This window comes from Rhododendron vialii, chromosome 2a (assembly GCF_030253575.1).
Source record: "Rhododendron vialii isolate Sample 1 chromosome 2a, ASM3025357v1".
Classification (NCBI taxonomy): Eukaryota; Viridiplantae; Streptophyta; class Magnoliopsida; order Ericales; family Ericaceae; genus Rhododendron; species Rhododendron vialii.
This window is the reverse complement of record NC_080558.1, coordinates 7269422-7371244: the sequence shown is the minus strand read 5'-3', so window position 1 is coordinate 7371244 and position 101823 is coordinate 7269422. Positions and strand designations below refer to the sequence as shown.

The window sequence follows — 101823 nt, the reverse complement described above, 5'->3', positions numbered from 1 at the left end:
AACCTTTAGTTTTCCTGCAAAAAAATTTTGTCAAATGAACACTCACAGGAAAATAGATTTCTTTTTCCTTTACTTCACTTTACTTGACTTTTCCTGAGAATAATTTTTCTGTACAACATTCCTGACAACTGAACGGAGCCTTAAGTGTTGCAATCGGCTGAGCGACTCTCAAACAAATTTTCAACATATTTGGTTGTGTTCTACTTCATCACAAAGTGTGTGGCTCATATATCATCGCTCATGGAAAAGACTATGGAGCACCACCAGAACAAGGTGCTTCAGGAGTACCGGAAAACCACTCATGGGTGTCGTGTGGTTCACGCGCGATGCAAGAAGGTAAAGAACAACGAGAAGCAGGAGAATCTTGAAGGGGAATCAATAATTATTGAAAATTATTAGTACAGTAAATTGGTTGTCCCCACTCCCCGCCGCCCACTGAATACAAAGGCTGCGGTTTTTTTTTTTTTTTGTTACCATCGGAGAGGTGTCTCCGTGTTCAAACGGGATGAGAAACCCACCTCGAGGACGATTAGAACCGTTCAATTTATTCAACGATCATTGAAAAAGATCATCTCAATCGAATATCGGAAAGTGCAAGGAATCGATCAAGTCCTTATCGATATCTGATTTAAATGTTTTTTATAAGAACTTTAAAAAATATGTTTTTAACAAATTGAGTGATTCTGATTATTTGTGTTGGACCACGAAGAAAGTCTCACACAGCAAACTCTGTAGTGCACCAGCCGCATTACACGATTGATCCGTCCGTTCATCTAGTCACGAACGGCTCGAATTTAATCTGAACTTCTATAAATTCAAACCGTTTATTGTTCAAATTAAAAATCTGAACTGTCCATTACCAAGATGGACGATTGGATTAGCCACACTATACGTGTCCGAGGTGTACTACTGTAATACCCCTAATCTTTAATTATGTTTTAAGTTAATTATGTGATGTGTTTTGGGCTTAATTAGCTAACTAAATGAAATTGGAACATAAGTGGTTATAGGTCACACCAACACAGGATAGTTTTTCCTGTAATCTGTTAAAATGAAAACGTGTAATGTTTTCCCCCATCCTCATCACACGTAGAGAGAGAGAGAGAGAGAGAGAGAAAGAGGAGAGAACCGTTCGGGAGAAGGAAAAAGAAGAAGAAGGAGAAAATCTTGGAGATTTCTTCCTAGACTTGAATTGAAGCTTAATTTGGTAAGTACATGCCTAGATGAGTAAAATTTCTTGTTCTTCATGTTCAATTTTTGCTAGAAGTGCTGAATCTAGTGGGTTTAGGGTAGAGATTGGAGCTTGTGTTGGAACCCATGAACCCTGTTTAAATTCCCAGAAATTGACATGTTTAAAGTTGGTGTAATTCATGAATTTGGTATATTTGAGGCAGCCCATGAATATGCTCTGGTTTGCTCATGTTTTTGTGAAGTTTCTGTATGATTTTTTTGATGTGAATTTTAGAGTTTTACCTCAGAAATTCGTATAGCTTGTGGGTAGGCTATTTAGAGCTCCAACAGAATTGAATCTGCCTTGTTCTTGAGGAATTTTTCTCACCATCTTCCCGACCTTAATATTTTTTGATATTTTTACTGAAGATGCCTGTATGTGTCTACTTTACTGTGTAAAATTTTCAGAACCTAATTCACAATGTGGAAGAAGTTAAAATTCGTTAACCGACCTGCTGTTGTGGTTTCTGCTGTGCTGACAGCATCGTCGCACTTTACGGGAACGGCTATAATTTTGGGCTCGGGCGATGAAATTGCGATCCGATTTCTGATTTTGAAACTAGACTCATAGACCTAAAAAAAATGCATGAAGATTGTGTCTTATTTATTCTTGTGCTAAGTCAGATTTTAGGTTAAAGGTTATGACCCTGCAGATTCTGTGATTAATTTTTAAGGCTAGCTATCTAATTTCATATTCTTACCATAGGACCTTATGTTCATTTAAAATAGGCTTGCTTGACATCCTCTAATCATGTTTTGTTGCCTAATTGTCTTAGGAGGTTCGGGTGACACGTGGATACGAGGTGAGTGATTAATACCCAAAACACATGGTTTGTTATAAGCTTTACGCTTCAATGATGTTTTATAATTTGATATGAACTCCATGGAATATCAATGGAAGGTGGACATGTTTTATATCTATTAATGGCATCCTCCCACGTCCCAGCTTGCTAGGGGACACGTGCTAAAAGGCTAGCAAGGCATGGCTATTAAATCGGATAACGAGAGACGTCTTAACTTATCCACTACCGGGGACGCCTGGTAGACATGAAATGAATAGAGGATGTGCATTACTATGCTATGTTGCTATGAGAAATGATTCGTTTTTTTTTTTAAATGGTTTTATCATTGTCCATGGAAAGCATGTGAATTGCGTATTAATCATTCATACGAGCTTTGGCTTATGAATTTTCCCACCTTTCAGGCAACGGGACGTAGAGTGGTGGCGTGCAACTCTTCTTTTGGTCACACTAAGTAGATGTTGGCTTGTAGATAGGGAGTTGTTTTTGGTGAGCATTTTTGTATGTAATATGCACAGCTCTGGGTGGTTTGCAATGTAGAGATCCTTGTAAAGACTTTTGGTTTGGCATATGTAATAAAATAGAATTTACTTCCGCTTGTCGTTAATTAAGTCCCTTTAGTCATTTGCTAATGAGGTGTTTAACTTTAATATGGCCTTAGTGATGTGATCACTGGCGCCTTGTTGTGACTAGAGCCTTTAGGGGCGGGCTAGGGTCGTGACAAAGTTTTTGGTATCAGAGCAACATGCTAGGAAAATGAGATGCACGGTTAGCAATGACTCACGCACGTACCCTCAGAGCTTAGGAAATTGAATCTATGTGTGCTAAGTGAGTTATATCAAATGCTTTGCTACATGACTTTCTAATGTGTTGCTATATGACTAGACATGCATAATCTATATTACTGTTATATCATCTATACAATGTGGATTTTCTTTCTCTTGAATAGCAAATGGAGCATAGAGATGAGCTAGAGGCAGCACAGCCGCCACCAATGGATAGAATGGAAAGAATGGAACGGTTACTAGAGGGGGTGTTGGGTGTGATGAACCACCAAGTGCATAATCAACCGCCGCCACCGCCCGCGGTAGTTATTGCGCAGCCTGTGGCAGAAATGAGTATCAAGGACTTTCAAAAGATGAAGCCTCCTATTTTTGAAGGTGGAATTGACCCGTTGAAGGCTGACAACTGGATTTTGGGCATGGAGAAAATATTTGCTGTGGCTCAGGCACAATGTCCGGCGATGCACAAGGTTGTTCTTGCTACCTATAACTTCGAGGGAGAGGCGTACAGATGGTGGCTAATACAGAGGGAAAGAGAGCCAAATATGACCTGGGTACGATTCAAAGAGGTATTTTATGAAAAGTATTTTCCACAGACACTTAAGGATGCTAAGGTCAATGAATTTATCAACTGGACGCAGGGTCCTACTATGTCAGTGTCAGAATATGACAGAATCTTCACAGATTTAAGTCGGTTTGCACCACATATGGTTGATACAGATGCTCGTAGGGCAAGGAGGTTTGAGGAAGGACTAAAGGATGGGCTACGTGAGCCGATCAAACTTCTTAGGTTGCCAACTTATGCTGATATACTAAATGTGGCTTTGTTGTCCGAAGAAGATCGGGCTAAAAGCAAAGCTAAGGCAGAAGGGCAGAAAAGGCAGACTACTTTCGTGCCAGTCAGGAATCAGGTAGTCGGGGGTTCTTTTAAAAGGCAAAACACAGGTACATCGGGGTGGAGTCAAGGTGGAAGCAGTAATAGCAATAATAGTGGCTCTCGACCATGTCCTAAATGTGGAAGAGCGCATAGAGGTCAGTGCTACAGGGATACAGGGGCATGCTTTAGGTGTGGGCAAATAGGGCACTTGATGAAAGATTGTCCGGCCATGACGAAGCCAAATGTGAGAACACCAACTGCTACCACTAGTTCAGCACAGAGCTCAGGTACGAAACCGGATATGGGAAAGAAACAAGGCAAGGTCTTTGCTTTGGTTCCGGGAGACTCTCAAAATGCAAATTCAGTGGTGTCAGGTACACTTCAAATTTGTGGGCATTCAGCTTATGTGCTTATTGATTCGGGATCTACTCATTCTTTTGTTTCTATGCAATTTGCTGCTAAGTTAACTAGACCACTTGAACCACTTGACCACGAATTGCATGTGTCACAACCTATGGGTGGTAATATTGCATGTTCTACTGCTTATAAGGCTTGTGATATTTTAGTTGGAAGTGCGCATTTGTTAGTTGATTTAATTCCTTTAAATATGGGTCATTTTGATGCTATATTGGGAATGGACTGGTTGACCTCCAACTTTGCCACCATAGATTGTATTGCTAAGACAGTAATGATTCAGATACTAAATGGGGTTGATGTTACTTTTGAGGGGAAAGCAGTGGTTTCACCGCCTTACCTGATATCTGCTATGCGGGCTCGTAAATTGATTGGTAAAGGGTGTCAGGGTTATTTGTGTTCTATTCTTACTACTGAATCTGGTGTTACTACTTTGCAAGATATTCCTGTTGTGAATGAGTTTCCTGATGTATTTCCGGAAGATTTGCCTGGTTCATTGATTGACAGGGAGATAGAGTTTGTTATTGACCTTATTCCGGGGACTCAACCGATTTCTAAGACTCCATATCGAATGGCACCATTGGAGTTGAAGGAACTAAAAATCCAATTGCAGGAACTACTTGACAAGGGGTTTATTAAACCAAGTATCTCACCTTGGGGAGCACCGGTCTTATTTGTGAAGAAGAAAGACGGTACAATGAGGCTTTGCATTGATTATCGGGAGTTGAATAAAGTGACTATCAAGAACAGGTATCCACTTCCGAGGATTGATGATTTGTTCGATCAACTACAAGGAGCGATGGTGTTTTCTAAAATTGATCTTCGATCGGGCTACCATCAGTTAAAAGTAAAGGTAGAGGATGTTGAAAAAACAGCATTCAGAACGAGGTATGGACACTATGAATTTTTGGTTATGCCTTTCGGAGTTACTAATGCACCTGCAGCTTTTATGGATTTAATGAATAGAGTGTTCAAGTATTATCTAGATGAATTTGTTGTTGTGTTCATTGACGATATACTTGTGTACTCTAAGACTCCAGAACAGCATGCCGAGCACTTGAGGATGGTTCTACAAACACTACGGGAAAATAAGTTGTTTGGCAAACTGAAGAAATGTGAGTTCTGGCTATCTAGTGTTGCATTTCTTGGACATGTGATCAGTGGGGATGGCATTACAGTTGATCCACAGAAGATTGAGGCAATAATGAGTTGGCCAAGACCAACTACAGTGACAGAAGTTCGCAGCTTCTTAGGATTGGCTGGATACTATCGGAAGTTTGTAAAGGATTTCTCTAAAATTTCAGGACCATTGACTGAATTGACACGGAAAGAAGTTCCATTTGTGTGGACTAAGGAGAGAGAAAGTTGTTTCTTAGAATTGAAGGAACGGCTAGTTACAGCACCGATTTTGACTTTGCCATCGGGGACCGAGGGATTTGTGATTTTCAGCGATGCTTCACATCAAGGTTTGGGCTGTGTTTTGATGCAGCACGGAAAAGTGATCGCTTATGCTTCACGCCAGCTGAAACTGCATGAAAAGAATTATCCCACACATGATTTGGAGTTAGCGGCAGTGATCTTTGCTTTGAAATTGTGGCGACACTATTTGTATGGGGCGTCATGTGAGATTTATACGGACCATAAGAGCTTGAAATATCTCTTCACGCAAAAGGAGTTGAACTTGAGGCAGAGAAGGTGGCTTGAATTGATGAAAGACTATGATTTGACGATTCAGTATCATCCAGGTAAAGCTAATGTGGTTGCGGATGCTTTGAGCCGAAAATCATCGGGTGAGTTATGTTGTTTGCTCACTTCTCAGCAAAACTTAATTAGGGAAATGGAAAAGCTGGAATTGGAGGTTTCCGTTCATGGCACCAATGCTATATTAGCTGCTTTTACTGTTCAACCTATGTTATATGAAACCGTTATACAAAGACAGCTGGATGATGAATTTTTGAAGGACATTATCGAGGCATGGGAAACTAAGCCTAAGGAGGATTTCTCTTTTAGAGATGGTGTGCTGAGATTTCGAAATAGGGTTTGTGTACCTGATGTACCAGAAATTCGAAGACAAATCTTGGAGGAGGCTCATAAATCCAGATTTGCAGTGCATCCTGGAAGCACCAAAATGTACCGAGATCTTAGGGAAGTGTATTGGTGGCCAGGTATGAAAAGGGAGGTAGCTAAATTTGTTTCGCAATGTCTGACGTGTCAACGAGTTAAAGCTGAGCATAAGAATCCAGCAGGGTTGCTTCAATCCTTGCCTATACCGGAATGGAAATGGGAGCATATCACGATGGACTTTGTTGTAGGATTGCCGCGTACACAGAAAGGAAACAATGCAATATGGGTAATTGTGGACCGCTTAACAAAATCTGCTCACTTCTTGCCTATGAATGTCTCATTTACCTTGGATCAATTGGCTGAGTTGTATATTAAGGAAATTATACGACTACATGGTACGCCAGTGTCTATTGTGTCAGACAGGGATTCGAGGTTCACTTCTAATTTCTGGAGGAGTTTGCAAAAGGCTATGGGCACAGAATTGAAATTCAGTACGGCATTCCATCCACAAACCGACGGTCAATCTGAGAGGGTTATACAGGTTTTGGAGGATATGTTACGAGCTTGTGTTTTGGATTTTCAGGGAAGTTGGGAGAAACATTTGTCATTGGCAGAATTTGCATATAACAATAGTTATCAGGCGAGTATAGGTGTGGCACCGTACGAAGCACTATATGGGAGGAAATGTCGATCGCCGATATGCTGGACCGAAGTGGGGGAGAGGAGACTTGAGGGGCCAGCAATTGCCGATGAAACTACTGAAAGAATTCGAATAATCCAAGAAAGATTGAAAGCGGCACAAAGTCGGCAAAAGAGTTACGCAGATTCAAAGAGGAGACCGTTGAGGTTTGAAGTCGGGGACTTCGTATTTTTGAAAGCGTCGCCAATGAAGGGGAAAAAGCGGTTTGGAAAGGCGGGAAAGCTACAACCGAGATATGTTGGACCATTTGAAGTTCTAAATAAAGTTGGTGAGGTGAGTTATCGGTTAGCGTTACCGCCAGAGTTATCCTATGTTCACCCTGTTTTCCATGTGTCCATGTTACGTCGATGTTTGCCTAACTCCGATGAAAGGTTGCTTGTGACAACACCTATTGAACTTCAGGGAGACTTGAGTTATGAGGTAACACCGGAAAGGATCATTGGCCGAAAGGACAAAGTTCTTAGAAACAAAGTGATACCATTAGTGAAAGTATGGTGGGATAATCAGCGAGGAGGAGAAGCGTCATGGGAAACCGAAGAAGATATGCTGAAGAAGTATCCGTATCTCTTCCCAATACAAGGTAAGTCAAGTTTGAGGACAAACTTCTATAAGTGGGGGAGAGTGTAATACCCCTAATCTTTAATTATGTTTTAAGTTAATTATGTGATGTGTTTTGGGCTTAATTAGCTAACTAAATGAAATTGGAACATAAGTGGTTATAGGTCACACCAACACAGGATAGTTTTTCCTGTAATCTGTTAAAATGAAAACGTGTAATGTTTTCCCCCATCCTCATCACACGTAGAGAGAGAGAGAGAGAGAGAGAGAAAGCGGAGAGAACCGTTCGGGAGAAGGAAAAAGAAGAAGAAGGAGAAAATCTTGGAGATTTCTTCCTAGACTTGAATTGAAGCTTAATTTGGTAAGTACATGCCTAGATGAGTAAAATTTCTTGTTCTTCATGTTCAATTTTTGCTAGAAGTGCTGAATCTAGTGGGTTTAGGGTAGAGATTGGAGCTTGTGTTGGAACCCATGAACCCTGTTTAAATTCCCAGAAATTGACATGTTTAAAGTTGGTGTAATTCATGAATTTGGTATATTTGAGGCAGCCCATGAATATGCTCTGGTTTGCTCATGTTTTTGTGAAGTTTCTGTATGATTTTTTTGATGTGAATTTTAGAGTTTTACCTCAGAAATTCGTATAGCTTGTGGGTAGGCTATTTAGAGCTCCAACAGAATTGAATCTGCCTTGTTCTTGAGGAATTTTTCTCACCATCTTCCCGACCTTAATATTTTTTGATATTTTTACTGAAGATGCCTGTATGTGTCTACTTTACTGTGTAAAATTTTCAGAACCTAATTCACAATGTGGAAGAAGTTAAAATTCGTTAACCGACCTGCTGTTGTGGTTTCTGCTGTGCTGACAGCATCGTCGCACTTTACGGGAACGGCTATAATTTTGGGCTCGGGCGATGAAATTGCGATCCGATTTCTGATTTTGAAACTAGACTCATAGACCTAAAAAAAATGCATGAAGATTGTGTCTTATTTATTCTTGTGCTAAGTCAGATTTTAGGTTAAAGGTTATGACCCTGCAGATTCTGTGATTAATTTTTAAGGCTAGCTATCTAATTTCATATTCTTACCATAGGACCTTATGTTCATTTAAAATAGGCTTGCTTGACATCCTCTAATCATGTTTTGTTGCCTAATTGTCTTAGGAGGTTCGGGTGACACGTGGATACGAGGTGAGTGATTAATACCCAAAACACATGGTTTGTTATAAGCTTTACGCTTCAATGATGTTTTATAATTTGATATGAACTCCATGGAATATCAATGGAAGGTGGACATGTTTTATATCTATTAATGGCATCCTCCCACGTCCCAGCTTGCTAGGGGACACGTGCTAAAAGGCTAGCAAGGCATGGCTATTAAATCGGATAACGAGAGACGTCTTAACTTATCCACTACCGGGGACGCCTGGTAGACATGAAATGAATAGAGGATGTGCATTACTATGCTATGTTGCTATGAGAAATGATTCGTTTTTTTTTTTAAATGGTTTTATCATTGTCCATGGAAAGCATGTGAATTGCGTATTAATCATTCATACGAGCTTTGGCTTATGAATTTTCCCACCTTTCAGGCAACGGGACGTAGAGTGGTGGCGTGCAACTCTTCTTTTGGTCACACTAAGTAGATGTTGGCTTGTAGATAGGGAGTTGTTTTTGGTGAGCATTTTTGTATGTAATATGCACAGCTCTGAGTGGTTTGCAATGTAGAGATCCTTGTAAAGACTTTTGGTTTGGCATATGTAATAAAATAGAATTTACTTCCGCTTGTCGTTAATTAAGTCCCTTTAGTCATTTGCTAATGAGGTGTTTAACTTTAATATGGCCTTAGTGATGTGATCACTGGCGCCTTGTTGTGACTAGAGCCTTTAGGGGCGGGCTAGGGTCGTGACAACTACAGCACTCTGGTCCGGGCGTTTGTCCTTGAAAAAGCATGACCAATGGGCAAAAAGCTGGAGTTTTTTTTTTTTTAGTTTTCTGTCGTTTTATTCTCTTTTTATGAAGGAGAAGTGAGATTGACGATACAAAAAGATCTGGGTCAAAAAGTCGTCCTTTCAACACAAAGAAGGCAAACAAGTTGTAATTTTAAAAAATGATAAAAAAAAAAAAGTTGTAATTTTAAAAAACGGAAGATATTTTAATTCTAGAATTAAGTAAAGCGATTTAGTCATAGCAAACACATTCTTAAATCTTAATATGTGGTAGGGAGGGATGTGGAATACTATCGCGGTGCCGCAAGGGCATTGAATAATTTTTTACTCGAAGGATTCTTCTTTTGCTAATAGGTACTGTAAATATTTTTGCGCTCGGTTAAATATGTTCTAGCATCATTAAACAACTCTTTATTAACCTCAATTCATTCAATAGGAACAACAAGTGACGCGAGAGCTCCTCTAAGTGTTCCAGTCAACGGATCTATTCTCGGAGGAATTTTCAATGCACTTGGTTTTGTTTTTTATCACAAAGTGTATCGCTCATATATAATCAAAAATGAAAAAAGATTATGGATTAGGGTGTCATTGTATTATGTACTTTTACAAAGGAAGTAAGGTTGACGATACAAAATGATCTAGGACAAAAGTCAATTTTTTTTAACACAAAGAAGGCAAACACGATTAGGGGTTCTAGCTCAGTTAGTCGTGTACCAATACTTAGGTGAGAAGTTCTGGATTCGTGTCGTTCTAATGGAACATTATCGATACCCCTTGTGGTAATATAACCTAACAACCAACAAGCATATTAACATTCTATTGTCTAGGGAAAAAAAGATGGAAGAAAGCAAACAAGTTGTAATTTTTGAAAACCAGATGATATTCTTCTCTTTTACAAGTAAAGCAATTTTAGTCACAGCAAACACATTTTTAAATTCTTAATACGTGGGCTACTGAAGTGCGCGCGGTCATACAAAATGTGTGGGTCCACCCCGTCAAAAACGAGTGATTATTCAGTGCTCTTGAAGCTTAGATCACCATGGGCGGTGCTCGAATAACACCACGCCATGGTCGTCTAGGAGTACCTAATAAATTTTCATCAATAATCGTGGTCTGGCAGCCCAATTTGACTAGAGCCAATTGTCAAGGGGAAAATGACGGCCAATGACGTGTTTTAATAATTAATATCAGCCAAGGACATTTTCAGTATTAACAAATGTTTTTAGCTTGTTCTTAGCAGATATTAATTATCAAAACACGTCTCGGGGCCGTCATTTTCCCATTGTCAAGAGCACTGGGCTAGGCCCAGTAGCTCGATCCATTGGGCCCCTTGATTTGATTTTGGTTTATTGCACGAACACCCCTTTGTCATCATCATCGTATTACTAAAACCATGCAGTGGGAAGAACACTCATGAGTCATGACTCAAGTACGATTTTATGAAAAAAATACTCAAAATACTAAGAGCAACTTTAATGAATTAGTATTTTGGTGCGTGAAGTGTTTTTTATTTTACAACAGGTGTATCAAGTGAATCTAATTTTATATGTTAACAGTGTGTTAATTTGGACAGTGAATGAGTATTATATTAATGTTGGTAAGATGTGATCTCTCTCTCTCTCTCTCTCTCTCTCTCTCTCTCTCTCTCTCTCTCTCTCGTGCTATTGACAGTCTTACAGATAACCTCAATCGTTAATTTTTGTTGGAGTTAACCACAAAATTACGTAACCCACTAGAGAGACCAATTTGAGTATAGTTGTTAATTAGTCAGATAATTTCTGACCTAAAGCTACTCATACCACAACCGCTAAAGATGCCCTAAAGGACCTAAAGTCATTCCTTTACTCATTATGATCTATACATCCCTTGACTATTATTCGATTTCTATTGAGTAGCTTTGTCAATTGTAAGACCATACAGTCAAACTCCTAAACCACTATTCAAAATTATCATGCTAGAGACATTCACAAGTGTGCACAGTTACTTGCACACACCCTCGCATAGTCGCAAGGATGGAATGACCCGAGCAATGCACTTGGAGGGATGCAATGTGTGAGTAATTATTTGCGCACAATTGTGTGTCACTGGAGTTTTTGTTCCTCAATAGCTTCTGTTCGATAAAACGGGTGGATAACAGTATGTCGGATTGCTAGTCTCGTTCCAGAACACCTTCTTAAAAAATAAGTATTTATTTCACATTTTCAAATTAAAAAATAATGTAAATGAAAAATAATTTTTCAATTTTTTTTTGTATCGTTTAAAAGATCACAATGAGATCTATCAAACAAGATCCATATTGCTAGAAAATTTATTTGCGTAAACACATTATTTTGAAAGGTGGGGATATGCAAATGATGAGTGAGGATGATTCTGATGATATTGAGAAATCTACTACTGGTTCAGTGCTTGCTGCCACTCATCCATCCTCTTCTACTCAAGGGACCACAAATCCATCCAGTATTCCTGTGCTATTTAATGTTCCTTCATCTAGTATCCCTAGGCAATTTCATGTTCCAATGATGTGATGTCACCACATTCTCAGTTTGTTGCTCAAGGTTCATATCAGTCACAATCTCAATTCATGCCTCAACAACAGCTATATTCCAGTCAGTTCAGAGGTTTTCCAAGATTTCCAAGGGAACCTATTACTGTTAGAATAGACCAACCAGTCTCACCTTTTGAACAACAATCATTTTCTGGTTTTCACATTTGGTGAGGGACTCTTTAGGGAGAGGAAGCCACATAACTTAGATAGGTTTACATGTAATTAACTTCCCCGATTCGTAACTTAGATACTGCATTACTTAGTAATCTTACACATGCTTATAAAATTCGCATCCTACACTAAGATAAATATGTCTCAAAAGGACAACCATACAAGTAGTTACTGCATGATCACCAACAAAAACGGTAATGCAAGGATAAATTAAGCAAAGCTCCTACTTGTCTGACCTCCACAGTATCAAGAACTCTCACGGCCTACAGCAATCAAATTGCTGCCTCCACTTCATCGTCAACTTCCTTAAACTTAATATACGTCGACAATTTATTTCTCACCTTCGGCTTACGAGACACCTCTCCGGCAACTTCCTCCTTTACTTCATCATCCTTTATCCGAACGGGCATTCCATCCCTGCACCATGAACATCCCCATAAATGTTATGTTTTTGCTTTATGGTTATTAGTAGTTATTCTTTATAGTACTTGTTGAGTAAGGAAAATTTATTTTTTTTTATTTTTTTGAGGTTTTATGGCAATAAGCCACTTTCTAAAGTGACTGGTAAGTCTCAGTCTCAAGAAACCCCAAACAAAAGCTTTCTGACTGGGAGAGTTCTACTCGAATTTTCAGTTGGAACAATTAACCAAAAAAAAAAAAGTGAGGGGGCCTGGCCCCACCCAACCCCTTAGCAGTTCTGCTATTGCTAAGCTTAAACTTGTTAAAATCCATCAAAATAACAACACTTGAAGTTACACTGATGGGATATAATTCGATAAGTTGAAGAGGCATGAACTAATGAAAAGAAAAACTGCAACTCCAAAGGTTGTAGACCACAGCTTAAATTATTCATCCATTTTCGAAAGGGAAATGATAGACTCCAGTAGTAAGGATCTAAGAAGCACGGACACTTAAGAGAAGGTGGCACATCCGTGTCTGACACATGTTGGACACCGACACTCCTCAGACATGTGTCCGATTACTCATTTTTTTCGTGTCCATATAAAAAATGAATATTTTAATTCAAAAATGTGTCCGACACCCTTTCTACAACGTGTCCGACACTTCTTTGGCTTCTACAACTAGAAATCAATTTGTGATCTAACACTTCTTAGACACTTGCTAACATGTGACTAGAAAAGATATCAAAATATGACATTGTTGAGGATTACTTCAGGATTCCTAACTGTGCCCATTTCTTTTTAAGATTTTCTCGAGTCCCATGTCAATGAAATTCTACGTAACTTGGTGTATCTTATGATCAATTTGCAACATGCACAGATGGTGATGTATATACACAAATATATATTTAGATAAATAACTGAACGTATCCTAACCGTGTCCGTGCCCTACATGTTAGAGAAATAACGTATTCTCGTGTCCGTGTCGTATTGTATCCGTGTCTCGTGTCCGTATCTATGCTTCTTAGGTAAGGATCCTAGAATGAGTTACGAACTTTGGAACTGTAATAAAAGCAGTTCTTGTACAAAGCGTACAAAATTGTAAGATTTCAATAGAAGATTGGCTCCTCCCTTTTCTTTAAATTCATTAGATACAGCGGCACCTTATGCTTTCGTCACCTCCCAAAAAACTAAGTTGCTAGCACCATTGAAGCTACAGTTCCCTTCCCCTCCCCTCCCATCACAAATAGAGCAAAACTGCAATTGCTCCCAGTTAATAACAACCCAACTAGGGGCGGAGCCAAAATTATGTTTTGGGTGGGCGCCGGAACTTGAACTTTTTTTACTTCATCCAGTGAGGAGAGATTTTAAAATTGCAGGGGATGCCGATAGAACAGATTCTGCAAGGATAATATACTTTGTACTTTCATGTATACAAGTACTACGTTTTAGCTTAAGCTCCACCCCTGAACCCAACCCTCAAAAGAGTTTTAGCTTTAGCTTAATATATTATGTACTTTTTTGTCATACGTTTCGATTTAGGTACCTTCAAGAGAATTGGTTTTGAAAAAACGAGTCAAGGAACCTCCATACTAGAATGTGTTCGCAGCTGAATCTGGAATTCCTTGAAATTTAATGATATCTAGTATTATCCACAATGTCTTTGAGAACAAAAACATAGTGATAGTTAAGAAGAGACTGACTTCGCGTTGTAGATCTTGGGAATTTGAGAGGTTCAAGCCATTCTAGATCTTGGGAATTCGACAAATTCTGCGTTATAGAGGTGTAGCGTCAGTGTATTCACTTATTGACGAAGTTAAGAAGAGATTGACTTTTTGGAAAAATAAGTGTGTGTCCAACGTCACAGGAAGGATTACTTCAGTAAAGTTGACTCTCTACAATATTCTTGTTGATTCCTATGCCACACTAGCTATCAATTGAATACCTTATGCCAGGGATAGTACTCAGATGCTTGGCCACACTTTTGTATGCAGCAGTGAGACTACCCATTCTAACCAAATTGGATTATGCATCTGCAGGTAAATTAAAGCTTCCCACTTATGGAAGCTCTCAAGTAAGTCTTGGTGCTGCTGGCATAAGGAATGGTAGGGGGAGATGATTACAGGCTAGGAGCAGGAAGGGTAGCTGGAGGAAGTAATAAGCATGAAGGCTGAACTTAGAAGCATTCTTCAAGGTCAAAGCAACTAGAGAACCAATGATTCACAGAAGAGTAGAAGTGGAGATAGAATCAGCAAATTGGTCAAGTTAATAACCAAAGATGGACAATGCCACTCACAAGCATAACGCTTTGATAGAAGACTACAAACTGAAGCTGCAAAGGACCAAAAGCTCCATAGACAAGTTTATGGATATACCGACATCTTATCTAAACTTGGATCAGAAGACTTTGTAGAAATGAAAGTTTTGCAAGAGCAACCGAAAAGAAGTACTCCCTCTGTCCCTTTTTAAGTGTCCTGCTTCGTAACTCCAACTTATTAAAAAGATATCATCATTACACATTTCACATCAACTTTTTCCTCCATTTTTCCTACTTACCCATCATCATTACACTTTTACTCATTAACTTTTCAAAATAAAATCTACTTTTAGGGACAAAATAGACAATACACCAACTTTTACCCCGCTAACTTTACAAAATGGACACTTATTAAGGGACAGCCCAAAATGGAATACTGGACACAAAAAAAGGGACGGAGGGAGTAACACCTATGTTTGAAGCTGGCGACTACTTGCAGAAATGCATTGTGTTTCTTCCCCATATAAAAAATCCTTATCAGCAATAATTATTAGAGAGAAAGGGTGGCAGGGATTGAAACCCCTGTGATGAACTATTTGAACCGTGTGACAATTCTAATTCACGATATTCATGAATTGTTTTGTGCAATATGGGGTTGTCATTTTCTTCTTTTGAAAGGGCTGTAATAGTGAGGGCACAAACCAGCAAAAGGTTCTAATGGGGGGTTGGCTGGGGGTTATTGGGTACAGGTTCCACCGTTTTGGTCTTGGGGTGCCTCTCATAGGAAGTGTTGTCCTTTTTGCTGATGCATTTATGTTTATTGTTCTCCTATTATCATGAAACCCATAGTTTTTGGAAACATAACTATATTGATACTTTGGCAAGAAAATCTTCTCATTACACTTACTTTGAAGAATTCCACGTGCAAAGCACGTGCAGTTTTGCTGGTACAGGTTCCACCGTTTTGGTCTTGGGGTGCCTTTCATAGGAGGTGTTGTCCTATTTGCTGATGCATTTATGTTTATTATTCTCCTATTGTCATCAAAACCCATAGTTTCTAGAAACATATATATATATATATATATATATATATATATATATATATATATATTGATACTTTGGCAAGAATATCTTCTCATTACACTTACTTTGAAGAATTCCATTTTTGCTGGTGTACAAAAATATGCGTTTATCTTCACTCATCATTATGCTATATGTATATAGTATTTCTCGTGAAGTTGTTCAAACTCGAAGTATGCACAACAGGTGATGTATTCAGCACAGAACAGAACAGAACTTGATTAAGGACCAAAAGGCCTAATCCATTACATCTAAAACAAGAACAGACAAATGAAGCCTAAACTTACTCAACTTCCTATCCAATGTGACGGTGTGGCTTGAGGCTATAACCAGACAGCCAGTGACCTGCACCAAATGAGGTTTGAACTTTCTGATGTCTTAACACTACGTCCATCAAAATATCTGATCATTTGAGGATCATAGGAACAGCAACAAGATTCTTCTTCTCTCTCCTTATCCAAACCAAAAGAGAAAAAGAAAAAAAGGCCCATGCTTCCACCCTTCTATATCATAATACGTTACAAATGAAAATTTCAAATGCAATACCTTCACTTTCACTCCAACTTCCAAACCTGTAAGTTGTGTGAAGTGGGCACAGTACGATGCTTATGATTAAATTTACTACAACATATGAAGAATACCCCTCTCTGGTATGTTTCTGCAGGAAAATAACTAATCAGATTTTCCTCGCAAAATTAAAATGCATAAACTAAATGATCGGTCCGCCCGCCCACCTGTTCTTATCATGCATCATCTTATCATGCATCATCGAGAATCGTTTCAGAAAGTATCATTGAAATCCTACTACAAGAAAGCACAAAGAAGCCAAGCAACTAAAAAATATCCACTCAAGGAGGCAGGATAAGAAAGGAGCGGATGCAAACTTACAGCAGGAGGCCATGCCCCGTGAGGGCAAGTGGCTGATCAACAATATAAGCAAAACTCCACATGATGGATCCCTTCAAGTCGCCCATTATGCTATCGGATGTTCCAGGAGGAGGACGGACAAGTTTAGAAACTCGAAACTTGGCGTAGCGAACTTTGGTGCGGCCGCTCCTACGACCAGTATCGAGGGTGAAGAAACAAAAATCCTTCCCTGCCAAATGAACCAATAGTGGCTCTCCGCATAATCCCTTGCCCACTCCAAGCCTGGAACCCTTGATTTTGCCCCCGGAAGTGCAACCGGGTCTTCATATTGGTGGCTACGAGATACCCGTTCCATGTGTAGTACATGTAATTGCCAACCCCAATTGGTTTGAGGCCACTGCTGCACACAGACCAGGCTAGTTATTCCCAAGTGCCACTGTTGACATGGTAGGCGCAATGGGTAGCTTTACCACTAAACAAAATCTTCGTATCTGAAGGGCTGCCGTAGGCTGCAATGGAAAGCTCGCTGCAAACATATTCTTCTTCGTAATCGTCATAGTTGAACGGTGGTGGAGGTAGACGCTCCCATTCGTTTTTTATGGGGTCATATACTTCCCCCCATGGCCCCCAAGCTCTTATCCACTTCCCCAACTCACTCTCCTTCCCCAAGTCATAATTGCCACCAAAAACATAAATCTTACCTTCAACAGCTAGAGCTCCACCTCTACATCTGGGAGTCAGCATCTTAAGGCCTTTCTTCCAGCCCCCATCAGCTTCAGCTCCGCCACTTCTTTTGTTATTGGCAGTCTCGAAATAGTAGACATCGCGAGATAAGAAACCTTCATTCTCACCGCCGAGGACGTAGACAGCGGAGCCAAGAGCAACAAGCATTTTCCCGCTGGGAAACCATCCCAGCTTCAACGGAGTGATTCGCCGTAGTGGAGGGCCGTTGTGTTCTTTCCCCCCCTCAGTACCAAGGTCGCCGTTTCCTTCCTTGAACAACTCAATGCGGCACTTTTTGCAAAAATTCCTATCCTTAGAACTCTTCTCGTCGAAATCGACGGCATACAACATCGGACCAAACCCGTTAGTATGATAGGAAATCATGCAAGGAGTTCTCACCCTATCCTCCAGCTCCGACCTTGATGATGTTCTAGAGCTGCTTGACCTACATCTTTTCAACCCTCTTCCTCTTCCTATTTCACCTTCTCCAGCAGCTTTCTCCATCCCCACCCGACCACTCATTCTTCTTCTTCCTCTTCCTATTTCTCCTTCTCCAGCAGCTTTCTCAATCCCCATCCGACCACTCGTTCTTCTTCTTCGCTCACGTTTCGCTCCACCCCCAACTTTCTAGGGCTTCGAAGGTTTTGAGATACAATATATAAAACTTTGGAGAAGATACGTGGTATCTGCTAGGCGAATCTGGTCGTCCATTTTGGTTTTTGACGGCTCAGATTTAAAGAGTATATTGAGGTGAGAAGAGGGAGAGTGTTTCAATCTGAACCGTCCAATATATTTTTGGACGGCTCAAACGTGATGTTCAGACATCACGTTTGCCGACTAACGGGTTCAAACGTGATGTTCGAACATCACGTCTGCCGAGTAACGTGCTATCCACCTGGCATCCAAAAATTTCTCAAAACTTTGGATACACACCACCTTGTGAAGGATCCATTTGAAAATCCATTTTGTTTTAAAAATCACCGTAAAATATCAACTCAACTAAATATTAATAAGAATAAGAGTTTAATGTATTCTTCACTCAATTTGTTGACAAAAAGTTGAACGAAGAATCGGCCATGCCCTAGCAATATTTGACTGAATTGATTTTTTTACAATAATTCTTTTAAAAATTATTTCAAATATATTAAAGATTATTATTATTTTTTTTTTATGAGGCTCCAAAATGAGTCTCCCACTGCACAGTGTGTATAAGCCTAAGATTCATATCCGCCCCTTCTAGACTTGGCTGGCCCATTACCTGGCTTGGGTACGTGAGCAGGGATGAGCCACACAAGGCCCTGATTCAATTCGGTGACGCCTGGCCTACATATTAGAAGCCCGGTCCGACTTTGCCTAATAAGCACAAAATCCCTAGAAACAAAAGGACCAGTTAGCTCTGTTGGCCTATTTTTTGGCCCACTTTGATGATTAAAATGTTCACTTGTTAGATTTCGTCAAGACCATTAATCACATCAAAAATCAAATTGATTGGATATTATTTGATATACAATTTCAACACATTTCAAACTTTGATGTCAATGCGACTCTCCTTCCACCCTATTTAGTTCATGTGGATAGTATTTACCTTCCGTTCAAAAAAAGATGCTGAAGTATTTACAAGTTCGTTGATAGTCCAAATCTTCCACACTCTCTCTTCTTTTTTTTCATAACTCAAGAGTCCAGGTGATGCAACTGAACTATTTAGAATATATATATACTAGTGCTAACCCGTGCCTACGGCACTATGCATCCTGATTGAAAGGGGATGACAGTTGTGTGATTTAGGTGAAAACCATGGGCATTTAACCGGAAAGTGAGAGAAAGCACTATAGCCTTTAGATCAAATGAATCTAAGCCATTCTAATAACTTGTCCCCACACCTTTCTATTTTATACTCCCTCCGTTCCTTTTTTAGAGTCCAGTATTCCATTTTGGGCTGTCCCTTAATAAGTGTCTATTTTGTAAAGTTAGTGGGTAAAAGTTGATATATTGTCTATTTTATCCCTAAAAGTAGATTTCTTTTTAAAAAGTGAGTGAGTAAAAATGTAATGATGATGGGTAAGTAGGAAAAGTAGAGGAAAAAGTTGATGTGAAAGGTATAATGATGATGTCTTTTTAATAAGTTGGAATTACGAAGCAATACACTTAAAAAGGGACGGAGGGAGTAATAGAGATGGGGCCGGTTTTGCTCAAAAAATATTTGACACAACACTAATCGGAGCCGTTCAATTTGTTTAAAATACGTTTTTAAGGGGTCTGTAAAAAATCAACTCATTCAGATATGGGTAAAGGCTTGATCAGTTCATTCAATTTTATGCTGTCAAATTTGATAGGATCCAACTGAATGAACCGATCAAGCACTTACCAATATCTGAATGAGTTAATTTTTACGGAAACCCTTAAAAATATGCTTTAAACAAATTAAACGGCTCTGATCATTTGCATGGAACTTCAAAATGGGTCCCACAAAAAACTTATGTCAAATATTTTGTGAGCGGAACCGACCCCTATATATATATATGCACAAGGTTTCTCACGCCTGGTATTGTTTCGTTTGGAGTATTGATACTGTAATAGTAGAATTTGTTTTTCAAGCAGTCTGCATATATTTAAAATATTTCTTTTTGAAAATGAAAGAGAACAAGGCATATTGGTTGAATTTGTTGTTCATTATTTATTTGCGTGTGCTGAATGTTTGAGTCATGTCTTCAGGCACAGACATGCCCTAGTGTTCCTTTATAGGCCCCTTGTGGATATACAGTCCGGATCAAGTTCACACCTCTTTCGGTCCGCACCGCCCGCATCTCCCCTTTTCCGATCAAATTTCAATAACCCGAGCCGCTCAATATGATCAGAACGTGATTTTAAGGATACCTGTGAGAAATCGACAAAAAAAATGATCGGGAAGGGCTTCATCTGAACAGTTTTTTGTTGAACGGTTTAATAAAAAACTACTCAAATCAAGCCTTTTTCGGTGTTTTTTTTTTTGCCCATTTTACATGAGTACCCTTAAAATCACGTTCTGAACACATTGAACGGCTCGGATCATCGAAATTTGATCGGAAAAGGGGAAGTGCGGACGGTGCGGACCGTAAGAGGTGTGGACTTGATCGGGACTGATGTGTGTGTGTGTGTATATATATCGGGGCGGTTCTGAGAATGTCTATAAAAACATCTCAAACCTCAATCTCATAGTTTCCAACCAAATTTTTATGATCCGAACCGTTCAATATGTGCATAATGTAATTTTAATGGTGCCCGTGAGAAATTAGCAAAAAATGACTAGAAAAAGCTTGATTTAAGCAGTTTTTATTTGAACCGTCTAATAAAAATGGTCATTGTAGCATTGTTGCTCGCTGATTTTAGTATAATTCCTGTTAAATTTGTGAATTCAAAATTTTAAGAACACTAATGTGTGGTGGAGACGTCTCTAGCTTGAGCACTATGAGCTGGGGTTGAGGTATAAAGGGACCCAGTGGACCCCTCCTAACTTCTAAAAAAAATATTAGAAAAAAAATTTCCCTTCTAGTACTTTTGAACAAATAAAACAAACCTTTCATTCTCCATCTATCGTTTTTGACGACTTGTGAACTCGAGGACTCCTATTGCTGTTCATTTGTTCTTTGATTGAATCGGCTCGATATTACTCAAATTAATCGGCTTGAATGTTCAATTTCAGCAGACATGTAATTGTATATATCGAAAGAGAAATTGCGATGCAATTTAGTTTAGAATCAATCAATCTTAAATGATCATTTTCGAGATTTTAAGAACATGTCTGTTTCACTTTGATAAATTATTAAACAACTTTGTTCTATTTTTATGGATAATCATTTTTGAAAAATGTATTTTGACTTATCCTTTGACTATGGAATACAAGTATAGTGGTAATCATTTTTTTGTTTTTTATTAATCAGCAAAGAAAGGATTTCATACCATTAACAATGATACAAAACAGAATCCCTGTAGTGATATACTAGGGAGCATTATGCACAAATGATAGTATCTCGCCTATCACTATATCTTAACTCACTTTTTTTTTTGAAAAATAAAAAGAAAAAAAAAACCAACGTTGATAAGATACTAACAAAACACCCAAAGGAAATCTAGCCCAAACACCAAAACTTATTTATTGAGTAAGAAATAGAGAGATGTTTGACTTTTTTTTTTTCTGTTACGACTCGGCCCCCAAGATTTGTAATCCTAGCTTCGTCATTGACTACGTGACAGTGACAGTGACAGTGCTTGGTGTTACACGAGCAAATAATAATTTTTTTCACTTGTATTATCTCCAAACCGACGAGGATTAAAGAGCCGTAGGAGATTGACTTATCTATAACGCCTTATTTTTTTATGGTAAATAAAGTTGCATTAAAAATAGAAAATAATAAGTCTAGGGTGTAGCCCCCCTACAAGGTCTTCATGAATCTGGAACGTAAAATAAGAGGACATGAAGAAAAGAGAGATGTGTATACTCCAGTTGACTTGGCGAGCAAATCTGCATGCACATCCATTGCCATTTGCTTCTCTAAACACCAGTAATTATTGAACTACACAAATTTACACAAACATTTTACACACACTTACATCTTTTGGTAGGTTTCATATATACTGGATGTGCAGTGTGTGTAGGTCTCAGTGTGAATATGAGTGGTTCGATTATTTGTGTAAGCATTTATGTAAGTGTTTGTGGCTATAGAATGATTCTTCTAAACACATGCTTGATCGAGGTTGATAATTAGTCTTTTAGGTAAAACAACAAATGTACGTCTTGCTTTTTTGTTCAAGAAAATATGAATTCCCTAATAAATCCATGTTTATATATATATATATATATATATATATATATATATATATATATATATATACACACACATAAAAATTTACATTTTGAATGCCCTTTTTTTAGGGAATTGATTTTACCACTCTCCTTTTTAACTATATATTTACACTCTTTTTTTTTTTTCCTTTATTGGTGTGAATTGACTATATTGCCTCTTCATATGTGTAAAAGTGAATTTATGAAAGGGTAACAAAGTAAATTTACATAAATAAGATCGAAAAAGGAAGTGTGAAAATCACTATCCTTTCTTTATCACTGTAGTATTCTTCCAAAAAAAAAAAACGCTCGGGCACTCTTGTTCTTCTTTTACAGCCCCTTTAGGTTGAGGGATTCCATAAGAAAAGACATTGTACTGGTTTCTAGCCAAATTAAATGGATCGAGTACTTTGGTGAAAAATTGAGAGAAAAGTACAAATATGAAATTTTTTGATTGGCTCTTCCCTATCTTACCATAGCAAAATGGTGAGATTGGGTAAAAAGGACTCCCTTTTTTTATTCACCATGTCTTACGATTCAAGAGGGCTGGTAATTTCTGCTCGAGCCTTGCACATGGTAATTACTGACTTCAATAACCTGGAACGTAGATCGTACCGGTACAGGGAGCGGGAACAAGAACGTGGCACACCACATGTCTAAATTGTGGAACATGCTAGGGGTAGATTTTTATAGATAACGAAATCAAAACTTATCCTTCCAAGGGATGAACATCCAGTAAAAATAAGCAGTATTTTCCAAATTACATTTCTAGGAACATGCGTGATGACCACATTTTTACATTGTCTGTCACCAAACTTCCATTCTCTCTAGATTTTTAAATTAATAAGTTAAAAAAATCTGCAAAATATTACAGATATATTTGGATCGCTATATTTACCGTTTTGGAAGGAAAGTGACCATGTTTTGCAATATTATATGAAAACGTAATCCACTTGGATAGCTGTCGGCAACATAGCTTAATTAGGACCCATGTACAAAAGAGATGTACCGTGATGATATTAAAAACTAAAAAAATTGAACCGGCTGAAAAAAAATAAAAAATATAGCAGTTTGGTCTGGTTTTTATGAAGTACCGGTTCGATTCGGTTCGATTTTCTTTTTAGGCTAATTTTGATTTTGGTTTCGATTCCAGTTGTGTTGGAAAAGAACCGATTGCAGACCGAACCGAACCAAATACTTATAAAGGTTTCCATTCTACATGTATGTGGTACACCTAATAAAATCCCTACACAAGTAATGAAGTAATCTTAAGGCCCCGTTTGATAACCTTCTTAAGCCTTGCGATTGGTAGTCCAATCCCAATGGACTCCTAAACCCTTGTTTGGCAACCCAAATAGATTCGGACTAATAATCGGATGAGTAGTGTGGCCTTTAGGGGAATACCCCTTGAGACTTGATATTGGTAATCCAATCCCAAGTAGGTTAATGCCAAAATACAAAGTTACAATTGGACTAGTAATGGAAGCTACTTAGCATAAGGGCAAAATGAAAATATATACTATCAATCCAATCATATTCAATGGAAACAAGCATGGTATTAATAATATCATCATCTAATTTTATCCCAAACAAACATATTTATTATCAATCTATTCTCATTACTAATCCATTCTCATTATCAATCTCAACCATAATTTCATATTCTTACGAATCTCATCTATCTATCACTGTTACCAAATGGAGCCTAAAATCTCAACAGAAAATGACTGGCCAGTCCTAGATTTCGAGTTTGTAGCCCACCAAATCCTTTGCTCTATATGTGCAATGCCATATAGGTCCTGTGGGCCCTCCTAAAAAAAACCCGCGCGCTGTACCTATTCTTGCCCGGTTGCCCCACTTTAATGCACACTTCTGACTTGGCCTATCCAAGATAAGTGCTCTCTCTCTCTTTCTCTCTCTCTCTCTCTCTCTCTCTCTCTCTCTCTCTCGCCCCTCTCTGCCTCTCTCTCTCCTTTCTTCCTTTCTCCTACTTTTTTTTTTATTTAAATCTATTATTAATAGAAGTAGTTTTTTTTTTTGTAAACAAGCATTTTTTATAAAATTTATATTTTTAAAATTTACTTGGCAAACTATATTAAACAAGACTAATATTGGGTGTAAAATTATGATAGGCAGAATGATTTTCTTTAGGTGTAGACTTTTTTTTCGTTTTACACTATCAAATGCTAATAAAACGTTAGAATGCTTAACTCTATTAGTTGTAAATTTAAACTGTTAATTAATATTATTAGGCTGTTAATTAACACTATTAATATTTAAATAAACATTGTTAATTCTATATTTAGACTGTTAATTAACAATTTAAACACAATTAGTTATTAAATAAATATTATTAATTGTGAATTTAGACAGTAAATTATAAATTTAGACAAAATAAAATGGACATTGAAAAAGAAAATTTTATTTTTTCACAATTTTATATTCAATATTGATCTCATTAGCTAGATCTCTATGAGTAGATTTCAAATATATAAATTTTGTAAATAATAAATATGTACAAAAAAGTTATAAAAAGATTTTACGGAGTAAGATTTTTGAATTCAAAAAAGAAGAGAGAAGAAAATGATTCTCCGTAGTAGTAGAAGAGCGAGATGTAGTGCGCCTGAAACCAAGGAGAGGAGAGAGAGAACATTACATCACTGTGTCAATCCCAGTCTTTTTGTTTTCCAACTCGAGAGGAGAAAGAGGGAGTGGGGTGCGCGTGTTACAGTCTTACAGACGGAGGAGAGAGAGACAAAGAGGAACAGTGCTTGCGCGAGGTCAAATAGGACTTTGTGGACAGATATTTGTGCCCAAAGACCTAATGAGACATTTTTCATTCACATAGGATCGGGCGGAAGAATCCCCACCCGAGACCTAAAAGTAGACAAGACACCAACTGAACACCAAAAAAATCCCACAGAACCTCAACATAAACCGCCAAAAATCTAAACGAACCTCACACCCTAAACCTAAACCCCCATCAACAACAAACCGAAAAGCCAAAGATCCAAACAGACTTAAAAAAAAAAATCAAAACCAAATGATGAAACTGGAAAAACCCAATCAAATGAAACCGAAGGGTAAACGGTTCGGTTTCGGTTTGGATTTACATAAACCGATAACTTCGGTTTTGGTTCCAAATTAAAAATCCCAAAAACAGAACTAAATCGAACTGAACTAAACCTTTAACACCCCTAGTATTGTAGTGGCCTACTGGACACTTTACTACGAAAATAAGAACTTCAAAAAGGGGAGTGATTTTGTCACTCATTTTTTCGCTAATGGCACTCTTCTTTGTGTCTCTATTAGGTGATTTGTTTTGTAAGAAAATAAGAGTGCCGTTAGAGAAAAGATGAGTGGCAAAATCGATCAATTCCCCTTCAAAAATTTGAAACACTCTTTTTCCTAGCAGGTACTAGACTTTTTGAAAAAGAAACGTAGTTAAGTGTTGCTTGCTTTTTGTAGCAAGCGGCTTGCTGTGCTGTGCATAGAAAACCAGAAACAAAAGGAATACTTGTTGGGTCGTTTTAAGCAAAAATCCCTGCACGGCTATGTTGTTTTGATTCTGTATTGACTACAGAGGGCATCATGGATACTAATAATCCATAAAGCAGATAGTAACTCCATACCAACGGTAAAAAATGTGGTTCTAAAGACCACCAATGGTTGACCAAAAAAGAAAACCACCTATGAGTACATATACCTCTTTGCGATCCATTTCGGATTCTACAAAAATAATTCTACTCACTCATTTTATTCAAAATATATTGTTAAGGTCCCTATAAAATACTTCCTCCGTCCCTATTTAATTGCAAGTAAAAGTTGATGAGAAAAATATAAAATAGAGGATAATTTTGGAAAAAGAAGATAAAAGTTGATGTGAAAAGTGTAAAATGAAGAAAAAAGTGTAAAGTGGAGACGAAAATTGACTCCTAATTAAAACTGCATGTTTTTCAAACTGTGATATTTAAAAATGAACGGAGGGAGTAGTGAAGAACATTTTGGACAGAGATTGGTTGGCAACTAGGAATTGACAACCGTATGGAGAGAGGGGCCTTAAATATGGAGCGATCCTTCTACCACTATACTCATTCACACACCCACACTCACAAAAAGGTTGGAGCCCATATACACTACACATCCAATATGTGTGGGCCACATTCTTATTGTAAGTAAGAATGTGTGAATGGATGTAATGTTAGAATTATTGTATATAGTGTTCATCGCCTTGTTGGATAGCGATGTCCTTTGGTGAAGGAGTAGTAAAAAAAAAATTAAGATAAGAATGGTCATTGGGGTAGGTGTGCTGAGAAATTGTAATTTTTGAGTAGGTATTTGTTACCATGAGAGGTAACTAATCAGTGGGAAATTTCATTTTTGACGGGTGAAATGAAACAAAATAGAAAAATGCATGTACAAAAGTTCCTTGCACACAAGGGTCTGGTAAGGCCATCCACAGTGGTATAATCAAAAAAGGATAACCAAAAGTTGACACATCAGCTTTTGATTATTCACTTAAGAGGTTGTTAAGTTTAACAATGTTAAGCTTCACTATGGTCACTTTTAGTTCATAATCAAAATATGGGGTTCACTACAATTTCACTCTCTCTCCTTCTCTGTTTCTTGTCATTCACTTCCCTCTATTTACGTTTTTTATGGGTTAAAATATATCGATTCCTTCTCTTAATTTTGAAAAAAAAATCGATGACTTTCTTCCCTCATATTATGATTTTTCCTTTTTTTTTTCTTTTTTTGGAGGGGGGGGTTAGAAACAGGAAAGAAGAGTGAAACACCTTAATCCGGCGACGATGTATTGAATTGTAGATGATCGAGAGATATGATTTTCACTTTTGAAGGAAAAAAAAGAGAAATAGTTTGTTGGCGAAGTGAAAAAGATATAAAGTAGGCGAAAAAGCTTGGCTACATAAAAATTTTATTCTTCAATTTTATTTTTTAATTAAAAAAAAGAGTATGCAAAGAAGAGAAGAAGAAAATATTAGTTGAAACACGTGTATACAAATTTTGGAACTAGTTAACATATGTGGTGTAGGATCCACAAATTTTGATTATTGAAAAAGGTTGCTAGTTTTGATTATCCAAAGCCCAAAGTTTGATTATTTCTAAGGATGTTGTTAAGTTTGATTATACCATTGTGAGCAATCTTTTGCACCAATATTGTTAACTTTAAAAACAATTGGCATTTGATTATACCACTGTGGATGGCCTAACCTTTTGAGTTTGGGTATAATAATGTTAGGGACACATTAATTTGTCACATTCCAATTATATTTCTCTCACATGTATATGTGTGAAAATTTCGCAATAAATGTGTAGATCTGACATGTATATGAGAGAGGTATAATTAAAATGTGACAAATTAATGTGTTCCTAACATTCACCTCTTCATTTCCCGAAAGGAAATACGTTTAGAGCATCCGCAATGGGAATAATCAAAATCGATAACCAAAATGTGCTACGTCAGCATTTAATTATCCATTTAGTTCATAATCAAACCTAACAAACTTGATCTCCACATTGGTTATTTTTGTATCCCTATAAAAAAAAACCCCCACAATACGCAATGCATTTATGTCCAATTGCAAACGAGTTCCAACCACGCACCCGACCACACCAAATTATTTATCTCGATGAGACGATTCTAATGTGAGGTGTTTTTTAATTTTTTAGTTTTGAATTTGGTTATTGAGTTTTGGTTATTGGTAAAAGTTGTTAAGTTTGGTTATTCAAAGGTCAAAATTTGATGAGTTGTTAAGAGGTTGCTAAGTTTGGTTATTACAATATAAGCACTTTTTTAAACAAATATTGCTAACTTTAGTAACATTTTAATTTTGATTATTACATTGTGAATGCTCTTAGGCATAACTTGGAAAACACGTAGCCAGCGGCCATAATGATTGTGAATGATGGCCCACACTGCCCGATTTCCCCGATTTTTCTTCATTTACGGCTCCGAACAATCAGAAAGTCTACGCTTACCGACGAGGTTTCCTGATCGGAATCCCGATGCCTCGCTGGGCACACTCCGGCCACCGGACGGCAGATCCGATCCGTCCAAAGATTCTAAAAAAAAAACCGAGTGGTTGATTGCGGGAACAAACGGCATCCGACGTGTGTAAATGGCCGATCCAAACAATCCATTTTTGTGTTTGGATCGGCCAAAAATGGAGTGTTTGGATTGGCAAAAAATGAAGTGCTTGGATCGGCCATCTACACACGTCGGATGCCGTTTATTCTCTCTCAAACCCACTCGATTTTTTTTTTTGAATTTTTGGATGGCTCGGATCAGCCGTTCGGTGGCCGGAGTGTGCCCGGCAGGGCGTCAGGATTCCGATCGGGATTATTCCCGTCGGAAACTGTAGCTTCACTGCCGAACAATTTCACACGTCCATCGATAATTAATGGTAGAGATATCTTTTCAAATTTTGGCTGGTAAAAATTGATTTTCAGTTTAGATCATCCAAAATACTTTTAGATGCGCGAGATTGAGCTCCGTAAATATCCGTAGAATTGTTATAGTATTAATATCTCCCATGGTTTGGTTCATTGGCGGTTTGGTTTAGACAGTTTAGGCGATTTGAGGATCGGTCCATCCGCTAGCTAGGCAACCATAATACTTATAATGTGTTGTATAATTTTTACGAACATAAATAATAAGTATCTTTCTTTTTTTTTTTTTCCTTCAGCTATAAAATTCTCCAATCAAATATCATTTTTTCTCTATTGCTACCATCTAGTGACAGAAAAAACAAAAAAACAGTGGAGAAACAGGAAACGAAATTGGACCAAAGCACTTTTTTTCCTCCAACTTCGCCACTATCAACTTTTACTAAGGCTCCATTTGTTTCGACGTAAAATATTTTAAAATGTAAAATATTTTTTTAGAAAATAAATTTTAAATTTTTATTTTTCGATGTTTGGTAGGTACTTTCAGAAAATAGACAAAATAGTGTAGAGAGAGGAGGGCTTATACGGTGGAGAGATCTGAGAATATTTGAATTGAATGTAGGTCAGGACTGACGATCGATGAAATTGAGCAGTGAGAATTGCAGTAGATGGCAGCGAGTTCATTTCGGAAGATAACTTACGGAAAATTTGAGGGTAAGTCATTTTCATCCAATTGATAGATTCATTTTTTACACAATCAAACACCGAAAAATAGATAAAATATTTTATCAGAAAATATTTACACACAAACAAATGGAGCCCAAGCCTTCTGTTACTCTCAGCTGGTCATAATCAGCATAAACCAAGAAGCATAACGGGTGTTTGGGAGTCCCATTTTTTACTATTTTTTAATTATTTCTTTTTACATTTCTGACTTTTTAGATTATAGTGACAATGTATTATTGAATTTTTTATACATCTCCCCCTACTTTTCACTTTTGCTCTCTAACTCAAAATTTGAAAACTCATTTTGCTAAAATGTGTTTTTGAAAGAGGCTGCCAAACACCCATAAATTGAAAAGAGGAAAATGAAAAGTAAAAATTAAATGGGGTTGCCAAAAAAAAGTGCTAAATATAAAAATTCATTACCATAGCCATTAACCTAACAAGCATTACCATAAGTCATTAACAAGGTTGGTAGAAAATGTTCTATATCGGTACCAACTAATGACTATCACATAAGTTTTTTTTATTTTTAACAAGGTTAATATACGAAGTTCTCTTCTTCTTCTTTTTGCAAAATATGTATTATTGTGCTAATTTTTTTAATAAAAAAACATAATATTTTCAATGTCAAGGTCGGTAGAAAAAATATTTTTTTCAACTCGAAGTATAACAAAATTAATTTTTTAATTACACACATGCGGTGGACTTGTGCGGTGAGCCTAGACTTTCTGGTGTGCAAATGGTGCGATCTACTGGGCCAAAGTAGAGATGAATCCATACTCCAAGGGTAAAAGTGTAGTTACTCCAATAAGGAGTACTACTATGTATGAGGGAAAGGATTTTCGCACCCTCTTTTTACCCAAGTACACTTTAATCTTTGTCTTTATTATGAGAATGTTACATAAATGCCCTTACATCTTCCATACACTACCCTAAGAAAAAGGATATTTTTGTAGTTTTACATACCAAGAATAACAAATACTCCAAAAATGTCCTAGTATATATATTAGTAGTTTTCCAGCTGTCTGATTGTCCTACCATTTCTTGCACCCCAGTGTACTGCAAGAGAGAGAGAGAGAGAGACGAGAGGAATATCGCCATTTCCCTTCCCTTCCCTTCCCTTTCCGGCCGTTTCTAGGGTTACGGCGGTGGTCCAACCGGCAACGATGAAACCCAACACTCCCTCCTTCACTCTCACTCTTCTCGTTTCCTTTTCCGTCAGCTTCTAAAGAAATGGTGGTGGTTCTTTAGTGGAGTCCGGCAACGACGAAACCCAACGCTCCCTCCGTCAGTCTCACTCTTCTCGTCTCCTTTTCCGTCAGATTCTAGAGAAATGGCGGTGGTTCTTTAGCGACGGTGGTTCCCTCTAGTTTTTCTCTCTTCTCCTAGCTAGCTGGCTCCTTTTTCCGGACGGTTTTAGTATACAGAAGAATCGATTGGCCTTGAGTCCAAACTTCAGGTAAATACAGCTTAAGGATATCATTGAATGTATTTTTGGGTTGTGAAAATATATATTCATATTGAGCTCAATCAATCGCTAGATCTAGAGGGTCATGTTATGATAATGGGCCTCCTCTGTTCTTAATGTATGTTGCCATTTTTTGAGTTTATTTCATTTTGTAAGTGATATTAAACTCGATGGCTTGTTTCTGAATGGCTTTGAGTCTACTTTTTCATTCATAGGTTGCTTGCTTCCTTTGAGTTTTTTACTGATTCATGAGGCTTGTGCTTGGTTGCAGTTTCCCTCCTCCTTTTTTTTCCTGGTTGAAGCCTGTCGGGAAGGTTGTCGAATGTTTGGAAAACAAATAACAAACACCTACAATAAAGTAGTTGGGTTCAGAATTTCCATATTCCATAAGGATTTATAATGCTCACATTATCATTGAATTTGAAATTTGAATACGTTTGTTTTAGTGTATCCAAAGAATCAATCATTTTCTTCATGTTTTAGTGCCTTCGTGTACCACATAAAAATAATAATGTTTATTATTATTTTTATGTGGTATGCAAAGGCACTAAAACATGAAGAAATTGATTGATTCTTTGGATACACTAAAACAAACGTATTCAAATTTCCATGAAGGTTTCCATGATAGTTCCCCCTTCGTGGAGATATCGAATGGCCTTCGAGATGCCCCTGTCAACAATCACTTTTATTGGTTACAAAAAATGGAAAAAACAAGAATGAAAGAAATGTTGTAAACAAGAACAAAAGACTTACTTGAACACTTGTTGGTAAGTATTCGTCATCTCCAAGTACTTTGATTGATCCTGGTTGAGAGTCCACATGCATGTTTGACTGACTCTTTTGTTCAACCATGCTTCAATGGAAAGTGAAGGGATGCGCTCAACCACTACCGTATATGTTTCATTTGTGTTCTCATATGCGAGGAATCTGGGAGTTGACGGATGGTCAAGAGATGCCAGCAAGTTGCCAATTTTTATAGCTTCATCATTCGCCTGGAAGACGAGAAAAGTCACCTCAATTGGTATCTTGGTGTCCCACTCATTCGAACCGTACCATGTGCCATTGAACATACGCCAAGGTACGCGCTACTCAACTTCAGTCGAACAAAGAATGGGAATAGATCTTGTAGGTTGCTCCATAGAGGCTGTCAATACACACAGAAAAAGAAAATTGTGAACAATCATCTCACATGTGAAAAAAAAGAAGAGCAAAAGAAACAACCAAGTAAAAAAGATGTCAATTCGCAGTAACGATATGACTCAAATATTGTTTGGAGAAAGGGATTGTCACAGTATGATGAAAACATGGCAAACCAATTTATGACAGATTACGAAGACTTGGCCTCAACTATCACAGCCAAGAAAGAGAACTATCAATATCTAGAGGAGGCAACATGTACTGCAATTCGCGAGTTGCAAAGCACTGATACTTAGAAATTTTAAAAACAATGGCAATTTAAGTCAACAACAAAGAGGGCCAATTATAATTTCAAGTCTTCAACCCTTTGTCAAAATTCTGGAAGGTAGTAATTTCAGTGCAAAAGGCCAGAGATGGATTCAATTCTGAGTAGTGCTCTGATGTCTCATTGATGGTTTGGGGAGAAACCACCAAAACCTATTTTTCCAAGGTTCAAAATGCTTTGAATAGATGAACAGATATATCGAAAACAATCATCAAAAAATCCCGACGTAAAGAATCCATAGTACTAAGTATCCACGAAATTCAAAACAGCCACAAAATAACAAAACCCCAATTATGTTTCTGGTACACATTTTCGTAACTACACCTTAAATATTCTTAGCTCTGATCACCAACATATCAACATGGAAAAGCCACTAAGTTCATGCTACAATTCTCAAAGCTCAGTTGCATGCAGGTCCACCATTTAAGAAAGGAATTCAACATGCAAAGCAACACAACCAAGGAATACAGAGACATGCAAAGCAACACAACCAAGGAACATAGAGACATTGCATGAATATAAGAACCAATTGATGGCTTTTGAAGAATCTTCACATAACCTACGCAGAATAAAAAATCAACTGTCCAACACCAACTGACATGAAGAAAACAGTTCAAGAATTCGTAAGTGAGGGTGTGGAAGGAAAAGACAAATCGATCTGGGGGATATCCCTTCGCAAACAACAAATCCACCTTGGCGTATGTTCAATGGCACATGGTACGGTTCGAATGAGTGGGACACCAAGATACCAATTGAGGTGACTTTTCTCGTTTTCCAGACGAATGATGAAGCTATAAAGATTGGCAACTTGCTGGCATCTCTTGACCATCTGTCAACTCCCAGATTCCTCGCATATGAGAACACAAATGAAACATATACGGTGGTGGTTGAGCGCATCCCTTCACTTTCCATTGAAGCATGGTTGAACAAAGGAGTCAGTCAAACATGCATGTGGACTCTCAACCAGGATCAATCAAAGTACTTGGAGATGACGAATACTTACCAACAAGTGTTTAAGTAAGTCTTTTGTTCTTGTTTACAACATTTCTTTCATTCTTGTTTTTTCCATTTTTTGTAACCAATAAAAGTGATTGTTGACAGGGGCATCTCGAAGGCCATTCGATATCTCCACGAAGGGGGGAACTATCATGGAAACCTTCTTCGAGGTGTTTGGGTTTCAACCGGAGCAGAAATCAAAGTTACGCTTGGGAACTTCAATCCCAACTTGGGTTAGAATTCCTGTGTGATCGGTCTGTTAATTTGTCTTGACTTTTTAGTTTGGGTACCTACCATTTATTCTTTTCTTCTTCTTCTTCTTCTTTTTTCCTCTTTAGGTTTTGAAGAGGGATATCGAAAGGACATTACTGATCTAATGAGCCTCGTGAAGTTAGCAGTGGAAAAACACTCTGACGGGTTTATGATCAACGGCCAACATCCGGAAGCACCTCCTCCGCTTGCAAGCTTCTATGAGATGTGCGCAGCTTGAGACTGCTGGACCTCTTGAAAGCATGAGGTAAACACTTCGTTAGCATTCAAATCAGTATGTTTTGCCTTGTTTGCTGTCTGTTTTGGAGTAATTTTAGGGTGGTCTGCCTTAGTTTTTTCCCCTGCATCTAAAGTTTTTGTCTCCTATGCTGAAATTCATTAATGCTTTGTGGCCCTCGATTCTCAGGATGTTGCTGGTTTTCTGCCTTTGCTTGCTTTTGTTTGGGCTAGTGCAGGTTAAGGGGTGTTTTTTTTGGGTCAATCAGAAGTTCCCATAAAGTAAGCAAAGAAGCTAAGTCCCAAGAGATAGAGTAACATCATTACAGACATTGAAAAACAAGGCAAACAGATGCCAAAACCCAAGTACAAAGATGACCCAGATTATATAGTTGTACATAGAAATTGCCATAGATTGAGTTTCTGTATAAGGACAAGAAAGTGTTTGCTTTCCTTCTTGCTTTCTTGATTCCGATAGCGATTATTCTTCAATTTCCTTCTTGCTTTCTTGACTTGGATAGTGATTATTCTTCAATTGACATTGTCACTGTGATGCTTATGCTACAGGGAGTTTGCTTATTTTATTTATTGGTCCCCGTTGTTTTGGGATTGGAAGGACCGGTACAATTTCATTCTGAAATTGGATAATTTTTCAAAGGGATCATCTGATCAATTCTTTTTAGAATTTGCTGAGGATGCAAGGGCACCAAACAAAGGCACCGGTGTCGGGTTCAGATTGGGTAAACCAAAGGATAAAGCTTGTATAGCCAAACCTGTTATCATTTTTAGTATGTTTAAGATGAAAAATTGGCAACAGAGAGTCGAAGCTCTACCCTCAACTGACCCTCTGCACGCGATTTATACTATTTTTTTTCCTTTTTCGCTCTTCTCCTTTTATCTTAAATATCTAACAGTTGTTTTAAAACAATTTAATTATCCTAGTGTGAGGATATGGTTAAGCAGGGACTAGGACTGGTTGTACAACCTCCGTTTGATGATTGTGCTGCATTGAAACATTTGCTTGAAGTCTTCCCTGAAGCCTTCACAGCAATTCATGAGAGGATGGTTTTTCGTCTGTACAATATGTCAGAGTCGTGCTTTGGGTAAGTATTATCATACAAAACAAGTTCCTTTATCTTTTTTGTATTGGCACTTCAAACTAAACTTTTTTTCCTCCTTTTGATTTGTAGAAAAAATTTAGTCACTTTCTTGAAAGCTGAGCCCCAAGCTCTGGGATGAGGCAAAGGCATATTACAATGAAGGGGCAAAGGGAGATTACAATGAAGAGGGGTTTTTTCTGGTTGAGAAAGTGGAGACAACGAAAATTTTCTAAGAACATTATGTTAATTTCCTACAACTTCTTTCCAGTTCGTTTTATTGTATGAGGTGCATTTGTTTGTCTTCTTTTCGTAAGACTCATATCCGAGTATTAGTATTTGAAACTCTCGACCTCCATTTTAATTTTGGTATTTGGATTTGTTCTATCAGTTGTTTTATGTAATTTGAGAAGCACGCGCATTGATCATGATGTCTAGGCTGTGTTTGGATTTATGGATTTGATAAGGGATTTAACAAGGGAAAGGAAAATGGTAAGGAAGACAAGCATAAGTATAGTGTTGAAATGCAAATTACACATTAATTTTGTTGGGACGGGACCGTCGCCTTACTAGCTTAATGGTGATTAAAAATTGATGGGTATTGAAAACAAATTATAGCTAAAGGCTTATGTTAGTTGCCAAATTTGTCCACACAGACAATCACAGATTGTGAATATATTTGGTTGTGGGGTCCACTACAGATCCCATACAAACGATTTGAGCCGTTTATTAAATGTAAAACATTTTTTGAAGAGTCTCCGTAAAAAATCAGCCCAATCCAATACCTATAGATGCTTGATCTAATCATCTAATTTTTCATTACCCGAAAATCTGAATGAAACTTTAGATGATTTGATCGAACTCCTATTGGAACACTTAATTTTTTTTGCTCAACTTTCCGTCAAAAAGGCCTTGTAGCCCCAAAACTGTGCCGTTTAGGGGCACGACAATCCTGTGATGACTTGGGTCACCACAGGCCCCCCGACCCCGTGTGGTTAGCAGGGTTCTTCAGTTGCTGATGGGTTGTTAGACAGAGGCCAACATAGTATTGCTTTTAAAACACCTGTTGTACCCTACTACCCAACGTGGGTTCATGGAGAAAACAAGTCCAATTTACTCTCTGTACATGGAGAATACCAATTGAAAAAAGGGTTACTACCCGTGGCAATATACAATCAGATTGTGTATGCTAAAGGGGTGCCACTTTCATGGCATTTAAAAATAAAAATAAAAAACCTTAAAATAAGAGAATTAGGTGGTGGTGTGGGCAAATTACCCTCCACTAGCCTACTTTCTAAGGTGGTTGAATTTTGTAATACTGTCTGGGTTTGATTACTCTTATTCTTCTCTCTCTTTCTCCTCCCTTCTTTGCCTCAACCAAAAGTGTCCGTAGGAAATTACAAAATCCGTCCCCCAGAAGTTCTTCTGATTAATGAAGAGAATTCATTCCCGTATCAGAATTCTGCCTGGAATTTCTCATTCCAAAGTCGTGACACGGTTCAAATGCCTGTTTACCAACTCAGACAAGACCAATTCGACTAAATAATCCAGCACCCCTGGGCAAAAGACAGGCCCAGTAAACTTACTTTATTCAATTTATGTCCAGGCAAGTATCCCATTCTAACAGCTCGAATCAAGACTTCAATTATCATAAAATAAGAATAAAGAGATGGAAAATTCATCGCGCTTTTTTCGTTCTTGAGTGGGGGGTCGTGTCGTGGAAGATTTGGGTTCGAATACCATAACCCCGATGTGGCGAAGAAGGCCCGGTTGGGCACAAAGAACATACTTGTTAAGATGTGTCAACTTTTATTAATTCCTCTCAAGGATAATGGCCCTGTTATACTTGTCAAGATGTGTCAAATTGCAGAATACTATCATGCAATTTGCATAAAACAACAATATGCAAAATATACATGGAGTACCATAGCGCATGAAAGAATTGTGGACAAGAGTATCCAAACATTCAATTAAATCGATCACTGGGTAGAGTCCACCTCAAATTATCGCCCAAACCTAATACATCTATGTACTCGTGTTTAAAGTTTCCATATGGTTTGTAATCAAAGTAACCAGTACCTCGATGCCTTTGCAACAGTTGCAATCACCTTTCGACCTTGAATAGGAATAAGATAATAAAATCCTCCATGTGGAGCTCGAGGATTTCGAAGCTCCATATATACCCATCAGAGAAACGGAACATGAATCTAATCTCCTATACCAGGAATTAATGCTCCAAGGACACCATCTCGGTGGATCATACAAGTTCCGATGAAAACTAAAACAAGCATGAACCACGATCGAGTCTTTTTCACAAACAGAAATCCATCTTCGTTGCACTCTGGTAGCTCCTCTTCAGCTTGGCCAAGGTACTATTTTGGGCATGCTGGCATAGCAATGAAGAGCAAAAGAGTAGAGTTAACTATTATCATGAGCTCTAAGAGTATAGAAACATATGCAACATTTGGAAAGAGTTAATTTCCAAAACATAGACAAAGCAAGGTTAAAAAAATGGGCAATTTTAGTTTGGAAACTCAAAAGCATAAAAAAGAAATATGACTCGGTAAGAGTACATATCAAGTGCAGCCAAAGATTCCATTAGCAAATGCTCATCCTTCAACTTAACTATCAACTTTTCCTATTCCTTTCAATACTATCTTCGTGCAAGAGAGGCTTAATTCAATTGGAAAGCTACAGAAATCCATATACTGCATAGTAATTCGAAAGGGTTGACCTGGCCAAGACCATGAAATACAGACTGAACGAAATCACAAATGCATTTATTCCACATCACACTACTGGCTTGCAATCATTTACAAAAGCACGGGACAACTCACTTAGAAATTAAAGGCAGACTTAACAAAATTAAGTGACAACCACGCAATAAATTATGTTCATAGCTAATCAACATAGTACATGAGCCAACAACATTCTATACCATTCCTGGTCCTTCAACCCAACTACCGACATATTTTCGTATTGTAGCATTGGGGAGAAAACCAAAAAAAAAGCTAATGAGCATCAGTAAAGTCATTACTTAACTCTTCAAATGGAAATAAAAAACCCCAAAAGCTACTTTTTGCTTGCTTTTCTCATGAAACCCCTCCATCCAAAGGGGCTATGTCTAACCGTAGGACACTTACATCCCTTTTGGATTGAGTGATTTGGTGAATGAATAAAAAATGGTTATAGTAATTTCCAACCAAATCACTCAGTTGGATTGAGCATTTTGGTTAAAAATAGAGAGAAAAGTACAAAAATAAATTTTTTTTGATTGGCCCTTTCCCTTTCTCACCCAATCTCATAGAAAATGGTGAGTTTTTATGAGAAAAGGCTCCCCTTTTTTTCTTTTTTGGAACAAGATCTTGTATTAAGAAACAACGCAAAGAGAGAGGAGGGCAACCCTCTTACAAAATAACCTGGCCTTTTAAGGCCAAACAGCCACACCAAAAGAAACTATCTGAAAGTCAAAACAGCAAAAAGGAAAAACACAGCTCAATGACCAAGCTAAGGCTCCTTTAGCATCACTCCAAAGAATAGGATTGCATAATACAATCTTGAAATCTTAAGAGCTGCTGGAAACTTTTATTCAACTTCACAATTCTGCAACAATTTATAGGCTTCAAAACATTTGTTGAATGCAAATAACTGTTTGTATTCCCTAGAGGTCTGGTAGAATGAATACGTCAAGGGATGAATGGGCCTAGTAACGAATTAATATATACGGTAAGAACTAGGGCAGTGGGCACTATTGAGATAAATGTAAACATGTCGTTAAACTTATTCAAGTACAAGATCCATGCAACACAGTAAATCCTTAGGGCTACCCCTACAACCCAAGAGTTACAACTTATTATGAATTGAATCACAATGCGATAGTTTCACATCTCCAAAATCAAGATACTGTGGCTGAAATGACAAACAAATGTTAAGACTCTAGACAGGTGAGACAAAATCATTGCCAAATAAAGAGGGGATTAGAACTTGTTTACAATTATCTTCTCCAACACTGCAAGTAGTACAAACAATCCAATTCACTACAAATTATACGATACTGTTCAAAATACCTTATTATGACCCATGGCAGGAGCTACCGAATAAATCTTCTTTGCTTCAGCTAGTTGAGTAATGGGAGGTAAGAAAAATCTTTGTCCACACCTGTAGAACAAGAGATGGAAGCTCCAAAACTTTTTGAGGAATATATTTTGCTTGATCTGATATGCTTCAGGATACATCCATGGCCTGGAATTTGGGCACCTAAACCAAATCTTGGATGATTCTGCCACTTGCAGATATGATTTTGGACTAATAGAAGATTACCTACGACATACCAGATATATCGCCAACTAAGGTCATGTGTCACCACAACTACATTTCAAAGTTAACTCAAAATGAAGATTATGGAAAAGCATGTCCATTATGTGATCTAACGGTGGACGAAGATCACACAAAACTAATAATCTCACCACAATATAGTGGAAAGAGACGAAAACTGAATATTTTTAGTCTGCATTGCACTGACTCTAGGTCTAGTATATTCATCCACAGCATGGTCCATTAAGCAGTATGAGTTCCACCCATTAATGTTGAACATTCTACCATCCAAAGTGAAGTGAGTCCCATTCCTCTGAACAAAGCTCAACTCTGGTTCTCTACTGTAATTGACTCATAAATCCCCAAATGACAAGTAAATAAATGCCAGGCATGTTGCAAATCCAACAATGGCGTAGAAGAACCCATTTCCTGCTGCCGTTCTGGGTGATTTAACCATAAATAAAGCACAAATTACACTACTCAAGATTTTAAATCAACAAATGTAAGATTCAGAGATACCCAGATTAGGTTAACGAAAATTGAGATCTCACCAGGCCAGGTTGTGAACAAAATGTCCAAGAAAAAAGCTCAAATCCCTTTCTTGAAAGGGTACCCAAAATCATCGATGAGGCACAGTTAAGTCAGAAACTTGAGAATGTAACTGAATCAAGTACCAGCTGTAATTTTTTTGTGATACCAACAACCATAAATGGGTGTTGGCCAAACCCAAAATCAAACCCTTTCAAGAAATCGCTGACTGGTGAACGTCGGAGAAGATGTAGTTGTCACTTGTCAGGAGAACGAGAAATCCGTAGGGGAACTCAACGACGAAGGTCGGAGAAGATATATTTCCGTTTGACCAAAAAAAAGGTAGTTGGAGAAGATGTAATAATAGCCAGAGTTCACAGAACAAAAGCATGCAACACTTAGTAAGCATAGGAACAAAACAGCGGAAACAAACATCAACCCATCAAGCCACCTAAATTGCAAAGTGGAGAACTTGAATTGACCATGCTGCCCAACAACCGATGAACAATATCCCAGCAATTGAGGGGTAAAATTGACCAAATAAACCAAAAATTGGCAAGTGATTTAATTTGGAAAACCAGAATAAACTGGTCAAACTGGATCAAACCGGACCAAGCCGAACCATTGATATTTGGGCTGGTTTTGGTTTTAAAAAATACCTAAACCAAACCAAATCGAACCGTTCACACCCCCTAGTCGGGTGTTCACTCCGTAACTAGCCAAGATCGATGGATCCTAACCTTGCAGATTCTATTAAAGCTCTAGTGTAGATCATGCTATAAGCTTTTCCTATCCTAAAGTAAGCTCTTGGAAAGTGCATTGAATATGTTTCAGCTTAAGTTTTCGCAAGAAACCAAAATTGTAGCCCAATTGGTAACTCCAGGTTCAGGGCTATGGGCTGTGGGCGGTTGTGGGTTCAGGGCTATGGATAGTCGAGCCCCGCTGTGGGTTCAGGGCTATAGATAGTCGAACCCCTGTGGACTAACTCACTAACTTCCCCCACTAACTCTGCTAATGTATACAATGCAGCAAAAAAATAAATTTCAAACATTCTTCATTAGGCACAAAAGCTATACCAAATTTATTCCAAAAGCTTCTAAACATAAGTATAAAATTCTAAATACCCGTTGCTAAGTTTTTTTACAATTGACACAGAAAGTTTTGCATGTTTATTGCTTTGTTACTAATCCCATAAAAAACATCTTGTTCTATAATATCACCAAGCTATTGTTTCAACCATTGATAATCCAGTAATCAATTTTGTCAGAATATTCATTGCTTAAAAAACCCTCTCCGTCGGAGCAGTTGCAACTGGTAAGATCAACACCAAAAGGGGCCATAGATTTGGGTTTGAAACCCTCGAGTAACACAACAGCCAGTACACAAAATTTTCAATTCCTAAAAAATCATTTGAGTAGGTTTAAAAAAAGAAAAAATGAAAAGAAAAGGTAGTGGCTGATAAAATTCCGAGGGGCACATGACACCCTGGCCCTTTTAACTAAATCTGGATATTGCTCTATAATTTATCACTAGCGTTGTACCCGTTCAATACGCGAAACAAAAGAAAAAGAAGATTCACACATTTTTTTTTGTTTCCGTTTCTTGAACAGGCACAATGCCAGTGATGTTTCCAGATAGATTGGTTGAACCATACAAATTGGGTGATAAAAAAACAAATAGAACCAAAGCGTTATTAACGTTTTCACAGGGAAGACTTATATCTCTTTTTATGAATTACAGTAAAATTTAAAGTGTAAATTAAATTACTTCAAATTAATTCCCAATTGTAAAAATATATATAAGATACCCCAAGGGTGCAGAACACCCAATAAATTTTTCCTCCCCATCCTCTCTCTCTCTCTCTCTCTATTTTAAAAATCAAAATTGTAAGAATTTCTCTCTCTCAATTTTAAAAATCAAAATTGTAAGAATTTAGGATCGGGGGTTTGGAGATTTTTTAACTACATGATAGATTGATGAGTTGAGTGCATATGACACGAGAAGAACAAAAGTGGGTGAATGTCATTTCTAGTCATAATTGCCACCAAAAGCATAAATCTTACCTTCAACAGCTAGAGCTCCACCTCTACATCTAGGACTCAGCATCTTAGGGCCTTGCTTCCAGCCCCCATCAGCTTCAGCTCCGCCACTTCTTTTGTTATTGGCAATCTCGAAATAGTAGACATCGCGAGATAAGAGACCTTCATTCTCACCGCCGAGGACGTAGACGGCGGAGCCAATAGCGACAAACATTTTCCCGCCGGGAAACCTGTGTGGCCCGTGATCCTCGTTCTCCTCCTCCGCTGGTGGATTGGTGGTCGAGTCTTCTCCTCTCCTGCACAGTGAGCGCACGACTAAAGACCAGGCTCTCCTGCACAGTGAGCGCACGACTAAAGACCAGGCCGGGGATTGTCCCGGTAAGGCCCTCCGGCGTGAGGATGAGAAATGTGCAGAGAGAGTCGGCAGAAGATTACGAGAGTGAGTATGTAGTATCGTGTACCTCTTTAGGGTTTCCCCTGTTAGGTATTTATAGGGCTTCTTCACTTGCTCTCCAAGCACCAGCACGTGCCTAGCGCGGGTCAGGCAGTGTCATCATAACGTCACCAAATAGATCTGGTAACCGTATTTAGGGATGAGCTGGCACACCCATGTGCGCTCATGATCATCTCCTGTTGTAACCGCTTTTACGCGTGGGAAGACATGCAAATCAGCGGCTAGCCAAGGGCGGCGGTGGCCTTGCTCTGCGGGTGGCCGAACACGCCTTTGTCGATCGGGCACATGATTGACAGGAGAGGACAGTCACAAGTGACCCGCCGTGGATGGTGGCCGAGAACGAGATGACCTGCCGAAGAGTTCATGGCAAAAGTAATGGTCGCCGTAGAGCAGGGACGGGAGCCGTGCCCAAGGTTCGTGCTCGGCACGGCACGGGCTCGGTCGTTACATAGCGAACTCATGTTCGGCCTGCTACAAAACCATCCCAGTTTCAACGGAGTGATTCGCCGCAGCGGAGGACCGTCGTGTTCTTTCCCCTCAGTACCACCAAGGTCGCCGTCGTGTTCTTTCCCCTCAGTACCACCAAGGTCGCCGCCGTCTCCTTCCTTGAACAGCTCAATGCGGCACCTTTTGCAGAAATTCCTCTCCTTACAACGCTTCTCGCCGAAATCCACAGCGTACAGCATCGGACCGAACCCATTAGGGTGATAGGAAATCAGGCAAGGAGTTCTCTCCCTGTTCTCCGGCTCCGACGACCTTGGTGGTGTTCTAGAGCTGCTTGATCTACATCTTTTCAACCCTCTTCTTCTTCCATTTTTTTCACCTTCTCCGGCAGCTAATTTATCCATCCCCTCCCGCCCACTCTTTCTTCTTCTTCTTCTTCGCTCACCACCCGCTCTGCCTCCAACCAACATAATACTCCTATATATACGTTTCTCAAAGAGTCGGCCAAGAAATCTACAATACACACCCCTTTGAGGTGCATATCATATGCATATATTGAGTGGTCCTTATTGTGTCACCTAATAAAAAATTACCTGCTGAACCGGTCATTCATAATATTTTAGGTCTATCGTAACTTATATACCAAAAATTTGTAACTTTTGATTCACAACATTTTTCTTACAAATCATAACCTTTTAGTGCATATTGTAACTTTTATAAATGAATCGTAATTTTTTAGCAACAGATTCATAACATTTTTAGAATCATAACATTTTGGTGTGTTTCATAACTTTATAAAAAAAATCGTAACATTTTCAGTTCATAACATTTTCACTACGGAATAGTAACATTTTAGTCTATTTCATAACTTTTCTATAATCAATTGTGCAATTGATTACTTAATCAATTTTTTTTGAACGGTAGTTAATTAAATATGTAATCTATTATGTGAATGTTCAATTCCATAATCGATTAGACTTTATAATTAATTTTTCAATTGATTAGATATTATAATAAATATATTAATTGATTTTGCAATTGATTACATATTCGATTAGACATCATAATCGAATATGTAATCAATTCTATTATGTTCAATTATGTAATCGATTAGACAATATAATCAATTTTGTAATTGAATTGAGTATGATTGGGTAACAATGTGAAGTCAATATATTACTCAATCGATTTGCTAATTGATGGGCCTCAATAAGTCCTCTAATCAATTGCGAAATAAGTTAAAAACAACATTGTGATAGATTTAAAAATCAATTGTTCTGAATAACACAAATAATTGATTACATGATCGATTATATTTCTATGCGGTTTCAATTACGTAATTGATTGGTATTGATAACACTTGTAATCGATTACACTATCAAATACTAGTATTAGTTATTTATAATTCGGATGCTTGCACTAATTCACAAAATATTAATAGTACGTCTATTGACTAAAAAATAAATAGCACGTCCTAAATATTGTTGTCTTTTACACGTAACCTAAAATGTATTGGTAAATTTATCTCGTCACTATCACTCTCTTGATCACCCATTAACTTTTTTGTTAGTGTTTCCTACTTATTAATACAGATGATCGACTTCGCTATTCTTTTTAGTTGGACTATTTATGTGAAAATTCACTATGCAATTAAAGATATTGTGAAAAATATTAAACATCATAATATTTCAAAAAAATTCAAAAAAAAAAAAGACTACAAATATGAAACACTTTAAAAATCCTGTAAAAAATGCCTTGACTTTTTATTACATTATGATAATGATAGTATCTTTTTCCTTTAGTAATTATCGAGAACCTATTTTAATGGAGTAAATTATTTCCACTTGAAATAATTTTAGCTTCAAAGTTTTTAAAAAATAAAATTATTATTTTTATCATAAATTAATTATCAAAAATAAAATTGGGCTGGTTTCGTCAAAGGAAAAGAAAGATATACGCTGGTTGGGAAGAAAGTGAAGGGTGGGATTTTCTTTCCATTTTGGTTAATTCACAGGGTTTACCTGTATCACTGGTAATAGGTTTTTTGTTAACCTATCGTAACATTTTAAAGGGTTCAGATCATTTTTCAAGCATCTAATGGTAATTAAAGAGGCTGCATATGATACACAACCAAATAAGGGATTTGTATTGTAGCACTTCTCCTCTAGGAAATTGTGGTAAGAATGTTTAGAAATTACTTTAACCTAATCTATTACCCTCTTAAAAATAATAAGTTTACTAAAATAAAAAAAATGCAATATAGATCTTATTTGATAGATCTCAATGAAATCTACCAAACCCTGCAAAAAAATTAAAAAATTATTTTCGTAAACCCATTATTTTTTAGCTTGAAAATAAGTCTTTATTTTTTAAATACTTATTTTGGAATGTGGAACAATCATAGATAATGAGGTAAAAAAACATAACATCTATTTAAAATATATATATATATATATACACACACACACACACACACACACACACACACAAATTGGTCCCTATAGTTAAGTGTTTGTGTCAATTTGGTCCCTGTAGTTGTAATTGGCTCGATTTACATTCTGTACTTTCCGTTTTGTTCCAACTTGGTCCAATTACTAACCACCGTTAGTCCTTTTAACAGCAAAATCAAATGACCCCCTTTTTTGGGGTTAAAACAGTAATTCTCTCATTCCCCTCTTGCCCTAATATTAGGGGTGTGCACGGGTCGGGTTTGACCTCCGAACCCGGCCCGACATGTCAGGTAACAAATATTTTAGGCCCGCAAACTGAATCGAAAAGGAGTCAGAACTGTCCGCGAGCCCGATTATTTACGTCGGGTCGGGTCCGACCAAAAGACTGAATTAATCTTTTTGAATTGATTGAGTCGGGTCGGGTAAGAAACACACCAATCCGGAACCGAAATCTGATTTTTAACAGAAAATGAACCCGTACCTGTCCGAACCACATGTTCGACCCCCCAAGACCCTTCGGGTCGGGTCCGCGGGTGGGCGGACTTTTTGCACAGGCCTACCTAATATACATCTGAACCAAAATACAGCTCATTCTTCCATTCTCCATTGATATTGAAGCACCTGAGAAGAAATTTGGTTATAGTTTTCTGCAAAAAGTTGCCCTCCAATTCGGCATTTTCATGATCAGCCATGAGGCAACATAACCACAGGTATTGTCTACCTGTTCAACTTATGGACAAATACTGAAATGCCTTATTTTTCTGCATAATGCTGAAAATGCATATTGAACCATGTCCAAAAGTCACAACATGATATAGATCCAAAAGTCACAACATGAGAAAGAACCATGTCTAAAAGTCAAAATATTACATAAACTCAAGAGTTGTTCGGCTAAATAAGCAAAAGTGGCTTTTTTTTTTGTTGTTGTCGTTATTCAATTTTTTTTCTTCGCATTTGTTACTTTTTTGTTAATTTTTCAGAGATTATTGCTTCGTCATGACGAGAGGAACCTAAAAAGTAAAAAATTACCATCGAAATTCAATTTTTTTTGAATAAAGAAGAAAAAATTGGCTTATTGGCTTATTTTTGTCTTTATTGGCTTATTTTTGTCTTCTTTATTTAAAGGGACTAACGGCGAACTAACGCCAGTTAACAATTGGACCAAATTGGAACAAAATAGAAAGTACAGAGTATAAATCGAGTCAATTACAACTACAGGGACCAAGTTGACACAAACACTTAACTACATGGACCATTTCGGTTTTTTTCCCTATTTTGGAATGTGGAACGATCATAGATAATGAGGTAAAAAAACATAACATCTATTTAAAATATATATTTATATATATATATATATATATATATATATATACACACACACACACACACACACACACACACACAAATTATCAAGTGAGGGATCCCTCACTTTGTTAAAATGAGGGACTTTCATTTCCCGATTAAAATTTTAAAATCCGAACCATTCAATGTGTGCAGAACGTGATTTTAAGGGTTCTCGCGAGAAATCAGCGAAAAAAATGACCCGGAAGGGCTTCATCCGAGCAGTTTTTTTTGAACCGTTCAATGAAAACTGCTCGGATGAAGCCCTTCCCGGTCATTTTTTTTGCTGATTTCTCGTGGAAACCCTTAAAATCACGTTCTGATCACTTTGAGCGGCTCGGATCATCGAAATTCAATCGGGAAGGGGAGTCCCGCATTTTTTTAAAATGCGGGATCCCTCACCGGAACCCGACTGTATATATACATATATACAAATTATCAAGTGAGGGATCCCTCACTTTGTTAAAATGCGGGACTTTCATTTCCCGATCAAATTTTTAAAATCCGAACCGTTCAATATGTGCAGAACGTGATTTTAAGGGTCCCCGCGAGAAATCAGCAAAAAAAATGACCGGGAAGGACGTCAACCGAGCAGTTTTTTTTGAACCGTTCAATGAAAACTGCTCAGATGAAGCCCTTCCCGGTCATTTTTTTTGCTGATTTCTCACGGGGTCCATTAAAATCACGTTCTGATCACTTTGAGCGGCTCGGATCATCGAAATTCAATCGGGAAGGGAAGTCCCGCATTTTAAAAAAATGAGGGATCCCTTACCGGAACCTAACTCTATATATATATATATATATATATGAGGCAAAATGAGAACTTAAAAATATAAGTAACATAGTATATTTTAACAAAAATTCTTCTTCTTTTTTTTGTGAAAGTTGTCATTATTCGAATGAATATTATTCAAATTAACAGGATTTTGTAATGTAGTTTTATTTATTTTTAAGGTTTCTCCGTAATTCTATAAAACTATACAAAAATAAATAAATAAGCTAGTTATTGTCATGAATGCGAATTAACACTATTTAGAGTCTTAGACCATCGACAATAGAGATGAAGAGAGAACACGGATCATAATATTTACACCAATAGATTCTTATAGTTATTGGATTGAGCTGATTTTTCACGAGTGCACTCAAAAAAATATTCTAAACGTAATGAACGGTTTGGATCATTTATAGAGGACCCATAGTAAACGCCACATTGAAATCCGTGCAAAATCTATGTAATATTTGTCAGTGTCAATAGCACAACTATTGTTTTTATCGGAGGAAAGGAAAAAATTTAACGAAGAAAGTACAGAGCTCGTGTTTGTATAGAAACAGCGCATCTTTCTACGGTTTAGAGTGATTTTAGATACTAAGAAATCGTGGAGACATATGGTACATGATTCCATGAATGATATGGTTCATGTATATAGTTGAAAAGTCTAGTTGAAGATAAGTTTCGAATTAATTATGGTAGATATCCAAGAGTCGTCTAGTAGTTTGTGGACTTGACTAGGTTCATGTAACTCAGAGTCTATATATACTATGATGTACTCCCGTGGCTAAGGTGCGATGGAAAGTAGAGAGAGGTCGATCAGAAAGAACAGGGTTGAATAGAGTGGATGAACTACAACAAAGTAGTCAAGTGTGATAAAGATTGTAGAAAATATATATTTTATCATAAATTATGTGTTATCTCCTCCCTCACGTCTCTCCTACTTGTTTAAAGTGTATTTGGTCCATCCCGAGTTTCTAACAGTGACTTGACTTGTGCCCAAGTAAGCTCGTGCTAGGCTCGTGCTCTAACTATCGTCTTCTTGAATTGACGCCATGGATGAAGCATTAATGAATGTGTCTCTCGTGTGTCGCGACAATCAGCTTTGGGGTGGACCTTATTGGGCCCGGCTCAGCCCGACCAAGCTCGGCAATTCCACGGATTTGAGCTTATACTTGACAAGCCACACGCCCATACTAGCGTGTCGTTCCAAGGCACCCGGTTTGGCATCCACTAGGCCTAGTAGGAGCATCTTGGTTCGGCCCACTGCGATTGGCAAATCCACACCCAACAAGAACTAAATATGGTTTTTTTTTTTTTAACAAATTAACGTGGATGACTGAGTTCAAAATGAACTTCAAGAAACAAAATCGTCTTTTTATAACTCCCCTCATCATTCTTTTTTACGGTTCATTATTCCATAATAGCATGTCCCTTAAAGACTGTCGTCCACTTTGAAAAAGTTAGTGAATAAATAAAAATTTATACATTTTCTATTTTTTCATTCTGAATAGATTTTATTTTGAAAAGTTAGTGAGTAAAAGTGTAATAATAATGTAACCATAAATGGCAATTATGGAAAGTTCAAATATTTAAAGTGTAATAACGTCTCCATAAAAAGTCAAATTTGTAAATTTGGGACTGAAAAAGGGTAGGAGTGTAATTTAAACGCAACAAACACCAACGTAATTGCGGAAAAGCCCATGCACAAGCTATGATAAACCACTAACAAACTTAACCCACAGTACATTTCATCCAACTTAGAAGTACTCCTTGGCAACAATTACCTCTCCAAATCATTTGTGTTCAATGCTAGCAAACTAGAGGCACTTTGAAATTAAGAGGTCCAAAATTCAAATCTTAAACAATCTGCTTTGAGAATGTACAAAACTCACCTGCATGAAATGCGAAAACAACAATCAGTGAGGAGCAGAAACATCTGTAAAGTCAATGGAAGCATTCTTGTTTTCTAGAGATCGATGCAGCAAGTTCCGAGAGAGAAGACATTGTTAGGGTTTCAACAGGGACTGTCTGGTTAAAGTCATTGGAAACTTTGATAGCCAGTTCTGAGAGCTCTTCACTGGTAGCTTCAAACCCGACGGTGGCAGTAGCATGATCATTGAGAACTTTACAAGCTTTGTCAAGGATTGACTGCAGGTATTTGCCTTGTGCTTCAATCCGAAGTTGCAAACGACGCTGAACCTGGTTCCAATAGAAACACAGTGATAAATGTCTTCTACAACAATGAACTTGTAAACCCAACATCTCGATGAAAACAAGGATAAATAATTGCTTTCGATATGTTGTTTCAGTCAGCTAGGAAAAGGAGGCATTTCATAAACACTTCGGTGAAGTTTCAAACATATTCCAACAATGTAGCCGGAACATAATGGAAAATGTCAAACACTGGGGAATGGATATATCTAATAGGTGTCATAACAACTCAATACTTCGGTGTGCTTCCTAGAATTTCAACATGTTTCAGAATGTCATGGTAATTGTCAGTGAAAATATTAGAATGTCAGGATTCCACGAATGTTCAATTTTGGTCTCCTAGGATACAGAAACATTTAGGCAATGAAATTTTGTTCATTTGGTTGAAAAGTCAATCGTATTGATTTCGTTCTCCATTTGTTTTTATGCTTTCGGAAAGAAAAAACACTGAAAATATCAAAACCACTCATCAATTTCATTATTTTTGTGAAAATGAAACCAGTTCTAGAACACTCGAAAACTGTATTTGCATGTTTCCTAAACAATTGTTGTCAGAAAAGTTTTCATTTCAAAATGAAAACAATTCGCCTAACATGTTTTCTATGTTTCGCTTGAAATGAAAACCAGCGACGGAAACAATACCAAGTGGGCCCTAAGCTCCTTGGCTAAATTCAGCTTTGACTCGTGATTGCATTTTGGCAAGCTTAAGCTAAGCAGTTCAGGAAACTACATCTAGAGCACCTGAGCATTCTGAAAATTACTGATACACTCACATCAAGTTTCATTAATTTCAAATGTGGTTGCCACAGGCATTCACAATAGTCGCAGTAAGCAAAGAAACTAAGCAGCTTGTAGGTTGCCACAGGCATTCCAATCAGTCGGAGTAAGCAAATAAACTAACCTCCAGCTGGTCATGCAGTGTTCGTTGGACTTCCATCTGTACTCGCAAAGCCTCAGTCACCTGGTAGCCACTTGTTAAGCGATAAAAAGCAGCAAGTGAGAAGAAAAGCAATTAGAGAGGTGTTTGTAACAACCAGGGGAAAATGATACCACCAGCTTCAGTGCATGCCTCTTGTACTACTACAATAAATGAAAAACAGAAGAGAAAAAGAACAAATATGTAACATACTCGTTAAGCCCATGAGCTATTTTTGACGATGAGGATATAGATGAACCGGTGTCCTGACTCTCCGCAATGCAAGAAGCTGCAATCCCAAAAATACCTTATGATAGATCGATAAGAATTTCAAGTAGAGCACTCATCACTTAAAACAACCATCATTTTCATTCCCCAAACCGCACCCTAAAAATCAGCGGCCCCTATTTTGGTTGCAGAGAGAAGTTTTTTAATCAATCTTGCTGCAAAATTCTTAAAACATGTTGGGTTGACAGTTTTTGAACTTGTTTTTGGTAATCAAGTACAAGTAACTTTTTAAAAAGCATTAAAAGACATTTCGGATTCCAGAAAACCATTTCTGTGGACGTATTGAACAATAACCATTCGCACAAACATTGCTAGAAAGGATACTACACAACTGATCCTGAATATAACAACCAAAGCAAGCATGTTCGGCATAGGAAATTAATGTAATATGGCTACACAACTCCAATAGACCAAAAAAAATCTGGATGGAGATGAAAGATCAAAAGATTGTACGACAGCAAAAGGATACAGAAAACATAACAGCCTCCTAAAAAAGTCAGTCTAAAACTCGCAGTATGCGTTCATGCTAAATTCTGGTACCTCATGCTAAAGATGTTATGTCCAATTTTGGGTGGAAAGCTATTTTCATGTTTCTCTTCTTTTTTTTCTCTCTCCTTTTACATTTCTTCACTAGTGATGGTTTTCTCTTATTCATGTGTTTAAAATATATCAAGAAGTTTTACCCGACATCCTTCATCTGGATTTGAAAGGTTGCGTTTATATTCAACATTTTAAAGGAGTAGATTGGCAATTTTTGCTTATACGAAAAATGGGCTACTTAATATGCTTTATCCATATAATAATCAGTAAATCCTAGGGATTATACGGAGATCAAGGTTGATACCATCCTTAGAGCTGTCAGGTAAGTCCTTGTATGATTGCTTCCCCATCCGATATTTCTGCAAGGATGAAACCTCAGAAGTTGTGAATGCATGAAAGACTGTTATCTGAGTAACTTTGCTGATGTAAAAGCAATCAACAGAAATTAATGGCACATAATGAGTGATATTTTCGTTTCGTTTTACTTATTTTTCAACAGTAGAGCCAGTCCTAGTTTCCCGTCGGTTGAGCCACTCCCACCTTTGGGAACGCCAACCAACATCGGCACCGTTCAAGCCGTTACACCACTTGTTGAACTTCATTAGAAGAATGGTAGAAATTGATATTCAAAGTTCAAACTGTTCAACTCCTTCCAGCAAGAAAGCTCAAAGACAATCATTTGTTTGCTTTTCTTTTTGCTCCTCTTATCCTTTGTGTGTGGACAGGTAGAGTCAAGGGAAGGAGGTTTGAGTATGTCAAGATTATGCCCAAAAAAAAAAAATTCACAATATAATTGGAAAACAAACCTGAAGATGTGACTTCAAGTGATAAAGGGTAAGGCCTTTTACCCCCATAGTTCTCAAGATTGTCTTTGGTGTTGCTTCTGCAATTTACATAGAAATAAAAGCAGAATAAGAGTAAAACCTTCCAAGTGGTGAGTTCATCCAACGTATTTACATGATATTCAACTATCATCCATGTTACAGCTTGTCCGACGACTCCTACCTACAACGGATAACCTCCGAAACTAGAATGAGTCTGGGCGGCTCTCCACCCATTACCAATGTTTTTGGTTGGATGCTTTCACATGGTATCTGAGCTAGGTTTTCAAAGGCTTTTGGGCACGACTCTCTTTATTGACTTTCTAGTTGTTTGTGTCATAAGTTCACTTTGTTTTGTAGTGATCCCTATGTTTTAGACCCTTTGTTTCCTCTCTATGTTGGTCACGGGGTCGCACGTGCAGGGGAGCGTTCGACCTTGTCCCACAATAGTTAATTAACCTTCAAAACTAGTATATATACCGGGGCGATGTCTCCACTCATTGTCAATTGGTTTAGAAATGAATGCTTTAGCACTTCACACATGTCCCACCACCTATCTCATAAAAGGGCACCCTTAGAGAAGCAATAAGGCATGTCATGGCACTCTTCCACAACAAATCCACTGTGGAAGGGCAAGTAGTCTTCAGAAATCAAACAAATCAGTCGAGACAAATTATAGGGGTAGGACAGACTAGACCAGGTTTGGGTGAGGGTTGGGGTTGGGGTTTACAACATCCATGTAGGCTCCAGTTTTTTTCAGCTCTGTGGAGATGGAAGGTTCAAGGCGGGCACTGGCAAATTTCATGTAAGGGTGGGTGGGAGTTCAGGGAGGAAGCTCCCACCCACTAAAATATAATTGCACTTCCAAATTTCCAAGTTTCACAGAGGGAAACTTTTTACTTTCATTTCGTCTGTAAAAATAATTGCAAAGTCAAAAGGGAGTTAACTGTATCATCATTTAAATGGAAGCTCGGGTCAACCAGGTGTACAAGTTAGTTAGGCATCTTGCACTATGGCATCTTAATCAGTTTATTCCATTAAAAAGTACACCGCGATAAATATTTTCACAGGTAAGGCTCCAATTCCATAGGGAAATAAATTTCAATGAAGTTAAACACAATAAATGCAGAATAGTACAGGAGATGGCAGAATATGCTGTCCATACAATGACAAAGTGCTATAGTCACTGCAATTTGTCCACAACACACCCAACATAATCGAACTGAATGGTTCCAAAACTAAGTTTTGTCCTTCTAGCTATCTTTTCTCATTGGAGACGTACACACCAGAAAAAAAAGAAAAAGAAAAAGGAATGGATTAGCAATATGTTAATGGTTATGCTATTGATAGCCACTGGATTGTCAATAAGGTAAGAAGAAATTTTCGATGCACTTTTAACACTTTTCAGGACACTTTAACACATAGAAAACTGCAGTTTTTTTTTGTCATTTTTCTGCCTTAATGACATCCCATAGGACTGCTTTTAGCATTTTCCGTCGTCACCCAAAAGTATTGATTGATTTACTAGAATAACACTGAACTGCCTAAAGGTCAAGTTCAGACAATCATTTGAAGCAGTGAAGAATAATCAAGTAGTGACAACAACTCCAAACAATGACACAAAGTTTCTTATACATATTATTCAATTATATTGACAAAAAGGACCTGATTAACAGCAACTGATGGGGCCATCGATTCTCAAACTTGTGCATTGACTAATTAACTACGATAAGATGCACAATCAAGATGACCCACAATCATAGATTCCTATGATGATGATAGTGATGGGTGCATATTAGAATTTGGACATTGCAGAAAGGAAAAGAGGAAATTGGACATAAAGTTTAATAATCAGCTAATTCCTATTAGTTATTTACTGAAAAGTGAAACCTAATAAATGATCTACGACATCTGAAAGCGAAGGGGAAAAAAAGCATAAAAACACACGAACTCTAAGGGCTGGCCCTTTTGTTAATGTTGAAGGATTTGTTATCTCATCAGATTAATGGCGCAGGAATTATTATACCACACTTCCATCATATTTTTATATTCCACCTTTTGTCTGACTATATATCAGATGCATGTTGAATTCTAACCGTAAGAATTTTAACCAAACACTGGATATGTAGCCCCTTGCATATATAGTGATATAGTCCAACCCAATAATCATATCGGGTCAAACAAGCAGATCCTAAAATTGCAGGATTCGCCCAATATTGACTACTGTCTTGGACCTCGGTTTCTGTGATGTAAAAACACTACTACAGAAAACATTGGAGTTGCCTATCATTACTACCAGTGCACAACAAACGCCGTATCGAATTCATGGGAAAATACCAAAGTACCCTTAGGGTCACTCTTTTGACGTAACTAATAGCGAAAGATATATAATTTCATTCGAGATGTTGTCATGTTGTCTCATGGAATCAAATAGTGGGAAATCTAATAATACCACACCTCCATGTAATTATATATCCCACGCTCTGGGATTTGTATATCTGAGGTCCATTCAACCAAACACCGAATAAGTAGTTCTCTCATCTCCGGGATAAATAGTGTAATCCAATCAGGAGCGGACCTATGTGGGGTCCGACTCAATTTTGTGGAACTACATTAATATTCGTACATATTTCAATTACACCCAAAAAATATACGACAGTGTTTTAACAAAACTACTCCTAATTCCCTTTATGCAAATATTCGTTATATTTATTTGTCAAAGTGCTAAAATTTCCCGCCATTTTTTTTGTGCAAACACACCCCTCTTAATTATAAGATGAAGATACATATATAGTCACCCCTCGGTAATTTTACTGGAAAAAAAAAAAAACATTGTTTTAAGCAATTGTAAATATAGACGTAGGGTTAAGTTTAATTATTTTTTCCCCCACTAATGCAAATTTATAGGTGCGCCACTGAATCCAATATATATATCTCCTCTGGTCAAACAAAAGAGCCCTTTCTACAACCCTAAGGGCTAGCTCAAGTGGCAAAAGGGATGGGCGGATGAGCTGTAGAAATCCTGAGTTTGAAACCTGGTAACCTCTTGGGGCCAGGCCGCAGGAGAGAAATCTCTTGTGAATCAAGGCGTGAATGCCGGAAAGGGAATAGTCGAAGTACGCGTAAGCTAGCCCGACATCCATTACCGTTTGAACCGGAAAAAAAAGAGCCCTTTAATACGTTGAAACAATATAGACGTGGATCCACACAAAGGTATACCAATTTACACAACTACTTCAAAAAAACAAATACAAAAAAAATCAAACAAGAAAAGAACGAATGGAACTTCCCATTTCAAACAACAAACCCACTCTCGAGAGAGAGGGAGGGAGGGAGAATAAATTGTACTCACTGTCAGGTCCACCGAGCTGAGTGACAGCATCAACAAACCTCTCGTGGAGCTCCGCCGTCCACCGGAGCCGAGGCTTCGGATCCGAGGTCCACAGCACCTCGCTGTCCACCGGTACCGAATGAATCGCCGAGTACATTTTGCTCACAAAATAAATCACCTGTACTCAGCCCTTAAATTAGTTACTAAAACAACCCAAAATACTTGGAGGAGGAAGCAACCGAGGAGAAAGGGCGAAATGGGTTTTACCCTTTCAGCTGATATCGGGGCTCGGAGCCCCGGAAATGTCAGACAGCGTGGAATGGATTTATTGACCGTGATGTTGAAATGGGTGTTGGGTGGGGAGGAAGAAAGAGGTCTGAATACTCTACTACTCTATTTGCCTATTTGGGGAGAGAGAGAGAGAGAGGGGGGAGAGTGCTGCGGTGTCTCTGTCTTGGTTGTCTCTCTCTCGTGTTTCTTTCTCTAGGCAGAGTGTAGTGCAGTGTGTGTCGGTCTGTTTTTCTCTTTTCTTTATTGTCGGATTTTAGTTTTAGAAAATATATGGGATTAAATAACCACGGAGTATATACACGAGCCTTCTTATAAGGTCATCCGCACTATGTTAAAATGCGGACATTCTTTTTTTCGATAAGATTTTGATAATTTGAGCCGTTTAATGTGTTCAAAACGTGATTTTAAAGGTACCTGTGAGAAATCAACTCAAAATATAGCCGGAAGTACTTGATCCAAACAACTTTTTATATAGCTTGATCCAAACAATTTTTCAAATCAGTTTAAAATCACGTTATGATCACATTAAGCGGGTCGAATCATCGAAAATCGATCAGAAAATGAGAGGTCCGCACTTTGCTGAGTGCGAACGCCCTTATAAGACGAGGACTGAATAGATGAGATTATGTGAATATGAAATGCGAAACCCAGCAGAATTTTCGTAGCTAAAGGTTTTATAAAGTAGTACTAATAATTACAGAGTAATAGATGACATTATCCAGTCGTTCGAATTTTTGTAGAACGGTTTTGATAAATTAAAAAATTAATCTCAAATATTGTTGTTATCGTATCAGCCGACGACATGCGGTATCAGGCCCCGTTCCAAAACTCAAAAAAAGTCTTTATTTTTTAAAAAGGTAATTTCAAGCTCAAAAATGAGGAATTTATTGAAATCTAAAAATATGCACTATGAATCTTGTTTAAAAGATCTCATTGAGATCTTTTATACGATGCAAAAAAAATTAAAAATTTATTTTTCATTTACATTATTTTTAAATTTAAAAATGTGAAATAAGCTGCTTATTTTTTAAGAAGATTTCTAGAACGGAACCTCATTATCCCACGATATCACTAATCATAATTGACTGTCCTCGAAACAAAAATTGCTTACTATTTACTTAAGGAAAAATATTTATGATTGCTCTATAAATATCTAATCAAAAACTATACCAGCTAACAAAGAAATCGGGTGGGACCAAGGCTCTTTTGACCCCGTAATAGTTGCGCATAATACGACGCCTACATGAATGTGAGAGGGAGAGGGGCTGGTTTCACGGTAATGATTTCTACACAGATTTTTGTGCACATATAATACTGTTGTTTTACCCGGAAAAGAGAGAGAGGGGTGTCTATGTCTTGTCGTTCTTGGATTTAGAGATGTTGTAGTGCGATGTGTGTAGTGCGTTGTGTGTAGTGCGGCACTACAGCTGTTCAAAAGTACTTTTAACGGTTTACATTAAAAACAAATTCTTTTATAGAAAAATTTGTTTTTAATCTAAACCGAAAAATTTGTTTTTAATGTAAACCGTTAATTGATGAGATCGATGACTATTGGCCGCCTTACAGACACCCGACACAGGAGTGCACTACAGCACTCTCGGGACGTCTTTCTCTCTCGATTCTCTCTCTAGGTAGAGTGTAGTGTCTTTTTTTTCTTTTTTCTTTTTTTATCCCAGCTGCCAGCCTTTAAAGAGACCGGATGGCCATTTTTTAGCATTTCTTTAGCCCATTTTAATGATCGAGACTGTTCACTTTATAAATATTGTCAAAAATATGTAGCACACCAAAAATCAAGTTACTGTAATAATATTATCGGAACACATGTATCTCAAAAAATGAGTTTTGAAAACATTACTCCCAATACTAGATTGATTGAAACCATTTTTCCAGGATAACATATCAAACGATTAGTAATCAAGGGAATATTTGGCACACCTGCTATCCTTGATAAGGTTTAAGAATAAAAGATTCTAACCCAAAAGATAATAAGTCCTAAAAGTGTCTTGGACTCCCTTGTTTTTTTATGAACTCTTTGATATGACCAATCAAAGAAGGGGGCAGTGTGTTGTTTGATGTCAAGTTTTGTTTTCTTATGATTTTCTGAGGAGGATATGTTGGGTGTGTTTTGGACAGAAAGAAAAAGAACATGGAGTCGGTTTGGATTTTCTCATTTCAAAGATTTCACTGTCATATTGTATTATTAGACATTGAACTAGTGTTGTGTCCGTTCGATACACGGAGAACAAAACAAATACATTTTTTCACGTACTGTCTTGTGCATCAGAAAGGTCCAATGCTAGTTAATAAGAAAGCGACCAATTAAAAGGTGTGTGGAGTCGGCGGATTATTATTCGGTGCCCGGGACATGGTAGGGGGGTGTCCCAACTCCCTCCCCACTATGCGGTGAGGAGGCTCGACACAAATGTGTGGTGAGGAGAAAGTTAGGGTGCCCACCTACCATGCCCCGGGAACCGAATAATAGTCTGTAGACTCTACACACCTCTTTATTGGTTTCTTCCTTATTAACTAGCATTGCACCGGTCCGAGGTGTTTTTGCTTCTACTAAACATAATTTTTCGGATCCGCGAGCAGTTATTCTATGAGTTTGAAATACCCATATCACCATTGTGTCCAACTACTCAGTATATAAAATTAAAACGTGAAAGACCAAAATAAATTTTTGCTTAAAGTCGAAGGTAAATAACAGAAATTTTCCCTAAACAAATACTTGGTGAAACAACTAATTCATTTTCAGTAAAAAAATATTCCAACAATGCCTAATCAAGCCTTTGAAAAAGATAAATTTAATCAAGGATTCAAGAACTATACTGCTACAACTTTTAAGTGCACTACCCCTGAATTAGATTAGTACTTGTGTGTCAAATTAGTAGCACCCTGGACAGATCAGAGAGAGTGAGAGATCAAGTAGTAGTTAACATGTTGAAAGGTTGTCTTGAAATCCACCCTTCATCATCAATGTAACCTATGCTAGTTAGCCACGTCAACGTTTTCCGATCCAGCCTCGCTTCCCATTTCACGCGGTTCGAAGTGTTTGATCCCATCCCGTGGCACTCGTGCTCGGCAAATGTTAGCATATACCTGATTCATCATATGCAGATACAATAAGTAATATGAAGAAGAAAAACTTCGATTGGAGCAAGAAACTTGCTCTTTGCTCACAAAAAAGTACAACGTTTGTGAGAGCAAAGAGAACTTACTCGCGACCAAGAACGTTGCCCCAAGCATCCCACCCCTCAGGAGTAACAATGTCCGAGAGAGAAGAGTTGTAAAAGACGACTCTGGCATACTCTCTCCATGGCCGGCCCAAATAGGTCCGTCCAGTCCCAATCACATTACATCCCTTAAACACAAAACCGTTCGTGTCTTTCGGGTCCGACCTACCTTGTGCTGTTATGAAGCCCGCCAACCCGTCTAATGCTTCTGCTATTACTGATATGGTACATCTCTACAAATAAAGGAAATGAAAATCTCATTTACTAGTACTTCTTTTAAATTTTTCAAGCAAATGAATTACCGTTTATAAGTGCTAATAAACGTTGCTAATGCCTAATGTATACGTGTTACCTCATAAATAGATTGCCCAGCACCAAAGACGAAATCAACAGCTCCTTGAATAGAGCAGAGCTTGAAGTAGTGTCTGCCTTGGACATCCCACAAAGTGTCTTGCAACCCAAAGAAACCGCACCGGTAAAACGCCGATTTGTCGCCGGAGATCATTGCCGCCACTGCCGGGCTTATGGGGTTGGAACCCGTCGGAGGATTGTTGTACGAATTCTGTTTCAAAGTCACAAATAATATTAATTGGTCTGGCGGACACGAGAAAGCTAATAAATGTTTGTCCTTCATAAGGTCGCATATTCAAATCTCATGAAGGCCAAACATTCCAAACCTTAGATCACCGAAGGGTTTGCCCAATGGTTGATTTCAAGGGCCCGGAATTAATCGGGCGGCGCATAAGCTGGCCGGAACATCTGGTTATCAAATCAAAATTTAAAAAGAAAGTGGTATATAGGGTTTCTCTTACCCTGAAAGATATACTTTTGGCAACAATATTATCGGCTTGAGAGATGAAAGTAGGGCTCGTCGTGATTGAATCGTGACCTTCCCAAACCACATTGGTCTTTCTCTTCCCTTCTCCTTTGAGGTAGATGTATGGCTTGTCAATTGGGATTGAAACCTGTTCTCTGCTTTCAAGAAAACAAACAAGTACACTGAGAGGCAAAATTTCAAAATAGTACCTGATCTTTCACACAAATCACACATAGGCACTTAATCTTTTAATATTATCAAAAAAAACACCCAATTTATTTAAAATCCATAATTTTCCACCAACCGTGAACTTTTTACCCAAAAAAAGACGGAAATGTTGAAATGGCCTACATCTAGTCATTTGGAGGGAAACCAATATATATTTTGAGGGGGAAAACACATTACACTATTGATTTCTTCTGCCAAGATCCACATGAGGGCCATGGAGTTTCAATGGTTTGTTATATATGGGAGTGATGCTTATAAGACTTCATCTTGGTTATTGAAACTGTTTGTTTTTGTTGAACTGGTTATTGCACATTTTGGGGATCAAATTTTTGTGTTATTTCTTTCGGCAGAGCTTGAAATGGTGTGAGACAAATGAATGAGAAGAAGGAGATGTTTTGGGATTTTGGGACATCCCCATTCTGCTTAACTTTTTCTATAACTTTTAGTTTTGTTCTTATTTGAATTTTTTTCGTGTTTATAAGTTTTGCACACAAAAAAAATTATATATTTACCAAAAATTTTGGGGAAATAGTAATTTTTTTTGATTTAAAAGTGGTTATTTCCTAAAATATTTGAATAAAAGTAAAAAAACTAATGTACTTTTCTGATTCGTCTTGTCGAGATGAATCATTAAGTCACAAAAAGTTGATGCAAAACTAACAAACGCGAAAAAAAAAAGTCATAGAAAGAGTAAAAATAATTGTTATTGGAACTTCATGGTGGGAGAAATCAATAGAGTAATGTGTTTTTCCTCCAAAATATATATTAAGAGTAAAAATAATTGTTATTGGAACTTCATGGTGGGAGAAATCAATAGAGTAATGTGTTTTTCCTCCAAAATATATATTGGTTTCCCTCCAAATGGCCAGGTGTAGGCCATTTCAGCATTTCCATATATGTTTTTGGATGGAAAGTTAATGGCAGGTGGAAAATTGATGAGTTTTTAAATAGGTCAGGTGTTTTTTTTTATAATATTAAAAGGTCAGGTGCCTATGCGTGATTTGTATAAAAAGTCAGGTGTTATTTTGAAATTTTCCCACGTTTAGACAAAAAAGCGTTCTTCCTGTTTTATGCATCGAATTAGAGACTCGGGGTGCTGTAGTGTACCACCGCACTACACGTACCACACTACACGTGTAGTGCGTCCAATTCGGACGGTTTGGATTTTCATCCAAATAATGGACGGCTAGGATTAGTAGGAGCTCAGATTAAATCTGAGCCGTCCGTGCTGAGATGGACGGCCGGATTGGCCGCAATACACCATGTAATGCGGCAGGTGCACTACAACCCCTCCTATTCCTGGAATTACGCGAATCTATTGTTATAAATTAAAATTTTATACTTTGAATATACTTGACTCAAGTTCATTCAAAGCTATGAAAAATAGAGGTACAAACATAAATTAAAAAATTATCTTCCAAACTTCCGTCCTCAACTGACGGCTGTAGCCTATTAATAAGAAAGTTTCTTACCTCTTTCACACAGAACGTGAGAGTTCATTTCTCGTCAGGAATATAAGTACTTGGTGTGGTGGTTAACGGTACCCATTCTCTTTAATGATAGGCTAGACATAAATTGAGTGGAAAAAAAACTTCCCACCTCCCAAAAATTTCTCCCCCTCAAAATCCCACTCCCACCCCTTCCCACGTCTCTCTCTCTCTCTCTCTCTCTCTCTCTCTCTCTCTCTCTCTCTCTCTCTCCATTCCAAAAGCCCCCTCAACTTTTCGAAATCATTTTTGTTTCTTGCTTGGACTACTAGATTTATGTTCTGTGTGGTCTACGAACTGCTACTCAATCAATTAGTTTTCGTGGCAGAAATATTTAGCGAGTTTAAGAGGGAAATATGCTGTAAATTTATTGATAGTTTTACTATTTACTTAGAAATAATGGCCCCTTAAATTCTTGAAGACTACGTATTTATTAAATTACCTTCTACCTTAGAAGTAACCACCACAACATGGCATGGCCCTGCGTATTACGTAAAATAACTCCATCATTAATTCGAAAGTAGTTTCTTTCTATTTTCAATAAATATATACGTTCATATGTATGTATGATGTATCAATGCATAGTTCGTCGCTTCGCCCCTGGGAAAATATGTACAAGGCAAGAATAAAAACCGAAAGTCAAAAATTTACCTGTACTCGCCGGCCTTGATATAAACACAAATCCAATTCCCATTGTTTGAAGGAATCGAATCAATAGCTGATTGAATGGTTGTGAAGTTTCCTTGCCCGGATTGATCAACATAGATAGTTGGGTAATTTGGTGGCACCCCTGCATTGTAAAATCTGCGATGCAGTTGACGTCTACTCGCAAACCCAAGCCCGATGAAGAAAAAGAAAAATCCACATATGAACCAACCTCGGAGCAACATTTCTTTCCACTTGTGTACTTGTCACAGAAAAATTCAATTTCGTAGCACCCAAAAGTGTTTTTTTTTCCTTAAAGTGCCAGAAGGGTTTTGGAGGAATTTGAAGAAGAAGAGAAACAAGTGTGTGAAATAGAAGAGGAAAAAGGCAACCCATTGAAATTTATAGTGGGGGAATTTAGTGTGTGAACTGAAAAAGGGGAAAATCAGAGGGTCTATGCATGGTATAGTATTTTTGGAATTTATTGCTTGATTCTTAAAATCCCTAAACAGAAAATACTTAAATTTTGTTTTCCCTTACTGATTTTCTGCCTTTGTTTTTTCCGGTTCAATATCAACGTATTCACATTCCTTTTATTCTCAAGAGTTATGTAAAAAGGAAATGATGATTTACAAATGCTATTTTTGGCTGTCATTCCAATTTTTACCATATGGGAGAGATACTGGTTATTCTTAATAATGGAAAATTTGGCTGGAAAACAATAATTATGGGTCCGGGGTCGAACTATTTTTGTAAATTTGGGGGGAGAAATTAGTGCCATGGACGCAACGGCGGCTCCAGAATTCTAGTTGACAAAATGCACATATTTACATTTGGATAAATTAAAAAAAAAAAAGCTGCTGATTTTGCCAAAATTTGGTCTAGTTTATTTTGTTTGCTTGAGCTATTGTACCTACTTACTCACAAACTTAAGCGATTTTTCACTTACTTTGACCATGTATGAATGATTCAGTGCCGGCAATATTAAGAAAAAAAAATACAATTATATAAAAAAAATGAAATTTTTAATGCATTTTAATTTTGAATCAAAAGAATTCGCTTGAACCCCTTAGAAACCCAATAGAGCCGCCCCTGCATGAACGTACAAAGAATATGGTATGTGGATTTTGCAATTATTCCACATACTATGTTCATGAAAAGGCTTCATATATATCTCCCCACCAGCTCATAAAACGGTTTGGGAGCTGGAACTCCAAAAGCTACACAAAATGACACTTACATTTCCCTCGCGAATATATATATGTGATATCACGTTAAAGTGCGAAAATCATTACCCATTGGCTCGTCGTCGGCGCCATGTACCTATCGGCGATCGTCCAAAACTACGCTCAATGTTATCTTCTTAAAAATTGCATGGACGTCTTTGATAGGACAATCGCCTCATCCTTGTAACCGTTCTTTGCACGCACCTTTCCTCCTCTGGCTCCGTGCTATTCGGGGCCGATTTTGCTGACTACGTACCTTGGAGTGAGAATCATAGGTTAAATTGTTCATCGTCGGTATTTTCTGATGGAGATGACCGTCGATGTGTAATTTTGTATCTTTATGCTATAGGATGTAGTTGTGATCTTGTTATAATAGATGCGCCCGTCGGGTCTATTACAAAACAGCATTAAAATTTAAAGGAATTGATTAATTATGCATTAATGAACAGAAAATTACAATAGTAGACCTGCATACCCAGAAAAATTATCAGAAAATATTATAAAGTTAATTTGATGGACCAAATATATTCTGGATGCGATAGGCATACACCAGAATTTTATGAGGATTTTTTACCTTTTTTTCCAAATAATAAAAATAGTGAAAATTAAAGATCCAAGTTCCTAAAAGCGTAAAAATTAAAGGTCAACAAAACTACCTTCTATATTGTGTCCCTTCCACTTTTCAACGAATATCATTTGCGTGTACCTGCGGTGTGGGAGCTGGGAGGACACTCCGGTCGTTGTGAGTCTTGTGACCTCGCGATCTACACCAGGCCGGATCGCCCTTCTCTCTCTCTCTCTGAATTTCTTTGTACTCATAACTTGTTTTCATGTATCATGAAACAAATGAGAACACAGCTGCTTTGGCTAAGGAAGTGGCCTTGATGCATAGACTATTTTACGATCTATCGTTCCTCTCCGATCTCCTCGACAATTTTTTTGTTATGCGAGTCCCAATGTATAAATACTTGACCATCTTGAAAATCTTGTGTTATTGGAAATATAGTGGCTATATATGGTTTCAAGAAAGGAAAATATGTAAAGAAAAAATTTCCGAATTACCTATAAAAAAAAAAAGAAGGAAAAAAAGTAAAGGAAAAACCTCACTAAGTTGAAAGTTTATGACCAAAAGAAATACGAGGACAAGAAAATTACAGCAATCCACCAACTGTTCCCAATACATCTGTTTCTTTGATTTCTCTTATGATTATATGTACATGCCAGTTGTTAGTAGTAATATTTTACTTTGATATTTGTTACTAGTATCTTAAAATGTGGAACAAAATATCAATCGTTTTGCTTTAGATGAGTGGGCTACGTGCCATAGGAACAAAATAAACTTACCAGTGTTTTATTACTTGATGATATAGAACCAAGTTTTCCCCAAATGAAGAGGTTTTTTTTTTTTTTTTTCCATACGTTTAGGATAGATCCATTGATAGAAGAAGAAAACAGTACGTCATTAGGAAGGGGATACAAGTACGTCAAGTATGCACCTCCCTGCATTCTGGGCTACATCATGCGCCACAGAATTGTCATCACTCCGAAAATTCACTGTCATCACATCAAACATTGCACATAGCCTCCAAAGGGTGAGAAAGTCCCGCAAAGGGGAAGAAAGCTCGCACAAGGGTAGGACAAACCAAAGAACAATGATCTCCCAACGGAGGCCACACAAAACAAGAAGAACAATCCTCCAAATGGAGGCGGAAAGCTACAATCTGAAAAAGAAAAAAGAAACAACCAGTCAATAACTAGTAACAAGTCACCCAAGTTGCCCACTGAGTCGAACTGAGTTAAGGACGAGTCGCACCATCATAGACCATCCTGACGCCAAGACCCCAGCAACCTCAATCGCAAAACCCAACTCCGACGATCACGAGCAGCACAACAAACAACCTCTAGCGACCACAACGGCGAAAACTAGTGACAAACCTCTGGACAATGCGGTGGAATCGTTGGAAAAGGAGCGACGGACAGAGACAGCTGGTGCTGGTGGTATGGGGAGGAGGATGATGGGGATGATGGAGGAAGAGAGAGAGAACTCTCACATCTAAGATCGGGAGATCGCCCGCTAAGGGAAGAAAATCCTAGGTAGGAAGGGAATGAGGGAGGAGGTGGGGGCGGCTAGGGTTTGGTGGCGAGAGGAGAGGTAGAGGGAGAGAGAGAGGGAGAGGGACAGCAATTAAATAATTCCGAAATGAAGAGGTACACAACAATATGCACAATATTCTACACAACATGTTCACGTGTCAATGTCTCATTGGTAGTTAGAAACTAGCGAACCATCCAGTTGCCAATTCGAAACTACAACATAAGCATGTTGTTCAAAATGTTGGATATGTTGCTCGTAACTTTCTCAATTGAAAAACGTCGTCCCGAATTCTTTATTTCAAGCTGACAACTAATGGCATTATTCTGTGTATAATGCAGGCTTGGAGCACATGGTTTGTGAATTCGCCAATAGAGTATACAGATCAGATGATAATATCCTCAGAACAAAAAAATCAGCTCTGAAATTTCTCCACCTGCTCCATTTTGAACTCCCATCTGTAATTTGATAACTGGTGTCCGGCCCAATGGACCCACTAATCCGAGAAATCAATCACTAGCAATAAACATACCAGTTATCTAACAGAGAGAACAGAACACATTCGCTCAACATTTAGGTATAAAAATTACTCGGAAATATAGAAAAGATGTAAAACATGAGTATTGAAGTAGTGCCAAAAGGGTAAAAAAAAAAAAAAACAAATAATAGGTACTAAATGAAAACATTTCAACTATTTTCAAAAAAAAAAAAAAAATGAAAACATTTCAACTGGAATTCTACTTCCACTTGACAGGATGCAAGCGCTATCAGATAACAATGATTTGTCTTAAACCATAGGTGGCTTCGTAGGGGCCCTTTTAAGTCCGGCTGAATCGGAGGACTCAATTTGCGACTGGAGGCAGAAACTAACAAAATCGTTAAGTCAGAAAACTGGCAATATCCCTGGTTCAGTACTTGATGGGAGCAAGGATGTCAAGCTGGGGACCAAGTTTCTCCTCTGCAACCTTCTCAGCTTTGAGCCTCAGTTTCGTCAACTGCTTCTTCCTCTCATATGTCACCTGAGATTTTTCCTTCCTCTTCTTCTCAAGTTCCTGCAGCGAAAACAGAAGTAAAAAGGATTAATCATCCAATGGAAGGCAAATGCCAAAGTAGGTTTCTCATCAGTTCAGCTATAGCTCAGAATAGCATTTAACAGTCCAAGAGTAGTCAAGGTTCACGCAAACACGTAAAGTGCATGCGAAGCTATAGTCAAGTTAGTGACTTCATTACATGAGCGTGCAGTGGAGACGAAGGCAGTCTTTGGTTCCAGTACTAAACAAACAATTCTTGAATACGATTCTACCAACAGAATTTATACACAAATCTAATAAGATAAACTAAAGAAATTTCTACCCAACTTTAAGAACCCCAAAGCAATCAAAATCACCATAAGCAACAGATGTCAAAAAGAAATTACACACGGAAAAACCCAAACACCAAAAGGGATCGATACCCGTAAAAAGTTATTCAACTGCTTTGACATAAACCCATAACCCATTATACAGACTGTCCGAATAAATTAAAAAACACATACTAAAGACCAACACCCAGACAATCTAGGGCGTATAGGCTGTATAGCTTCAAAGTTCAAAGGGTCAGGCTAATCGCTCTATATTTAGAAGCAGTACTTCAGACAACTAAATCCAGCTCTCTTCCTTTTTTAATTGACTATATCCGTCTCTCTCTCCTTGTCAACACGTAACATAATCATTAACACGAGAAAACTAGACAGAAAACAGGCAGTTCTTCTGGTTCCATCAGCAAAGCAAAATTGACCCACAAACAAGAATGAGTAGCAGAAACTCGCCTTGATTGTGTCATAATGGTTCCATCCAACCTCAGAAGAAAGCCTTCCCAACGAGCAGTACTTATGGCCAGCTTGAAGCCTCAAAACCCTAATTTTGAAGAACCAAAAAGCAACGTGATTGATAAGCCAAAAACAAAGAAAGACTAAACAATTACATTACAAACATCAACATGTAGTACAATCTGTAACAGCAAAACTCACTTGAGAGCATCAGGGATGACCATCCTCTTTTTCTTGTCATATGGTGGTGGAATGCCCTCATAAGCCTTCAAACGAGCAAGTGCGGCAGCACCACGCTTAGTCTTATGAGGAATCATACTACAAAACAATTACCAAATGAAGTTAAGCAAACCTGTAGTTTTCCACAAGGATACCCGAAAGGCTTATAAGTGTTTCTCCTTTACCAACAAATCCATTACAATATGCCCATATCCAAACCTATAACCCCAGTGGTTTTTGTTCTTAAATGAAATTGATACAAGAGTTTCTCAAAGACAACGCAACTAATTCGACAAGCCTTTGCACCAATACTAAGGTTGGCTAAATGGATCCATTCCCCAAATTATTTGCAGTTGCTTACTAAGTTGGAGGTACATATTGTCTTTTGCTATTCGCACATTGTATATAAAGTTACTTAATTTGAAAAATGCCACTCCAAATTCCACGGAAAAACATGGGTACGTATCTGAAAGACAACCTAAACAAATATACACAAGGTACAAACTAGGATTTGGCATTTGAAGAGAGCATCAGTTTTAACAGCATAATTAGCAAAGAGTTATTCCCGATTAGCGTCCTCTTACCTCCAGATTACTTTCCCCAAGGATAGATTTTAAAAAATCTTTCTTTGAGTTCATTGAAACACTACTTGATTGATCAACGTGTGACATTCGGAATACTCATCACTAATGGAGGCCAAATGATCCCTGGATTGATCAGGAGATCCGTTCAACTGGTTAGAATCACTGAATCAGTTACTTGAACAAATTAGATTTTGTAGAGTGATAGTATTAGTTTGATATATAGAGCATCTTCAGCCCTTGCCCTTTTTGTACTCAAACTCAACATTTGAGTAAAAAAATACCCCAAAAATCACTTCACTCCTTGACTCAAACCTATACCAAATTAAGTTTTACTCAAATGAAGTGAGACACAAATTTGTACTCACTATGCCATTAATGAGCTTTTACTCAAATTTGTGCTTAGATTTGGATTTTCCCATTGGATTACTTTGTACCAAATGAAGCTTTTACTGTTGAAGATACTCTGAATATCGATATCAAACGCATCACCACCTTCCACAACTAACTAATTTCGTGGGTCCTTACTCCAGCAATAATGCTGGGGACACAACACCAATGACACCCGCCTGCGTGCCACTGCATGACACCTGCCTGTGTGCCACTGCATGATTGGTGGTTGCAAAGTAGTTTCAAAGTGGTTGTTTCCCATAAACAATCATGCAGTCCCCGCCACGCAGGCAGGTGTGGCTAGTGTTGTGGTGGAGTGTTGTGCCCCTAGCATTATTATTGTTACTCCAGTAACAGTTTTCCTTATATTCTATCCTATTAGACCAAGTTCTAATCAACATAAACATAATAACATATACCACGAAATGCGTGTCTGCGTGAGAGAGAGAGAGAGAGAGAGAGAGAGAGAGAGAGAGAGAGAGAGAGAGAGAGAGAGTATACCCACGAATGGTGCGCCAGAGGATCTTGGCGGGGGCGCGGAAGTGGATGGGTCCATGGGAAGGTTTGGTGTTCATCCTCTTACGGAGGAATCTGAGGTACTTCATCTTCTGACGGACGAGTCCGCCCGAGAGGCATATCTCCTCGCACCTCACCACCGCCACTTCCTGGCCGTTTTGCAGCTCCTTGCTCAATATCGACGCCAGCCGACCCAGCATGTGTTGGTGGCCGTCCACCACCACTTGCCGGGCGCAGATCCCGGATCCTGACACCATCGTAGACTAACCCTTTCTGCGGCGGCGGCGGCAGGGTTCAGGGGAAATGGAGGAGGGTAGGGTTTTCGAGGCGTGTCTTGTGTTACTTGTGTAGGCATATTCTCATATTTATAAGGTGTGTGGTAAGGTGGTTTGCTATTATACAATAAAACTATGGAAATTGTGTACAGCATAAAGTGAATCGCTTTCCGTGGGACCCATTTTGGAGTCGCACAAAAATTAACAGATCTAATTTATTTGTTTAAAATACTTTTTAAAGAATTTATGTGAAAAATAAGCTCAGTTGGATATTCTTAAAGACTTGATCGATTCTCCGCCCATTTTGTAAGAGGAAATTAAGCAAAGAAATGATTAAGCATATAATAATATCTAACTTAGCTGATTTTTAACAGTGATCCTTAAAGAAATAGTAATTTTTAATAAAAAACTAAGCGACTTCGATCATTTGTATTAGACCTCTAAGTGGGTCTATAGTGTACATTTGGTGTACACCAGGCCTCTTTTATATATTATACTAACCCGTTAAATAAGTCAACTGGCTTATTTTTTGTCCTTATTCAAATTATTTTCGTATTTGTTAGTTTTTTGTCAATTTTTTTAGAATTATTGCATTGTAATGATGAAAGGAATCTAAAAAGTAAAAATTTATGATCGAAATCTAATTTTTGTAATTTTTTACTTTTTAGATTTCTCTTGTCATAACGATGTAATAATCCCAAAAAAATTGACGAAAAATTAACAAATACAAAAATAATTTGAATAAGAATAAAAAAAAATAAGCCAATTGACTTATTTAAACGAACGGGATGACATTGTGATGTTGATGTCATCAAATTAACTAGGTACCTTCACCCAAATTGAACAAGAGTTTTTTTTTTTTTTATCCGCAATTAAACAAGAGTTGGCTCGAGTATTTTGTTCAATTTCAGCTAACACACAAGGCCATTTTTGTAAGGTCAATGGGAAATGATCTCAAGACAGAACAAACAACAAGAGAACACATAATACAGATTATTTTTTCTAGAAATTGATTTTAGCACTTCAAAAAATTGATAGGAGAACTCCAAAACAACGTCATTTTATGTATCAACACAGTTCAATTTTGGAGCCCCTTTATCAATTTTTGGAGTGCCAAAATCACAAACCTTTTTTCTTTTCGATAACCATAATAGAGACTCAGAGCGAACAAAAAGAGAACACATAATACTACTAGAGATTACTCGTACAATTAACTGCCAACATTTTTACTACTTGAAATAAGGATTGATCGAGCAAGTTCATGCTTTTCAATGGAAATCACCGAGAATAAAACTACAGTTGCAACGAGCGTGATTTACCTAGTTCAGTACAGGCAAAAATAAAAACAAAAAAAATAAAAACAAGGATAACAGTCCTCGAATCATACGCAATTGCAATTCCAATATCCGTCTTTCCCTATCATACTCGTCTCTTAAGTTAACGGATGAATCAACGAGGAAACACAAGCGAGGAAAACAGTGAAAGACCAACAGATTTTTTCCCAGTAGCAGCATCAGAGATGCCCACACAATTGCCAACGCCTGCTTTCTTTTTTCTCAACCACAAAGCAGCATAGTTTGTCCAATCACTGCCTTGGAACTCAAACTCTGCGAGTGAGAGTTAATTGATTGAAAACTGAAATCATGAAGTGTATTCGAACGGCTGAGGCGGCTGAGGCTCCTCGTCAACAGCCATGGCTGCAGCCGATGCTGAGCCCTGTTGTCCAGTAGCTGATCCACTGGTGGCTGATCCGGTGGATGAAGGTGCATCGGTGAGAGACAACACTTCTGGTTCGGTGGGACGCAAGTCTTTCACAAGAACAAACCCCGAAGGTGCTAACTTGATCGGAACATACCTACTTTCTTCTAGAAACTTGATGAACTTCTCCTGAGCAGGAACCACCCGGGCAGGGTTAGTCAAGATTTCGAAAGCTGGTTCAGGCTCTGCCTTTTTCTCTGGTGCTGGACTATCAACCTGCGGAGAGAGAACACAAGGTGAGTAGCTGAACAGGACGAGTGAAATATCAGCAGTCCAAAATGGCATGAAAACACAAAAATAGATTCCGATATTCTACATCTCAAAAACTGCTCCCTCGGACCCTTTTTGTCAGGCACTATTGGGGTCTTTAACTTTTCAAGGAAACATGCATTTAACGAACTTAAACTCACATATAAACATATCAAATACGGACATTGGCCTTCATCTACTCTTCCCAAAGTATTCACAATGAAGAATAAGGGGTATCTTTGGCAAATTAACAAATTTATGCTTAAGAGGACACACAAAGCGAGGAGGAACATACAGGGGGGCAGTGATTCAATAGTTAAATACCAAATATATGAACCTAAACATTGTGGGTTCACAAGTTGGGTCTATACCCAGCATTCTTCCCATGTCCAACAATATGGAGACTTAATTGGGTGCACTCACTTAAATACGCAGGAATTTACAGTGGCCACAGACACCCTAGCGTTCGCAAACCTAGTAGCATAACAAGACATTTGTACTCCAGAGGCCCTAGTTAGTAAATTAAAACCTGCATATGGTTAATCAAACCTACAAGCCTATGAAAAACTCAGCCTACAATCCTCTATGCTGTGGGTTTGAGTGGGGCGACAATCACTCTCTGCATTTCATGCCAAGGTTAAATCTTCACCCAAACCATCTCTCCCGGACACCTATTTATGGGTTTCAACTGTGTGTGTGTGTGTGTGTGTGTGTGTGAGAGAGAGAGAGAGAGAGAAATCTTTGTGCTACAAAATACGAAGATAAGATATACAAACCTGCATAGAATCCCCATCCTTATCACTAGTGGATTTCCCTTTTCCAGCATTTGAGCCAGCAGAAGACTCTGGCCCGGCTGACTTCTCAGCGTTAGCTTTCTGATCTGCCTCCTTTTTAGTAGCCCTAGCCTTGGCTTTTGCAGATATTGATAAAACTGCAGTCGGAAGTTTCACAGCCGAGGTAGTAGTAGGTACAGTAGTAGGGCGAGGATACTCAAATAGCGATGGTTTTGCATGTGACAAGAACTCGAATCTTGGAATTTTCAAGTTGTAGTTTAGTCCAATTAAGGCTGCGGGTGAGAAGGACAAGCTAATGAAGTAGATGAGGGGATACCAATACCAAAACTGGCTGAAAACAGCAAGACCGACAACTGCAGTAATTTTGTCATGTTTTGTTCTGGAAAGCAACTTTATAGTTACATTTCTTCCACCGGCGTCCAATATTCCAGAGGCCAAAATTGCTCCCATCTTGCTCATGGTGTCTTCATGCTTATCCAAAATGATTTTTTCCAACTGCCGCCTGGAATAACAACGAATAAGAGACTAAGCTAAAGAATGATACGAGAGAACCATGCAACAATAACTCACTCCATCTCTTAGGAGTTCCCAGCTTCTTGAGGTGACATCCATCACATGCATTATGTATCAAATTTATGGGCATTATTTCCAACATTGCCACTTTATTTCCCGGTTTCATACATATATTAGTACTATTTGGGTGCATGGGATAGTTTCGAAAACTAAGTAACCAAAAAGACTTTTTAAAGTGGGCTTTTCTTTCGTGATATCCCAAATAGTGAAGATGGAATTAAGGATAAAGACCATAATAGAAAAGAGTACAATACCTGAATGCTCCAACGCGAGAATCACTAGCTTCACTGATTTGAACCATCACCATAGCCATTGCTATTAAAGCGCCTTGACGAACAAAATCAACTACATCCGATGTCAAAGGCTCTAGCAGAGATATGGCCTCACTCAGACCAGTACCCGCACAGGAAATGCCAACTGCTAGTGCTGCTCCATACCGAACATGAGGGTTGTAAGACTCTGACAGCAGGGAGACAATACGAGGAGTCTGCAGCCACAGGTAGTGAAATCAAGTTCAAGGGGTACCAGATTAAGACAAGTAATGACTTGGGTAAATCTACAAAAAGAGCCAAACGAAATCTATAACTTGCAGTCAGGTTGGTAGAATTGTCTGATTCACAATTCCACACGAGTTCCAACCAATTTGATTCAAACCTTCTTGTTGAACTGGAAATTAAGGTTGTGACTCATTTGATTCATATGAGTCAATAGCATTTAATATGATTAAACTAGGTTTATATTTTTGTTTGCAAAATGCATAAATGATGTTGTTTCACCTCTATCAAACCAAACCAAACCGAGCCTTACGTCCCAATCACTTGGGGTCGGCTATCAAGAGAAAACAATAATCAATCAGCAGTATAGTTGAACACTGATTAGTGTAGTTATATTGCGATTATTTTGTTATAACAGCATAATACGTATATACATAGATCAGACTGTACATTAGACCAACTAAGTGATGTTCTAATTGAAGATCTGTTTGACAGAAATTGTTTGCTTTTGGAAGATCAACAGCATATGCAAATACACAAAAAGACTTAAACTACACGAAAACGCACACGACAAGAAACGGAAGACAATTGGAACCAGGTATGAGTTCTCCATGAATCCAAACAACACCAAATAATAGGTGCAATAGAATGCGTGCATGCACAAATAACACCACTACAAAGCTCTCGTTGATAGATTAAACTGTAAAACACAGTATTGAGAACAGCAATCACAAAAAGCACAACAGAAATACCAGATACCTAAGTTTCCCAAACAAAGAAAGAGATAAGAAAAAGCACCAACCTGTTCTGGATCCGAGTACAGGACAAACCCAAGTGCTAGAACAGCGGTCCGCCTGACATCATTGTTCACATCTGATACTGCAAAATGCAGCAGCTGACGGATTGCCTTGTTGTTTGCTGTTCCACTGTATGCTAATGCCAAGGCATACATGCCACCATAACGCAGAATGGGATCTTGATCCCGAGTCATCTGCTCAATTAGCGTGTCTGCTTCTTCTTCTCTTCCATAGACTGTGAGGGCTATCCCCAATGCCAAACCCCTGGAACAAGGAATTAGGCAAATAAATCAGAAGGAAGACCTATATACAAGGATCTGTGTTCAGTAATCGGATTACTCTAACTTCCAGGAAGAACCGCCACGATAGTCCCATACAACAATAAGAGCACCATTTAATCCCCAGTCCCTAGAATATGGTAAGTTTAAATTGCAAAATAAGCTTGCAAGGGGAATGCCAAACCAGTCATATCAGACATGGATCCCCTACCCTTATCCGAGTGTTCGACACGGGTACCTTATACATTAGTATAAGTCCATGTATGATAAGGGAAGACAGTAGTTCAAACCTCAGCATAACATGAAAGTCATCTTACCTGATTATTTTCTCATGTTGTGTCTCATGTGCATAAGTAAGCATTTCGGCTGCCTTCTCACTTGCAGTCCCAACCATCAGTAAGCCCATACTAATACCAGCAGCTTCTCCAGCAACGGCACTGTCAGTATAAAGCACATTCTTAATGTCGTCATAGACGTCTTCATCAGCAGTTCCAAGAGCTGCCAAGCCAAGACCTAAGCATGCACCATGCTGAATAACCTGCACCAACAAAAGTTTCCAAACAGGAATAATTTAACTGTTAACCACCATCTCATGTAAAAGCTTGAGCTGTCAGAAATGGGCAACTTGAAAATCATTCACAGCCTCAAGGCTACTTATTGCGATGTTATCGCGAAGTAGAACCGTTTTATCCCCCTTATCTATCTAGTGGGAAGTGAGGTTTGACATGATCCATCGCTTGCGCACACAAAATATTAGGTGGCTAACCACAAAATCATCTAAAAGATTGAGCTGTTAGAGGGGGACTGAAATTAATGGTGCACAAAGCAAGTAAGCAACTAAATATTGGATTGTAAACAACACGCACCTCCACATTGGTACTGCGTAGACTATCCCGCAGGAATTGTTTAATACCCTCGCCGTGGTTTGCATGAATCAAGCCTAGTGCATATAGAGCACCACCTTCTGAGTATGGACTACCACCACCACCGGCCCCACTCTGTGGCAAGTATGGGGCCATCAGTGATCTTCCCTGTTGTAGGTGGCCTCTGTGAATAACACCAAGCCCTGCTGTTGCACTGAACTTAGCCCAATTAGTAGCTCTGCTCAGCCAATCCTACGAGTTGTTGCAAATAATGAGGGTCAGAGACTCAGAATACATAAATTCTGCAGGGATATTCAACAAATGATTATAAGAGAACTACAGTTATAGTAAGTTCACCAGATTCTCCCGCAGAAATGTATCCACAGTTGTTCCAGCATGCATAATGGCATTGGCATATATTGTTGCACTGTGGCAGACACTATTTCTCATCTCTACAGACTGTTTTATTGTCTTAAGAATGAGAAGATCCGATCTGTACGCAAAATCATGGAATGGGTTAAGAAAATCTTAAATAAAGGGTCTTGCTAAAACAGGTAGCACATCTATACTCATTTGACACATTTCAGTACAATTTTATGCACTGTTGACAAGTTGAGCAAAGCACAAGAAATAAAGAAAGCCATAAATAAGTTCTTACTTGTTATGACTGTATAAAAATTGCAGAGTCAACTGTATTGAAGTCTCTCCGGACAAAATTCCTTTGATTTTCGTCAACCTCTCAGCATAAGTTGCTTCATTTGGATCTGCTTCTTGAACAATTTGGTTAACAGCTTGAGTTCCATCTGCCATTTGAACATCCTCAGATGCAGCAGCATTTCCATCTTGACCAGACTCTGATGCAGCAGATCCTTGCCGTGGAGGTTCGGATGGGTGAGACTTGGGACCAGAAAGCAGATTTTTCACATTCAGTAGAAAAGCTTGGTGCTCATTCTCGACCAGATCAAAAGCTATTTGAAATGCGAGCAGAGCATCATCCTTATTTTCAGATCGTAGAAGTTTTTCCAAGATGCTGGAAACACCCTCTGGTTCATCCAGTAACATCAGGCACTGACAGATGCTTAAATAATCAGGAGAAGGCAACTTCTGGTATACTTTAACAAGAAGATGAAGCACCTGTGAACAAGATCAGCGGAGGGTTTGGATTAGTTTATGAATAGCTCATCTCCTTCCTTCAAATTATATTTTGTTCATATCCATCAAGTAACTGGGAATAATTATCAGTTATATGCCGAAAAAAAGAGGGATATCTTCTTCCTTTACTATTTTAGTAGCAGTAAAAAAATTACAAGAGAACATAGTACCTCCATTTAAAGGACACAAATAGTACTAACAGATACCAACGAGGAAAACCAAACCAAGACAACAACTCTGTTCTAGATCAAAAATTAAATCAAGTTGCAGAAACCATTAACTATACAGAAACAGCCCACAATCACCTTGACAATTTTGTAATACCCATGGAGGTTTACAGTCCTGTGCAGCTAAAACATATGAGTATTTTTTGTTCAGTTTTTCTTTTTTAATCCAAAATATGAGTTTATATAACACACAAAGCGTGACAAACATAATATATACCCCTGTACTGACAGAAGGTAAAAAATTTCAATAAAAATGTGTGATCTGTGTGATCTTTAGTTTTCAGGCACTGCTCAGGAATGATAAACTTAGTATATACATGAGTACTGACTGAAGTAAGGTAAATATACTTGAGAAATATGATGCAGACAAGCAGCACTGAAAATAACACTTAAAAACAAAGACCAATTGTAGGCCCACACATCAGAGGTCACTATGGTATCTGGAAAATCCAAACTACCTAGACTGGAAAGGATTTGTTTCCTTTTTGAGATCTAGGACTCGCAAACAAATTCGGAATGAAAGAAGTCCACTGAAAGCCTTGGTCCTTGACTGATTTCTCTTTCATTCCAACTTCCAATTTTTGCTTTTTCATTGCTAGCAACTGTGGTTATAAACCTAAACTGGACAAGAATGATTTTGCTCATACCTCCCGGCGATATTCTCTGAGGTTCACATATGAATGAGAGATATTGATGCAATATGATAAGGTTGCATGAATGTTGTCACTCCTCGTAATTGCTTCCTCAAGCTTATCCAATCTTCGGCATTCAATGGCCATTCCTATTGCTTGTTGATATCTTCCGTCCAGGATACACCTATATACAGCAACGGTAAGAAAATAGAAGAATTCTACCACAACACTGAAGAGAAGAAGAAAATTACATACTTGTCCAACATTCTCTCCACGATTGCCTCCAAACGAGGGTCCATTTTGACGGCTTCATTTGGCTCTGCAGCCTTTGACTTGAGACTGGCATATTCATCAATAGCTTTGGCTGAGAGAAAGAACATGACCATCAGTAAAAACTCAAATGTGTTATTTCTTCCTATATTAACAATGAAAACATGAATTCAAACCATGATGATGAGGTTTAGCTGGCAATATACACCCTTGACACATAAATAATTAGAGGCACAATCAATGCGGAGTAATAAGCAGATATTTAAACCTCAAAGCAAACACAAAACCATAGATGTTGGAAAAGAATGAATGCAAGGAGGAAATTCGTACCAAGAAGGGTATGAACGTAATCCGACTCCTCAGAAACATCAAAAAGAGGACCAGCTCCAAGAGCATATGACAAGGAGTCATTAAGTTCAACCAAGTAATAAAAAACCTGTCAAGAGAAAGAAAGGAAAATGTGTTAAGAACATAAGAGCTAATTGAATATGCATATCAAGCAGTTACAATCAATGGCCTCAACAATGACCCTAGTTGACTCAAGACTCAAGTAATTGAAACTTAACAAAAACAAAGGAATCTGCGTAGCTATGAGAGAGAGAGAGAGAGAGAGAGGTGCCGGTGGTTGTGCTAAACCAACCAGAAGTCAGTAGGCCACCTCTAAACCCTATTTCTGTATAATGGAAGCAATAAGTAGCGCATCAATATCTTTCATAAGTTTGTATATGTCTACTAGGGCTCTCGCAGTAATTATCCTCCATGCTACCATCGCCATTACAAATATATTAAAAGCTCAAAGTAAGAGATTGGAAAACCAAAAAAAAAAGTATGTTAGTAGCACTACAAACAGGATGCCATATCACCATCTGTCCAGGGATTACTCCAAGTTTGAAGGCGATTATACCTGCCCATCACCATACATAGCAACCTGAGGCTATTTCATATGAATAGCTCTTCCTGCTTTTTACTATATGAATAGCTGTTCTGCTTGCAACACCTCTAACTTGAAAACACCGAAGATTGTGTGGGAAAAGAGTACATTACATATGCCAATTTCCAAAATCGAATCTGTCAACTTTATGCTAAAGTATTCAGCTTAAGTCGTTATGGACCAGCAGAAAACAGAAGACAGCCAAAATCGAATAAAAACCTCTACCCTCCAAAATTATTTTAAGAAACAAGAATAAAAAGAACAAATAATCTGGGAATCCGATGGGCATAAAAAACACAATTGCAGACAATTATATCAATATATCGAATAAAGAGAGTCGTAAAAAATAAGAGAGAGACAGCAGAGGCTAAACAAACAAAGAGGATGCACATAAAGCTATCAGGTAATGACCTTTGAAACAAGCAACGCAGCAAGCTGTCGTTGGTCGAACTCCTCATCTTCATACAAGCTTTCTCTGCATGAAAATCAACAGAAAAATTTATTTCTAATAACTAAATTGACAGAAATCTTTCATTGAAAATTGATTCTATTAACCACCCTGCTCCCCATTATTCCACCACTCCCAAATATGATCCCAAATCTCAAAACCGCAACCTTTTTCTATATCCAAAAGAATGAAGCTATGGAAAACAGGACCACATACATATTGAAATGCCAAACATCCTGAAAGGGTAAATTCTATAATCGACGAAGGGTTCATAGTAACAGAATGGGATAGGTCTATTTATCTTTCAAAGCTTGAAAGGGAAATACAAATCGTCACAATCATTGATGATTGCGGTAGTAATAATTGACTGTGTGCATACCATAATCCTACTTTGCTACAAAAGTCCACTTTTTTGTTTTGTATCAGAGATTTAGAATATCGCACTTCTACAACGCAGTTCAGGTTTAACCAGATCAAGGGTTTATATAAAACCTACAACCTAACCATATAGAAAACAACAAACAGCAATGTACTCTAAACATTTCAGATCCTACTATCAACCTTTTAACTGATAGCAATGTCCCACTCAATCAGTAATTCCTTAGTACTTATCCCTAGTAAAAAGGAGAGCGAATTCATCATCTCCATAATCAAGCACATAAAGAACCTAGGGGTTCTTCTTGAGCAATCAGGTGAAGAAAACTAACCACTACGGCACTACTCACTGAAGATATAAAAAAAAAAATCGATAACTCAGGTGTCCTAATCAGTCGGGACCCAATTATAGACTCCATATGGTCTGGCCCCCATAGGAGTTGAAAGCACCTGGGAGGTTTTGAACATGAGACCTTACGAGGGAGCAAATCTCAGGCCTGACCAACCCTTGTGGTTGACCATGCTAAAGATACCCTTTTTTTAGGAACCACCCCAGGCAGGGTTCGATTCTCCTTGGAGGCACTCGGGATTTAAGTGGGGGGCCATAGCGGTGGGTTGTTGCGCTAGTTTTCGCAACCAAGCAACAATACAACCACCCTATGTCCTGCCTAATAACATAGCATACAGGTTGTAGATAAACAAAAACGAGAATTTTGAGCTTAAAAATAGAAACTTTTCCAGTTACATTAAATTCAGCAAGATACCTAGCCCAATTCGATCAATTTCGTAGTTTTTTCTCTCTACAAACTCAAAACAAACCAAAAATCACAAAGAGCCTAAGAAACCAAGAGGGAATTGAAAGGGATTATTAGTTACATGATGGGAACGCTGGTAGAGATCTCGGGCCAGAAGTGGTCAACGAAGGCGTTGAGGAGAGACAAAGCGTGGAGCTTCAGAGAGGGGTTGCTCTCGTTCAGCATCGCCAAGAGCCCCCCCGCCGAGCTCACCATCGTCGCCGCCGCCGCCGCCATGGTCTTTGTCCAGCACCGCTAGAGAGACAGGTTCGTGAGAGTAGATAGGGTTATAAATTAGGTTAACTTATAGATTCGATCTGTGAGAATGCAGGGGTACGGTTAGGTTTTTGGAGGAGAAGAAACCCTAGGAAATTGGGAAGACGAGAGGAGGTGAGAGAACAGGTCGGTGAGAGAGAGAGGGAGGGAGGAGTGTTGTGTAGTATATATGGGGGCTTTTCTTGAAGAAGTGGCAAACCAAGTTCAGATTCACTTCGGATACGCCTCAATTGTTTGGATTATTTGCGCTGTGGGGACTTGAAAGTCGATAAAATCACATCACACCCCGTTAAGTTGTGCGGCAAATGAACCGAGCAACTCGCGAGTTCGGCTCGGCTCATTAATGCTTCGCTTAGCTCGTTTAGTAAATGAGTCGAGCTTGAGTTTTCAGTTCTTTCAGCAAACAAGCCGAGTGGAGTTCGACTCGTTGGAAAAAAAAAACTCGCCTCATTAAGAGAGACTCGTTTAGTAAATGATTAAGCTTAACTTGTTAAGGGCTCAACTCGTTAAGGCTTGAGCCGAGCTTGAGCTCAACTTTTTAGCTCGTTTAGACCCCAAGGCGTTACGTAAAAGATGAAAAAATCACTTATCACACCCCATCACGTTGTGATACAAATGAGCTGACCTCGGCTTGGCTTGACTCAACTCGTTTAGTAAATGAATCGAGCTCGAACTTGAATTTTTGGCTTATTTAGTAGATGAGCTAAGTTCAAAAAACAAGATCGGCTTGTTAAGGGAGGTTCGGCTCGATTAAAGAGGCTCATTTAGTAAATGACTAAGCTCAACTCGTTAAGGCTCGGCTTGAGCTCAAATTTTTGGTTCGTCTAGTAAACAAGCCAAGCTTAAGCTCGACAAAACTCGGCTCGTTTGTAGCGTCAAGGCAGCGTAAAAGATGAGGATTTCAAGTAAGGTAAAGACTTGAGTCAAACAAAAAGCGAACGGGTGCAGGAGTGCAAATCAAAGTCAGATAATGCGCAAGCGGGTGCTGAAGCGCGAACGTGAAAGCGTCTTTCAAAAATATCCTAAACAATTTAAATTCGCGATCGTGAGAACTGAGAGCGCGGAGCGCTAATTGAGAGTGGGAGCATAGCCCATTTTGAAGGTCAGGATTGACCAAGCCCCATCGAAGCGGTCCTGAGATGTTTCATTTGCAGGCTTCCAGCCCAAGATACCTGGCCCAAAACATGGTAAGTGAAACCTTGGGCTTGGTTTGGGTTGCCCAGGAAGATGCAGACTTCTGGTCCGGAAAAACATATGCAAGCGGAGAAAAACATATCAGGAGGATCTTAAAGAAAAAATTACTATTTAGGAAAAAGGAAAAGTGTCAATATTTTATTACGTAGAAAAAGAAAAAAAGGAAAGGAGAACTGAAAATAAAGGACATAAAAATTTGTCCAAGGTAACTAAATAGGAGTAATTCATTTTAAATACGGCCAAAAATATTCAAATTAAAAAGGAGTTTTTAAATATTTATCCTCAAATCTCATCCCTCGTAAGTTTTCATCCGTTGCTTTTTGAACAATTATGTTTCCATCCCCACTTTTAAATAATTCCAGGATTGCCCCTTATATATATAATATATGTATATATAGGCATGGACTTTGGGGACCAAAAAATAATTTTGAAGGTCCTCTAGCCTAATTTTAGGATAATCATCCCTAATTTGAATCCCAAAAATTTGGGCAATGAATTAAAACCGCCCCACCCCTAATTAGGATTCCAAAATTTCGGCATAATTAACTCACACAACCCCATCCCCCCTCCCCCCCCCCCCCCCCCCCCCCCCCCCCCCAATTTCCCAATTTGCAGTGGCGAGCACAAACCCGAAGCCGGAAAATTCCATTTCAATTTGCCGCAGCGGGACGCAAGCGGGATCCCTTCGCCATCCCCCAGCGACCTCGGTCGACGGCCTCACCTTCCATCACCACTTCGCCGATCAATCAGTCACCGTCGCCGATCAACTAGTCGCCATTGCCGCCGTTGTTGTACACCCTTAATCTGTTTTTCATTGCGGATTCGGGTTGCCGTCAATTTGATCTGCTTGTCGCCTTCCTCCATGTATATCAAGTGCTTCCAAATGTATAGAACAGAGAGAGGAGAAACTATTCAGTGCTTCCAATTAAAGTAATCTTGTCTATATGTAACTTATTTGTCATGTTTTGTTACAAATTCTTTATGTGTACAATAATATTGTTGTGGTAAAAAATAATATTGGGATTCAAATTAGAGACTGTGAATCATGAATAAACATGATTTTCATATTTTTTATCTTTGTTTTTCATGAATAAAACATGGTGTACTTATGTTTTTCATGGTGTATTCATGAAAAACATGGCCGATTAATTTATTCATTTTTTCATGATCGATTAAAATCATGGAGTATTCATGTTTTTCAATTAATTTATTCATGTTTTTCTGATTAATTTATTCATTGTGTTTTCATGAATAAAAATGGTGTATTCATATTTTTTAAATAAATCATGAATTTCCGTGAAATTGGTCGAACCATATTCACGAAAATTAAGAATTTACCAAATGTCACAAAAATTAAGAATTTAAAAATTTACGAAATTAAGGAGAGAGAATGGTTTAGTATATATCTATTAAAGATTTTAAATTTTGAAAATTCCCCCCATTTCTATCCATAAATCAACCCACGATTTTAGGTGACTATAATTATTAGAATTCCACTAATGTAGGAAGGAAATATACACCTACATATGAATATCTTATAAAAAGGGTAATATAGGTAATTCACCATCTAAAAGGATGAAAACATAACTGTTCAAAAAGTGCCGGATGAAAACTTACAAAGAGTAGAACCCGAGGACTATTCTTTAAGTCTCCCAATTAAAAATGGCTTTCAAGATACCCATGTCAAGAGTCCCTTCTTATAAGGATCTCATTATTTTATTAAAATGCGAACCTCCCTTTCTCAATCTAATTTCGATGATTTAAGCCGCTCAATGTGTTCAGAACGTGATTTTAAGGGTACCAAATAGGAATCAGCAAAAAAAAAGACCAGGAAGGGCTTCATCCGAGTAGTTTTGGTTTGTTTTTTATCGAACGATTCAAATAAAAACTGCTCAAATCAAGCCCTTCCCGGTCATTTTTTTTGCCGATTTCTCATAGATGCCCTTAAAATCACGTTCTGAACACATTGAGCGGCTCGGATCATCGAAATCAGATCGGGAAAGGGGAGAAATGAGGAGGTCCGCATATAATGTCCTCATTTTAAGGTCCTTACTTAAAGATTTCTACCCATGTCAAATCTCATCTAGCATAGATAGAATTTTTAGACCCCTCTCATGCGCACTCGTTTCCAATCCTCCACTATTGTTCAACTTTGAGACGTGAGCGCATCTCTCACTCATAAGAAGGCGCTTTGCCACTCTACCAAGCATGCTTTGGTTTTGGTATTTTTGAAACATGGGTGGGCACGTTTCACCTCCCTCTTCTTAGGTCGACCCCTGCTTAAACTTGTTTTTGAAGCTTAAATTGTTTACTCTTAAATTAGTCCAATGTTTGTGAACCATATGAGACCTAAGTACTCTGCGCGTAGTGTTCTAAAAAATTGATCCTGAAATAAGAAACCAAGAGAGAATGTTTATCTGGATTGCTTGAATCTTTGTCACACTGTTTCAACTCTCTCTTGACTTCTAGCCTTCTTGGCGTTTCTGAATCTATATAAGCAATATAGCCTTGTACTGTATGATTTGTATGACATGTTTCGTAGGATACCATTCGCGTTGAATATTTAGTCTTAACCGCGGAGGTTCTAAACAAATATGAGATATGTAGTACCCTTTGGATGTTAGTCCAACAACTCCAATTCGATTCTTATCTATCTATATAATATGGAGTAGTGATTTTTGAATTTTCTATATTTTGAACCATCGGATTTGTACATATTTTTTCTAGAGTTGAAATTTACGAGTAATAAGACTAGAAATATACTTGGAAAGAATGAATATTAGGAAGAATGATGAAAGAAAAACTAAAATTAATGTTTCCTAATCTTATTCAGATTTCTTATTTTCGAATTTTTCTTATTTTCCTAACAGTTACCAGTCCAAAACAATTATCGTGATTTAGGGTTGTCTCTCTCCCTCACACGTTAATTCCAAAAAATAGATTCCAATTTTGAATCCAAAACTACTTTCTCTCTCACACATACATTTTTTAAAATATATTCAGATTGCTAAATGTTTAGTTGGTTGAGTGATTGAGAGGGAAAAAACTGATTAATTATATATTTAGTTATTTGATTCATTGCAATATGTTGGTGGTAGCAAATGTATTGATTTTGTTGCATCTTGATTCTAAGTCATAGTTTTATCTTCGCCTTTATCAGGTTGAAAGTTGAAAATCAACGAAAATATACATGTGCCTATGTTTCCTCATTGGAGTTAATTTTTTTTTATTTAACTTAATTTTCTATAGTACATAACATAAGGGTGTAGGGCTCATCCATACTTAACAAAAAACAAGTTGTTGCAATGGATGATTACTTTGATTCAATGGTTTAGGCTCATTCTCCTCCTTTCAGTAAAGTACTTGCACTTTTTGCACATATTACACAATTATCGTGTGGATTTATTTACTCCTAATAACTGTACATTAATGTTTCAGTGATTTTTCAAAAAAAAAGAGAGAAAAATACCAAAACTTTCCAAATTCCGTACTAATTTGAAGAATAGATATAAGGGAGCGTTCCGGAGACACAAAAAAGGACACTCCATCTCAACCATTGAAGCCAATGGCTAAAATAAGAAATTCACAAAGAATTACTCTTGGCTGCAAAGAATTACTCATAGCCACAAAAAATTATTCCTGGCCTCGATGAATTACTCCTGACCGCGATGAATTAAATTTAGCCGTAAAGAATTACTCTTGGCTGCAATGAATTATTCTTGACAGAGAATTATTTTTGGCCGCATCAAATTGCACTTGGCCGCATCGAATTACTTTTGGCCGCATCGAATTCCTCTTGGTCGCACCGAATTGCATTTAGCTGTGAAGAATTACTCCTGGCCAAGCCGAATTACTCTTGGCCGCATTGAATTGCACTTGGCCGCGTTGAATTGCATTTGGCCGCATCAAATTGCACTTAGCCGCTACGAATTACTTTTGGCCTCATTGAATTGCACTTGGCCACATCGAATTACTTTATGGTCTCTCAATTTTTTGCAGCCAAGTGCAATTCGATGTGGCCAAGAGTAATTCGTAGCGGCCGGGAGTAATTCTTCCCGACCAAGAGTAATTCTTCGCGATAGGAGTAATTCGATGCGGCCAAGAGTAATTCTTCTCGGCAGGAGTAATATTTTGCGGCCAATAGTAATTCTTAGCGTTAGATTTTTTTTTTTTTTGTTAACTAATAGGTAAGAGAACAAAATTATTGTTCAATACAACTTGACCTATTGATTTAGATGATTTAGAGTTTCATGATCTGTCTGAGATTGAAAATTGTAGATTTTTTTTGGAACCTTTTGGTAGACAGAGTTTCAAACTCTACTTTTTACTTGGTTATATCATCATATATGTAATCTTGGAACTATTTTGCTTTTCTATTTTTCTAGGTCAATTAAGGAAACAAGTGTGATAGGGGGTGTCACTTTTGAGTGAGTGTTCGAGTTGGAATCCCATATGATTATACATTCTTAATATCTCTGATGCTATCCCTGAATGCAACTAACGGAATTAAACAGATTTGGTAACATGGTTGTGTTAAACTATTTTATAAACTTGGTTAGATGAACCATGTTTGAAGCTTATTCTTAAAATGAAAATTTCCAATCGAGAAGTAGATTTTGTTGGGAGAAGGAAAATTTTTCTAATTCACGGTTATTTGTTATGCTCCTCTCACCTCATGTGAGATGACATTAAAAAGAACCGTTATATCTAAAAAAAATCCTTCAGAAAAGTGGAGTTTAATATTTCATTTAGACTATGTTTAGAAAGCATTGCTCCGTGTCTTTGCCTTTAGGCACGGACAATTACTAGTGCTTTAATATCCGGGACAAACGAAATGAGCAAAATATATATAGCATATATTTTTGTGTTGGATTCAGATTAGTATCAAATTTTCCATCGAGCCATGAAATAGGTTCCCCGAAAGCAGTTACAAATCGTCGACTCCTTTCTTCCACTCCATCCTGAAGAATAACTAGGGCTAATTTAGACACTTTTTCATGTTCCAATCAAACACTTCCATTTTGCCAATTTGTTATTCTTTAAAGGAGAAGATTATGGGTTTGGAAACTGCTTTGCACTGGTTTACTCCAAGTGTTCTGTTATCAAATCCCTCACTCCATGAATTCAATGTACTGACACGGGCTAGGGATAAATGAGACTTGATTTAGGCTAAGTTCCGCTAAGGGTTTTTTTTGAGTTTTTTTTTGTTTTGTTTTGTCTTTATTCAATTATTTTTTTGCGTTTGTTAGTTTGGCGTCTAACTTCTGTGAAAATATCCAAGATAAAGTCCGGAACTTAGCCTTGTGTTCGTATTAGTTATGTTAATTTAGAATACGAGAAGGGGAATCTCAAGGGGTTGATTGGGAGCAAGGCATCAAGTAAGGGGCTGATACCCAAGCTCTTGCTGCTTCAACTCCAACACCAACCAAAAAAAAAAGATAAAAGGCCGCCGCGCTGAAGGATTGTCTGGTCGTTGACCTTACAATCCGAGATAGTCGAGGTGCGCACAAACTGGTCCGGACACCATGTTATCAACCTTACAATCCGAAATAGTCGAGGTACACGTAAACTGACCCGGACACCATGTTATCAAGCTTAAAAAGAGAACAGGAAAATAGGAAGGAAGACCATGGTAGGTTCTGGACCAACTTTGGCTAGGCCACCAACCCTAAAGTCTAGAAAAGATTTTTCCTCCCTCCACTATAGTGAAATCTTGGCAATAGAAGCCCTGTATTTTGCTGCAACTGAGTTTGTGAAAGGGCAGAATCTGTCACTGTTATTCAAGTTCTTATCAGATCTTGCTTTAAACAGCAAGGTAGCTTCATAGCTTCTGGAGATGGTTTTATGTAATGTAAATTTCCATTGTCAGCTTCAGTAAATGATTCCTATGTTTCAGACTTCGATGTCTCAGCAGAATGGACCAGTTTTGGATGATTACCAAAGTGGTCCAAGCCCATGATATAAGAAAACCATCAATGGGGTGGTCCAGAACCTTATATGAAAAAGCCCATGCCAGAAACTAAATACTGGATTGGCTGGACCGCTGGAGCACCACATGGCGGTGCTACCGGACTACTAAAAAAATTCACTTGTTTGTGGGCTTCAATGCTGAGAAGTTTATGTTCATGGATGTAGTTTGCGTGACCACTTCTGTTGTCCTTTTCTTGTCTATCGACTTATGTTTCTTCAAACTTGTATCATTCACTGCTCGGGACCACGGATTTTGCATCAAATTTGAACGGTTCAATGCTGGGAACGCCAGCCTAGACAACCGCCTCCCTTGTAAGGCGGCAGACCCAACACTGCCTCTCTTGTAATGGGTTGTTATAAAAGCTGTGAACTGTGTCCTACATGTTGGGGAGCTAGACAAGAGGGACCTAGCCAGACCCACTTAAGCGAGGGGGCCCGACACAGGGGATGTGTAGGCCCAATTCAGGACGGACTTGAGCCATAGCTTAACCCGACCCAACCTACAACAGAGTGGCAAGAAGTCGGCGAGTTAAGATTCATATGCAAAAGTTTCCCCAAACATCATCTAAGAGATTCGAATTCATGTCCTCCTGGTAACTAAACCACTTGGTAGAAGAGTGATTTGGTGTAATAATAGAAAAGTACAATCAAGAAACCTTTTGGAAGTACATTGCTAGCTCAGTTCATTTTGTTTTGCCCTCAGAATTGAGACTAATGGAAAGAGATAGAATAACAGGATTTCATGTCAAGGCTATATGTGTGTTGAAAAAGCTTCTAAATTCAGCACAGATGACATTGCGAGCTTTCTTGTTGTTCCTGAATTTAAGACTCTGATTTTGATTTACCGAAACAGGCGTACGATGTGACAAATTTCTTGACCGACCATCCCGGTGGCAAAGAGGTTCTGCTGACGGCTGCTGCTACTGGCCGGACATCTTCAACTGATTATTTTCTGATTTTCGAACCTTTTTAAGAAAAGTGTCTTGTTGGAATTGTGCGTTTTCATTTCGCTTCTTGAGTTAAGGAAACAAAACGATTCGAGTTTCCAATAACATAGTACTAGTAATTTTTTTCATTTATAGGTGAAAGCAATTTTTGATAATTCCAAAACAAACCTTGTTAATGATATTCACGGGCCGTGTTCCTTTCTCTCTTTTTTTCTTTATAAAACATCTTTCACTTTGAACGATTTTCATTTTGGTTCGAAAACATTTTCTGGAGTTCCTCAGGTCGTTTTAAAAAAAAAAAAAAAAAACAATTTATGAAATAGTTTTCGACTGACTGCTGAACAAGTTTTCAGTATTCTTTTGGAACACCAAAACAAACAAAATAGAGGAAACCAAACAAGCCACATACTCCTATTTCTGTTGTGACCTCGAGGATGCTGGTCATGGGAGTGCAGCTAGACTAATGCTAGATGAATTCCATGTTGGAGAGATTGATCAATCCTCAACGCCACAAAAAAATAACATATGCAATTCCAAAGCAAAACTTGGGACAACAAGGAAAAGTCATCGGACTTCACCACCCTCCACCTCCGGCAAGGGCGGAACTATGCTATGGCTACCATGGGCAGTAGCCCAGGTCACATTCCAAAAACACCACACACACAAAAAAAAAAAAATTTATATGTCAAGTTTTAGTTGAAAAAGTTTTAGCCCAACCCATTTTCTTCTGTAGCCCCACCAATCCATTTTAATTAGCCCAGCCTTCTTTCTTTGAGGAAAACCGAAACAAAGTCTTGATCGATTTAGGAAAAATCAAAACAAAAGCAAATCAAATTACACTGTAAACAAAATCCCATCCTTCTTTCTTTGAAAAATAAATTAAAATTACATCAACTAGCTAGAGAGATTGGAGTTATTCTGATGTGGAGATGAAGATCGGCGGCCAAATCAGCGGAATCGCGCCATAGTTAGCTAGAGTCCTGGACTAATTGAACGGAGAAGTTGGGGTTGGTTTTGCCTTTGAGGCAAACTTGTTGAAAATATCCACTCAGATTCGATAACAAATGATTTTTACTCTCTGAAACATTGTAGGGTACAACTTCAATAGTGTACGTTTTTTGTACTTTTATTTTGTTTACTTTTGAACATTTACGTATTCATGTATAAGTTTGCCTCTCTTTTTTTTCATATACATAAAATTTGGGTTAGCCCAGGGCAAAATTAATTCCTAGTTCTGCCCTTGTCCTCCAGCCGGTTCCTCGTCGCCCCACATATGTTTGCATTTCATATGCCTATGTGAATTTTTCAGTACAAACAATCATGTCGTATGCGGTGAAAATTTTCCTTTTGCTTTGTGACACTGTTTGAGAAAACGTAAAGTGAAAACATTGGAAGGGACTGGCATTCTTTTCATAAAAACGAAGGTTGTATCTAGCACACAAGGCTCTCATTTAGTATATCGTGATTTTAAAGAGATACTAGTAGGTAGACAGTCTTACTCTCACTTTCTCGTAAAGAGGAGAATGTTCAGGACTCAAATGTACGACACTGGGTGATCGCGAGTAGCACTTGGCGGTGCAACAGGTCGCATTAAGTCGAGGAGGGACGGGCGACACTCCCCAAGATTTCGAAAATTACAGGTTCTCCCATAGCAATAAAGGAAGCAGTATCTTTTCAATTAGCCACTCAGAAAATTCCCATTTCCCTTTAAATCTTTTATGGACCCTCACACGGTACAAATGTCTATTGTCTTTCAACTCTAGCACAGCAGCCCTCTTTTGTCCAGCCGCTTATTTTGAATTCGATGGCTCGTTTGATTTGATGGAATCAAATTGTGAGACTTGGAATGAGCCCCGTCTTAACTTAAAGAACACGTGTTACAACCCAATTTACAGTATATCGTTCCTGTAATAATCCTTGTCAAATAGTATCTTATGAACGAAAATTCCAATTACACAGTAAGCTAGCATAGCTAAATGATATACAATCTTCTAATTTTTTTAAATGATATACAATCTTCGAATTTTTTTCATCATAAAGCTTTTGACATTGCAGGTTACGAAATAAGGCTCAAGGTCCCATGTACCCCAATTTTTGTGTGTACCCATCATCCAAGTGGACGTTCTCAATCGTATGATCATGTGAAAATCTCACAACTTGAGGGCGTTCAAGTATGATCTTGCAGCTGAGAATCACTTAGTACATCACAACAAGGATACAAAGGACTGCTGGTCGAAACATGAGTCCATCTACCCAACCCAATTAATTGGAACAAATGACCAGTCCGATTTGGTTTGGCTCGGTTTCTCCGATTTGGTTTGGCTCGGTTTCTCCGTTCCGTAAAAGGAACTCTAATAACATAAATAAAAAGGACCCTTGTTTCCCCTTTCATTTCATTTCTTTCAGTTTCAATACCACCTTGTGCACATCCTTTGAAGTTCTGCAAAACCAATACAAAAACCAAACTGGTTGTCATCATCAAAGCAGACTAGATTTCTTGGGACCACTAGGAATACGACATGCTGGCCCAAAGCACATATAATTACACTCCCAGGGTTTGCCCCAGTGGTTCGGGCAGATACTTAGATTTTGGGAGTACTTCTCAAGATTTGGGGTTCGATTCCTCATGCACCGGGTATGTACCCTGAAGTAACTGGGGGCCGTGACTGATGCGGCCGCGCTAGCTCCTCCAGAGGTTTGGGTTATGCATGCGTGTCCATTTAATGGCCTAACTGTAGAGCTATTTCTCTGTTACCTTAAAAAAAAACACACATATAATTTGTGCATGCCATGTTACTGGATGTCATGTGTTCTTTCAATGGTAGCTCTCAAGAAAGCAACCCAAGGAGAGACAGTCTCTGTGTTTCAGGACTGATACCATTTATCACTTACCCACAAATCGGGCAACCAAATGGTGACTCATTCCAAACTCTACAAAAGGAACCAAACATGGAGTTGAATCGTGTCACATACCGTTCGATAAAATACCGTAAAAAGAAGTATGCAAGCTCGTTAATTATCATTCTCCACGTTGGAGTAGAATTGAATTTCCGAAAAGAACCAGAAAAACGTAGGAGTAGAATCATATCACCATTTGATTCTACTCCATATAGGAGTATTTGTCACAATTAGCACAAGAAGAATGTTTCCTCAAATCTTTTGTATAGACTTATTTTTGTTTGACCCGGTGTTTTCGTAAACTTTTGATCGATAATATACGAAAGTACCAGTTCAGGCACGCACATGGTTTAACGGCCAATACTACATGAAAACACCGATACAACGATGATGGATACAGAGGATTTGAGCTCGTTAATTATCATTCTAAGATCGGACATTTTGACCTATAAGTTTTTGCTTTACCAAGTTGAGTTTTCACCAACTTAACAAGCAATTGATCCTGAGGCTCAAAGAATACTCCATTTGTGGAGACCTCTGACTGCTATAATACAGTACTAATTAACTTTTAATCCCAACTATTGCTGGTACTAATTCCACTGGTTTAGTAACAAAGGATTTGGAAATCCCAAGGGTTTGGCCAAGTAGATATAAGAAAATAAATAAGTGTTTGTTCTCTATTAAGTTGCATGTTCTAGTCTCACGTTGTCAGTCAAACATTCCATACCTTGAGGCACGGTAGTTAACTTTATGCCCCGACACTAGTCAAGATACGCGTAAACTGACTCAGACATCCGGTTATGACAAGGGAAAACAAATGGTTTCGACTCTCGAAATTCTTGCACCCATTTGATATGGTGAGACAAGGCACTGTACATATATAGTGACAAGTGTACCACAATTTCAAGATTCGCCTGCACTTTAGTCAAACAGGTTTTTTACATGGTTAAAGTGTTAGTAAGACAGTCAAAAAGCACACTCAACATGGGGAACAATAAAATTCTTGATAGACCCCTCTAATTGGTAAGAAATCAATCAATGAGAGCCATGTCTGAATGTAGAAAAAGGTCATTGGAACTTTAAGATTCCTCAAATTCGTCTAAAACCCACTTGAATTGGCCCCACCATCTCTCTAAACACCATCAGTTCTTCCCCCCACCCACCCACCCACTCCCTAATTTCAATGTTAGTGGATTGCTTTGCTTCAAGCTATGCACTTTGTTGATTCTCATTTATGACCGGATGTTCGAGTTAGCTTATGCGCACCTCAATTAATTCCGGAGTCATAAAGTTAAAGATCGGGCAAATTCTCCGGTGGTCCTAAGGTTCGGAATGCTTAGCCTTCATTGCACTCAGGCATGCAATCTCGTAAAAGACAAGCACTCGGCCAAACCCCTCGGGTTTATGCACTTAGTTGTTCTCACACTAGTCTGAGAAAAACCAGGAGACACATCTACTGCAGCTATGGTAATGGAGGAGTTTTTTTTCATTCACCTAATGATTCCTGAATTCTGCTCCTCTTTATTTTCTGGTGAGAAATGAGAATATTTCATTCATTAAAACTGGAGATATCAATTTCCTGCTAAAAGAAAAAAGAAGGCGGCAAACTAATCCATAATATTCCTCGTAATAACATGAATTTCGTAAATAAACCAGCCAGACTGTCTTTATAATATTTCCAATAAGAATTAGAATACCATAAATACCACCACCATAAAGCATGTACATATGACCACCAATGCTATGAATTTCTATTTTCAAAATTTAATAATTCAGTAGTCGTAAAATTATTAACCAGATGTAAATGACAACTGCTAGATATTATCACATCGCGCATTGTAAATGACAACTGCTAGATATTATCAAAATTTAATAATATTTCTTTGTTGTTTGATGTTCTGATCAAACGCTCTCTCAGAACAAAAATTTTCAGCATGTTGATTGACCAAATGCTTCAACTTCTCAGCAGTTTTATTTCAACATGCTGTGTGATGTTGAGATCAAATGCTCAGCACCGCTGGATTCGGAGTTGGTGCTGTGCAACTGAGCAGCACCGTGCTGCACTGCTCGAATGCCGTTCGTTCGGCAATCCAACGGTTCAAATCTTATCTCGGCAATGAACGGCACAGATGCAACATGGGTGGAGATAAGATTTGAACCGTTGAATTTACGAACAGACAGCATCTGAACCGCGCAGCACGGTGCTGTGCGGCAGCTACACATCACCAATCCCCAGTGGCAGCGGTGCTGCCAAGCACCCCTGCTACCCTTGCTTGGTAGCACCTCCCATTCCCAGGTCCACAACCCTCAAAACTCCCGCACAACATTTTTCTCATACTTGCATCATTCAAATCTACCATGAAGAACCAAAAAAAGATTTTCTCGAAATCTTCAATCTGTCCAAAACCATTCTCTTATCTTTCCCTTTTCAAGCATTTCCTATGCCTGACAAGCTTGCAGTTGTCCCATTCGAAAGGGTAGTTCCATAAAGTCCAAAATAGTGTTTAACCAGACAAGATAAATGGTGGTGCCAAGAACAAAGCAATCCCACCACTAGTGACATCACCAACCATTCTCACAAGAGGCTAAAATATTAGGACAATGAATAGTAACAGCCTCATCTCTCAGTGAAGGGCCAGTACCACCCAAATGTTCATCAAAGGTGCTTTTTAAATCCTATTTCTGGGAGCTTGAATTATGATAGACATTAATGCTGCTCAAGGAGAAAGCTAAAACAATCCTAATGTGAACGAAATTACTACTGTAGCATTTTCTCTTTCTTTTCCCTTGGGTTGTTTTGCCTCGCAGAAGGACTGCTGAAAGTACAATATGTCATCACTTGCGCGGTACTTCTTGCTAATAAGTTACTGCAATACACACTACGTGGGTCACCCCTTATCTCTCACAACTCAACGAAAGTGTTTGTTGATGTCCTTACACACTACGTGGGTCACCCCTTATCTCTCACAACTCAACGAAAGTGTTTGTTGATGTCCTAACCGTAGAAGTTGTCATTACATGATTTGTTTGAAAGTATAATGTGAAAACACCACATGGTATTCCAGAACCGTCAAAACAATTACTCTTCCTGAACAGAAAACAAGCTAGCACATACTCCGAAGAAACGAAAAAGCTAAGGCGGGTTTGGCTCAAATCGCCTATTTGTCATTCTTTTCAATAAATAAGAAATGAGCAAAACCAGTATAAGGATTTATCGGTCGACTTCACTTCCACTTTCGTATTTGCTTACTGCTTGTTGGCCTTCTTCAGTAAGCAGTTGCTATGTAACCCTGGAGGTACCAAGCAATAAGCAAATAAACAATAGTACAACCAAACTAGCCCTATGGACAAGCTAGCTGCAAGCGTGCAACAAACAAGTTGATTGCCTCACATGAAGATGAACAGGCCAAAGATCAACTGAGAATCCTATACAAAAGATGAGATGAGAGGGGACAAAGACAAACACAGGTGGGGAAATGGGTCAATTTTATTGCAAAGATTCCATCACTACAGGTATAGACCTCAAGAGGGGAGGACAATACAGGACACAGGCAAAAAAACAAAAAACCTAAGTAAAATTTTTGTACCACCAAAACACTGAACTGACCTAGTTCATTGAACCCTAACCCTATTTCCCTTCCCCTCTGGGTCAGATGATCTGTTAGACAAAGAACCCTTGTTCTATTTGTTGTGTTAATCACAAGCTTTGTTATTGTACAGATCATTAGTCTACACTTAGACAGCCCTACTTTCTTTACAAGTAAAGAAAAGTGATGGGAGATGGATAATACCACCATCACTGCAGAAAACTACCACGATTCATGCAACCGAGAATACGGAACACCTAAGGATTCAGCTTTGCCCATTCGAAACATCCTGGCAGCAGCTTATCGTTCACGGGATCCAGCTTTGCCCATTCGAAACGTCCTGGCAGCGGCTTATCGTTCACGGGATCGAAGTTGTACCTGAAAGGGAAATTCATTTGGGAGACATGAAACAAACGGATGGCAAAAACATGTGAAATCCACAATTCGTATTTTCTGCCCAATACCCGTGTCCGACAGACAGTGCCGGCCCCGATATTTAGGTTGCCCAAGTCCAACCTCGTGCTTGGTTGCCCACTTAATATTAAGTTACAAAAATAGAAAGACATACAAGTCAAAAAAAAAAAATTTCAATGTTACATTTTGCTTTTAACTAAGCTTGAATTACATCAAAAAATCAAAATCAAAATACAACTCCAATTATATTGCTTTATGATTACCACGATCTAATTCAAAGTAAACAACTTTTCCTTGCATTTCTTGAAACAACTTCTTTGATTAAGTCATTGTACTTTAACTTATTCATGTACTCATTTTTAATTGAGATCACAGCGAATCTACTTAATCTCTCGTGTGACATGGATGTCCGAATGTAAGTTTCTATCTATTTCAACTAAGAAAAACTATTTTCCGCTGAAGCAACTGCAACACGAATATTCAACTATATTCGATAAGCAATCACATATCATTTGAAAACTACCATCTTCCCAATAAAATCTTATAATCACATAATTGAAAAACACATCTGAACAAAATTTGAACTTTTTAATTACACTTACTCTCAAAAAATTAAAGAAGTGAAATTCTTTTTTTGCTTCTTTAAAATTAAATGTGTAAGGTTTATCAATATAGACATTCTAATGTCTGTATGAGGTACTATAATCAAAAGGAACATGAAAGTAAAATAGTTTGACCAAAACATAAAAAGTTTAATAAACCCTTTTAACTTTTAATAGTAGTAGAAATCACATGAACAAATTAAATGAAAATAAGTAATAGTAAGAGGCTAAACAAATTTAAAAAAAGAAGAAGATATCTTACGGAAAGACAAAGATGAAGGGGCTCATAGGGAGGATCAAAAAACAGGTTGGGAGGCTAGCTTGCTACAACTCGAACCCACCCATTTTCAATGGAGAAAGATAACTTCACCGCTGGGCCAAAGACCCCATTTGTTTTTTATGGGCTAACTTTTATATTTATTATGTACTTCATGGTTAAATTTTTTTTTGGTTGCCCCTGGTGGGGGGGTTGCCCAAGCCCAGGGGGTTGTTGGGCTCACCTCGGGCTGGCCCTGCCAACAGATATAAAATGGGTATGGGTGCGGGATATGTGTCTTACACCAGTGCCCAATTAAGAAACTTGAATTCACGTTGGCTACAAAAGAAAATTTATAGCCTTCCACACATATCAAAGATACAAATTCCAAAATAAATCCGTATCCCCTTATACAGAAGAAATAAGTGTTCAGGACTGCGCCATACCCATATCCAACTTTTGGACATATATCCTTTTTCCCAAAAGCAATTAAGTTTAAAAAGGCCCGACACTTGGAAACGCAACACCCATACTCGAATCCATGTAACATAGAAGGATTTTTTTTTAGAGGAAACAAAAACATACTTGTCCATAAATTGCTTTTGTTGCTGTTCTTCTGGACCGGAGAAGAAATTGTCCATTTCGCGGGCCGTTGGGATGTGGCTTGGCATGGAATTCTGCACTCCCCCGCTGGCCGCAGTTGAGCAGGTAGGCCTAGTGGTAGAACCAGGGGTTCTGATGCTCTCTGGATCTCTTATCAAACTGCACGGTGTGCTCTCCCTGGTACTCCTGTCACAGATAAGATGCATTTCCCTTTACAAACAAACAGTCACAAGCCATGCATGTTGCAACAATAGATATACAGGAGATATACAGGCCGTGGTGTTTGCTGGGACTAATCGTAAATGAATATAAATCTCACTGGATATACAATACCACCAGATTTACAGCGGATTAAAAATCTCACACCCCTATAGTTTTGTACATTATTTTCAATCCGGGTCTTAAGTATTGGAACAAAACCACCGGATATTTGATCTGGATATAGACAAACGGGTCCATACTTATATGTAAATTGACTAGTACGAAACCTTATGCAACTAACAATTTTATGTGGAAAGGAATTCAAGGCCATCAGGAGCCTGTCAGTGCACTTTAAGGTGAAAGCTTTTTCATTTTCATGGTTATGACACAGAGGCGTTATCTTTCCATCTCTGATCCACTGCTGCAATTTTATTTAAGAGAACCCCACGATATATATACAAGATAAAAAGGAGGAAAGGGGGCCTACCAATCATTCAGAAGCTTTGCAATTTAAGACACCAATACAACAAATGCATTGAACATTCAGTTAAAGAGAAGAGAAGCCTTTTCTCCAGCTACAAAATTATTCAATCACCAAGATACCACAAATAATGCTGGAAGTGTGGTAACATAGACATACAGATAGCAAGAATAAGGTTCTATTTCCTTGGAAAATAACATCATGACCCTGGAGAACACTAAAACAATGCCAACCAACAAAACCCATAATGTATAAGAATTTTTTCCTCTTTTGTTTTGGGTTCAACGGCCAGGGGTATCCTAGCCAGCATACGCACACGTCGGCTATTTCCCTCCCCGGTCCAATCAGAGGCAGACGGCCATCCACGTTGGGTAGGGGATTCACAATAGATTTCTCTCTTGCGGACAGGCCCCAAGAGGTTGCCAAATTTTGAACTCGGATGTTTGGGCTTACAGTTCATCCTTATCCGTGTAGCCACTTGAGCTACCCATTGGGGTTTATAAGAATTTTCTTAAAACACAATAATGCATGAAAGTAAGAAACCATGAGGAAAGAACAGTTGAAGATAGTGACGCAAATGACAGCTTCAAACAGTTCAGAAATAGCTCAAACTGTGACAAGGCATATTTAAGGATGCTGAATTGTCACTGTTAGCCAATGGGCTCTAGCCCAGTTGCATCTCCTAGTCCTCCCCTTGTAGGTTGCCAAAGTTCAAGCCCCGTCGTGGCCATTTGGGGTTTCCGTTTCCCCGTGTACTAATCTACTAACTCTCCCACTAACCCCCGATAATGTATACAATCTTGCCAAAAAAAAAAATGGTCGCGGTTATGTAAATGCTTCCAACAACCTTTCATACTAAAAAAATCGCGTCAAGTAGTAAATGACAATGAATAGCCAATAGAACTCGAGGTTGGTGAGTGATTTATGTATCATTATGAAGTTAGAACTACAAAAAGATTATTAACCACGGCATTCAAAAAAAAAGTGGAAAATAGAATAGAATATTAAGAATATGCTAAGGGGAAAAAAGAATAAAATCGAAAACGAATCTGGCCCGTTTGGTTTGCGCGTCTAATTGTCTTATTTGTTTATTTTCGGTTTAAATCTAGACACAATTCAACCCAAAATAGGACGATAAGACAGTAAAACGAGATAATCAAACAGGCCTTCAACCCCACCATACACACCAGAAGGTAAAAAGTAAAAAAAAAATTAAAAAATATTTATTGGGTAATTGAATGCTATTTTTAAGAGACCAACCCCTAAGAAATAAAAAAAGGGCAAAAGTAAAGAACAAAACGGATTTGTTTTTAGGCAACAGAAACAGAGGACATAAATTCAGGCTAAGGCTCCGTTTCAGAAACCTTCTTAAAAAATAAATACTTATTTTAGAACTTCTCAAAGAAAAATAAAAAAAATTGTTCCAGAAAACTCAAATAAGCAGCTTATTTCATATTTTCAAACTTAAAAATAACGTAAATGAAAAATAAATTTTCAATTTTTTTTGCACCGTATTAAAAATCTCAATGAGATCTATCAAATAAGATCCATATTGATAGAAAAATTATTTGCGTAAACACATGATTTTTGAGCTTAAAGTTGCCTTAACCAAAAAATAAGTACGTACTTCTTATTTTGTGGAACAAGCCTTATTATTATTGAACAAAAAATAAAAACTTATTTAAGTTCCGGAAAGGGGCCTAAATAGGGAAATGGGGGAAAAAAAAAAACCTCATATTCACGTCACTAGCCCATAGAATAGCTGAGCAAAATTTGCAGGAGGGTGACCTAATTGACAACGAAGGAGTTTTTATACTGTATCAAACAACCCCACAAATGGTACCTACACCCACACATGCAGACTCAAAGACAAGAGAAACCCAAGATTGGTTTCATTTTCCTTCATTTTCAGAGGGACCAAACAGCGAACGCAAAAAAAGCCCGCAAATTTAGGACAAAACCAAAGGGGACGGGGAAAGAAAAAAAAAAGATGCTAGAACACAAATTTAAAACACAACTGCATCAAAATTTCATCCGAGAAATCGATCGAACGGTTCTTCGAACGGTTCTGGATGCAGTTGCATCAGTTGTGTTCCTAGACTTTCGGATGCCAAAAAAATAAAATAAAACCCACCCACCTCAAACCACCAAGAACAAGAAGAACCCTTAATTTGTTTTTGACACCATAACTCCAAAAGGACCAAAACAGGTATTCTGACTTTGATTGTGCCTCTTTTCACATTTTCTCAGCAAACAAACGGGGAAAAGAAAAACTTTTTACTTTGCAAGAAACCGAAATGGAAAAAACAAATGCAAAACCCACTTTCAACCCAACAAAAATATTCCACCAGGCCTGAAAATTTTGTCGAAAAAGCCATGCATGTGAATATCACTTTTCCAAATTTTCTCCGAAGCCAAACAGAACATAAAAAGACCCTCTCAAGTTCAAGAAACAAGGCAAAAACAAAAGAAAAGAACTAGTAATTTTTTTCACCCCAAAACTTTCCCCAAAGCACAAATTGATCCTTAGATTCTGGCCCTTTTTCACTTTTTCTCAGCAAACAAAACAGGCCCAAGAATACCCTTTTACTGTTAAACAGAGAAAACAGAACACAAAAAAATAAACAGGTAAAGGAAAAAAAAAAAAAACTAGTTAAACGAAAACCCACCTTTCTCTACCTTCAAATTCCAACACATTCTCTCCACAAGAAGCCTCACCACCACCTCCACCACCCAAATCACCATTCTTGTTTTCTTGAAAACTCTCTTCCAATTTCTCTATCCCCAAATTACCCCCCTCATCATTCACAAATTCCGACCCCACACCCAATCTTGATTTTCTCGAATTAGGGTTTGGGCTTAAGACAGGAGTTTGTTTAGGGCCCTGTTGTTGTTGTTGTTGTTGTTGTTGTTGTTTCTGTCTCTTGGAATGATCAATTGGGGGCTTTTCGAGTCTTCTGCTCCTCAGCTGCAGATAAGACCCTCCGGCGGCGACGGTGGTGGCGGTGGCCGGCGCCGGCGATGATTTCTGGAGGCGTTGCAAAGCTAGGGTTCTGGCTCGGGTTCGGACGCCGAGAGAGGACTGGGCGACTTCCATTAGCGCCACGTCGGCTGCTGTCTTTGCTTTCCTCAGGTACTTGCCCATCTACCAGCTTTGGATGTGAGAGAGGGAGAGAGAGAGAGAGAGACAGAGAGAGAAATGGAAGATTGGATGAGAGAGAGAGAGAGAGAGAGAGAGAGAGAGAGGAAGAGGGGGGTATGGGTTTTTGTTTGTGGGTTTGTGTTTTTTGTCAAGAAAGGGAGAAGGAAGTGACTGATCCCCTCAAGTTTTATTCCCAACCCGGACCCGGGTGGGGCCGGATTCGGGATGGGCCCCATTTTACAATTTGTGCACAATTGTTGTACAAACAGACTTTCTGGTTTTTTTTGGGTAATAAAAGTGGTCTCGGGTCAATTTGCATACATTACAGAACTAATCTCTCCAATTTCTACCGGCCTTTACTAACCCAAACAGCCTTTACGCATGGGGTAGCCTCGAGGGCTTTTCGCAGCGCAGAAAAGTCGAACCTAGGACGAGAGAAAAATGTCCTTGGAAAAAAATAATTATCGGACTTCGTTTTAACTAACTCCTATGAACGAATCGTGTTTTGCACGAGAAAGTAAGCAAAATATGTGTTAAATTGTTAACTATCAATTTTTTCCTTATACAAACACGATTACTTTGTTTAATAGACAAATTTCGATTAAAGTAATTTTGGCGTGGATATTGTTCTCGATGAGTTCTACAAAACAAATTATTCTGATAATTTTTTGAGTTAGAATGGAACCAAAAAAATTACGTAGGCTGTATTCTTGTAGGCTGTATTCTTGTAAATTTATTTGTCCAGATCTAATTTCGGTAATTTTTATTTTTTGTAACTCAAAAAAAACACATATCATTGCATGCATACATACATACATACATGAAATTCTAATGATTTTTTTTGGAAGATGCCAAATTTTTAACCATTTTGTTGTGAACATCCATGGGTACTCAATGCAACTAATCTATATTGAAGAAAATCCCCTTTTAATCGAGTATAGAAAAATAGTGCGAAAATCTCTATATGAGTCAACTAATACGTAATGAACGAAACCGCTTTCTAAGATGGAGAGAAACACTATAGGGTGAGTTCGGGCCACAATCCTAATTCTCAAAAAACTCTAAATTTATAAATTAATTAGTGTAACCGATAGAAATGTATGCTGTATTGTAAGCCAAATCATAATTATTCAAAATTTTGAAATTTCAAGATTCTTGCATTAAGTAATTGTAAATGGAAGGTTTCACATTTATAAGCAATATTAAGTATGATTCATGTTTAATTATAAAAAACTTGACCTCTATATGGTAAGTAGTAATTAATCAAGCTCTAATCTTTATTGCTCATAAAAAAATAATTTTTTTCCCAAGCACATCATGAGTGTCCATAATTATTACTCTTTTTGCTTTGGAAAATCTAGAACGCAGATATGGTCATATCCAAAGTGCTCGTGTGAGTATTTTTTTTTTGAAGATCTGGTCTTACCCTTGTACATACAGTTAAAAGTGTTTTGTTTTGGAAATTCGTTAAAATAATAATAATAA

At 38.1% G+C, this 101823-nt stretch overlaps 7 protein-coding genes and 1 long non-coding RNA gene across 11 annotated transcripts; all 8 read right to left on the bottom strand.

Moving 5' to 3' along the window:
* Window positions 1-12099: 12099 nt before the first annotated feature.
* On the bottom strand, window positions 12100-18073 carry LOC131318076 (F-box/kelch-repeat protein At1g16250-like). 2 transcript variants are annotated; one of them, XM_058347873.1, is made up of 3 exons: window positions 18020-18073; window positions 16713-17953; window positions 12100-12503 (listed from the first exon to the last, which is right to left on the bottom strand). In XM_058347873.1, the coding sequence occupies exon 2, from the start codon at window positions 17934-17936 to the stop codon at window positions 17112-17114; it is 825 nt and encodes a 274-aa protein (XP_058203856.1). In that variant the 5' UTR covers window positions 17937-17953; window positions 18020-18073; the 3' UTR covers window positions 12100-12503; window positions 16713-17111. The 2 variants fall into 2 exon arrangements, with proteins under 2 accessions (XP_058203856.1, XP_058203855.1); XM_058347872.1 differs by having other exon boundaries at window positions 16713-18045.
* Window positions 18074-38448: 20375 nt separating this feature from the next.
* LOC131318077 (uncharacterized) lies at window positions 38449-40091 on the bottom strand. Its single transcript, XR_009197489.1, has 3 exons — window positions 39742-40091; window positions 38932-39196; window positions 38449-38469 (listed from the first exon to the last, which is right to left on the bottom strand). It is a non-coding gene; the product is annotated as an uncharacterized LOC131318077 (long non-coding RNA).
* Window positions 40092-41746: 1655 nt separating this feature from the next.
* LOC131317042 (uncharacterized) lies at window positions 41747-43151 on the bottom strand. The gene is made up of 2 exons (XM_058346621.1): window positions 42692-43151; window positions 41747-41987 (listed from the first exon to the last, which is right to left on the bottom strand). The coding sequence occupies exons 1-2, from the start codon at window positions 43123-43125 to the stop codon at window positions 41747-41749; spliced, it is 675 nt and encodes a 224-aa protein (XP_058202604.1). The 5' UTR covers window positions 43126-43151.
* Window positions 43152-48904: 5753 nt separating this feature from the next.
* Window positions 48905-55861, bottom strand: LOC131318075 (protein PHR1-LIKE 3). The gene is made up of 7 exons (XM_058347871.1): window positions 55593-55861; window positions 55347-55503; window positions 51980-52056; window positions 51478-51532; window positions 50559-50634; window positions 50331-50400; window positions 48905-49417 (listed from the first exon to the last, which is right to left on the bottom strand). Exons 2-7 carry the CDS (start codon window positions 55480-55482, stop codon window positions 49163-49165), a joined length of 669 nt encoding a protein of 222 aa, XP_058203854.1. The 5' UTR covers window positions 55483-55503; window positions 55593-55861; the 3' UTR covers window positions 48905-49162.
* Window positions 55862-58284: 2423 nt separating this feature from the next.
* Window positions 58285-62380, bottom strand: LOC131318074 (probable pectinesterase 29). The gene is made up of 5 exons (XM_058347870.1): window positions 62033-62380; window positions 59662-59821; window positions 59202-59411; window positions 58835-59082; window positions 58285-58715 (listed from the first exon to the last, which is right to left on the bottom strand). The coding sequence occupies exons 1-5, from the start codon at window positions 62269-62271 to the stop codon at window positions 58538-58540; spliced, it is 1035 nt and encodes a 344-aa protein (XP_058203853.1). The 5' UTR covers window positions 62272-62380; the 3' UTR covers window positions 58285-58537.
* Window positions 62381-65905: 3525 nt separating this feature from the next.
* On the bottom strand, window positions 65906-69221 carry LOC131318073 (large ribosomal subunit protein uL13x-like). Of its 2 annotated transcripts, XM_058347868.1 has the most exons (4): window positions 68843-69221; window positions 67353-67469; window positions 67152-67239; window positions 65906-66396 (listed from the first exon to the last, which is right to left on the bottom strand). In XM_058347868.1, the coding sequence occupies exons 1-4, from the start codon at window positions 69112-69114 to the stop codon at window positions 66253-66255; spliced, it is 621 nt and encodes a 206-aa protein (XP_058203851.1). In that variant the 5' UTR covers window positions 69115-69221; the 3' UTR covers window positions 65906-66252. The 2 variants fall into 2 exon arrangements, with proteins under 2 accessions (XP_058203851.1, XP_058203850.1); XM_058347867.1 differs by having other exon boundaries at window positions 65906-67239; window positions 68843-69215.
* A 1116-nt stretch (window positions 69222-70337) lies between these two features.
* On the bottom strand, window positions 70338-80235 carry LOC131318071 (26S proteasome non-ATPase regulatory subunit 1 homolog A-like). Of its 2 annotated transcripts, XM_058347866.1 has the most exons (14): window positions 79850-80189; window positions 78562-78625; window positions 77550-77655; window positions 77205-77313; window positions 76965-77133; window positions 75829-76072; window positions 75597-75798; window positions 75296-75431; window positions 74942-75190; window positions 74393-74613; window positions 73803-74061; window positions 72761-72993; window positions 71916-72435; window positions 70338-71106 (listed from the first exon to the last, which is right to left on the bottom strand). In XM_058347866.1, exons 1-14 carry the CDS (start codon window positions 80002-80004, stop codon window positions 70774-70776), a joined length of 3000 nt encoding a protein of 999 aa, XP_058203849.1. In that variant the 5' UTR covers window positions 80005-80189; the 3' UTR covers window positions 70338-70773. The 2 variants fall into 2 exon arrangements, with proteins under 2 accessions (XP_058203849.1, XP_058203848.1); XM_058347865.1 differs by having other exon boundaries at window positions 75597-76072; window positions 79850-80235.
* A 14286-nt stretch (window positions 80236-94521) lies between these two features.
* Window positions 94522-100499, bottom strand: LOC131318070 (cyclin-dependent kinase inhibitor 4-like). The gene is made up of 3 exons (XM_058347864.1): window positions 99866-100499; window positions 96497-96700; window positions 94522-95017 (listed from the first exon to the last, which is right to left on the bottom strand). The coding sequence occupies exons 1-3, from the start codon at window positions 100339-100341 to the stop codon at window positions 94897-94899; spliced, it is 801 nt and encodes a 266-aa protein (XP_058203847.1). The 5' UTR covers window positions 100342-100499; the 3' UTR covers window positions 94522-94896.
* Window positions 100500-101823: the final 1324 nt, after the last annotated feature.

Excerpts from the sequence above, each read along its gene's own strand:
- LOC131318073 (XM_058347867.1), bottom strand. The coding sequence starts at position 69,114 with ATGGTGTCAGGATCCGGGATCTGCGCCCGGCAAGTGGTGGTGGACGGC. Across the intron at positions 67,470-68,842 it reads CTCTGGCGCACCATTCGTGG|TATGATTCCTCATAAGACTA; the intron begins GTATACTCTCTC and ends ATTGTTTTGTAG. Across the intron at positions 67,240-67,352 it reads GTCATCCCTGATGCTCTCAA|GGTTTTGAGGCTTCAAGCTG; the intron begins GTGAGTTTTGCT and ends CTTCAAAATTAG.
- LOC131318074 (XM_058347870.1), bottom strand. The coding sequence starts at position 62,271 with ATGTTGCTCCGAGGTTGGTTCATATGTGGATTTTTCTTTTTCTTCATC. Across the intron at positions 59,412-59,661 it reads CCAAAAGTATATCTTTCAGG|AATTCGTACAACAATCCTCC; the intron begins GTAAGAGAAACC and ends ACTTTGAAACAG. Across the intron at positions 58,716-58,834 it reads GGCAACGTTCTTGGTCGCGA|GTATATGCTAACATTTGCCG; the intron begins GTAAGTTCTCTT and ends ATGATGAATCAG.
- LOC131317042 (XM_058346621.1), bottom strand. The coding sequence starts at position 43,125 with ATGTTGGTTGGAGGCAGAGCGGGTGGTGAGCGAAGAAGAAGAAGAAGA. Across the intron at positions 41,988-42,691 it reads ACTCCGTTGAAACTGGGATG|GTTTCCCGGCGGGAAAATGT; the intron begins GTTTTGTAGCAG and ends CGGGCCACACAG.
- LOC131318071 (XM_058347865.1), bottom strand. The coding sequence starts at position 80,004 with ATGGCGGCGGCGGCGGCGACGATGGTGAGCTCGGCGGGGGGGCTCTTG. Across the intron at positions 78,626-79,849 it reads TCTACCAGCGTTCCCATCAT|AGAAAGCTTGTATGAAGATG; the intron begins GTAACTAATAAT and ends ATTTTCATGCAG. Across the intron at positions 77,656-78,561 it reads CTGCGTTGCTTGTTTCAAAG|GTTTTTTATTACTTGGTTGA; the intron begins GTCATTACCTGA and ends TTCTCTTGACAG.
- LOC131318070 (XM_058347864.1), bottom strand. The coding sequence starts at position 100,341 with ATGGGCAAGTACCTGAGGAAAGCAAAGACAGCAGCCGACGTGGCGCTA. Across the intron at positions 96,701-99,865 it reads GAATTTGAAGGTAGAGAAAG|GAGTACCAGGGAGAGCACAC; the intron begins GTGGGTTTTCGT and ends TATCTGTGACAG. Across the intron at positions 95,018-96,496 it reads CAAAAGCAATTTATGGACAA|GTACAACTTCGATCCCGTGA; the intron begins GTATGTTTTTGT and ends TTTCCCTTTCAG.
- LOC131318076 (XM_058347872.1), bottom strand. The coding sequence starts at position 17,990 with ATGGGGATTGAGAAAGCTGCTGGAGAAGGAGAAATAGGAAGAGGAAGA.
- LOC131318075 (XM_058347871.1), bottom strand. The coding sequence starts at position 55,482 with ATGTACTCGGCGATTCATTCGGTACCGGTGGACAGCGAGGTGCTGTGG. Across the intron at positions 51,533-51,979 it reads ACTTGAAGTCACATCTTCAG|AAATATCGGATGGGGAAGCA; the intron begins GTTTGTTTTCCA and ends TCATCCTTGCAG. Across the intron at positions 50,635-51,477 it reads ACCTGACAGCTCTAAGGATG|CTTCTTGCATTGCGGAGAGT; the intron begins GTATCAACCTTG and ends TTGGGATTGCAG.